This window comes from Sapajus apella, unplaced genomic scaffold (assembly GCF_009761245.1).
Source record: "Sapajus apella isolate SASKATOON/1434 unplaced genomic scaffold, GSC_monkey_1.0 scaffold1, whole genome shotgun sequence".
Classification (NCBI taxonomy): domain Eukaryota; kingdom Metazoa; phylum Chordata; class Mammalia; order Primates; family Cebidae; genus Sapajus; species Sapajus apella.
In genome coordinates this window covers 51725106-51869284 of record NW_022436941.1, presented here as the reverse complement: position 1 = coordinate 51869284, position 144179 = coordinate 51725106, and the positions used below count along the sequence as shown (strand labels likewise).

At 36.5% G+C, this 144179-nt stretch overlaps 1 long non-coding RNA gene, 1 other non-coding gene and 1 pseudogene across 2 annotated transcripts; all 3 read left to right on the top strand.

Moving 5' to 3' along the window:
* The first annotated feature begins 30593 nt into the window (after nucleotides 1-30593).
* On the top strand, nucleotides 30594-32468 carry LOC116556493 (annotated as a pseudogene).
* Nucleotides 32390-32520, top strand: LOC116554375. The gene has a single exon (XR_004270195.1). It is a non-coding gene; the product is annotated as a small nucleolar RNA SNORA70 (small nucleolar RNA).
* A 9564-nt stretch (nucleotides 32521-42084) lies between these two features.
* LOC116550408 lies at nucleotides 42085-86086 on the top strand. The gene is made up of 3 exons (XR_004268392.1): nucleotides 42085-42308; nucleotides 59655-59802; nucleotides 85687-86086. It is a non-coding gene; the product is annotated as an uncharacterized LOC116550408 (long non-coding RNA).
* Nucleotides 86087-144179: the final 58093 nt, after the last annotated feature.

Below are 144179 nucleotides of genomic sequence, written 5' to 3'. Positions count from 1 at the left end.
GTATTTGCCTGGAATCAAAAAACATACATGGAAAACTAAGCAAATAAGAAAAGATAATTATTAAGTTCTAGACAAGGCTTGGGCCTGGCATGGTGGCTCACACCTGTAATCCAAGCACTTTGGAGGCCAAGGTGGGCAGATCACCTGACGTCGGGAGTTCAAGACCAGCCTGACCAACATGGTGAATCCCCGTCCTTAAAAAAAAAAAAAAGAAGTTCTTGACAAATAGAAGTTAAATTGTAAAGGAAGAGCAATGATTTCCTTCCTGGCCCAGTTGAGAATAGTGTTTATATTAGTATAGACACACCATCTCTCTTTTGGTAACTAATTCCACAGTGTATCTTTCTTCCATCTTTTTACTTTCAACTTATTTGTGTCTTTGTGAAGTGTATCTCTTCTATACAGCTCATAGTTGGATTGTGTTTTTCAAATCCATCCTGTCAATCTCTGCCTTTTGATTAGAGTGTTTATTCCAATTACATTTAATAGAATTAATGGCTGTCATTTGAATATTTGTTTTTATGTCTTTCTCTATTCCTCTATTACTGCCTTTTTGTACATTAATAAATGTTTTCTAGTATATCATTTTAATTCACTTGTCATTTCTTTTAGTTTTTTTGAGTTGTTTTCTTAGTGTTTGCCCTTAGGATTGCATTAAAATCTAATTTAAATGATCTGGCTTGGATTAATGCCAAAATTTTTCTTCAGTATAGCTCTGTTTCCTTCCCCTCTTTTAAGCTGTTATTGTCATATAAAATACAACTTTATTCCTATGAGCCTATAAACACAGCTTTATAATTATTACTTGACACAGTTGTCTTTTAAGTCAGATAGGAGACAAAAAGAGATACAAATAAATATAAATTTATACTGGTCTTTCATATTTACTTATATAGTTAACTTTATGGGAGTTCTTTATTTCTTTGTGTGGTTTCAAGTTATTATCTAGTGTTATTTCTCTTCAGCCTGAAGTACTCTCTTTATATTTCTTGTAGTACATGTCTTCCAATCATAAATTCTTTCAGTTATTTATCTGAGAACATCTAATTTCCCTTTGATTTTGAAGGATAGTTTTGATGAACATAGAATTCTTGGATAACAATCCCTTGAAATAATGAGTCATTTTTATTTCAACAATTTTTTCTTTGGCTTTTGACAGTTTGGACTAAGTGTGCAGTAATTTCAATTATTTTACTTGGAGTTTGTTGAGTTTTTGGTATGTGTAGATTAATAATTTTCATCAAATTGGGAATGTTTTTGGTCATTACTTCTTCAAATATTCTCTCTGCGTTTTTATCTCTCTCCTCTCCTTCTGGGACTTCCATTATGTCTATGTTAGATGTTTGATAGTGTCTCACAGATATCTTAGGCTTGATTACTTTTTCTTCTTTATTTTTTTCTTTCTGTTCCTCAGAGTGAATAATTTCCATTTCGATTAATTTATCACTCACTCTTTTTTTTTTTTCTTTTTGAGAGGGATTCTCACTTTGTCACACAGGCTAGAGTGCAGTGCCACAATCTCAGCTCACTGCAACATCCACCTCTCAGGTTCAAATGATTCTCCTGCCTCAGCCTCCCAAGTAGCCAGGATTGCAGGCACACACCACCATGCCTGGCTAATTTTTGTATTTTTAGTACAGACAGAGTTTTGCCATGTTAGCCAGGCTGGTCTCAAACACCTGACCTCAGGTAATTCACCCACCTTGGCCTTCCAAAGTGCTGGGATTGCAGGATTGCACAGGTCCAGCCAATTTATCTTCAAGTTCACTGATTTTTTTTCTTCTACAAACTCATATCTGTTGTTGAACCTCTAATAAATTTCTATTCTAGTTATGATACTTCTGAACACTAAAATTTCTGTTCAAATTATTTTATAATTTCTATCTCTTCACTGATATTTTCTATTTGAAAACATTTTCAGGCCTTCTTTTAAGACTTTAGATGTGATTTTAGTTCTTTGAACATATTTATAAAAGCTAATTTAAAGTTTCTGTCTACTAGTCCAAATTTGGGCTTCCTTAAGGACAGTTTCTATGAACTATTATTTTTCCCCTCTGTGTGGACATACTCTCCTGGTTTTTTTCCATGTCTCATAATTTTAATTGAAAGGTAGACATTTTAAAAGATAGATTTTTGCAATTCTGGAAATCAGGTCTCTACTACCTCCAGAGTTTATTGTTGTTGCTGTTTGTTATTGTTGTTTTTCACTACTTATTTTGTTCAGTGACTTGTCTGGACTGATTCTATGAAGTCTTTATGCCTTATATTTAGCTGCTTATGTTTCTCCCTGGTTAGCTTTGTAGTCAGGTAATGATTGGACAAAGATTAACTTAAGTGCCTTAAAACAGTAAGTCTTCTACTCTTCACCTAAGGTCTCCATGTGTATAGTGGGGCTCCAGTAGTTTATAACCTTGCTTTAGCCTTACTTCCTGATTGCACAGGGCCTCAGCATCAGCCAGCGGTGAAACATAATGGTGTTTTCAGGATTTTTTTCTGGACATGCACATTGTCCTGCCTCCTAGATTCTCAGGAACATGTTGGATTTTTCAAATGCCTCATGGAGATTTTATTTTCTACATTTTCCCTTTAAGTCTTTTGATCTTCCTCTGCCGCTACTGGTATCACTGGCTCAGAAAATTGCAATGTGAAACAATTTCCTCTGATTGTTTTTGACAAACACCTTGGGGATAGGGCTTTTTGCACTAAGCAAGCCCTGAGACAAGTCAAATAATGACAAGCCCTGCAAATAAAGATTTTCCAGGAATTTCCAGATATGTCAAATAGTGATAATTCTCTGGGGATGAAATTTTTTTCAATAGATATTATTTTTAGAGGAGTTTTAAGTTCACACCAAATTTTAGTGGAATGTACAGAAATTTCCCATAGACTCCCTGCCCCACACATGCATAGCCTTCCCCATCATCAACATCCCCCACCAGAGTAGTACATTTCTTACAATTGATGGACCTACATTGACACATCATTATCACCCAGAGTACTCGTTTACATTAGTTTTCCTTCTTGATATTCTATATTCTATAGATTTGAAGAAATTTGTAGTGACATCTATCTATCATTATAATATCATACAGTGTTTTTTACTGCCATAAAATTATCTCTATTCTCTCTCTATTCATCCCTTTTATCTCCTCAATTCCTGTCATTTACTGATCTTTTTACTGTCGCCATAGTTTTGGTTTTCTAGAATGTCAGGGATTGGAATTATATAGTGTACAGGCCTTTTGGATTAGGTTTTTTGCATTGTAATATGCATTTAAGTTTCCTCCATGCCTTTTTTGGTTTTGTTTTGTTTTTATTTGAGACAGAGTCTTCCTCTGTTGCCCAGGCTACAGTGTAGTGGCACAAACTGGGCTCATTGCAACCTTTACTTCCCAGGGCCTTCCAGGTTCAAGTGATTCTTATGTCTCAGCCTCTGGAGGAGCTGGGACTACAGGCATGCACCACCACGCTTGGCTATTTTTTGTGTTTCTAGTAGAGATAGGGTTTTGCCATGTTGGTCAGGCTGATCTCAAACTCCTGGACTCAAGCAATCCACCTACTTTGGCCTCCCAAAGTGATGGGATTACAGGCATGTGCCACCATGCTTGGCCTTCCTCCATGCCTTTTTACGGCTTGATAGTTTATGTCTTTGTTGCTCTGAGTAATATTCCATTGCCTGTATGCACCACAGTTTATTTATTCATTCACCTGCTGAAGAACATATTGGTTGTTTCTAAGTTTTGGCAATTCTGAGTAAATCTGCTCTAAATGTCCATGTGCAGGTTTTTGTGTAGAAGTAAGTTTGTAACTCATTTGAGTAAAAACCAAGGAGTAAAATTGGTGGATCATATAATAAACATATGGTTAGTTTGGTAAGACACAGTTAAACTGTCTTCCAAAGTGGTTCTATCATTTTACATTCCTTCCATCTATGAATGAGAGTTCTTGTTGCTCCACAACCTCACTAGCATTTGGCGTTGTCATTGTTCTGGATTCTGATCATTCTTATTGATGCGTAGTGGTAACTCATTGTTTTAATTTTCACATCCTTGCTGACATATGACATGGAGCACCTTTTCATATGCTTATTTGCTATCTGTATGTCTCCTTTGGGAAAATGACTTAAGATCTTTAGTCCATTTTTTAATCAGATTGTTCTCTTATTGTTGAGTTTTAAGAGTTGTTTGTATATTTCGAATAACAATCCTTCATCAGAATGTCTTTTGCTAATATTTTATTTCAGTCTATGGCTTATCTTTTAATTGTCTTGACAGTGTCTTTTACAGAGCAGGAATGTTTAATTTTAATAAAACCCAGCTTATCAATTCTTTCTTTCATGGACCATGCCTTTGATTTTGTATTTTAAAAGTCATCACTAAACCAATATCATCTAGCTTTCCTCCTATGTTATCTTCTAGGAATTCCAGCTCTCAAATCACTTGGTATTTCTGGTGACCAGCTCCATCCTGAGGCTATCTAGGAGCCCCACCTCATAGCATAAACTCACAAGTCTTAGAAAGGGTCTTATTAATAATAAAAGACATTTCTATTACTCAGGAAATTCCAAGGGTTTTAAGGGCTCAGGCCCAGAGCCAGGGACAAAGGCCTGAGCCCTTAAAACCCTTGGAATTTGTAAGTTGGAGATATAGAAAAGTCAGTCATGGAATCCTAACCCAAACCAAAGGCCTGAGAATCAGAGGAGCCAATGCTGTACAACCCAGTTTAAGTCTGAAGGCCTGAAAACTAGGGGATAGAGGGAGGAGGATAGAGATGGTGTAAGTATAGAATCACGTCTGAAGGTCTGAGAACTAGGGCAGAAAAATGGTGTCTCAGCTCAAGCAGAAAGAGAAAATTCACCCATCCTGTGCCTTTTTGTTCAATTCAAGCCTCAATTGATTGGGTGATGTCCAACCACATCGGTGAGAGCAATTTTCTTTACTCAGCCTATGGATTTAAATACTAATCTCTTCCAGAAACATCATCATAGACACATCCAGAAATAATGTTTTATCAGCTATTTGGGCATTCCTTAATCCAGTCCAAGTGATACATAATATTAACCATCACAACCAGCAATCTGCCTAATGCTTCAGATGACTCTCCATTTAGATCACCTGACATGAATTGTGTTCTCACAGGCCACAGAGAAAAGATTTTGACCATAGTGGGAGGAAGGTTTGTTGAACTCCATGGCAAGGATTGTGTCATTATGGCATCTGCCTTCTGTGTTGTTGTATCCTCCTGGTTCCTTATGTTGCTCATAGGAGCAACCCAAAACAGTTCCTTGACCCGTGTCTTAGGAAAGGAGCCTCTCTTCTCCTTCCCCACAGCTCATCTCTGTTACCAATGAAGTACAAAAGGTGACTGGATCTATTCAGCACCCATATTCCCGCAGAAGTTACTCTTTGGCAGGACTCATATGGATGCAGTTTGCTGGTGAACAGGTAGAGATTATCGTTAGCATAGACCTGCTCACTGTCTGCATGTACTGTGGCTTAAACCTCAGGTATCACCATTGCATTCCTGCATTCCTGGACTCAGGTTTCCCCAGCACCTACCTGGACATGCTAGACAGCACAATCTGGAAACACTGAGAAGTTGATATTCAGTGGAATAGACTTTGACAAAAGGGAGACATGAACTGTTAGATAATTTTTTCTCTTTTTTAAATGACCTTGATGAAGACATATCACAAGACCAATCTGCTATACCTACTGCAAAGCTGAGACCAGCTAATTAATGCATACTCTGTTATTTGTTTCCTTCTTTTCCTTTCTTACTTTATTTTTCCCTCACTACTGTGTTCCTGAGATTACACCACAAAAATATATATATATAAAACATAAAATTCTGCCTCGAACCCAGTTTTCTAGGGACCCCAAATAAGGAGATTGTGATATTTCTGCACATACCTATAAAACTATTTTTCTTTTCAAACTGAGTATATGCATGTTGATAAAAATAAAATACAGGTTTTTTAAAAAAAAGATGGAAAGGAGGAAAAAAGATACTAAAGAATATCCTACATCTAAATAAGAAAGTATGCTGAGAAAGAAGAAATCTAATCCAAAAAACATACGATTCATCAGAAGGGTGACAACGAGAAGTTTTGGGATGATACGTAAGGCATAGTCTAGGAGGGTGGGGAGAGAGAGAGGGAGACACACACACACACATGCACACACACAGAGGGGGGGAAAGAGAGACAGAGAGAGAGAGAGAGAGCTTGCGTGAAAAAGGGCCAGAACAAAATGAAACTGATACATTTTCTGATGTCTGTTCTTTTGAAAAATAAAGTCCAGAAGGTTTAACCATGTTGCTTTTAGAATGTTAGGGAAGAATTAGCTATATGTACGTAGAGAACCAAGCAAATTTTAAAAAGAAGCAGTTATTAATTTCAGTAAAAGCAAATGGTGCTCATAAAGGAAAAGTAATCAGAACACAATGTAGCTTAAGAGTGCACAAGATTACATAATTACAGTAAATTGGACACTGAATGTGGATTAACCAAAAGTTGTAAAAATGTAACAGGCAATGAGCAGAAGGGACATGATGGAAGAGAGCTAAGTCCTCATCTTCTGTCACAGGAAGTCAGTGGATAATGTCTCCTATGAATAAATGAAAAAACTGCCACAAAAGCATATTATTGAGAAATATATAGTAAAGCCATGAGAAACAATTCAATGAATTGAAAACAGTTGTCACTAGGACAAAGGACTTATGCTGATCATGGACCTGCTGTTTTCATTTTAAGTATTATAGTTAGACTGATTTTTTTTCCTAGTCATCTAATTCATTTATACCATTTTTCTTTCCTTAAAAAGATGATTTTTAGAATAATTTAAATTTACAGAAAACTTGAGAATTCAGAGTTTCCATATAGCCTGTAACAATTTCCCTTACTATTGACAACTTACTTTAGTATGACACATTCCTTACAATTAATGAACAAACATTAGTATGTTATTATTAACCAGCGTCTGTACTTTATTCAAATTTTTAAAGGTTTTTTTTTTTTTTTCTTTTGAGATAGAGTCTCACTCCATCACCCAGGTGGTGATGTGCCACTGCAGTGGCACAATCTCAGCTCACTGCAGCCTCCACCTCCTAGGTTCAAGTGATTCTCAAGCCTCAGCCTCCCAAGTAGCTGAACTTACAGGGCATGCCTGGCTAATTCTTGTATTTTTAGTAGAGATGAGGTTTCACTGTGTTGACCTGGTTAATCTTAAACTTCTGACATCAAGTAATCTACCTGCCTTGGCATACCAAAATGCTGGAATTACAGGCATGAGCCATTGCACCCAGCTGAAATTTTAGGTTTTCACCCCATGTTCTTTTGTGTAACAGGATTCTATCCAAGACACCACATTATATTTAGTTGCCTTGTCTCTTTAGGCTCCTCATGGCTGAGACAGTTACCCAGACATTTTTGTTTTTCATAATCTTAAAATTATTGTTGTAGGAAATGCTGGGCAGGTATTTTGTAAGATGGCTCTCTGTTGGAGTTTGATGTTTTTCTCATGATTATGTTGGGGTTATAGGTTTCTGGGAGGAAGACCTCAGAGGTAGAGTGTCATTTTTATCATATTATATCAAGGTTACATATTGTCAACATGGCTTATCACTGCTAATATTGGACTTGATCATCTGCCTGTGTGGTAGTGTTTGACAGATTTCTGCACTGTAAAGTCACTGTCTCCTATAACCCACACCCACCTTCTCCTGACTGTACCTACCCTCCAATGACTTTTAGAATTATATAAATGTATTACTTTCATTAAAACTAATGAAAATATGTTGGAGTTTTCCAGATGCTTTATTTCTGAACTACGTGATATATTCCCAGACCTGTGGACAGCAGCATGCAAAAGTGTAAGACAAATAGCCAACAAAAAGCCATAGTGAGGATGGTGGAGCATGTGCCCAGGGAGAGGCAGGGCATCCTGCGGGATACCAGTGTGACCTGGATGCAAACCATCTTCAGCTACTCAAGAGTAGCTATGGATCAGAGGTGCTTGGGTAGATTAGACAATGACGGGTTGTGTCCAAGGGCCCAGACAGAGGGAAGTGAGATAGACCAAGATGCCACAAAACACCAAATTAGATTGGGTAGAGATAGTTCTTAGGCAAAGGGTTTGAGTATCAGAAAGTTGGAGATCTAACTAGATAATAGTGAGTCAAGAATTTAAGCACAGAATCTTAATAATAGGGTTAGAACACTCCTGAGGAAAACAAACAAAATAAAAGTTGCTATCCTAAAGACATTTTGACTCAGGTCAGAAACTATTTCTGAACATAGAAACCAGCTTCCTGTATTATCTACACTGAGGCTTTCAGCTGGAGTCCTTGAGGCGAGACTGGATCCTCTGACTGGAGTAGAGAGTGTGGAAGCAGCATTCCTGTTGTAGTATAAATCATATCTTGGTGATGTATGTCATAAAGGTTCAATAAAATGACACAGTTAACATTTTATGTGTTTGATAAATTGAAGCTGGTATTCCTCCATCTCCAGAAGTGTATAAACCACTATTTTGAGCCAGAAGGAATAAAAAAACCCATTTTCTTCTGGGATATTTTTCTAGAACTGATGGCCTCTACAACAATAATCAAAATTGCTTTCCTACATAGTTTGATAAGGGACAGTGAAGGGTGGCAGTGCTTGCTGCCAGACCTTTGTCTAATCAAAATTGCCCCTTCTGGGCTCAGATGTCATTCCTATGCAGAAGGAGACAAATAATCCCCATGTGATGTCCCCTCCTTCACTCCTAGTTTGTTTACCCACAGAAGTCAGAAACAGTTTTTCAGACCAGTTGTCCATCTTCACAGGAGAAAAAGCTGGCTGTTAATTTAATTTAAAAATTAAGTAGTTATACTTAATTGGACCCTCAATTGTCTCAGAACTCTATGAGGGATCAGGGATATGAGGTAAAGAGAGCTCAGAGCCTGCCCTCATAAGTTCACATTCTAATGTGCAATTTAGGCAAGAATACAACTCTGTTCCCCAGTGTAATCAGTCCTCTGATTGGGATAATCACGTGACATTATGAAATCCCTCAGAGGAGTATCTAATGCAGTAGATACTCTTAGAAGAGTTATGTAACCCAGAACTTGCTGGAGTAATGATATTGTGAAAGAAACACAAATCTGCTTAGATTAAAAGAGATTTTCTTCAAAAGAGTTATTGTAACATGGGGAAGGGGACTATTGCAATAGGGAAAGCACGTTGACTGTAAGATCTGCAAACATCCGAAAGGTCATGCAGAAAGGAATTTTCCTTTTACAGGGAGATAGAAAAGACTAGAAGGAATCAGATATGGGGGAGTGGAATGAGCAGGTGGCATGATCAGACAGTTGTTCGGGGAATGCTTTTCTTGTATCTGCTGATTATCTGGAAAGGCTGCTCAAAAGGGACTGTTCTGTGTTCCAATACTCAATGGTGGGGGAAAGTTCAGGAGTTTTGGGGAGGGAGAGAAGCCTGACTACATTTTGGTCAAGTTCAGTATTTTGTCCAGATTGGTCAATGTGGACAGCTTAGGCAAAGAATGGGAATTGGTGGGTCTGTATTAGGCCTTGTCATGAGTAAACAAGAAGGACCTCAGTGAGTTTTATCAAAGTCAAAAAGTTAGGCTGGTTCTTCACAGTAAAGCTTGTCCTGGAATACAAAAGCATGCCTGGGGGTCAGGGAGTAGTAATTATCAATTGTAGCTGTTTCCCAATAGCTCAGAGATCAGGAGAAGTTCCATACTGTTGATATCTAAAATGCTATTAAGCAAATAAGGGAAGATAAGCAGCCACAGGATAGGACAGATATCCACAAGTTTGGATAAACAGATCTAGAAACATGAGAAATTGTTGCAGTTGTCTCCAAAGTAGGAGACCGCTAGCAGGCTAATGCAGCAATTTAGAAAGAAACATTCACTTGAATCGAGTGGTAGTCAAACACCCAGCTCAATGTTGTCCTGTGAGATGGAATAAATCTGTCGTAAAGGGAAATCTAGGTAAAGTGAGTCATAAAACTACTGAAGAGGCTTACCTTAGTTGAGAAAGCAGTCAAAGTAGTGATCAGATCAAGAAGTTGAGCATTCATTTGCTATGTGACAAGATATCCGATCTTGATATCCAGAAGGCCAAGAAGCGAGACCACATGAAGGAGACAAATTTTAAGCCAATTAGACGACTGTACTGCACTGCAATGTCATATTTCACTATCATGTTTATATTGTCACTATCAACAGCTTTGAATTAGTAAACACATTCTTATGATCAGTCACATTTAAAGAATTAACAAAGTATTATCAGTACTAATCCAGAGCTTTAAGTACATAACTGGTAGAGATCAAATATTTCCCTGCCAGATTTCTTCTTTATATACAATCTGACAGTTTTCTCAATACCTGCATTCTCATCCTCAGATGCTGTCTTTAGATAATTTTTTCTAAATATTGCACCCAAGATATGAGCTTCCATCACCCCAAAAGTACCACAAAATCAAGATTATGTTTTCCAAACAAGTAAAATGGATTTTTACCAGTATCTGTTTAACATAGTTAATGTCAACAAGTATTAATATTGAACCAGTAGAGTTTTGTTTTGTTTTGTTTTGTTTTTTTACTATTTACAATAATGAAATTAACTGGGAAACTGTCATCTCTCTTACCATCTAACAGATTTTGCAAATGTTGTAGCCCCTAAGATTAAGCTTTCTTAATAGACCTTCTGTCTTCTGTCCGTCTATCCAATAGTTACTGAGTAACTGTGATGTGCCAGGAAATGTGCTGGGTTTCAGGAATACAAAAATGAGGGAGACAAGACGCTATATTCAAATGTTTCACAAAAATGTAAAAGAGAAGCATCCACATAGTTCTAATATAGTGTATATGTATTATGCACTAATTTACAAACTATGATGTGAGTCCTTTCAACATCTGAAGTCAGATTGCACCCTGGCTTGTTTTTGCACAGCTGGGGAGCAAGAAATGTTCTTTGCATTTTTAAGGGTTTTTGTTTTGTTTTGTTTTGTTTTAAACAACAACAGCAAAGAAGGTATGTGGCCTAAGAAGCGAAATATTTACCAGCCACGTCTCACAGAAAAGAATTTGCTTATTCCTGGGCTAGACCAGTAATTCTTAAGTGACTGTGTCCCTCAAAGTCATCTGTGGACTTCATTTGTTACTTTAATTATACATGCTACTTGAGATCCTGAAATTGTTTTTTCGCCAGATTTGGGGGATTCTTGTGTGAGCTGTGGTTGAGAAGTTCTGCTTTACACACTTTCCCTTAGTTCTCAGAACACTTACCTGGGTTTATAGAGACTTTTAGCAAAGATTTTCTTCATTAACACAACTTACCCTGTATATCATAGAATATTCCTCTCACCCTATTTCATGTGCCCTAGTAGGATAGTCCTCTTACCTCTTTTATAATAACATCTTAATATAGTTAGCTCTTTGAAAGGCATAAAACATTCATATCTGTTACATAATTTGATCCTAATAATAATAGGTCCTAGAATTACTACTTTACAGATAAAGAAACTAAAGTTCAGAGAAGTCAAACAGCTCAAGGTCATATGGAGCTTCTAACACCGACTCCATTGTTCTTTCTTGACGCTGTCTCCTACTTACTTTATCCGATTCTCCACTGAAATAGACTACAGTCTATTCTTCCTACCCGGTAGCAAAATTTCATTACATTCCATAAATCTGTTAGCTAAAGAATGTAATTCCTGTTTAACTTGAGAGCCTGTATGTCTTAAGGCAGACTTGTGTTACAATAATTCCTCTAATTTGCAAGCACTTTTTCACATATATTATGTACTTGAAATAAACTAGACGCTAACTCCTACTTGGGAATAAATGGAGAAAAAAGTATCTCTCTAGAGCATTATTCAACATAAAGCTCATGAAATAATTTGCAGAGGCACAAGGTTCATCCTGCCTAAGCAAATTAAACAATTTTGTTAACCCTGATGTCTTTTGTTAGAAGTGAAATTTATGATAACTGTATTGGCTCTGTATTACACAGCACCCAGAAGCCTTTGTTTGCTCTCAGCTAGAGCTATTTATACCCCAGAATATTGATATTCTGCTACTTAATCAAAAAGTACTACAACTAAAAATAAATATAAATGCCACATTCTTTTGGGTATGCAAAGAGAAAACAAAGGAAAAATAATACCCAAATAATTCTTTAAAAATATTTTGAATATATTCTCCATTTTTTCCCAAAAGTCTTTAATTTTCGACTAATCATTATATTCAGAAGATGTCAGAGGAGGTATAACTTGAACACATTCTTTATTAGATTGTATAATTTGTCCAATTTCACTTAAAAGTAAATTTGGATATTATTGATGGTGGGATTGAAGGAATAACATATTTTTACCCTATATTGTCATATCCTGGGAAGATATTTGATACTGCTATGTAGGAAGTGTCATGATATGCACGTTTCTGTCCAAAGACGGGTGGAGGAATCATCTAGGAATAAATTTGGAGATTCATGTTGTTAGTGAAGCAGGAGCTTAGAAAAGCTGAAGTAATGCCATTTTAAGTAAAACCCCATCTTAAAACTAGCAAGGCATATTCCTTGCCAGTAACAGTCCATGGTCCTAAGATGTTTATAGCTAAGGAATTAGCTTAGTAATGCATGCAAGGACAAACTCTTATAACAACAGAAAGTCCAGATGTTCCAATACCCATGACAACGTATGCTTTCAAGATAATTATAGTTATGCTTTGATGTACTTACACACTAAAATGTCAAGGATATTGTTTTTTTTAAATGAATAGAATAATAAATTTTGTCATGCTGTCAGCCCACCCACACATAGACACAGCTTAGTTTAGTTTTTACATTTTTCTTTTCTATATAAGAAAAACTTAAAACAAAGACAGTGCGTTTCTCCCCTTGGTTTCTGAGGATGCCCTCCTCTGTAACAGAGTAGCTTTCAATAAACTGTCTCTTCTCACTGCACTCTGTGATACCTTGAATTCCTTTCTGTGCGAGATCCAAGAACCCTCTCTTGGGGTCTGGATCAATACCCACTGTCTGGTAAAGATGTCAAAGGACACAGTGGAAAGACAATTCTGGAATGCCATTGTGTGCAGAACAAGAAGTTAGCTGGCCAGAGAATTGCTTTTAAAAAAAATAAACTATTTTTTAGAGCAATTTGAAGTTTACAGAAAGATTGTAAAGGAATCATACTCCTTCCCCCATGCTTTCCTCACCCCCACACTGTTTTCCTCTTATTAGCATCTTGGGTAGGTGTGGTACCTTTATTACTACTGATGGACCAACACTGATACAACATTGAGTACACTTTTTAGAGACAACAAATTCCAGAGTTACTTAAGTCAGCAAAGCTATTCAGGGATAATAAGTACTTAATAACAGCATTTTGAAGAGCATATTGGAGGAAGTAAAGTATTATAAAGACTTTTTACTAATTCAAACCAGTGCAACATGAGGTTAACTTTTCTGGGAGCTTCTAGGAAAGCAGGTTCCTCCATTTTCCGTGGTAGGTTTCAAAAGCTAGTCTTCTCTTTCTTTCTTTTCCTTTAATTTAATTTTGTAGAAACACAGTCTTACCTCATTGCCTAGGCTAGACCTCTCTTTCTACAGTCATTATGCCAGGACAAGAGAAACGAACTTCAGAATGAAGATGATGATGTACAAGACAGAGAAGAGAGACCAACAAAACAACAAAAAACGAAATAAATCAATTTTATTTTGATGTCTTTAAGTCATTGAATCAAACTTGTCCTGAAGCTTACACTGTACTACTTAACAATCTGTTGAACCAGTAAATCCTCTTTATTGTTTAAGCTAGTTTCAATTGGATTTTCAGTGCTTGCAACATAAAGCATTCTAAATGATATATAATCATATTAAAGGTAAACTGCATAGTTTTGTCATCCTCTTGAATGTTCCTATCAAACATTGTTATTGATAGACATCCAGATCAACTGCTACCATCAAAAATCTGTAAACCAGTGGAAGACTCGGCAAGCTGCAATCCATGCGCAAATTTCTTTCCTAATTGTCCATGTTTGTGTCTGGGTGCGCTGTCATATGTGTATTTACACACAATTGTTGACTGTGCTGGGAAAGATCATAACATCTGAAGGAACCATGGGAGTACAACCAAAGGCCCAAGATGTAAGGATATTTTGAACATTTCTTACACCACTTACCTTCACAAAAAGGCAGAAGAGAGCTCACTGCCTAACACAATTTGGTGTGAAAAATAGAGGGGATTACATGTAGCATGACACTCTTTTTATAAAATTATAAACAAAATTCTTCAACTACTATATATAAATTCCCAAAAACTACATAAAAAGAGAAGCATTGGAATTATGAAATAGGATGCTGAATGATGGCTCTTTCCAGTTAAGATGGAACCACAAGGTTAGTTATAGGCTTTTGCCATGGTCCTGACTTTTGTCTTGTGTGGTGCTTTTGAAGATGCTATTACATTATTATTTTAAAAAAAACAATTAAATAACATCTTTAAAGGTTGGAGGGTTAAGTTGTGTAAAACGTATTCATATATTTTGTTTCCCTTTTGGAATTAGACAATTTCAGAAATTAAACACAGTACATCAATAAAGGGTCCTAAGTAGAAGACAAGTTTCCAAAGAACTCCTCAGATATCTCATTTTCTGGTTCACAGCAGAAAATGTGATTTCTCTCTTCCTTCATTCACAGCATTAAGATTTTTCATTGATTTGCCTGTTTCCCTAAGTTGGAACATGACAGGTAATGGGTAACCACATTAGATTAGTCAGATCAAATCCCATGCATTCTTCCCTGCTCTACTGTCTCCGAGGGAGCCTAGGAACTTTTCAATGATGAATCCTTTGAAATTCTTTTATTCTTGGCAAAATTAACTGATATAGTCATCTTAGTTCTTTAATTTACAAATTATAAGTCGCTTTTTTATTTATAACGTCAGAGAACATTCTAAGAACAGTTTAGACCAAAACTTTTGACAAAACTAATTAGCTCTGTTTGTCTATATAGCAGATTAATTACAACGAAGAATACATCTGGGTCTCTGACAGTCTGGCCACCATGTAGATGATGCATGGATGTTAGTGTTGGTGGTCAAGACCTGCTCTTCTTAGTGTCTTGACAGGGTCTAAGAGGGGAGGACAGCAGCGGAAAGACAACAGACGTATAGTCCCAAACCAAACTTCATTCACCTATACTTCCACATATGTTATTGGTACTGGTTATGTAATAGTCTTTTCAGCCACATCTGCATGTGAGGATAGTAATCAATGTCAGCATAATTTTCTTTATAACAGATAACTACATATGTACATTCAAACACACACACACATACACAAGCATACATTTAATTATTTTTCAGAAATCATCTTTCTTCCATAAATCATTCTTTTTTTGGCACCAAAATACCAAAAACCCTTTCATGTGATCTCAAACAAATTATTGTTTTTCAAATCTAGGGGGTAATAAACCCAGTTTTTAGTATTGTAATAAAGTCATACATGAATATTCATAAAGTCATGTCATATATTTTAGGCAAGCAAATGGCAGACTTGGGATTTCTCTTTTGACATCCAAGTATGAAAATTACTCTTTCATTTATGAAATGGTTACTGTTCCTTCCTCTAATGGTAACTTTTAATTTACTTATCAGCGGTGAAACTATTTTTCTTTTTTAAGTTAAGAATAAAGTTGTTGAGCAAAAAGTGGATTCTTGCTGAGAAATGTGGGATGTTCAGGAAAGACCTGGAGTGTGTTATGACTTGGTTTAACTACTAAACCCTAATAGTTTAACTACTAAACACTAATACAGTTTCAACAATAACTCTCATTAGAAGATTTTATTTCTTTTGAAATACATATGAGAGGTTTGGATATTTTCTTCTTCACATATATTTGAGTCAGTTATTTTATTTTAAAAAATATTTACAATTCAGGTACATTTAAATCCTTTAAAAATTCGTGTTTCAGAATGCTAATACAAATTTAATTAAATGTAGTCTATTTTCTCACTTGTGGCTTGCATGTATGAAAGTCTTAGAATGATTATTAGAACTTAAAATTGAAAAAAGTGTTCTAGATTTGTACTGAAGAAAATGTAAAGGCCTTTTCAATATGTCTAGTTAATAGATGTGAACAATAGACTTGTACCTGCAGTGCACGAATGAAGGAAAGTAGCTTATGTGGGGTGCAAGAACAGGATGACTGAGGGTCCTGTGGGTCAGAAATGGAATTTTAAAACCACTCCACTGCTTCAGAGGAAAACCATGTAAAGAATAAAGTCAGTAGGATGTGCTCTGAGGCTGGGGAGTGAGCTAACAACCTGATGGCAACCGCCTTCAAAAGCCGTGCAGAAGTGCTCTCGGCCCACTCTCTAATGTATTCCAAGGCTGGGGCATGGCTTCTCCACCTACTGATCCTCCATTCGCACAAAAATACAACCAAAGGACTTTGCTAACCCTGAAACTGGTTTGGGGCCCCTGAAGTTAAAGTGTAAAGTTAAAGAAGCTCTAAGTCTAGACACCAATAAATAATGACCTGAGCCTCACAAATCAGCATTTTTGCAAACTGCAGCAGGATATTTTTGGTTTCTTAAAGCAGCTAAAACTTCAGACAGCCTTAGTTCATGGAAATTGTATCACCTCACCTCAGACTGACTTTTTAGAGTTGTTGAACTGGAATAGCATGATTATGTTTAAGGAAGTCAACTTTTTTGTTTAACTGTGGGGGACATCTTTTGTCCCTAATCAGTAAATTAATAATTATAAGTATTAATAAAAGGTGATTTAGGAAGGGTCTCCCTCATTAATAGGATTTGTGTCACACTGCTGTTCAAAATGCTTTGCTTATGCAACACTGTAACAGTTAGTGCTTCAGTGGGGGTCAAACAGAAGTATTTCTCAGTGATTAATAAATCAAAGCCATTAAGAATTTGTGGTTTTCGTGGATAAGTATTAAATGAAATGAATAAGATCCCTTTTAACTTGGAGGAAAGACTGAAATGATCTGATGTGGAATCACTAAGGTCAAAGTTTAGATACGTCCAAATATGCTGAAAATTAAATTAAGAGGAATAATTTAAATTTCTTAAAAACATGAAAATATTTATGTTTGCCTGATAGTGATTTTAAAGTTAACCCTCACAGCAAACATTTGAGGTAATATAGTATCTCATAAGAGTGATCAATAGCTACTGGTAAAATGAATAGCATAATCCAATTTCTGGCAAAAGATGCTCAAACATTTGATATTTTGTATTTTTGTGGGAAAAATACTCATTTCTGGATTACAATTGAGTTTGGAGAGATCTTCGAAAAAGCAAAGTGCTTTCAATCATGCCTTGGGATGTTATTTTGATTTAAAAAATAGCCCCTTAGGTAAAATTTAGATATATTTTCCAAGAAAGTCATATCAGCATATTTTCTAGCAAATTCAAACAATTTCTTAGAAGTACACTCATTGGTATTAGCAATTATTAGTAATAATGGCGACTAAATATTTATATGAACAATGAGTGCAATTATTTACCTTTAACATTTACTTGTAATCAAGCAAGCATACTCTTCACCTAATATTAAACTGTGCACTGGTGAGCGAGCATTTTTTATTTAATATCCTTATTCACATTTTTATTGATGCTTATTTGTATATTTCTATTGATGTAACAGTTTCCAAGAAAAAGAGCTCACGTCTCTGCCTGAAGGTGAAATCTTATGAATATGCAAATAATGTTTTGATGAGATAAAGTTTTTTTGGAATGGAACTGTTCTCTCTTGTTATACTGAATATTAGCCATAGCTTAGGACACAAAGCACATGAAGACTTAGTTTTTAAAGAAAAATATCTAAGAAATAGCTGCTTTCTAGTTATAAAAAATGCTATGTTGTTGAATTGGTCTTCTCAATTTGCTTAATGCTTTGTTGTAAAAAAAAAATGCAATTTAATTTTCACTGTATAGAAGAGTAGTGAACCTGTAATACGAAAAGATACATGGATTGTCTGCCCTATATATTATAGTGTAATTCTTAAAATGCAAATTCTGGAGGCACATCTTTTAACAGTTTTAATTTAACCTGGTATGATGTGTCCAGATGACTTAGAAATGGTGAACTCTTCAGAATAAACCCAGTTTTTTATAGTATCTTGTTCTGTAAAAATATTCCACTGATGTTCAATTTCAACTCCAGACAAAAATCTTGCACACAAACCCCAGTAAAGTATTAGGTTGAGAACTTAGTGAGATAGCAGCACTGGCCTCTGAAGCTATTATTGGTGTCTAGACAGGCTGATTGTGTTCTCTATTCAGTGTTAGATTGGCCCTCAGCTGGAGAGGACTGCCTCACTTTCACCTTTTCTCCAAACACCATACCAGTGGTTCTCAAACTTCGGTTGGTATCAAAAACACCTGGGGATCTTGATAAAAATACAAAGGTCCATGACCTATCCTAATTTAATGAGCCTGGGGCAGTGTTCTTTCTGGCTTCCTGAGATTCTGATATACACCAAAGTTGGGGAACCACGACACTAAACAAAAGCTTAAAGGAAAATATTATTAGGAAAATAAAAAGAAACCTATGAAGTAGGTTAAGCAATTCAAAAATATTTGAGGTATGGCTACGGTTAAATATGATTATTTTTTTTAAAAAAGAGAAAAAATACTTAGTATAGTACTTTACGAAGCAAAAATGAAGTCATGTCTTTCCTCACATTAAGAATTTGGAATCCTACTGAGCTTTAAACTAAAAAATTTAAAGTTAAAGAAAGAGATTAGGCCCTTAGAAGTAATCCAAGGTACTGAGTGTAAAAGTGAGGCAGAGATCTGGAGAATTATGAAAACACCAATCAGGATAAATTAGGACAAGAATATGACCAATTAAAAAATGTGAAACCCAGCTGACCACATTTCACCCTTAAGGAAAAACTGTGTTAAAAAGAAATGTGGCTAAAGAAGATATATAGATGGCAAATAATTATGTAAAAAGATGCTCACCATCATTTGTCATTAGAGAAAAACACATTAAAATAGAAACGAGATAACATTTTATACCTATTAAAATGGCTAAAATAAAAAACGAAAACTGGCAATACCAATTGCTGGCAAGGATACCAAACCATGGAACTCTCATTCATTGCTGATAGGATGCAAAATGGTACAGCTACTTAGGAAAACATTTAATAGTTTCTTATAAAGTTAACATCGCCTTACCATACAATCCGGCAATCATGCTTCCAGGTATTTAACTGATTTGAAAACTTCTGTACACACAAAAACTTGTATATGAAAGTTTATTTGTAATTGCAAAAATTGGAAGCAATCAAGATGCCCTTTAAAAGATAAGCGGATAAGCAAACTGTTGTACATCCATACAATGGAAAACTATTTAGTAATAAAAAGGAATAAACCATTAAGCTATGTAAAGACAAAGAAAAATCTTAAATGCATTTTGCAAAATGAAAGAGATCATTCTAAAAAGCTATGATTCCATTTGCATAACATTCTGGAAAAGGCAAAACTACAGAGACATTAAAAAAAATTAGTGGTTGCCAAGGGCTTTGGGTAGCAATGGTTGGGGGATGTTGATTAGGAGAAGCACAGGGGAATTTTTTAAAGTGGTGAGCTTCTTTTATATGATACTATAATGGTGGCTACCTGATTCTATGCATTTGTCAAAACCCATAGAATTAATTTTATACCAAAAAGAATGAAACAATGTATGTAAATTTAAAGATATTTCAGAGACTGGAGGATCTCAGAATGAAATGCAACTGTGACATAAGAATCTAATTGGACTGCAATTACATGAAATAATCCCACTAAAGGTAGTTGAAGAATCACTTGCTGACCTAAGGAATTTGAAAATGAGTGGAATCCATAAGACTAAAGGCAAAAGCAACTGTTCATAAGCACACTATTATAGTTGATCAAGTAGATTTTTCTATTAGGGTGTGAATACATATACACAGCATACATGTATACTGGAATTGAACAGTTCAGTAAATGCATGATCGCTATGGTTTGAATACGTTCCCTAAAGTTTATGTGTTGGAAATTTAACCCCAAATACTATGATGTTGAGATATGGGACCTTCAAGAGGTGATTATATCATGAGAGCTCTATCTTCATGAATGGATTAATTCTGTTATCATGCCAGTAGGTTAGTTGCCACAGGTGTGGTTTCCTTTAAAAAGTGAGTTTGGCCCTCTCTTGTCTTCTCTGGAAAATGTTTCCTGGACATGTGGTGACTTCTATCATATGACATAGCAAGAAAGCCCTCACCAGATGTGGCCCCTTGGCTCTGGACTTCCCAGCCTCCAGAACCATGAGTCAAATGAACTTCCATTGTATGTAAATTATCCAGTTGGTGGTATTCTGTTATAGTGACACAAAATGGACTAAGACAATGATGGATGGTAGTAGCCAGGTTTCTCACCTTTGGAGTGGGAGCTTACAGATCAGCAAGGGTAACAGTCCAGAATGATCCATATGGTAATTAATTACAGTTGGAGACTTCAATATGAAATCATGTTTAGCTTAACATAGACAGATGAATAAAAGAAAATAATTAGAGGTATGTGCATATACATGGGTTAGTATACACACATATATTTTCTCACTTCAGCTTTCCTTTTATCAAAGAGCCTAGAGACAAGGAAACCCCAGAAGAAACTAGCACACCTAGTACACATGTCTTTTTTTTTAAATACCATTCTCCAATGAAAGGAATCAGGGCTTCTTGGAGAGATGGCTGATTCTAGAACTGAGGCAGAAAATATACAAGATGAGTGTAGAGTATCTGGTAGTTACAGAAAGTTAGGAAGTGCTCAAGAAACAAAAACAGAAAACCTCAATGGGCATATATCAAAGAAGCCACAGGAACTAGTTAGAGAGGCTTCTGCAGGCTTAACAGAAAGCTTAGAGCTGGCATCTGCTTGGCTTCTACGGAGGCCAAAGGAAGTTTACAATTATGGAGGAAAGTGAAGCAGGACAGGCATGTCACATGTTCCTGCCATATGATTTCTGTTTCCTTTAAAACATTAAATCCATGAATTGACACTTCCAAAGTTATTTAAAGAAATTTGTCATAGGCTTTGAAATTATAAAGACAGCTCCAAAAATAGGGTAGTTGCAACAACTTTGAACTAAGTGCCTTACTTCTTAAGATGAAAGCTCTGAAGGAAAGCTCTGATGTTTGAGTTTTGGTAAACTTTATTTTAAACAAAACAAAATGAACATTATAGTGAACTTATGTAAGGTATTAATAAATGTATCTAGCATAAAAAAGTGAAACGGTTATCTAAATAATTGCTTTATTTGATCACTTCTGCTTGGGCTTATTTCTTTTGTATTTTGTAGCAGTTATATATTCACAATGTAAAATGTAAAATACATGTATAAGCCTTGTTATAGAAAAATAGAGGTTCCCGCCTTCTCTTTCCTGGTTTTATTTTTTCTTCCCCAGAAGCATTTCTATCATTTTTGGCTGATATTTTGATATTTACCCTTATGTCTCCAAATAGGATGCTTGCATAGCCTCTTGTCTTTTTTTTTCCACAGTTTTAGGTGTTATCTGTAGATCTATTGAAATAGAACTTGAAGATCTAGCTTACTTCCCTCTTTATATCCCTACAACACATACACAACTTTTCCATTTCTTTATTCTCTATGTATATTTATATCCCAACTTAGTGTTTACATTATTATGACCATAGTAAATTATACATATTATACATGTGTCACGTGTCTGCCTGTTTCATGTAGTAAATATCTGTGCCACATAATCAACAAGTATTTCTTTTCCTTTCCTGCACAACTTTTTGACCTAATTATTCGATATTATTGTTTTGGTTTTTTTTCTGACTTGTTTATACCTAATGCAAGCCCAAACTCTGTCAATTATCTAAATTTCTCTCAAGTATATTAAGATGCAGTTTACATTCTATCAATTTCTTCTCTTATTCTCAATTTCATCTTATGGAAGAAATTTTTCCGGGTGTGTTGCTTTGTCAACCCTGCACGATGATAGTTTGGAATCCTCCTTTACCGCGATCTCTGGATTCCCTTTGCCTTATTTTTATGTTAATTATCCTGTACTATTTTTTTGTTTTGTTTTCTCACCTTTTTAATAGAGCAAATCCTCAGGCATTCTTCTGGGAAAAGGCACGTGGGCAATAATTGAGATCTTACGTGTCTGAAAATGTCTTTATTTTATCCTGAAATTAGATAGGTAGTTTTTCTAAGTATAGAATTCAAGGGTAGACATAATTTTTGCTTTATAGTTTTAAAGACATTATTCTATTGCCTTTGAGATTGAAGTATTGTTATTTAGAAATTTAATGTCATTTCTATCTCTAATCTGTTTTTTGACATGCACCCTCTTATCAGAGTTTCCTGTAGCCAGCAATTTTCTCAAAGTCTGGTGTGAGTCTTATTTTCATCATTTATGCTGGCATTTCAACGAGTTATTTCAGTCTGAAAAGTTGCATGTTTCAGGTCTGAATAGTTAGTTGTCTTGAACTGTTTGTTTAATGATTCCCTCCCGTCTTCTGATACTAGAATTCTAAGATCTCCCCCATGATTTCTGCCCCATGCTATGCATGTCTTTATAGAAATTCCTCTCCTTGACTATGAGTGAAACTTTGAACTTCTAACCAATAGAACATGGCAAAGGTACCACCAGCGGAGGCTGGAAAACTGGCTAGCCATACGCAGAAAACTGAAACCAGACCCCTTTCTTACACCTTGTAAAAAAAAAAAACTAACCGAACATAGATTAAAGACTTAAATGTAAAACCTAAAGCCATAAAAACTCTAGAAGGAAACCTAGGCAATACCATTCAGGACACAGGCATGGGCAAAGACTTCATGACTAAAACACCAAAAGCAATGGCAACAAAAGCCAAAATTGACAAACGGGATCTAATTAAACTAAAGAGCTTCTGTATGGCAAAAAGAACTATCATCAGAGTCAACAGGCAACCTACAGAATGGGAGAAAATTTTTGCAATCTATCCATCTGACAAAAGGCTAATATCCAGAACCTACAAAGAACTTAAACAAATTTACAAGAAAAAAACGAACAACCCCATCAAAAAGTGGGCAAATATGAACAGACACTTCTCAAAGGAAGACATTTATGTGGCCAACAAACATATGAAAAAATGCTCATCATCACTGGTCATTAGAGAAATGTAAATCAAAACCTCAATAACATACCATCTCATGCCACTTAGAATGGCTATCATTAAAAAGTCAGGAAACAACAGATGCTGGAGAGGATGTGGAGAAATAGAAACGCTTTTACACTATTGGTGGGATTGTCAATTAGTTTAACCCTTGTGGAAGACAGTGTGGTGACTCTTCAGGGATCTAGAACCAGGGATACCATTTGACCCAGCAATCCCATTACTGGATATATACCCAAAGGATTATAAATCATTCTACAATAAAGCCACATTCACATGTACGTTTATTGCAGCACTATTCACAATAGCAAAGCCTTAGAACCAACCCAAATGCCGATCAATGATAGACTGGGTAAAGAAAATGTGGCACATATACACCATGGAATACTATGCAGCCATAAAAACGATGAGTTCATGCCCTTTGCAGGAACACGGATGAAGTTATAAACCATCATTCTCAGCAAACTAACACAGGAACAGAAAACCAAACACTGCATGTTCTCACTCATAAGTGGGTGTTGAACAATGAGAACACATGGACACAGGGAGGGGAACATCACACACTGGGGCCTTTCAGGGAGTAGGCGGATAGGGGAGGGATAGCATTAGGAGAAATACCTAACGTAGATGACGGGTTGATAGGTGCAGCAAATCACCATGGCACGTGTATGTAATAAACCTGCTCATTCTGAACATGTATTCCAGAACTTAAAAAATAATAAAACACATAAATAAATAAAAATAGAAAACAAATAAATAAAAAGAATATGATAAAGGTGATGAAATAGCACTCCCCATGATCATACGATTTTACTACGTTACATGGCAAAGGAGAGAAATTCTGCAGTTATAATAAAGGTCACTAATCAGTTACTTTTAAGTAAGCTAATTAAAAGAGATTGTCCTGAGTAGACCTGGCCTGGTCAATTGAACCATTTATTTATTTATTTGTTTGTTTGTTTGAGAGCAGGTTTTGCTCTGTCACTCAGGCTGGAGCACAGTGGTGCAATCATGACTCACTGCAACCTCCAACTCCTGGGCTCAAGTGATCCTCCCATTTGGGCTTCCCAAAGTGATGGGATTACAGGCATTTGCCACCACACCTAGCAACTGAGTCTTTTAAAGGAAGGTCTAGAAGTGAGAGTTTCTCTCTTGCTAGCCTTGACAATGCTATCATGGATTCTAAAACTGAAAAGAAATGAATTCTGCCAACAAAATGCATGAACTTAGAAGAGGACCCTTAGCCTCTAATTTGACTCCAGCCCTAGCTAACTCCTTGATTGTAGCCTTGTAAGACCTTGAGCAGAGAATCCAAGTCAATGTATCTGGACTTCTTGCCAATGGAAACTAAAAGGCAATAAATACATGTTGTCTTAAGTTCTAGTTTGTGTGGTAATTTGTTAGACAGTAATATAAGACTAACACATCTCCCCCCTTCACACACACACCTTATTTTTGTTATTGTTCTCTGATTCTGAGACTCCTATTATTTGGATTTTGGATCTCCTAGGCTAATTATCTTTGTTTTTTTAAATCGGTTTTTAATATTCTACATCTCTATTTCTCTGTTCCACTTTCTGGGAAATTTCTTTAGAAATTTTTATCTTCCAACTCTTCTACTATGGTTTGAATGTGTCCCCAAAGTTTATGTGTTAGAAACTTTATTCTCAACGCAACAGGGTTGGGAAGTGGGACCTATAAGAGGTAATTCGGTCATGAGGGCTCTGCTATCATGAATGAATTATTGTCTTATTTGAGGAATAGGTTAGTTATCTTAAAAGTGGACTCCTGATGAAAGGATGAGTTTGGCTTTCTTTCTTTCTCTCCCAAGTGCTCTTGTGCCCTTCTGCTCTTCAGCCATGCGATGAACTGTGAGAAGGCCCTTTACAGATGTGGCCCCTCAATCATGGACTTCCCAGCCTTCAGAACCACGAGTCAAAGAAATTTCTATTGTTTATAGATTACCCAGTTTCTGGTATTCTATTATAGCAGCACCAAACAGACTAGCAAAATTTCTAATCTCTCTTCATTGCTGCTCTTATACATATATTTTTAAATTCTAATGATTTTTTCCTCTGAATATTCTTATTTATTAAATAGTATCTTATTCTTATGTCGTGGTTGAAATGTTCTTTTTTTTATCTTTCTGAATATAATAATAATGAGATTTCTGATTTATTTTGTTTCTAGAGTTTTTTTTTTCCCCACATAGGTATGCGTTTGCTCCAAGTTGCATTTATCTGTTGTTTTATTTTGTCCTTTTACCCTTCAAGATAAATATTTCCTTAAAATTAAAAGGCAATGAGCCTCTCTGAGTGCATTGGCAAGGGCAGGGAGTAATTGAGGCTAGAAGTGGGGAAGCAGCTTATCCAATAACAGTTTTACTTTGGGGCATTCTACCTTGGTTATTTTGTTGGGGAACTTAGAATGTCTTGAAACTTTTTTTCTTAAGATGGTCAGATGGTGGGGAAAGATTTTCCAATCTCCAGGCTAACGGCAAAAGTCTGTCTACTACTATTCTGAGAGCCCGGTAGGTAAAGGGGAGTAGAGGCTTTAGCATTTAACGTGCATTATTTTCCCTCAGTATCCTATCCTCACCTTCAACACCCACCAGCCAAAAGACTGTTTCTTACCTTGCCCAGAGACTAGATCTCTGATCCTCTGCCAGGGTGAGATGGTAGGGAGAGAAGGAGAGGAGAGTGGTGGTTGCCTGGATGCTGGGAATTGGAGACATCACTGATGGCTCTGACTGTTATTTTGGACTTTCAACCAATCTTCCTATTTTTCCAGAGACTTTCTAGTGCTGTCATTCCCAGAATCTTGTGCAGCTTCTGGTGTAAAACTGAACTAGTCCATAGCTTTTCCCTTTGCTGACTTTGAGTTCTGTATTCTTAGATTTGTTACACTCTTTATTTTTTTTGTATTTTTTGAGAAAACAGTCTTGCTCTGTCACCCAGTCTGGGGTCCAGTGGTGTAATCTCAGCTCACTACAGCCTCAAACTTTCCAGGCTCAGGTGGTCCTCCCACCTCATCCTCCCAAGGCACTTGGACTACAGGTGCAAGTTACCAAGCCCAGCCGATTTTTGTATTTTTAGTAGAAATGCAGTTTCGCCCTGGCCTCAAACTCCTGGACTCAAATGATCCACCACCTCGGTCTCCCAAAGTGCTGGGATTATAAGCATAAGCCACTGTGCCCGGCCTGTTACGTTCTTGTTACCACTAATTCACTTGCTTCTCCATTTCTATGTTGTCTTCTTGTGTCTTTGTTTTCTTGTGCTCTTTTGTTCTCTCTGTCCTTATTGATTTGTGCTTCTCCAAAATGTGTCTCATTGCCATTTTTGGGGTTTAAGAAGAAAAAGTAGATGTACGTGTTCAGTTTGCCATGTTTACTAGTAAGTCTGTTAATATTTTACTCGAATAATTTTTTGATTTTTCAGGGGAAAAGGTACTTCAGATAACTGCTTTGGTGAAAAGCCAAAAACTTGCCCTATGTTTTCTGGGATTTATATGAGATAGTATATTCACTTTTATTTTTCACCAAAGATTTGACTCAAGTCAGTAAGTAAGTTGATTAATCAATTTTAGAGAATAGTTATTTTCTCTGGGAAGTTTTTTAGAAAATTATCAATAAATATATGGACTTTGAAAGAAGTAAATACCCTTTCATTGATAATTAATTTTTTATGCTCACATAAAATCAGCAACTTCCACCTGCAAATAGATTATTTTAGAAGACTGTTGCCTGAAGCTGACGTTTCTTTCTGTTAGCACTGGCTTCATTCCCTTGTTGACAGCCTAGTCCATCAAACTAGAAGAACCTCTGACAAAAGTGACGAAGAACCAACATTGCGTCTTATTTTGTTTTTAGTACTTGTTTACATAGAAAGTATCCAAGACAAAATTCAAGCTAATTTGTAGATGTGAACAAATGTTCATAATGTAAGGCATTATCTCCCTAAAAATGTTATCATTTGTGTTTGGCAAGTTCAATGTTGAGAACATCATCGAAAAGATGATTACACTGTTACTGAAAAATTTATGTCTCTAGGAGCATTTTAAACATCTGTTGAATTTTCCCAATATTCCTAACCTTGGTAGAGATGACTGCAATATTTGTTTATGTTTTTGTTTGAAGAACTCTTATGAAATTCACCTCCCTGAGCAGAGTCCCAATATCGTATTTGAGGGACACTCTCTAAGTTATAAATCTTCCGATGTCTCTGTGTAATGTCACTTTTTTCTGAGAGGCCTTTCCTGCGCATCCTATCCGAATAGTTCCTGGCCTGAAGCCTACAATTCTCTCTTCTACTTCCTTTAAAACACGTATCTGAAATTATGCTGCCTGTCATTTGCCTCCCTTTAACTGTCTAGATACCCTCTACCAGAGGTAAACTCCACAAAGGCAACGGCCTTGTTTTTCCTGCTTTCTTTGCACCCCAGCTCCAGTATGGTAGTCTTTGCATTTCTTCAGCCTGACTGCTTTCCCCAGTTGCTCATATTACTTGCTCCCTCACATTCTTCCTGCCTCAGTTCAAATCTCAGCTTTTCGGAGAGACCTCCTTAACCCCAGTGTCCAAAGTCTAATGACTATTTTCTTCAGGGTCTTCAGTTGCAAGAGATCAAAGGTGGCTTCAGTTGGTCAAGCAGAAAAAGAGTAATAAAAAGATGTTTTGTTGGTTTACTGAATTGTTGAGAGGGCCGGAGAGCTAGGCTTGAGCTCAGCTTCCAGAACAGCATCTAAAGCTATATTGCAGATCTGATGAAGGGGTAACTCTAGCTATCAAGGGCAAGTTGGCTGTTTTGTGCTGTATATTATCTTGTAGTCCAAGCTATCCCCAGCTACTATTACAGAAAAGAGGGAGAGAGTGAGAAGGAGAAAATGGGAAAGAGGGCTGAAGGAAGGGAAAGAAGGAGGAAGGAAGGGAGGGAGAAAGAAATTATCTGAACTATCCTTCCCTTTCCATCAGTGGCCTCTGATTTAAATTCTAGCATGGCTATATTTAATTAGTGGAGGCCAAGTCAAATACTTTTCTCTAGCTGGAAAAGAGACAGATAAATAACTCCTATGGGGGGGCTAATCATTGCCTAATACCAAAATTCATGCATTGGAGCATTCTCAAAGCATTAAAAAGTTGACAGATGAGTCCATTATATTCCCATTCACATTACCTCATTAATTTCCTTCCTACCTCTTATTAGAATATTTAAATGCCTTATTGTTTATGTTTATTTTTATTTTCACTAGAATACAAGCACAAAGAGGATGGGAATTGTATTAGTTTCCTATTGGCTGTTGTGATAAGTTACCACAAATTGAGTAGCTTAAAATAACATAAAACTTATTATCTTACAGTTCTGGAGATCAGAAATTTGACACAGGCCTAACTGGGTCAAATAAAGGTGTTGTCAATGCTGTGTTCCTTGTCTTATTGCCTCTCCCTCTACTTCAAAGCCAGCAACAGTGGGTTGAGTCCCTCACATTTTCTTTTCTTTTCCTTTTTTTTTCTTACTGTCCTTCTTTTTTTTAATTTATTTATGTAGACAGAGTCTCGATACGTCACCCAGTCTGGAGTACAGTGGCACAATCTCAGCTCACTGAAACCTCCACCTCCTGGGTTGAAGCAATCTTCTAGCCTCAGCCTCCCTCGTAGCTGGGACTATAGGCATGTGCCACAATGCCCAGATAATTTTTAGTAGAGATGGGGTTTCACTATGTTGGCCAGCTGGTCACGAACTCCTGGCCTCAAGTGATCCATCCACCTCAGCCTCCGAAAATGCTGGGATTACAAATGTGAGCCACCGCGCCCAGACTGTTTTTTATTTTTAAAGACAGGGATCTTTCTGTGTTGTCCAGGTTGATCTCAAACTCCTGAACTCAAGTGATCGTTTCACCTCAGCTGGGACTACAAGTGTGTGCACTGTAGCCAGCTGAGGACTCTTGCCATTTAAGGTAACTATTCTCAGATTCTGAGAGAATCGTGCACAGACATTTTGGGAGTCAGGATTCTGCCTACCACTGTGACCTTTTCTGTCTTCACTGTTTTAGCCTCAGTCTCAATGCCTGCCACACACTCAACAAATATTGATGGGAAGAAAGAACCTAGATAGTAGCAGAGTTGGATCAGCTTCTCTGTGCTCTCTGTGCCCTACACTCATTCGGACTTCTCTGGGGCCATGTCTGATAGTAGAGAGGGAAGTTTAGAAAGCAAAATTCTATCAACAGCCCATACAGGAATGGCTGGCAGGAATGCTTCATCCAGAATCATTTGACCTGAATGTTGGGTCCCATATTTTCTACTTGTCCTGGCCATCTGAGCCAGTATCATTGACAGTCAGATGTAGATCATAGAAAAGTCCTAGGAAACTTGGAGTCCCGGTAATGAATGGGAATCCTGAGGCAGACCAATCACACTCTTACAAACCAATTCAACGGACTCTCAGTTTAAATAAAACCTTGTTATTGTGACTGCTGAGAGAACAGAACGTGTGTATTTAGTATCTTCCTCAACAAAACCCTATAAAACATCCTCGTGCACTTGCCAAAGTGTATGAGTAGACTGAGACCACACAGTTATCATGGCATCTCTTCCCAGAGAGTCAACTTGAACCACAGTAAGTATTTTAAAGCATTACTTAAATGTAAAACAAACATGAAGTCAGGCACAGAGGCTCATGCCTGTAATCCCAGCACCTGGGAGTTCGAGATCAGTCTGGGCAACACGGCGAAAAATTGTCTTTACAATAAATACAAAAAACAAAAATTAGCCAGGTATGGTGGTGAGTGCCTGTCTCAGCTACTTGGGAGGCTGAGGTGGGAGGATAGCTTGAGGCTGGGAGGTTGAGGCTGCAGTGATTCATGATGGCACCACAGCACTCCAGCCTGGGCAACAGAGCAAGACCTTGTCTGAAAACAAAAACAAAAACAATAAAAATCATGAACCTATTATGGGGTAATATGTAATAATTGCTTAAATTTTTAAGGAAAACAACCACAAGATTTTAAATGCATTTAGACTTCCTGCCTTGACTTATCCTCAACAGTTCTCTTGTTCTCTACCACCACTGGTGTAATTCTGTTGATGGAGTTTCGCCACTCAAAACTTTCTCCTCTATTGCCAGTTAGGGGTACTTTGGTAGAAAATGTTTTAAAAAAAAAAGAAAACTGTTCTAAACCTACCTAAAATATCAGCTATCTGGCTCGTGATATGGTCTGACATAGGACAGTCTTTCTATCTGTTCTATGTCAGAACATATAAGAACATATAACAGTCTTTCTATCTTTTGGGGGCTAGAACTACCACTCATGAAAGGCTACGAAGAGGTGGTATTTTGTAGACATTATTCAAGGTTGATAAAATTTGAATTCTTGCCTTTTGGCTTTCTGAACAGCACCATGGTAGTTGGCAAGAATAAGTGCCTTATGAAAGGTAATAAAAAGGGAGCCAAGAAGAAAGAGGTCAATCCATTTTCTAAGAAAGATTGATATCATGTGAAAGCACCTGCTATATTCAATTTAAGGAATATTGAAAAGACAATAGTTACCAGGATTCACGGAACAAGAATCACACCTGATGGCATTAAGGGTCATGTGTTTGAAGTGTTTGTTGCTGATCTGCAGAATAATCAAGTTGCATTTAGAATATTCAAGCTGCTTACTGAAGATGTTCAGGGCAAAAGCTGCCTAACTTCCATGGCATGGATCTTACCCATGACAAAATGTGTTCCTTGGTCAAAAAATGGTAGACCATGACTGAAGCTCCTGTACATGTCAAGTCTACCAATGGTTATTTGCTTACTCAGTTCTGTATTGATTTTACTAAAAAATGCAACAATCAAATACAGAAGAGCTCTTTTTTAAAAAATATATATATTTTATTGCAGTTTGGGTTTGGGATACATATGAAGAACATGCAAGATTGTTGCATAGGTACATACATAGCAATGAGGTTTGCTGCCTTCCTCCCCATCACCTATATCTGGCGTTTCTCCCCTTGTTATCCCTCCCCAATTCCCCACCCCCCACTGTCCCTCCCCTAGTTCCCCACTAGAGACCCCAGTGTGTGATGCTCCCCTCCCTGTGTCCATGTGTTCTCATTGTTCATCACCCTCCTATGAGTGAGAAGATGCAGTGTTTGATTTTCTGTTCTTATGTCAGTTTACTGAGAATGATGGTTTCCAGGTTCATCCATGTCCCTACAAAGGACACAAACTCATCATTTTTTATGGCTGCATTGTATTGCATATGTGTATATGTGCCACATTTTCCCTGTCCAGTCTGTCATCGATGGGCATTTGGGTTGGTTCCAAGTCTTTGCTATTGTAAACAGTACTGCAATGAACATTCATGTGCATGTGTCCTTATAATGGAACAATTTATAGTTCTTTGGGTATATACCCAGTAATGGGATTGCTGGTTCAAATGGGATTTCTATGTCTAGATCCTTGAGGAATCGCCACACTGTCTTCCACAATGGTTGAACTAATTCACACTCCCACCAATAGTGTAAAAGTGTTCTATTTCTCCACATCCTCTCCAGGATCTGTTGTCTCCAGATTTTTTAATGATTGCCATTCTAGCTGGCGTGAGATGGTATCTCAATGTAGTTTTGATTTGCATTTCTCTAATGACCAGTGATGATGAACATTTTTTCATATGTCTTCTTTTGTAAAGTGTCTGTCCATATCCTTTGCCCACTTTTGAATGGGCTTGTTTTTTTCTTGTAAATTTGTTTTAGTTCTTTGTAGATTCTGGATATTAGCCCTTTGTCAGATGGGTAGATTGCAAAAGTTTTTTCCCATTCTGTTGGTTGCAGATTCACTCTAATGATTGTTTCTAGGTCTGTCCAACTCAGAAGAAGATGGTGGAAATCATAAAGAAGTGCAGACAAAGGACTTGAAAGAAGTGGTCAATAAATTGATTCCATACAACATTGGAAAAGACAAAGAAAATGCTTGCCAATCTATTTATCCTCTTCATGATGTATTCATTAGAAAAGTAAAAATGCTGAAGAAGCCCAAGTTTGAATTAGGAAAACTCATGAGATTCATGGTGAAGTTAGTTGTTCTGGAAAAGCTACCAGGGGCAAGACAGGTGCTAACGTTGAATGAGCTGATGGATATGAGCCATAAGTCCAAGAATCTGTTTAAAGTTCAGACTTTTAATAGTGGAAAATTAAAAAGCCTATTTGTCTGCAGCCAGTTAAGTTGTCAAAACTGTTTTCCTCATGGGAGCTTGGTGTGCAAGGGCTGCAAACAGCAGGTTCCTTAGTATGGAGCCTGTTTCTTGTATGGGTTGCCTCTAAGGGACCTTGGAGACAGCTCTTTCCAATGTATGTTAATGTCTCTGAACTTATGCTCTCTGAGTGTAGGCTATAGACAGGTATGCAAGGTGCCTTTTGAATGCTTCAGGGCACCATAGCCTGGGTTCACATGGGCCAATTCATCAAGTTCATCTGCACCAAGCAGAACAAGGATCATGTGATTGAGGCCCTTCACACGGCCAAATTCAAGTTCCTGGCTGCCAGAAGATCCACATGTCAAAGAAGTGGGGCTTCATCAAGTTCAATTTGAATGAATCTGGCAACATGGTGGCTGAGAAGTAGCTTATCCCAGATGGCTACAGAGTCAAATACATCCTCAACTGTGGCCCTCTAAGCAAATGACAAGCCCTGTACTCATGAGGGCTTCCACTGTGTAGCCATCTCCTAATGCTAACCAGTAAGTCCTACTTTCTATTGGGGGGGAAAAAAAAGAGTCCTATTTGTGCGGGAAAAAAAAATCCAAATTCTTTGATAAGGTTTCTAAGTTCACAGATTTCTGAGTCAATGAATTTGACCCCCAGATCCTTAGGCAATAAGAATGCAACATTTTCCTTTTTCACTCCTCTATCTACTTTTCTCTAGACACCCAAATCCCTAACCAAGAGTTTTTTATGATGGCAGCATCATTCCACCATGGAATTCTCAGGTCTCTAATCCAGTGCCTGATAGGAAATGCGTACTTGATATTTGTTGGCATTGCATTCTGGGACGCCCTCCCCAGACTCTCCACGTTTTTTAAAATAACTTCTCATTTTTTATTGCTCTTCCTTCGTTTTCTGCCCTGCAATCTCACCATAAACATAAAACCGAGCTATTGCTAACTAATATCCTCCCATAACAGAGAGCCAAGAAAATTGATTATTCATTTAAATTAACTCTTACTAAAATATGAATGGCTGGAAAGCATATTAGCTTATATTTTGAAAGTAGAAAGATATTCAAATTACTTCATTCAACAGGGTAGGAATTACATGTTTCATTCATTCTCAGGTCTCTAATCCAGTGCCTGATAGGAAATGAGTACTCAGTATTTGTTGGTTGACAGAGAATATTTGGAGATAGTAGCTTTGAGTAAGGAAGGTATCTTAGTAGTCAAGTTTTTCTTTCTCTGCCTGTGTCCTTACTTATTTTGGCAGACATACAAATAAGGCCAATAGTTTGGTGGTGTTGATTGTTTTTCACTACTTCTAACTAAAGATTTACCTTATCTATGTTGTTGCATAATTATAAATATATGTTAGGATTTTGTTTTTTTTGGGATTGAATGTTTTGACTTAGAAATTTATCTACCTGCAAAACATATTTTAAATTTTTTCTTCTAGACCTGTTTGAACATACCCTAATAAAAGAATAAGCTCATGAGCGGAGAATTCCAATGCAATTCTTTATAGCATTTAACACATGGCAAGTGATTAATAAACACTGACTGAAAGGAATTTTTTTTTTTTTTTGAGACAGAGTCTTAGTCTGTTGCCCAGGCTGGAGGGCAGTGGTGTGATCTTGGCTCACTGCAACATCTGCCTCCCGGGTTCAAGCGATTCTCCTGCCTCAGCCTCCTGAGTAGTTGACTTACAGGCACCTGCCACCATGCTCAGCTAATTTTTGTATTGTTAGTAGAGATGGGATTTCACCATGTTGGCCGGGCTACTCTAGAACTCCTGACCTCAGGTAATCCGCCTGCCTCAGCTTCCCAAAGTGCTGAGATTACAGGCATAAGCCACTGTGTCTGGCTGAAATGAATTTGAAAGGCAATGTGATAAGGTACAGAGCCTAGAAGAAAACTCCAGGTTTTCAGTCCAGACTGAGCCAATTGTGTGATCAAGTACAAGTCACTTAACTACTTTGATGAGTGCTTTTCTCTCCTTATTTCCACATCCTGCTTCAAGCCTACTAACCTGTGAAGCTTCAAATCTTCAATTAAAGTTGTACTAAATTGTTTTTGAAGAAGATAAAAATGTCAACAATGGTACAAATTATACAGGTTATAACTCTTCCAGAAGGAGAATTAAGATGCAATATACAAAATATCAGCTATGTGGTTGCAATGAGCAATGATAGAATTTAATTTTGTTATATTTTCAGATGAGCTCATCCATGTTCTAGGTAAAAGCTAAACACAGAAAATAACATGGCCTCATGCTTAAGGGGAAATGTGTAATAGTATCCATAGGGGAAATGGAACAATCGAGACGTGGCTCCAACAGTGACCTTGCTTGCCAGGCCTTTCCTGCCCACGTTCTCCTTCCTTTGGTCATCTTCTTCTTCTGGGGGCATACTTTCACTGGCAAGGAGCATAAAGAGCTATTACAAAAAGAAACCGGTAAAGTAATAAAATACTGACCCAGTGGGCAAGGGAATGAATTCTATAACTGTAGAAGGGTGTGTGGAAAAATATGTACAGACAGGAGATGAATAAAAAGAGGCACTGTGCATGTTACAAACTTGAACAGGAATTTTTAAAAACCTTATCATCTCACTTTTTCCCTGCCTTATTTTTCTGGATAGATTTGACAGCTCAGAATTCCTCAGTGACTCTTTTTAAAATTTTCACGTATTTTTGGTTCATCTTTTTTTCACATCCTTTTGCAGTTTTTAAGCTCTCATCCTAACCTTAAAAAAAAAGAAAGAAAGAAAGAAAGAAAAGAAAACCAAAGGAGAATCACAGGGCTGGGGCTTGCACGTAGCTCTCTATGTCAGAGGAGCTGCAACTTTTCTGCACTTGTGTCTCTTCGTCTGTGTAGCGGGCACAACAATATCTGTCCCAACTATGAAATGAGAACATGTGACTAGCAAGTGGGAGGACATGTGCAAAAATTAACATCTTCGGTGGCGTCATCACTATCTCCTCTCTCAAATCTCTCCTTAACTAGTTACAAGACTAGTTGCATTCCTTCAAGACCCACATCTTCTCATGCTTTTCCAGGGCTGCGTCCTCTTACTTGCCCACCCTGTAAATATTATATTATTTTGTCTGTGCTGCCATCCCATTTTATTTTTTCTGTTTTTCTCCTGCTTTTAGTTCAAATGAACTAATAGCTTATCAGTATCTACAGTCTCTGTATTAGTAATTTTTTAAAGCCACATATAATTCCATTCCAGTGTGAAATTAAAATGCCTATTCTAATTCTTTCTTTTGTTTTTTTCTTTTTTCCTTTTTTTTTTTTTTTTGTTTTCGAGACAGAGTCTCCCTCTGTCACCAGGCATCAGGCTGGAGTGCAGTGGCAGGATCTTGGCTCACTGCAATCTCCGCCTCCCGGGTTCAAGCAATTCTCATGCCTCAGCCTCCTGAGTAGCTGTGACTACAGGTGCGCACCACCACACCCAGCTAACTTTTGTATTTTTAGTGGAGACGGGGTTTCACCATGTTGGCCAGGATGGTCTTGATCTCTTGACCTTGTGATCTGCCCGCCTTGGCCCAAAGTGCTGGGATTACAGGCGTGAGCCACTGTACCAGGCTAATTCTTTCTTAAATTGGAACCATGTAAAATTTTCTTTAAAACCCATTAATCATATTTACACCATATTTTTAAAATTAAGTTTTCTTATTAATCATATTTACAAATAGGAAAGTTTAATTTTAATATTCTTATATATTCACTATAGTTACTAACTTCCTCTTCGTTCTAACTGCCCTCTTTTGGAATTGCCCCCGAAAGAACACTGTCAGTGTTTATGGAAACAGAGTAGAATAAGAAGAACGAATTCCCCAAACTCCTAAGCATCTCTGTAGGATACGTATTTCCTTCACACTGTCCACACTAACTCAGTACCATGAAAACATTTTTTTTTACTTTCATCTCTACAATGTGAAGAAAAAGTAAAAACTAAAAGTTTGGTTCCTACATTACTTCAAGAATATAAATTTTTTTTGTTAGATAAGGATCCTGAAATACTTCCTACAACATAGTTCCTACTTTTCCTTGTTTAGCCCAGACTATTGTTTTAAAGAAAGCAAATTAAACAAAGCAAATGGTGACACTGGACTGGAGTTCTCTGATGCAAAATTCTAGATCTCAGGGGATCTTTATATATGCTTTACCTAGTTGCTATTTATCATCAAACATACCCAAATGTTTGTAGTGTGTGAATATTTTAAAAAGAACCTAGCATAGTGTCTGAATAGAGAGTTAAGTCAATAGTTTGCAAACATTCCTTTGTTTCTTTATATGCATTTAGCTACTGCTGTACCTTTTTCAATGAATGAAGCGGACCTGAGCACACACAATAAAGGAAAGCAAAAATTACCAGGTTTGGACTTTACTTCACAGCTGGAAAGATTCTGTTGAGGCTGCCAGCAGGGGATCTTGCGTATTAATACCCTACCTAGAAGAGCTGACATGTTGAAAATGAGATTAACACCTTCCTGTTTTACATTAACTAAGGCTAAAGTGTCATTTGCCTTATCAGGAAAAAAAAATTAATACTGAAATGATAGGGTTGCGAACAAGGTATAGTTTTGAGAAAATGTTAAAATATGAAGTAGGATTTTTGTAATGGTGGTGGTGATTCTCTCGAGATAAATACCTTCTACAAATAAAAGCCAAAATTATCAGGACGACTCAAAAGCTGAACATAAACACATGTAGCACAGCAACTCCTTTTCTCCTTTTCAGGCCAATGCTAATTGACACGGTAAATAACTTGTCAGACTGCTTAAGAAATAAAAATAAATAAATACACTATGTTGAAGAGCACTGATGCTTACGTATTTGTTGCCAATTCACACTAGCCTAGAGACAGAAGAGCTAATATAAATGATTTATTCATTCAGATATAAGATAGCACTTTTTAATTCTCTCACTTCACAATTCATCTAGTTTTTTATTTACTAAAGATGAGCATTTAGATGAAAAAAATATTAAAAATTCTAATGTGAGGAAGCCTCAAAATCATTGTCATGTGGAAGTGGAAGTGAGGTGGGAGAAGAGGTCCAGGAGTGGCTTGACATCTCCTTCATGCAGACATGCTCAAAACAGGTACTGGTGGCCTTTTCTCAGGCTCAGAAGGCTGAGATACCATGCATATGTACATCATCTTCAGTTGACAGAGTCACTCTGCTGTACCAGGCTCTCTTGTAGGAGTGGCAGAGAAACCAGAAAGGACAAATAAGTTCTTTGTGCTCCAGGCCTCCTGGCCTGGTGTGCAGACAGACGTCAACAGTGGCTAGGATACAAAACCAACTCCAGTGGGTGAGAGAGGAAGGACATAAACACCCTCACTAGGAGCCCTGGGGAAGGGAGAGTAACTCTCCTGGGAGGATCGGGGAAAATTTCCTAGAGGAGATGTGGTATAAGTTGGATCCCACATATGGGTAGGGTTTTAACAGGTGGGAAAGAAAAATGGTGGAGAGGGCTTTCTAGGTAGAATGGACCAATTTATTATATTTTGACACCACAATCGCATAGAGAATTGTGGTGAAATAGACATCCAAAATATATCAAAGGAAAATATGTTGTTATGGAGATTATAGTCACTAATCTACTTTTCTGTTTTTTTGTTTTTGTTTTTGTTTTTTTAATGAAACAGTCTCGCTCTGTTACCAGGCTGGAGTGCAGTGGTGCGATCTCTGCTCACTGCAACCTCCACCTCCTGGCTTCAAGTGATTCTCCTGCCTCAGCCTGCTGAGTAGCTGGGACTATAGGCATGCGCCACCACACCCAGCTAATTTTTGTATTTTTAGTAGAGACAAATTTCATCATGTTGGCCAGGATGGTCTCCATCTCTTGACCTCATGATCTGACCACTTTGGCCTCCCAAAGTGCTGGGATTATAGGCGTGAGCCACCTCGCCCGGCCTGTAGTCCACTTTTAAAAAAACTATACATGTATACTGAATATACAAGTGATAAGAAAGAGGAATAAAACCAGCCTTTATTCTGCTTGCTAAATGTCTACTATTCAAGTTTTAAGAATAACACACACTGGTAGCTATTGTTTCTATTCATTTCAGAGCTTCTAATTGCTGCTATGGGGTCTCAATGAGAAATAAGGGCAGTAGGGAGGGGGCAATGAAAATGCATGAGATTTTCAGAAATACCAACAATGTGAAGTTGGAATCCTGCTCTAACTACTTTTGTTCATCCTTCCAAAGGTGACAGTGGTCTGTTGTGTTCAAAGAGAGCTGGAAGAGGACAAGCAGTTTTAAGGTAGGACAAAGGAAGGCAACTTAATGCCTCCCTAAGGAGAAACCACACGGGCTGTACTGGTGGAGAGGATAATAATGGCAACAATAACAATAAAGAAGAGTGTAGAGGCGGGGAAGGAGTCCTGATAACTTGGAATGAGGTGGGAGGAAGAGGTGGAGGCAACCTTTGCAGGTGTTCAAGGAGGATTTGTAAGGCATGCAAAAATAAGGACAACTGAAGCTGTGAGGCGGGATACGGGGACATATCCAGTGAGCTCCCAGGAATAATGGAGAGCACACATTGCATCATCAGGATCACTGAGACCCGAATCCTCTGGGGAAGTCATGTCTTTTTTGTACTAGATGTTTTGAAGCTTGAGCTGGGGCGGGGGTGAGGCGGGGAGAGTAAAAGAGGAGGGGAAAATCACTGGGAAAAATTAAGCAGTCTGAATGGAAGGTAAGATTATGAAGATAAATGTTTACATCTCTGCTGCATTGTATCTCTTGAAATGAAACTATTTTTGAATAGTGCTGCATCTGTACTGTAAGAACGTGGGCATTGTGAACAAATTGACTGTCTCAGATGATTTGACACATTTTGATTTCTGCTTAGGAAAATATCTGTTAATCCTATTAGATAGAGAAGGAGAGGGTCCTGAGCAGGAATGCAAAAGATCAAATCCTTCCCCATCTTGTGCACACTCTCCCAATGCCAAGGTATTAAAGTCTCAGCTATTTCCAAAAGACCCCGTGCCTCATCCCTGACCTGCTTGGCGTTACATCAAAATCCCTTCTTCTCCACCTTCCCATCTTTGCCTGGCACTAGCTAAAATCATGACAAAACTGGATGGCTGCCCTCTTTTTCTGGCAAGCTAAAGCAGAAAAGAGATCTTATTTTATGCTTTCCTCCTCATGTAATTTTGCTTCCTTTCTTCCATCCTTCCTATTCGTTTCTTCCTTCTCCCTCTCCCCACCCCCCCTTTTTTTTTGTCTTCTTTATGTGGTTTGCTGTTTGCTAATATCCAACTCCAGACCATTCTTTGTGTTTGGCAAAGGAAGCAGTTTTATTGTTTGGTAACTCCAGGGGGGATATAGTGTCTATGATGTTGTCTGGGCCAAACCTCCCCCAGGAAAGTTAACTACCTCTACCCTACTCTCAAAAGGGAAAGGATGGCAACCACACACTTGGCACCAGCCATTATCTTTCGTGAGAAAGTGGATCTGTTCCTGCCCAGAAGTGCCTTTTCTTTCCACAATGGTGTAACTCAGTATTGCAATGCAATTAATTTACTGGGACCCGGACAAGTTATCTGGAATCTGAATCTATAGAGTGCACATTAAGAATAAGGGAAACAGAAGACAATTTTTTTTCCCTAACTACTTTCTGAGAACAGGTTCTTCTTGAAGCAACACCCAAGTCTGATCAAAGGGTCTGTTCATCTGTCTCAAGAGCCAACGCTGAAGCCCAGCATGGAGCTAAAAATATGCACTCACAGTCCTAGAAAATTGTATTCATTAAACTCTACCTACAGGTCCTCACCCAGAATCTGCTTCGTGCCAAAGCAGCGTGCTGCTGTTAATCCTCCTTTATAGATTAGGCAGTAAAATAAAGAGGGTGGGGCTGAAATGCAGGGGAAGTCTGCACACGTGTTTGGAAAAGAAGAAAAGGAAAAGCACAGGGAATTCTTGTTCTCTCCTTCATGTTCTGAGTTGCCAGGGTTGTCCAGACACCACCGAGAGACACAGGGCTTTTTAGCGTTTACTGTATTTTCACTTCCACCGGGTAAGTGCTACATGTAAAATGGGAATTTAGAGACAAGATCAAATAAATGCCTTTCAAACTGTGGCACACTGCTATTTTTGGACCCCCTCCTTCTTTGTGTGTTAAGAAGGAAATAATAATAATCATAGATGACATTATTGAGCATTTACTATGTGCCAAGCACTGTGGTAAGTTGTTATTTACATGATCTCATTTTATTCTTTGAGATCTCTGAGTTAGGTGCTTGTGTTGCCACCGTTTTGCAGATGATGACATTACGGTTCAGAAAGGCAAAGGAACTATAGCAAATAAGTGGCAAAGCTGGGATTTGAACCCCAAGCTTCCAAAGGCTTGCTCTTAACATCTATGCCATAAATATCCCATCTCTAAATACTTCCCTTAAAACTATATTTTCTGGTTTTCATTTATGATTTTGGTGACTGCTCCTTAATAATAGTTCTGCTATTATCTTAATCTTTACCATTTTCTGCAATCAAGTGATGGGGTTCCTTGGAAGCCAGAAGTATGTTCTTCCTCACCTTTGTATCCCCTGCAGTTCTTAAAGCAAAGTGTCTTGCACAGAATAGGAGCTAAGTAATTATTTGTTGAAATGCACTTTACATTATCTCTGTATCTAAATAAAACCCATCTAAACAAGTCCACTTCCCAAACATTGGGATTTTCCTCCTCTTTGTAGCCATCCCTTTATTCTTGTTTTGTTTTCGAAAGGTTGATTTTGAACTGGAGGGACATTGCAGTTGTCTTGTCACTTAGCGGGATTTGAAAGTGAGAGTCTGTGTAGTGTTTTAGCCTGCCCTCAGCAATCAGGCCTCACACTCGCGAGGCTCTGATTGTAGGAGTTGCCTTATTTGCATTGATGAGGATGAGCCAGCTGCTAGAGCATACAGAACTGCACCTGACACAATCACCGAGTTCAGGATTAGCACGGGGAATCAGGAATCCACTGCGCTGGCTGCGTGGCAATCTCAGCCCTACATTAGAGTCACTCATGCAAAATGACCCAAATTTGCAATGAGCACAATTAGCAATCCAAAGATGCATGTTAATTTGGGGGCCTGATATTTTCCTACATTTCCCTAAATTAAAAATAATAAATACACTCTTTCCTAGACAAGTCTGGGCATGAAAACAATTCAGGGGATTATGAGGTTTTTTTTTAAATGTGCAAACCCCAGAAAATGTGGATTTCTTTGGGTAGCTAGCCACCACCCACACCCCCCGTCGAAGTATTAAGTTTGGCATCAAATAGGGTAAGAGCTTTGAGGCATCATGCCCCTTTTTCAATCAGTAGAAAACAGCTATTTATAAGGATAAAAATAACAATAGCTATAATAGGCAGAAAAGAAAAGTTTAGGCATTAAAGAAAGGATTTGATATTTCATATTATGTATTAATATTTCTGAGATTATGTTTGGGTCACACAAAATCACAGATATACTCAACTATTTCAGGATTTACTAAAAGTACAAGAGACTGTGTTGAATTTTTATTAAATAGAGTTTATAAATCAAATGGAACATTCTCCAACTCTGGGCTGTGTTTCCCTAGGTTTACAATCTATAGGTATTGAAATGCTCACCTATACTTTAGGAAATAAAAACCACAACATTTTGCAAAGATTGAATAAATGATCATTCGAAGCAAAAGCATGCAGTTCAAAAGCTAAACCTCCCATTGGAGAACAGAAAATTTAATGAGCTTTTAATGGAATGCAATGCTCAGAGTAGTAAATTATTTGTTAGTTGACGATGCAATCAGCATGCTGATTAAGGTTGCTTGGTTTTTTACTAAACATTAACTGAATGAAAACGGGTAGTCCTTGTTCTGCTTGGGGGGCTTTAAGGAAGCAAATGGACTTTCAGAACAGAGATTGTCAATAAAGGTGAGTGCACTCCAGGTGTCATTTGAATATGATGATAAAATACTAGTGATAAATATTTAAAAGCATTTTAAATCCACAATGTTCGCCTAGGGTATTATGGACTCTGTTTAAAGAAACAGTGGGCCTTAGCAGGCCTAACAACAATCCCTCTATCTCTCTCTAGAAAGAAATATCTAGATCTGCTTTCTTTTATTGCAAAAGAAAAAAGAGGGGTGGGTATGCTTTGAAAATATGAACCAGCATGGATGCAGAGACCAGGAACGTTTGGGAGTTTGGAATGTAAACCTAAAGAGAGACAAAAAGGACAAAAATCAAAACAAAGAAAAAATATTCTGACAGCAAATAAAAGAGACATCTGTTTCTCTGGACAGATTAAGATAAAAATTTAATTAAGCAGTTTCAGTATTCCAATGTTTAAAAATAATTGCTATTAGAGTATATATATTTAAATTTACAAATGATGGCATTCTGAGGGCAAGAAATATTGTGATATTGGAGTTATATTCTGTCTAGTTTAGAGGTTCTGAAAAGGAACAAAAGAAAACAAAACTTGGAAATACATCATGTAATGCTTACTTTTGTTAGGTTGTTGATACAGAATTTATTTTAAAAATCATTTACTATATATTAATCGATATGTATATTAGTCATAAATTGTTGCTTCTGAGAGAGATTTTATTACTGTTTAAATTGCCAGATTTATTTCTGTCCCAAAAGAGGGGTTTTTGTTTGTTTTTCTCCCTACCAATAGAAGAATCGTGGGTTTGTAGGTTAATTTTCTTTGAACAGCTACAAAGTTTTTTTTCCTATAAATCCCAATTAGTTTCATCATCGGTGATTCTCTGGCAATGATCAGGTACCCTTAAAATCCGATAAATAACTACCTCTCACTTTTAACTATTCCTGTTTATGACCCAAGAGGTTAAAAGCCTTTGACTGGCATTTGACTTCTGACCTCATATAAATGTTATCTTATCAGTTCCTGCTTGTTAACTTGTATTGAGTGCTTGTCCCTGATGGCTTTTAGATAAAGGGTTGTGGGGTTTTTTCCTTTTTTTTTTTTTTTTTTTTTTTTTAATATATTTCCTACAGGAACTAAACCATTTGCTTTGTTCTTTGCCTAATGCAGTCAAATCTGCACAGTAACCTGCTATCAATCTGCTAGAAAGAGCCAAATATACTTTTATTTATTCCTACATTATTTTTAGTTTAGCTTTATGGATGGGATTTTATGATAGAAACTATATTTATTATAATTAATAGTAATAATTACTAGTGATCTTAATCTTTTAACATGTTTGTTAGGAAGCTGGTTGGCTTACTATTTTCTCTTTTTAAAAAAATATTAAAAATTAAAAAAAAAATTAGTTTTGCATTTTGCACCAGCATGGGTTAGACAGATAATTTATGGAAATCTTGTCTCTCCAGACTTCAGAAGTCTGGCTAATGAGAGAGTCATCAGTAAGATATATCTTTTTTAAAACATCGAATCCAGACCATGAACAGTGAATTTTCTAACCTTTGGGGAGAAAGGTGGTGGCCTGGCGCCTTCCTTTGCCCTTCTGTCCTAAGAATTAAGAAGGATTTTGGCCTTTTATTCCATTAGCAGCTGTGTGTGTTGTTCACACATTCAAGTGTGTATGTGTGTGAGTCTAGTCACTATGTACAAACCTAAATACATTTGAATGTTTGCATTTTAATCTCTTTCCATACCTCGATGGCATCATGAGGGTATTCTAGGCAGATGTTGGTGCCTCAGAGGCTGCTTCATTTGCAAATGACCTACAATGTGATTTCTAAACAAAATATTACATTAATTTTCATGTGGAAAACAGGCAGTAAGGAGGGGGAAGAAGGAAGAGGCAGCCATCTTGGAGTCGTTTTGCCTTTTAGCCTCATTCTTTCGCCTCCTAAGGCTCGACAGTTAGAATATTATCTTTATTTTTAATTGGCCCTCAACATAAAGCAAGAGGCATATACAAGAGACCTTTGTATTCATGTTTGGTATAGAAGAAAAGTTGTGAGCTCTTTGGACTTTAAATAATAACTGCTACTATAGACAAACTACACCTATTATTCTCTAACCTTCTAAATAAATATACATATAAATGAAGCATATGCCACAGCTTGTAAGAGACCTGTACAAAACTTATTAAGGGAAACAAATGTCTATTTGGACCATTCATTTACTGCTATCTAAAGAATTAATATGTCAGTAAAGTTATCTGCCCTCCCTCCTCCCAATTCTTTCTTTTCTCCCCAAACAACACTCACTCACATACAAACACACGCATTCAGACACCCCCGCTATGGAGAAAAGGCAACCCTGGAAACTTTTTTTAAAACAAGAATTCCCTTTCTCTTAGATCATAGGAATTAAGAAAGAATAAAAAAAGAAAGAAAGAAAGAAAATCTTTTATTTTTTATTTTATTTTAATTTTCTGTGTGTGTGTGGAGAGCTGCAACGGCTCCATAATGTCCCAACCCTGCTTTCATTACGCTCATATTCTGGCAACACACAGGTTTAATGCAATTTGTCCTCACTTTTCATTTCAACCATTGCTTTTCTCAAAGTGGTCAGAGTTTAAAGACTGCAAAAGCAGAGGGAAAAGAAATACCACGGCAGGGGGAAAAAACAAACCAACCCCCAAACTGGTGCTGGTATTCAGTGCATTGACACATTCTCAAATGTTTTCTCTGTAGTTATAACACAAAAGCGCTTTCTTCCCTGTTTTGATGTGTTAAAGACGGAAAGAGAGAGGACACTTCGACGTGGTAAAATAAGTATTTGGAAAGCACAGGGAAAGTATTTCTCCTTTGAATGTCTAGAATGTGTCAATAACATGTAGATACTCTACCATTTAATATTAATTAAATTTTTAAAAATGGAAAAGAGATGAAAAGTTAAATTTAGGCACATTGTCTCTCAACTTTTAGCTATCAATGTTGCCTCTGTTTTGTGTAATTAGAAGTGCATCCAAAGCCAGTCACTTTCCTGTCTCTAAAATAAGGATAACAAGAACGCTCAGTACCCCTGAGAAGGGTGTGAGTGGATCAATAATACATTATTATCTAATTCTGATATTTGGCAGAAGAAACCATAAACCTTTATTCCTGTAATGTCAGAAATCTTAACTAATTTTCCTAGGCAATATTATTTGCAGATTGTTTTACTGGGTGAAACAAATAAGGATTTGAAAGACAAATGATGACCTGATTCTTAAACACTGTCTCCTATCTGAGGACCAAATTCTCTGAGTTGAATCCCAGAGTCCTTTACAATTGTACTGTGTACCCTGGCTTTTTTAAAAGAAGATTTTAAAATGTGAGCCAGATGATTTCAAAACTGAGGAAAGTTATGCTACCATTCTTATTTATATCTAACTCATGTTTTAATATATGGTCAGAAGTTTTAGTATACCTAGAGTAGAAAGAAGTGTTTACTTAAACCAGTTTCTATATCAGTAAAAACTAACTCCCTCAGAATATTTTTGATGTAATCATTTTAAATCATTGTAATTAGAAGAACAATAAGATGACGAGAAATCAAGGCCCTCGGTTTTTCTGTATGGCTGTATCATCCAGCTTCATAAAGTTAATGATGTATTTTAAAATATCATTTATATGATTGTAAACTTACCCTAATTATATACTAAGAAATGTAGTCCATTTGATTTCTTCCCATTCCTTGCCTCAAAAAAAGGAGAAAGCTGAGGCTTCTGTGCTACCGTGGACCTTTTTGTAGTTCAGCAACGAAGTTGAGGTCATAGAGTCAAAAATATCAAAATTTTCAGGACCCCAGTTATTGCTGCAAGGTTTTATCCTTTCCTTTGTGAAGGCTGATGCAGATGGATTTCTAATTTCCTTTGGTTTCTGTCCTCTTCTCTGTGTGTTTTCTTTATTTGTATAAATTGCATTGTCCTTCCTATAAGAATGTTTGAGCACACTCTCCCTGATAGATTCTCATTCTCACTCCCCTCAGCTTTTTTGAGGTTTAGAATGGGGGTGCTTTTCCTTATTTTAAAAGCTTTGTAATTTAGACTCCAAGAGCCAGAACTGTTTTTCTATCCATCTGGACCTGCTCAAAGGTCACACTCAAGATCATAACCCATGTTCACATCCTTCTTATGGGAAAATGATAAAATAATATCCACAGGCATCCTATACTAGGGGCATGGCCTGGACACACACCTTGCCCTCTTCCCCCTGGCCTTGTCTGCCCTGAAGAATAAATGCATCCATCCCCAAAGTTGATGCTTCGAAGTGACCAGTCAGATGCTAGCAGGTCAGCTGGCTATCCTCTTGGCCAAAGAGTCCATAAATTAGAGAAATGTTGGTGTGGTTGAAAGAGGAAGGTAGTCCAGCCCAAGGGAAGCCACGTAAATCTCTCTTGGAGCTTTGTTCCCAGTAGGGAGTGGGGGTGAGAGTTGGGGTTGCTCAGGGCTTCGGGCTGTTATTGATGCCCTGGCCCTCCTGCAGTGGGTGCTAACTTGTTGTGCGTGAGAGCTGCCACCATTTTTCCCAAACATCGGGCTCTTGGAAAAGTCAAGCACAGTTGAGCCCTGATTTTCATTTAATAGTCAAAACCAAGATGCATTTGGGCTATGATGATAGGACAGCTCCCTTGAAAAGATTATTTGAACTACAAAGGCATTCATTTAGGGCTAGCAATGTTGCAAAAGGGCCCGCTAGAAATTAGCAGCCTGTCCTGGTATTTGGAGAGCAAGAGTGACAACTTATTGGAAGTTCTCAAGGAATCATTTATATTTCACACTCCACTAGGCAGCTGATTTGAGATTGTCTGTTAGCATAACAAAGGCTCTGAGCCTGTGAACTTCAGAAACCTTTCGACCTCTTAGCTGCTGGCATGAATAGCCCCCAGTCCTGCCTATAGAGATCTCCCAAAGCTCCCCTGTTCGTGGCTAAATTGTTAATCAGGGTAATTTAATATAGTTTTCAATATGCCTCATCTCTTATTGGGAAAGGTATTCACAGCTTCCCTACCCCTGAAAAAAAAGTTCTTTTATTCAAGTGTGAGAGGGGCAGCTGCAGACAGACCCCCACCCCTTGCTTCTCCCCCGACTCCTTCACAGCAGCAATGTTCTGAGCAGCCACCATAGAGAAGGGCCAGAAAGAGAAACTCAGAATGAGGATCCGATCCCCTGGCATGCACTCCACCCTGAACCTGCAACTCCAGCCTATGTATTCTGGGAACCGCCAAAACAAAAACCCAAGGGTCAGCCATAACTACTGAAACCTCAAAACCTCAGAGTCTCTCTCCCTCTCTCTCTCTCTCTCTCACACACACACACACCACACACATACACACACACACACGCCACACCCCCTTCTCCACCCTCCCTTCACCACCGCTCTTCCCCTCCCCCCTCATCTCTCAACTAAGCTTCTCTTGTGGTTCTGGACCAAACGCACCAGACCCCAAGGCCTGCTAATTTTCATTTCTCTCACTCTGTCCAGGCAGCCCACACCGTCCTGCACGCTTCTTCACAGAGTCACACTCGGCCTGGCCCCTGCTTCCACTCCCGGTGTCATATACCCTTGCTCTCGCCTGCTCCCTCACACACCATCAATTCACATGCACATTAGTTAGCTGAAAAGAGCCGAAGCACAAATATATTCATTTTAATCCAGTTAAGACCTAAGAGGTCTCATAGGATATTATTCAATAGTTTGAAAAGTAAGTATAAAACTCAGATTTTGCTACACTGTTTCATCTCACAGAGGCCTACGGTATGCCTTTCTTTCACTTTACACCATGTACGTATTCTTAAAAAAAATAAAATAAAACCACATAAAAGAACAATCACAAGCAAAGTACCCAGCTTCAGGCAGACACTATGCTCAAATACTATTATGTTATCTTTTAAATGACTGTTTCTAGTACCCATGTGCACGTTCAGAATAGCAATTTTATACAAAGAAGGAAAAAGTATGAAGTCACTAATTACATTTTTTAAAATTAAAAATGGAAGGATACAATCTCTTAAACTTATTTTCTCTTTCTTTTGCATGTGAGCATTTTAAGGCATCTCTAAAGCATGTATGAGTGTTTCTGGTTTGCTTTGGCGGTGGTTTTCTGTGTAATTGGTGCTCTGTCTTTGTGCGAGTTGAGGCTCTATGTCTTGCTTCTTTCTGGAACAGCCATTTCTCACTTGTGCCCCGTTTGGGTTGGTGTGTTTGTCTCTCAGCCTCCTGAAGTTGGATAAAGGCAGGATGTAGTGCCTGAAGTATTTTCTTTGGTTTTTCTGTAATTAGAGTAGTCCCTGATGGGGGTTAGGAGATTTCTTCTCTCGCTTGGGTTCCTAGTCTAGAATCTCAAAACTACTGGGAGGTTGGAGAGACCAATTTCTATTTACAGCATCAAGGAAAGGATTATTAAACCTTCAAAATCAGAAGTACAAATATAGATTTATGCTTAATAAAATAACACAAAACAGCCCAGCTTCTTTCCCAAAATAATTTTTCTTGGAATTAAAAAAAAGATTAAAAAATAGGTTTACTGCTCAATTTTAATATCTAAACAATGCCTAAAGGTGACATGTGAAAACAGAAAATAAAGTAAATGTATCTGGTGGTTATATTATATGGTAATCCAAAAGTCAGCATTTTCCTCTAAAAAAAATAAAAGGAATCTGACAGTTTTAATTTCAACGTTGTGGAAGTTTTTAGATTATAAATGTTTTTGCCAATAATCTGTGTATTGTTCATTTTAATGATGTGGTTTATTCTATTTTGTAAGTGGTAATTTTCATTTTCTCAGTGTTTTAAACCAAAATATTTTAAAAATATTAATAGTTATTATAAATAGGTGAGTAAATATGGCTGATTTCTTTTTTAAAAGTCCAGTAATATGAAATTGTTCATATATAAATATCACAAATTTAATTTTCAGAAGGTGTTTACAGAAAAAAATTATGGCTTTAAACCCAAGAAAGAAAAAATATACAATTTGCATTTTTTCAATCCTTTTGCTCAACATTTTTTTCATTAGGCTTTTTCCTCATTAGAATTTATGATCCATGTCGATCATTACACTTTCACATCTCTGATTTCCCTTAAATTTTCTGACAGAGGTTAATAAATATAAAAGGGTAAAAAGGACTATTTGCTTTCATCTAAGGTGCTCAATATTTTCAGATTATTTATATCTGCATTGAAATATTTTCCAAGTTCTTAATTTAAATGATTAAAATTTGACTGAAGTTAATTCTATTTGGAGCTAAGATGTAACAGAGTTTTTTTTTTTTTTTTTTTAAGGAATTAAACAATGTGATTTTGCTAAATTATAACGTTTTATTTGGCTTGAGCCATCTAACACCCTCTCCAACATGGCACAGTTTGGCCTTATATTTGTGGAACAAGAAGGGTTGGGGGGAGAAGGATGTATATTTGGAATGGTGTTTGACAGGGAGAATGAACGCAGACACCAGAACAATTATATTACAATCCCGTTGGGAATGCCAGCACCAAATTTAGCCAGACTGATGGGGTACTGTCTAGACGGTCCCTTTTGTGTATCAGCTGTTTTTTCCCTGCTTTATTGCACTGCCTGAATGTGTGAGTTGAACATGCATATGGATCCCAAGCATAACCATTCCTGCAACCATACATTGCTATTAAACTTCCTTTCATTTGGCTAAGAATCAAAGGTTGTGTATTCTTACTATATTCCCTTTACATATTTTGTAATTAAAATGCAGCTTCCAGATTAGTGGCTTAACAAAGGTCATAAGACAAAGTAGAAGGTGCCTAGGCTCTTTCTTTATATGAAAAAAAAAATGTACAAATGAACTAGGTAAACATTTGTAACTTCTTAAACATGTCCACCTCTTTTCTATATAAGTAAAAATAAGCCAGAAAGAAAAGAATTAAAACAATGAGAGGAAAGAGACACAGTACATGTAAATTACCACCTTTCCTTTTGAAAAGGGCAAAGGATAGAAAGAAAGAATATTTATTTAATGTTTACAGTGTAATTAATGGCAGTGTGTGTGGTTTTCCTTTTTTTTCTTCCCCCTCTTTATTTGGTAAACCAAATGGAGTTCAGTAATCAGTTCTTGTGAAGTCTTAGAAATAGATTTTCAAACTCTTTTAAATACATGCTTACACAATTGCCTTTGTGTTGATGAGCATATAGGAAATCCTAGAGACATCAGATCTGGGCAACTGTCAGAATTTTGTTTTGTTTGTCAAGATGGTGCAGGAAGGGTAGGGCTTACTTATATATGAATGCAGTATCCACATAAAACATTCATTGTTCAAAGGAGCAGAAATGCACCCCTAAATAGGATGTGCACTCCAGCGATAGGTACTAAGGTTGGATGCCTTTGCTAACAACCAAGAATTTGAAACAAACTGAAATTCATTATTCCAATTAGAAAGTGAGAAATAGAATAATGCATTAATGCTAATGAATGTAGGTATCAGATCCGCCTCTTTCTGTAAAAGGTTATCAGCAACTTTTGTCTACAGTCACCAAAAATTGAAAGGTATGAGAAATTGGAGTCCCACAGGATGTAAGTCATTATAAATAAAATTATTGTCTTATAGTAAGATCAAAAGTGAATCCACTGTTTCAGGAAAGAGGATCCCACGTTTCATAGCACAAATAACTTTTGTTAATATGTACACACAAACTTTGTTTGGAAAAGGAATTCTACTTTTCCTTTGCTGAAATTGTTTCCCCTTAGCAAAGAGAGGAGGCAACGGTTTTACCATAAAGAAAAAAAAATCAAAGTTAGAAGTGATAAAAAAATGTTTGCAGTTATTTTCTTCTTTCATGCGTCAAATTTTGTCTGACTAAATGGTGGAATTCAGATTTTTTAAATAATAATTTTCAGTGCTTTACTGCAGAAATTTAATAACTACCGTCTACCATGGACAAGGAAGATTTTATTCATCTTTTGAGAACTGGGTATTGAAGAGAGGTCTGTAGAAAAGAGAAATTGAGTTGTATTTTCAATTTTATTGAACAGGTTAAGACAAGAAGCGATCTATTTTTTGGTTTGAAACATTATATCAGCAAATCAACAATCATAAAATATGACCAGTGACACAAGATTGGGGAAATTCCCTGTCTAAAAGAGAGGATGAGATTGAACAACTGACATTAAGCATGGAGACCTTGAGTAGGCACTTGTAGGCATTGGTGTTAGCAATGTCTGAGGCCTAACTTTGGTACGACTGGGAAAAAAAATATAACCAAAGGCAGGGGCAGAGAGCAAAAGAAACCAAGACTGAGAAATAGAGAAAGCAAGAGGAAAATGGTGGGTGGGTGGGTTGGGGGTGGGTGGCATGCAGGGGTAGTGAGGGAGAAAGAAAGAAAAGGGGAGCAGAGAATGAATATTCTAAGCATTGTTTTAATCTAAAACAGAGACGCTTCCAGGAGAATGAATTTCAATGGAGCTGAGCCAAAAATAATTATAGAGATTTTCTTGTTTTGTTTTGTGAATGAAGAGCATCTCTTTTCTCTGGAGATGCGAGAGTGAGAAAGAACCAGAGCCAAGAGATTGAAGAGATGCCCCTCTGCCCCTTTACTTCCACACACCACAGTGGCAGACCTTTCTTTCTTCCCTTTTCTAAAAGCTATTGGCACGGAATTGTGCTAGGAAGAGAGGGACGTGGCAGCAGCCCTCAAACCTTAGCTGGATTTTCTATTCTAACAATAGCTTGTTTACTTGATAAGGCTGAAGTATTGAAATTGGAAGCAAGATTGGGGTGGGGGGGCAGGGATACATATTTTAGGTTCTAGAAATAAAATTGAGCTATTTACAACTAAAAATATTCCCCTATTTGAGATACTTGAAAATTCCTTTGGGGTTTGTTTTACCAATTACATTTGTTTCCTTGTTTTTCATCATTAATAGCAAGCCACTAAAGGAAATAAAGTATTCTCTCAATTTTCCTCCATTTTCTCTGTGATGTAAAATCTTTATCTTGGAACCTTTTTTACAGGGAAAAATTGTCATTTGTTAAAACAGCTTGAGCTATGACTGAATTGTTGTGAAAGCAATATTATATACTCTTCATGAAAGCAGGAATAAAAGGCTTTATACTAATAGGAAATACACAGGATTGGAGGAGAAACCCACTAACATTAATAGACTTTTGTGACAGAGTAATCATAAACAACTCAGAATTAATACCTAAAGACTATTAATTTTCTTAAGTTAAATTGACTTACATAAAAGTCACACCAGTAAGTACTGTCAGAACCTGGATATTCTCTCCAAATCTCTTATTTTAGGTGTTATGTTGTGTTAAAAGACCTTGTTGTCATTTTTATCATTCAGAGATATTAATTCTACAAGTAGGTTTAAGGTATCATTTTTGTCTTTGTGTCGCCTGAGTTTTTTTTTAAAAAAGCAATATATTTCGGAACCTTAAGAACCAGTTCCTCTATATCATATTTTACAACTTGTAAAAATTAATATTTATTCTTATAAATATTTGACCCACTAAGTTTTAACAATTTAGTGACGCAGTAGAAGAATAGCATAGAGAGCTGTAAATTTAATGGCTTAACACCAAAACGACCTTGATATGAATTAAAAACAAGAAAAAGTATTTATGTTATATTTGTAGTCAAGATTATCGATAGGCTTAAGGATAAACCTCCCAGAAAGTAGCAAAACTAGATATATTTTCCTTTAAAAGTTTTACATCTTAAAATTGTTCCTGTTTTTCTGTCAAGAACTATTAACATACAGAATAGTTTAGCAGTAAAGATATATGATTTTATTACAGGTACTTTTTTTTTATTTTTTAAAGATGAAAAATGTCTTCATGTACGTGGGACTTTATTTAGGGATTTCCAAACATGTTTTAAATGTCACTGTGAATATATTGTGTAAATCTGTGAATATGAGCTTTATGAATCCACATTTAATTTAATTAATCATATTGATTCACTTGACATTTTTCTCCTCCTGAATCCCTCCTCCCCGCTTTTTTTTCATCTCTCTATTAAAAGCATTTCTTTCACAGTGGTAGACTAATTTTTGAAGCAGATTTCACAAAATAAAACTGACAATGGTTTCTGAAGACCTTTTAAAAGCATTCAACTTAGATTTTTTTTAGAAGTGGTTAAATGAATATTTAAGATTCAAAGTACTTAATCACACTAATCTTAACATTATATTAAAAAACCCAATCCCCCAAATGAGTAGATTGACTTTTTAAAGATAATAATTATTAATATTAAATAACCAGAATAATCACAACTATGCTGTAAGCCAAAATAAATGTATGAAGTTAGCAACAAATATCTATTTTTCCAAGTTTTAAAATAAAATATTATCTTTTTAAAAATAAAATAGCTTGCAAAATAGCAACAGATTTTACAATATCTTTTCATCAAAAACCTCAATAGATACAATTTCAGAATTTATGTTTGGTTATATTACATCATTAAAATTGCTGAGAGAAAATGTTAGTCTGCTAAAACATTTAGAATATGGTATATAATAATTTGTTATTAATAGCAATGTAATATATCACACTAACATGTATATTTATTATCAAGCTCTACAACTGATTAGAAAAGGAGGAAATAAAGATAGATTTACAATGAATAAATGTCCCAAAGATATTAATGATAAGAACTAAGCAAAAATGAATACAGAGCCTTTTGTTTGTGCACCAAGGATTCTATATTTCACAAAAGTATATAGATATATGTATACAGGTATGTGCAATATAGATAGATTAGTCATTTTCTTAAACACTGATAATCATATAATAAAATGGATTTTTAAAGGCTCTATTTTGACCAATTCTTTTCTAGCCCCAAATTACTAAACCAGTTTTAGAGTTTAGTAACTCAAAGTACTAAATGCAGAAAAGTTGCATTTCACTTGAAACAACCATGGAAATTTCCCCAAAGGTAGTCTTATTTGTTTGCTCTTTTCATTTTGTAGTTGTATGGAGTCCAGTATATGGCTGTAGGGAGCAGGAAGTAGCAAGAAGCAATTGAAAGGATTAGGATGGAAACTTCCTCGAGCTTCACGGGCTTGTTTGCTGGCCACAGATGCCATTATGGTATACAGATAAGATATGCTTAATATTAAGACTTTAAAAAGAGCCTCCACACTCCCGAAAATTCAGAGGCAGAGCTGAGCCTCTTTCTTTAGACCATATACTTCACTCCCGTTGGCCCAGGAAGCCTGGCTAAAGATAGCCTCATCCAGCTCACACGCTTGGGTTTTGTCATTTCATGTCATAACCTCCACATTCCTTAAATGTAGTTTTAAAATGTGTTAAACGGAAATGCTGATATAAGCCTAAATGTAGCTGTACTTGCTGTTTCTGCTCTAACTTCATTCATGGTAGTGGATTTAGTTAAAAGGCCCAGAACAGCCATGCTTAACAGTAAGGAAGCAAAATCCTCTTGGCTTCAATGAGGGTTAGGTGTATGTAAGAGCAGAATGAACACTGTAGATATTTGAGATAAATACCTTCTGTGGAAATGTACACATTTCATTGATGTCCTCTCTAATGTATAGAAAAATATGCTGCATTATAAATAAAGCCCTGTTTGCTTTTTCCCCTATATTAAATGCTATTTTATATATCTTGAACACTTGCAATATGCAGTAACATTTATGATAGTAATAGCTGACACCAAATAAGAACTGTTAGTGATCCTTGGTGTCTATTTAATCATAATCAAGGACTACCTGGTAAGCATTAAGTGACAATAAAGGGTATTCTTTCTAAAATATTAGATGAATTGGTAATAGAGAAAATGGTCACTTAGACAGAAAAGTCAACAGAAAATAGCAGTAATTATATGTGCCTTGTACATGAGCATACTGTATTACATTCAATGTGCCATGGTACAATGTGCTATTAAGAAAAAAAGTATGGTACCTCTCTTTAGTGATACAACTGCATTTGGAAGTTTCCCAGAGCACAACATTTAGCTTTCCCAAATGCTTTTTTGGGGGAATTTCCCCTCCCAGTTAAAAACTGGTTTTCATCACGCAACTACATAATTATTTTTCTGCAACTAACTATAATTACTTGTTTTGTGCATCTCTATTAGAGTGACTCAGTGTTTGCTGTTCTACCTCATAAAATGTATCTGCATTAGGGGCATGTGAAAAGGAGTATGGACCTATATAATATATTGCTATATTGGTAGGGGCACACAGCTCTAATTCTTTGTAAATGGCACAAAAGTCTATATTGCTTTGCGTTTTCCTTTTTGAATGCTATGTGAGTTTTCTGACTAAAGCATAAAACTGGAGGTATCTGAAGACAAGAAACCTCACAACGTAGAAATTATTCAGTACACAAAGAGACTCCCTCTCATATAGATGTATAATGGGAAACTGAATAAAAAAGGCTGTTGGAGGGATTTGTTGATAGTGGCATCACAGAAAACTCTGGAATCAGTGACTGTGAGATTTGTCAAGCCAGAAAATCAAACACAGATTTTTAAATCATTCAAGAATATCTAATCATTTTATGTCACTCACAAAGCTCTCCACAAATAAAAATGAAAATTAAGTAAAGCCCCTCCTGCCAGTCTTCTTTTATCTACAAGTTGTTCTCTTTCTGTTTTTTCCTTCCAACTCCTATTTGTCTATCGTTCTTTTTTCTTTCAAGTTCTCTTTAATCCTTGCTTTCCCATGTCCCTCCTTAGTCTTACTCCTTAGTGATGCTGATAAAAATAAAGTCTATTTAAAACAGATGAGTCAAGGCCAAAAAATAAATGACTGATGTGTGCCTTATCATTATTTTTAAAGTAAAACTACACCTGTGGCATTGTCTTCTTTAAATTTTTTATAATTTTAAAAACAAACTACAAAGGAAATGGAGAGCTGAAGTACTGTTTAATGTCTCTGAATTTATTTGTAAACATACATAATGTTAAATGCAGTGAAGTCTTTATGGGACTACTTTTGTGCTTGCTGATCCCAGAGTTCAAAAAGAATTAGCTTATCCAGAAAAACTCAAAGTCATAATTAGTCTTGTGAGTTACAATAATAGGGTCTCATCCTACGTTTCTTTCTCATATGGTACCCCCAGTAGGAGTTCTGCATGAAAAAGAACTATGGGATAGGGCATTAATAATGGTATACCTGTGAAATATGAGCATTTTCCTATAGTGCCAATCAGTAAAATTAGAAATCTGTCCCATCTTGGTCTTACACCCTTCAGATAAAAGAATAACATCAATAGATTTTTCCAATTCCAAAGAAAAAAAAATTCTTAGTTTTAAAAATACCTCTTGAAATTAGAAAATAAAAATGAGTCTTCCCCCTAACTAAATGTATCTTTTACTTTTAGCTTAGTTATAAATATGACTGTAATTAATTTTTGTATAAAAAAGTGACATCTAAGTTTTACATAGTTTCCTCAAACAAGTAGAAACAAAAGATTAAGTAAGGAAAGAATCGATGAAATTCAGTGGAAAACTATCTTCATTCTCAAGGATCTCAGATAAACTTGCAATCCTTTTTTTAAATTTGGCTATTCAGATCTCTCAAACACTATTGACTGACTAAGCTGACCAATTGTTTTAATATATAGACCCAGCCTAAATTCAAGGGGAAAAAAAAGTGCAACAGCTTGCAAACCCTAAGATGTTGACATTTTGTGAAATAGAAATAGTCCTTTGAAGAATTACATTATGATGAACTAGGCTAACTAGGCTTAGAAAAATAGGCAAAATGCAGTAATAGTTGTACACTCATCTAAAGCTCAACACTGCACAGTTCTAATAACCCTAAAAATTTAGACAACAGTCCACCATCAAGTGAACAGATAAACAAATCATGGTATAGTCCAACAATGGAATATTACCCAGCAATACAAAGGAATAAACCTCTCATACATTTTACAACATGGAAGAATCAACATAATTATCCTGAGGGAAAGATTCTAGACAAAAATGAGTACAAATCATTTATTTAACACTCTAGGAGATTCAAACTAATGTATAGGGACAAAACACATCAGCAGTTATCTTTGGGGAAGGACAGGAGGCAGGAATTACAAAGAGGCATGAGGAAATTTTGGGAGTGGTGATGGATATATTCATTATCTTGATTGTGGTAATGGCTTCACAAATGAATACATAGAGATACATTTAAATTATACAGTTAAATATGACCAGTTTATTACACATCAATTTTAGGTCAATGAAGCTGTTAAGGCCCAGCATGGTGGCTCACATCCATAATCTCAGAACTTTGGGAAGCCAAGGTGAGAGAATTGCTTAAGTGCAAGGGTTTGGGACCAGCCTTGGCAACATAGCAAGAACCCATCTCGACAAAAAAAAAAAAAAAAAAAAAAAAATAGCCAAGCATGGTGACACATGCCTGCATGCCTGTAGTCCTAGCTACTTAGGATGCTAAGATGGGAAGATCACTTGATCCCAGGAGTCAAAGGTCACAATGAGCCACGTTTGTGTCACTGCACTCCAGCCTGGGTGACAGAGAGAGACTTTGTTTCTAAAACAAATAAGTAAAGCTGTTAAATATAAATAGACCAATTAAAATAGATTTAGCAATGAATCAGAATAGATGCTAGCCAATTACCAAAAATTTCAAACCATAGGTTTCAGAGTTATCTAGGCAACCGGGACCATGCCTGGTTGAATGTAAAGAATTTGGGGATTCAGACAGCCTTCTTGAACCCCTAGTCGATGTTTATGAAACCTGTTTTAACTCAAAACCATTTTCCATGTTTCCCTGTTAAAAAAGATAGAGTCTTGAATAAGGTAAGCATCACAAGTTTCAGATTCTTTCTCTAACAGTACTACAAACTATGTGATTTAGGACAGGTGATTAAAGTAACGTCAGAATAAGACCAATTGTTTGAGGCAGAGGTAAATTGAAAGATACTTTTTTTTCTAGAGAAAATAGGATCTCTCCACCAAGCATTTTGACTTCATAATTGTGTGTTTTGTCACAACATCTCTAAAGATTTTTCTCTTCCCTTTCTTTACCACTACGTGTGACAAAAATGGAATAGCGGTGTTCACTGGAGATGTTGTTAGCCAAAGAGAAGTTCCCTTAATATATTTGCCTCTGGTGGATATCACTACATAGGCTGATAAATTTCAATTTGTTTCAGCAAAAAATTTATTAAAATCCATAATGAAGTGCAAAAACATCATATTGAGACTTTTCTGAAATAAACACTATTAATTGATTTACTTAACAAACTGTCTTATTTGGTGCAGAGCACATAACTGAGATAACTCCAGGTTGCTATTTTTATTGTTCTATTTTTTACTTGCAACTAAGTTTTTAGGTGCATAACTTGAGTTAAATCAGTCCCCATCTTAAGGGAGGAGAAAATAACTTGTAAGAACCTCAGAGACTAAGCTAAAAGTCAATAAACATATGGGAAAAAAGACTGGAAGCAAATCGAATATATGTGCAAATTGACATTTTACTAAAAGAACATGCTTAGAACTTTGGGTTTATTAAACATATGCCAATAAAATTGAAACCAAAATCTATTTAGCAAGTGGAATATATTTGTGAATGCAGAAATGCATGTGTTTTACATTACCTGAAAAGCACATTTTTCCATCTTACCATATTATGACTTAAATTTATTATTCTGATTTTAGAGATATTATATTTAAAATGTGTTGATAAAAACATTTTTATTTAGAGAATTAGGTATATTTTTGATTTTTAAAATATTTGTCTTTTTGCCAGGGTCAATTCTCATACCTCATAGTAAGATTTCTGAATGTAAGATTTGCAATAAGAAAAATGTATCATTGACCTTGGAAATAAACTTCTAACTGGTCTTATGTTGATGTGTAACTAACTCCTTCATGTTCAACCTTTATTCAATAAGTATGGTTACAGTCTTTGTTCTGGATGTTTTAGCAAAGTGGAAAAAATGAGAAAGATTCAACTTATTTTACTTTTCCTTTGTCCTTTGCTCATGTTTTCTGTTTTTCATTTTAGTATCTTCTTTCCTCTCAACTTCCTTCACTCCTGTCACTTCATTATTTAACTAATAATTTTTTTTTCTGCTTTTTATGTTGGTCAGTGACCCAGACATTGACTTAATTCTGAAGTGAAATTGATTTAGGCAAGTCCCTTCAACTATTTCTTGACTATGGTTAGGATTAAAGAGCTCTTCAGATACATGAACTATTCCTTCTTGTACAGTATCTGTGATATTCTTTTCTTTTGTTTAATCTGTTTGCTCAGAATTTTAGTTTTAACTGGACTAGTTCAGTGATGAAGGAATTCAAAAGACTTTTAAAAGATTACACCACTCCCATCCCACCTGATTTCCGATGTTCTGTATAATCTAATGAAATAAGTACCCTTTCTTTCCCTTCAGACTATGTGAGAAGGGATCCAAAATCAAGCAATTTGGAAGCTGATACACAAAGAGTTTGCCCTGTTCTTGGCTTCCTAGAACTGGGGACTTTTTTGCTGGAAAAACTCAAAAGGGCCTTTTGGTGTTGAGATGAAGATCTCTGTCCAAGGTGATTTCTTTTCTCGGTGGAATCATCTCTTGCTGTTCAGCTGTGACTTTCTGTTGCTGAGATGCTCAGCTCAGTTAATTTCTCATCCCTCCCCTGCTCCTAATCTGAGGGGAGATATGAATCAGCATTATATTTATGATATGTTATGGCCACATTCTAGAAGTCTATGTTTCTTATTAGTATACATTGACAAAAATTTGCCCTACCCATCTCATTGGATTATCTTTAGAATCCAATGTGATAATTTATGTGAAATCTTTCTGCAAACTATAATGTATGGTAAAAATATAAGATGATTTTACAGAAAACAACAGAAGACTAGGAACTAATGTGGTATGTCAGTATCAACCAGGTACATTTTAGTTGATTCAGGCGCTTCATATTTTATTAATAAATCCTGACATCACCTTGTTTCTGTAAATACACTTTTATTTTATTTTATTTTTTTACCTCATAGAGAATCAGATCATTAGGTAGTATCAGTGAGTTTCTCCTTGTGGTATTTTACCATGTTAATATGGAGGTGACGTTGGGATAATTGTCAGTGCCGAACCATTTGGATGTAGAAAATATTATAATTTTAAAAATCTTGTCTTCTCAGAAGAAACGTGAAAAAAATATCTATGGTCAAGCCATTTAGATGATATATTTAACAGGTTTTATCCTCTCTTAAATTTCCACATACCTACTCTCCCAAAAACATAAAGGCTTTCTGGCTAGGTACAGTTGCTCTTGCCTTTAATTCCAGCACTTTGGGGGGCTGAGATGGAAAGACTGCTTAAGGATAGGAGCCGGAGACCAGCCTGGGCAACAGACAGAGACCCTGTCTCTACAAAAAAAATTTAAAAATTAGCTGGGTGTAGTGGCATGCACCTGTAATCCCAGCTACTTGGGGGACAGAGGCAGGAAGATCCCTTGAGCCCAGGAGTTCAAGGCTGCAGTGAGCTATCATCATGCCACTGGGTAGCAGAAAAAAAAAAAAAAAAAAACAACTTTCCTTTTTCTCTGATTGATCCATTAACATAAAGTCACTTTCTATTTCACTATTATAAATAATTATAAATAGAATGAATTTACTAATTAATGGCTATTAAAATCATTATTAATTACTCTTAACTGTACAACATTTTATATAATCTGTTCATAATTCTTCATCTTTCAAAAGAATTCAGTTACCCCTGAGAACAATGAAACAGACAATATGAGTTATGGACAATAATCAGAACCAACATATAAAAGTATTTAGCACTTCAAAATGAAGAGCTAAACAGACCTTGCCAATCTTTATGTTTATTTTGTCTGGATCAGATTAAATTTCTTGAAATTGAAAAAAAAAGTACAATCTTCATATTCTATTGTGTACGTTTCTTGTATTTATCAACTAGCTACATAATGTGGTGACCCCACATTTTTATCTATACAAGTTTGTAACATTTGGTGAGACAAAGAACAGTTTTATCTACTTTCATTAAAATTTTCACAAAAAAATTAAGAGAAGGTAGTTTTCAGAGCCTAAGAATTGTTTGCAAGAAGTTATGATTGGAAAACAAAACATTATTTTATTTTATTATTATTTTATCTTTTATTTTTGTGGGTACATAGTAGGTATATATATTTCAAAACATGATTTTAATTTATGCCTAAAGAAACTTATTGTTTAGAATCTACCAACTTCCATGTATTTACTTTAGCTAAAATGACATCCTTTGCTATACGCATTATTTATCTGTAACTAATTATTTTTACAGACGGTTTACTATCTAAGGAACAACATATCATGTCAACATTTTGTCTAATACAATCACAAGCAGCAAGAACAAATTGTACAAAATCTTGTTTCAAAAGAAGCAAAATTATACTAAGAGGGAGACCAATGTAGCCTAAGCAGATATCAAAGCAGAAACAGATAGTTATATACGAGACAAAGGCAAAGTTCTTTGCCTTAAGATCTCCTAGAATGAAGTTGAGGTAGAGGAGCTAAAAATGACAAATAATTGGACATATATTTTGTCTTTTTCCAGAATAGTTTACTCAGTTTTTCTATTCTATTGACCAATTGTGACTCAGTGCAATCGTCTCTAACTGTGGATACAGTTGAAATATTTTACTCCACTTCTTAAGACCATGTATCTCAAGGAAGATGCTGCATGACATCTTTCAAGATGCCATTGTATAAGAACCTGCAAGTGTACATCTGGTTTATGAAAAATGACCTGGTGTCTGTCTGTAATTCTGGTTGGTTTCAGTAGTTGCTAATCCTTGGTTTTTCTCTTGCCTTAGAATTTTGCATTTTCCTTATGACTCCTGGTAGTCAAATTTAGCTGCCTTTTATCACTCACCTGAACTAAGGTCCCCTGGCTCTTTAATAGTACTCTCACTGCCTTCTTCCTGCAGTCTTGCTGTACCTAGTTCCATGTTGTGCATTGTCTGACAGCTGTGTCAGGTGTCTTATCTATTTTAGCATACATGATTGGTCAGTTCAGGAAAATAAGCACTTTATTTTTATACTTAGTTGACCACCTGGGAGGCCAATTAGGAAATAGCTGCATGAAGTAGTCAAAGATTATGAGGTTCAAAACTAAGGTGGTAGCAGTGAGGATGGAGAAATGAAGCATTTAAGAGCTGTGAAAGACAGAAAATCAACAGATTTGATGACTGATTGGGTAAAGGAGCAAAGGATAGGGAAAAATCATGGATCATTCTTTATTTCTGGCTCAAAACATTGAGGTGATATGAAGCCATTTATTGAAATGGCGAACACAGGAGGAAAGCCGATTTGCGGTGAGGAAGATGTGATGAATTCAGTCACATAATCGAATCATAGGTGTGTCTGTAAGACATCTAAGTTGTGATGCCTGGTGTTTACTTGAATATTGGGTCTGCAGATGAGGCAAGAAATTTAGGCTTGTGATAAACATTTGAGAACAGAGTATTTTTAAAAGGACCTGATGGTCAAACGTGTTAAAGGAAGTCAAGAAATCACATACAATAAGGAATAAAACCGATTGGATTAACCACAAGATGCTATTGATGAATATGGCAAATGGAGTTTTAGTGATATGGTGAGGGTCAAAGCTAGAATTCAGTGGATGGAGAAATAAATTGGAAAGTAAGGGAACCAAATGTCCTACCTTACAGTAACAAGCAGATTTTTATCTCATCTCAGAATTAAGAACCAAAATTATTTACATATTTTCTAAAAAACTTAAAATGAGATCTTCTGCCTCTTTTTCACATCTATTCTCCATTTTTCCTGGCTAGGTATGTCTGCTGGTGTTTATTTTAAAGAAATAACATATATGAAATGTTTAGCACAAAGCTTTACATAAGTGCTCAACTAATGTAACTATAGTCATTCCTAATTATCAAAATCTAATCCACTCCTGGAAACATGTGAGAAGGCAATTTTTTGCATAGCAGAAGCAAATAATTTATATTGTAAATGGGAAAAATAATAATGCATCCTTAGTACATGCAAAAACCCCAATTTCTCTAATAATCAATAAAACTCTCTTAAACATGTATTTAATAATCTACTAAGAATTTATGCATTATAAAAAGCACTTAATACTTGATTATTTAACATTTAATGAACACATTAGTGGATACATTTGTGAAAATTATAGACAGCTTCAGATATGAACTGCATTTTCTGCCTACACTGCAATTAGAACATAAGTTCTAATATAGACAAACAAGAATATAAGATGTAAAAAATACATATTAATGTAATTCACATAGCAAAGTAAAAGAGGACTTTTTAGAAAAATTGTTACTTTCCTGAGGACTAATGGTGAGAGAGACCTTTTCATTTAATAATATGTAGCTCCTTTAAAGAAGGAAAACATGAAGCACCATCCTATCCTGATGATTTTTGAGAAATAAATGCAGTGTACTCAACATTTGCTTGTACAACTCCCTGGAAATTACACGGAGAGTCCTTATAGCAAATTTAGATTCAAATGCTAAATCTGGGATACATGTTCTAAAAATTCCCTATTACTATTATGTACAACTATAATGTAACCTGCGAGTGCAATTGTTATGGGATATGGGCAAAAACATAAAAGAAGAGCAACGGTTCTAAATTGGGGATAATTTTTACCCCTGCCCTGGGAGACTTGGCAATATCTGGGGACATTTTTGGTTGTCACAAAATAGAGGTCAGGGATGCTGCTGAACATCCTACAATGCGCAGGACGGTCCCTCACAACGAAGAATAATACCGGCCAAAATGTTGATAGTGCTGAGGCTCACAAACTCTGAAAGACAGTAATGTTCAAAGGCATGTTCTGTGTAAAGAACAATGATGAAGTAAATTTGGGTACAGGACAGGGCCAAGTTAGGGCCGTTAGAATACTCAGAGCTGATGTTAGAGAAATAAAGTGTTAGATGGAGGGGCAGTTGGTTATAATTTCATGGAGAGTCTTGAATGTAACATGAAGAATTTAGATTGAAAACTTTATTTTTATTTTATGTATTATTTATTTATTTTAAGAGACAGGGTCTCACTCTGTCACCCAGGCTGGAGGGCAGCTGGAGTGGGTGGTGCAATCACAGCTCACAGCAGTCTCCAATTCCGAGGCTCAAGCAATCCTCCTGCCTTAGCCTTCTGAGTAGCTAGGACTACAGGCTTGCCTCTACACCCAGCTAATTTTTCAATTTTTTTGTAGAGACAGGATCTCATTGTGTTGCCCAGTCTGGTCTCAAGCTCCCATTCTCAAGTGATCTTCCTACTGTGGCCTCCCAAAGTGCTGGGATTACAGGCATGAGCCACTACACTCAGCCAAAATTGAAGATTTTAATGAAAAAGAGCGATGTGATGAGAATGAAGTTTGAAGATTTGTAGGCCACTTGAATATGTTTAGGAGAAGAGAGACTGGAATCACAAAAATCCATTTGAAGCTGGGAGTGGTGGCTGACACCTGCAACCCTAGCACTTTGGGAGGCTGAGGTGAGCAGATCACCTGACATCAGGAGTTTGACACCAGCCTGGCCAACATGGCGAAACCCCATCTCTACTAAATATACAAAAGTTAGCCAGGCATTGTGGTGCTCACCTGTAATCCCAGCTACATGGGAGGCTGAGGCGGGAGAATGGCTTGAACCTGGCAGACAGAGGTTGCAGTGAGCCGAGATTGCACCACTGCACTCCAGCCTGGGTGACAAAACAAGACTCTGTCTCAAAAAAAAAAAAAAAAAAATTAAAAATCCATTTGGAATGGGAAAAGAGAAGCATATGCCAGAACTGTCAATGGAAATACTGTATAGAAAAAAAGATGGAACTAAGACAATATTTCAGGGAAAACCTCAACTGGAATAAGGAACAGATTGAATATTGCAAAATCAAGAGTTGGAATAAATCAATATTATTAATGTGGGAAAATACACTACAGTGGAACTTTTCATCAACAGTATAATAAATATAAGAAAGGGAGATGGTTTAAATGGGGAAAATGAGAAAAAAATACTACATTCATTTTTTTCCATGTTACACATCAGATGTGGATGAGACATCGAAGTGCATGAGATAATGTTAATTAGTACAGGAGCTTTTGTCTAAGTTTTCTGATTAATCCTTTTTAAAAAGTATTTAGGTACTCTTCAGATTATAAGTCAACTAACCCATCTGAGCATTAACTCTGTGCAATGCGTCATACATTTTTTACATGCACCTCACCTTTGAATTTTGAGGAATTACTGGAGAATGATATTACTACTCCCGTTTTATAGATAGGAAAAATGAGGCTTAGCAAGGTTAAATGACCAAGGTCCCACAGCTACCAAATCAGTGATCAGAAATTTAACCCATTGTCTTCTAGCTCTAAATCCTGGGCTTTTTACTAAAATAATTTTCTTTCAGTTGTCATGCCTGTTTCAGTTACTTTCACATAGTTTCCTACAACCACATCTTTATTGATTTCAATACGTCACTTCCTCCAGCTATACACTCTCATACACACACATACTTTTAAAAAAACTTTTTTGTTCTTTGAAAAGTAATACTCACTAATGTAGAAATTTGGAAAATACAAAAAAGCACAAGTCAAAAGAATAAAAATCATTAATTTTACCACATAGAAACAGCTACTAATAAATATCTCTTAGGTTATGATATAAACTTTTACCATTTTTCTTTTTTCCTCTATTGATGGTTTTCATGATATACAGTGTTGTTTCCAAAGTAAATCATGAGGAATTAGAAAGAGGATATTAAGAAGAAGCATGGTGCACAAGCTATGGAATTAGCTCTCAAATCCATAAAGAAGAAACTTGTGAGAGGTGGGAGAGTGGGGAGAGAGAATGGGGCAAGGGTAATTTCCAGAATCTCCTTTTGCCCAAGGAGCACTAGGAACTTAATAAATCTTAGTTCATTTGTCATCTCTATGCTCAGCTAATGACAAGATTAAATTGAAGCTACACTTTCCTGAGTGCTTATCATTTGCCAGGCGCAGTACTAAGAGCTTTACTCACATTATCTCATTTTATCCCTGCAGCATATTTCCAACTTAGAGAAGAAGAAACTTAGGCTTAAAGAGGTTTTAAGAACATCCCTAAGTTCCACATCTAGTAAGCGGGGAAGTGAGGATTCAGAAACAAATTTGTCTGGGCACGGAGGCAGTATTCTTATTCTTTGCTATGCTGCCTCCTCTTGATGAAGAAAATCAGGTATGAAGTATGGAATTCAGGAAAGTAAATCAGAGAGGAGCTAAAGGAGATCTTGGGATCTCTGGTATATAACACATTTTCATGGTTTCTAGCCTCAGACTCTCTTTTCTGTTCTTTTGTAGGAGTGGGTGGACATTTTGGCCTCTGAGATGTGGTTCCACATGAGCCATGGGATGATTTTTGTCTACTTCCATCAGAAAGGAAACACACATGAGATGACTGTGTGTCTGACGCATAATAGGCCCTTCATATTAGTTTGCTGAATGCTCCAAGGAAGGGAACTTCACCAAACTGAAGCTCATTTCTCAGGAGTAACTTTAATAACAAGCTGAGGCACAAAATTTCACTAAAGTTTACCAGCTATCTATTTAGAATAGCTGAATTTCAACAGATGTTGACTGACTCTGTTAGGAACTTACTATTATCTACTACATTTCTTAAAGTCAGAATACCGCTCTTGGGAAAAAAAAGAAAATAATATTACAATAATATTGTGTGATTATAAGTTATCACATTTTGGTTGAAATTTAAAATAAATAAATACAGTCTTTTGTTTTCGAAAAAATATTTGGAAAACATAGTCTTTGGTTTTCAGTTTTACACTGTTGATGGAGTTGCTATGGAAAAGTAAAGACTTTAGGTAAATAAAGTTTGAATGCATTTGCTCAGCTAGTCCTCCAGCCTGAGAATGATCCACATGTCTGTGGAAACATGCTCTTCCTGTGGAACTTGATGTTAGCCATTGATTTTACATGAAGGCTTGTATTAAGCTGGGTGCAGTGGCTTGTGCCTATAATCCCAGCTACTCCAGAGGCTAAGGTGGAAACGTCACTTCAAACCAAGAGTTTGAGACCTGCCTAGGCAACATAGTGAGACATTGTCTCTACAAAACCTTTTAAGGATTAGCCAGGTGTGGTGGTATATGCCTGTGGTCCCAGAAACTTGGGGGGCTGAGACAGGAGGATTCCTTGAGCCTAGGAATTTGAGGCTGCAGTGAACTATGATCATTCCATTGCACTCTAGCCTGGGAGACAGAGAGAGATCCTGTCTCTTTAAAAAACCAAACAAAACAAAATTAACTAAATATAAAGGCATATATTGCCATAGTCACTCAAAAGCATTTTTATACATAATGTTTGCGTAAATAGCCACATTTATTTTAATGATAAATGTATAAATGCTACTGTTCCCTGAGGACTTCACATAAAGGAAGATATTTATCTATGAAATTTTAGCCATACTACAATTAAAATGCAATTAACAAAATAGTAATACAAGTGTATTTGAAGATCAACTGCTTAATGGTTAGGTCTATATTATTCTCTAACTTCCTGAAAGTCAATACATAGTAGAGTCAATGAGTTAACCAGCCAATCAAAATCACAGTATCTATCTAGTTGTTGAGACTATCATTAATTCCTTAATAAAATTCATGACTTGATTAGAGTTCTTGCTGCTTGGTCTTTTTAAAACTTTAAACCACAATGGGTTGCTACTCCGAAGTCTGAGATTATTGGACATTATGTTTTAACACTAGACAACTACTGTAACGCTACAGGAAGCAGACAGAATCATGGAATGTTAGAGCAAGAAATGACTGTCTAGATCCCTTCTCTCCTTTTCCCTTAGAGATGGGGACACTGAAGACCAGGAAATACAGGAGAGTTACTCAATGTCACACAGTTAGCGGTAGAGCCGGGCCTGGAGCCCGGGGCTCCTGATTCCCAGATCACTGTTCTCCACAACACCAAGTAACAGAATTTTAAGATCCAATCCAGGGTCTGATTTTGCAGATCCTGTGGGGAACTTGCCTTGCAGTCTGTGGACCCAGACTGTCTTCATTTATTTTTTTCTCTAGACAGGGTAAAATAGGTATTAAGCAGGTGAAGGCATAAAGAAGCAACTGAAGCTTACACAAACTGAAAATTCTCTCATCATGGCAGATGCCATGGTGATTTTTTGAAACTGCTTCTGACAAAGGTGAGCCACCCATCTCCTACTCAGAAGTGAGTGTCAGAAGTGGCTAACACCAGCTTTAATCTTAGAAATTGTCTTTAAGACCCAGGGAAATGGATAGGTTTCCTTGTGGCTCCTGCCAAGTAAAACAGAGTATTAAAAATATTGATATCTCAATTGCCATTATGCTGTTTTATGTTGGCAGTAGAAGTAAAAACAAAACAAAAAGCAGTGAATTATCCCACTAATTTTCTATTGTTACTTTCAATATGAGTCTGCTTTAGTTATTCTTTTTACTTCATGCTGAATAATGAAAAGATTCTAAACTTTGGTCATTTGGGTAACTCTAGCAGCAAAGGGGAAACAAAGGGGAAAGTAAAGTTTTTGAACGAAGTTTTACTTTGTGTCTAACTATATAAGCTTACGGCAAAAAACCACAAACATACAAACAAAACTATGAATAAGTACGGCAGAAATAGTTATTTATTTCAGCTTTTGAAAGATTCACTTTTACTCTATGAATGGCTACTTGTAGTTACAACAAGTTATTACCCAAACTGCATCAATTCTCTATTAAAATACAACTACTTGTAAAATTGATCCCAGCATTTGCCTTTCAGCTCTGACAAAAACAGTTTTGACTGATTTAATGATATTTTTCAATCTGCTTGTTAGATAAAGGTCTTTTACAACAACCAAATCAAGTTGACCAGTCGGATTCTCATTCTTGCCCTTATTCACACTTCCTTATTACCTTTTCGTGTCCGAACAAGTTACCCAGAGTCATGGAGTAGAGAGGAGTCAACTCTTTTCACAAGATGTTTGTGTTTCAGCTTTTTGAAGCACCAGAAGAGAATTGTACTTCTGTGTCTTTTGTGTGTCCGTAAACTGAAATTACTGATCTGCAATATAATAAACTGTTAAGAACAACATCCAGCTCAGTTTTTTTCTGGGATGAGGAATATGGATCACTAATGTGTACAAGATAATTTTAGGAAGCATATGGATAGTGAATAACACAATGAGAAAATTAGCCTCTTTCACGTTTTTTGAGACTTCTAATTATATCAAGAAGAAAGTCTCAGTCTGGTGCTAACAAAGAAGTCTCTAACACTTTTATCTTCCTTTTTGAGAAATGGAAGACAAGCCTCAGGCTCAGCGTCTTCAGCAGATAACTATGTTGAGCCAGAATTTAATAATACTGTATGGTTGTCATTAAAATAGAATTTTTTGGGTTACCAACTATATGGATGACACTTTCTAAAATGGCAGATACATAAAGCTTCCTTTTAAAACACGCTTAAAGTTAAAAATAAAAATAGAGTTAAAGACAAACATTAAGTGAAAATTAGTGCAGTGAATATAGCAGTGCAAGTATTACATAATGGCTGTAGTCAGTGACATGGTAAAAAGCACAAGGCTGCTGTGGGAATGACTATAGCTTGGGGAGTTGGCAGCCTACTCCCTCACTGGACAGATGGGAAATCCAAAGCCCAGAGAGGTCAGAAAATCATAAAATCAGGGCTGCAGTATGTAGGCCACTTACCAAGTGGGCGTTTTCACTTTATTTGACAGCTTGAATCATTTTTTCAAAATGGCCTTTTTTCCCATCACTGTTTGAACAATATGTATTAAGTTTGAATTGGAAAAACAATAAAATTTTATTTTTTTATCCCCACATTATGACAAGATTGACTTGACAAGGTTATTGAAGAGGAACTGTAAATATTAGAAAAACGAAGTCATTTGTGAGACTTGAGTTAGTGAGAAGGCAAATGGATAAGAATTCCTTCAATATAAAATTTAAATTCAAAACTAAAGTACGGTTATTTTCTCTTTTGAGGTTGGTTTTCAAAAGTAAAAGTGCATTTTGTTTTAAGCTTATGAATCTTAAATTCTTGGAAACATGGCAAGACTAACTTTCTAATTAATATTTTAAAAACATATACGGACTTTTACAGAAATGAAAAACTGAAATGCTCCTAGAAAGAGAAAGCTTTCAATTAAGAGGAAATTCTGTGACTAAAAATATCATAATTAAATGCACTTGAGGAAATAAATCTACAGATTTTTGTGAAATCTTTGTGCTTCTGTGAGGTTTGAAAGGGATGCAGGAGCAACTTCCTCCTACTGTGCAGGGATTCCAACCACATTGGATGCTCCAGCCGAGTAAACAAACATTCCGCAGGAAAAAGAACAGAATTTCAGAATAACAGAATGGTTACTTCTGAATTAGAATGGACTTTTAAAAGTCAATCTTTAATTGACTTAAAAAATTAAAAAGTTTCATATTTGGCTGGGCGCGGTGGTTCACGCCTATAATCCCGACACTTTGGAAGGCTGAGGTGGGAGGATTGCTTGAGGCCAGGAGTTCAAGACCAGCCTGGGCAACATATGAGACACTGTGTCCATAAAACATTTGAGGGTTTTTTTTGTTTTTTTGTGTTTTTTTTTGAAATGGAGTCTAGCTGTCACTCAGGCTGGAAGGCAACAGTGCGATCTTGGCGTACTGCAAACTCCACCTCCTGGGTTCAAGCCATTCTCCTACATCAGCCTCCTGAGTAGCTGGGATTACAGGTGCCCACCACCACACCCAGCTAATTTTTGTATTTTTAGCAGAGATGGGGTTTCACTGTGTTGGTCAGGTTGGTCGCAAACTCCTGACCTCAAGTGATCCGCCCACCTCAGCTTCCCGAAGTGCTGGGATTACAGGCGTGAGCCACCGCACCCAGCCAAAATGTTAAAAAACATTAGTTGAGCATAGCGACAGACACCTGTAGTCCCAGCTACTCCAGAGGCTGAGGCAGGAGGATCTCTTAAGCCCAAGAGGTTGAGGCTACCCTGAGCCATTGTTGTCCCACTGCACTCCAGCCTGGGCAATAAAGTGAGATCCTGCCTCATAAAATTAGATTAAATTAAATTAAATTAAACTAAAAATGTTTATCACCTTTTCTACTTATCTATTTATTGAAGCCTGTCTCTTGTCAGAGTGGAGGGAATGAAGAGGTGGGCAGCAAAGTCAAGCTGGTTCATCAGTTGATTGGTTGTTAAAATCAATGTCGTATATGGAAAGAGGTAAAACCAAGTAAGACATTTAACACATTTTAAAATCCCAGCCAGACAGGAACTAATTTTTTATCCTTGCTCTGCCTCAGTTTTCTTTATTCAAATAATGGGACCAATTATGTTACTGGATTATCTAAAGAAATAACTGACAGCAGTTAGGGAAGTACAAAACTAAGGGTTGAAATGGGAAATTAGGCTGTGTATCCTAATGTCTAAATCACTCCCAGGTTGTGAAATAGGGACAGAGTAAACGTATCACCCTTTCCAACTAACTAACATTGTCTCATCTTGAGGATTTCCATTTTCAGGCCCCACCCTCTGGCTCTGACATGTTTATTTCTGATTTTGAGAGCCCAACTGATAGTCATTGGAGAAATTTCATTCCTTGGGAAATTCCAAGAACCATCATTCCATGCACAACATGGACTCTAAAATGGAGATTCCTGGGCATCAGCTCAGCAGGAAAGGGAAGACTGTTGTACTCTGTTAGATTTTTTTTGCAGGGATTCATGAGCAGACCTGTTTCTGATGCAGAATATCTGAACAAAAACAGAAATGACGATCATTTGAAATTGGGGATCACTTGTGAACCATTTTCACAAAGGCTTGAAATTCATCTTTGCACTTCCTTGACTCACTCATGAAACTGTCATTCATCCAATAGCATCAGATCATGCAGCCCATGTTATTTGAGAGTTTAAGTGTCCAATCTTTAGAAATGTCTCTCCTTGGAGAGCATCACACACTGGGGTCTGTTGGGGGGTAGGGGAGGCTAAGGGAGGGATGGCAGTGTGGTGGGGAGGTTGGGGAGGGATAACATAGGGAGAAATGCCAAATATAGGTGAGGGGGGATGGAGGCAGAAAACCACCTTGCCATGTATGTACCTATGCAACAATCCTACATGATCTGAACATGTACCCCAGAACCTAAAGTACAATAAAAAATAAAAAAATAATAATAAAAATAAATTTAAAAAAATGTCTCTCCTGTAATCTCTCCTGAAAAGAGGATGATGGGTAGACTAGAAGCAACACTATTTGTATGTGGATTCCACAATGCCTCTTTAGCAATCCATGTCAGTGTTAGTTAATTTGGTTTATATAACACACAAATTGTTTTTAGGACTTTGCTCTTGCTTAGAAGGGTCAACTGCTTTATATATATTGCAAATCTCCCTTGTTTCATCAGGGAGGAATCCAACACAAAGAGCTATTTACTTATTTATCAACACCAAGTCACCCACAGTTGTGTCATAATTGAAATAGACTGCAATATTCAGCCTCCCATTTGGATGTTTCTTTTTATTTCTTTTAATCATCATCATTATTATTATATTTTGAGATAGGGTCTTACTCTAAAAATCTGTTCTAACATTGCACCCAGGCTGGACTGCAGTGGTGCCATCTCAGCTCACTGCAGCCTCAACCTTCCAGGACTTAAGTGATCCTCCCACCTCAGCATCCCAAGTAGCTGGGACTACAGACATGCACAACACACCGGATAATTTTTGTAATTTATGTAGAGATGGGATTTCACCACATTGCCCAGGCTGGTCTCAAACTCCTAGGTTCAAGCCATTCACCTGCCTTGGCCTCCCAAAGTTTTAGGATTACAGGCACCAGCCACTGTGTCCAGCCAGATGTTTCTTTTGCAATGCAATTCCCAGTAGCATTCTTATCTCAGCTTTTACCCTATGCGACTGAGTTAAGGAAGTACTGTTATTTTAGGTCTGCCTATCCTGGTCATTTATGAAGGATACTGCAATGGTCCCACTTTACGGAAAAGAAAGCAGTCTTCAGGAGAGGAAAGAATATACCCTAGTTGATGGAGGAAAAGCCAACTAAGTTAGCCATAAAGCTACTGATTCCTTTTTGTTAAAAGAAAAAAAAAGTCATTTATCTTTGCTTCCAGAGTTTCAGACTCAATGATCTCCCATCTTTCGTGTCATCCTCCATGACTGGTTTCTTGCCTAGTTCTCCTACTCATCAAGTATGGGTTCACATTATTGGGCTTAATTAAAATCACTTGGCAGATTTTTTTCCTATTGTTAATAGCACACATACCTTAGCTCTTTAACCAATCACAGAGGAATTTTCTTATTCTCTGTTTTCCTTTAAGGACTTAAAAAGAGCTTTAAATAATGTTCAAAGGAAGCCACTATTAATTGCAACTTGAATAATTCATTTATAAAAAAAATTAAAAATTTGTAGTGAGATATTATAAATTGAAAATTGTTACTGAATCCTTTGTTTCAGAATATTTGCTTGAGGAAATGACCAAGAGTTTAAAATCTGTTCTAACATTGACCTCTTAGAGACATAATAAACATGGAAAGAAAGAAGAGTGTGGAATTGTTTGAAACTTGGTTTTGTCGAGGTAAATACCTTTACTTTGTATATATTTTCCTCCTCCTTATTCATGGTACAAGCAGATAATTGCATCAAATGTTAAATGGCTCCAGGACAATGAGAATTAAACCGACCTTAATAATGTGTTTTGATTTTGCCCACTCTGACAATATAAGGACATGACCTCCCTGGGAATGTTTGAATGAGAAAATATTTTTATCTTTCATGCCTCCCAAAATAGTGGCTTCTTTAATAATAATAAATATGAAATTTTAAGATGGCTTCCTCTATCATGACTTCAATTTATATGCCACTTTAGGGAGAAGTTGATATGTCTGGGAGGTGGTTGCACTCATTAACTATTTACATTTAACCTATGTTTGCTGAGTACATGACATGTACCAGTCAGATGCTCTACTAAATGCTAGGGACAGGCAAATGAGTAAGACACAGGCCTTGGGCCTGGACCAAGGAGAAATGTGTGTCAGAAAAATTAATTAAAGCACATATTTTAGTAAAGAAGTTAGGAAAGATTTCATGGAAGAGACCATATTGGATATGGTCCCAGAAGACTGAGTTGCCATTTGTTGCTTGGAAGAGGTAAGAATATTTCACAAAGAGGAAAAAATTATACAAAAGTGCAGAAGTATGAAAGTTGGATATTTTAAGCTCAGGAGGTGACTATCTCAAAGTATTTCAAGATAAATGACAACTGAAATTAGAGATCTATGAGATTTGAAGCCAAAGTTCATCAGTAAATTTTCTTTTCTCCAGTGCTATAAGAAAGCTAGTTTGTTATAACGGTGATATCACTTTAATCTATTGCACTGTCTAATTGCTTCAGTGACCAGACTTAAATAGTCTTTTCACAATATTCTTCATCCTAAATCTCTGGTGGGCCAAAAAGATGCCAGGAGAGAAGTGAACTGAAATTAGAAGATCTGACTGGTGACAGAGACTGGTGACTTTGTGCCAAAACACACTCTCAAAGAGCATGTTGTAAGATGCTTGAGCACTATAATGTAGATGCTATTCTAAAACTTCATAGAATTGGGCACTGAAGCCTAAAATTAGTGAGTCTAAACCTTGGGATTGAAAGCGGCTTTCTAAATTCACATGGAATCATATGTGTTAGGCAGAGGGGAAATGATATGAAACTGGAGGCCATTGTTCTGTTGTAAATGATTATATAAGAGAGTGAGAAGAGCTGTCTGTATCAGCAGACATTTTGGCATGGTTTGACATGGTTGCACATTTTAATGTTTTTTTCACTTTCCTTAAGATAGTAATTTTACATATAGGTGATGAAGTATCACTATACAGCAAATCATTCAATTTAGGTATCTCCATGCATTCATTCAAATAGACTTCTATAGAATAAATTCTTAAGCACGGGGGATGAGAAAGAAAAGAAAGAGAGAGACAGGGAGGTAGCGAAGAAGGGAGGAAGGAAGGAAGGAAAGGAAGAAGAAAGAAATGAAAGAAAGAAAAATATCCCTGCACTTAAGGTGCTCTTATTGTGGGATTGTGAAGAGTATGTTAACGTGCTGAAAGGCAGTCTGAAGAATTTCTGAACTATGCTCATTTTCAGAAGGTACTGTAGCAATGAGTATGGTTAAGGATCAAGATTAAGAGACATCACTTCAGTGAAAATTATACCTTTTATAGTCATTTGAAACCTATCTCCTTTAGAATGTGCAAACTTTTTTCTCATCAAATGTAGGATCAGTTAATCATCACATCTTCAGTAGTCTGGAAATGTCAGAATGCCATGAAAGTAGGTGTTCAAGAACATGACTGGAAAAATACTTCAATCCTCAGCCCACTTGGATGAAGCCAAAGAACCCACTGCCTATCTTTCCTATTCCAACTGTACCTGTCAAAGTAATTCATCAGAATTAGTGCTCTTTTTGATGATGCAATAATTAACTAATGTCTAATTCTACCATATCTGATGAGTAAATTATTAGCTCATGTCAGAACAAAAAGGATGGACATTACTACTCAAAATTGACGATTTTATATAACACAGAGACCACCCATAGACTACATAGGATTTTCACAGAAGTTCAGGAATTCTTGAATCACATTTTGAGAAACACTTTTCTATTGTACTTTATTATGGTGTTTGCTTGGATAGCGTATATTTGGGATGTATAGCCAGACAGTTTATGCTTCTAGTAAGGCCTGAGATGGAAAGTTGAGCTGTGTGGATCAGAAATATTTCAGAAAAGCTTCAGGCTAATATAGTCAGACTTTGCTCATTGAAATTGCCTGGAAATAATTTTTGGTCAGTGCTATGAACTGAAGGCTTTTGTTCCCTGTGAGGCCACAGCAAGAAGGTGGCAATCTGCACACCAGGAAGAGAGCCCTCAGCAGAAACCAAATGGGCCAACACTTAAATCTTAGACTTCCCAGCCCCCATAACTGTGAAAAAATTAATTTCTGTTATTAAAGCCACCCAGCCTATAGTATTTTGTTATGGCAGCCTGAGCAGACCAATACAGTCAGAATAGGGTTTTTGAGGGAAAAGTGTAGAAAATTGCTTTTTTTCAATGTGATGTTCAGCATTCCAGCCATATGTGCATATCTTATAAGAGATGCTAAATCAGTTTTTGAATTACTTTTCAAGAAATGAGTTTAGGTTTTCTATGACTTTGGCAGATAAATATGCAATAGAGGAAAAGTTCACCTCATCTTAAATTTTTTTCCCCTTTTTACCAGTCTCTACTACCAAATATTTAACACTGCAATAGTGTCCAGTTGGACACATGCTTAAACTATGCACAGATACATATACACACACAGACACACACACACATGCACACTCCCATGCATATACTCCCTGACCATGCCATAAATTTTAGGAATTTGCCTTTCTAATTGCCCCTGATTAAAATTCTGATTTAACAATGAAATGAAGCAAATTAAGTAATCTTTAGATTTTATTTCATCCAATCACCAAGCAAGAACAGTGAGCTTAATTTGAAGAATGATGATGAAATGGCCTAGATTTCCAATCTAGCAAGGAGATTTATAGCATAAATGACACCAAAAAATGAACCAATAAGATACTACATGTGATTCTATGTTAAAAAGGGAAAATATTTTACAGATCTCATGAGCCATTATTTTAAATACTTTTGTAAATATGATTTAGTTCATCATCTTTTCTGATTGTATTTATGTTCAGCTCCAAAGTACATCTTCTGCTTCCTTTTTTGAAATGCCACCAACAGAAGTACCATTTTCATTAATACAACCGATGTTTACAGTGCCCAGAAATGGTGGCAGGAATATAGGAATCTTTTATTATTTGTAAACTAGACATTCCTCAAAGAGGTGCCCTATTTAGTTCTGGCTTAGCTTTTTGAACAAAACCATTTAAATATTATAATTCTTAAGTTCTTCATAAAATTTTCATATTTCTATAATAATCATTAACTAGATAAAAGAATATTATAATCTTTTATTTCTAAAAAATATAATTTTCTTACCTAAATGGATTAGGAATTAAATTATAGATTTATAATACAAAACAATTTTGGTTTTTTAGGTCAGTGATGGGCTCACTAAGTTCTTAGAAACATAACTATGTACTGAAGGTTTACCCTTAGAAGGCTAAAATATTTTAACTGCATGAAATATCTAAGCAAGGCATTATTGTGTAATTATTAGGAAGAATAATGTGGAGAAGACTACCATAGTTTAAACACTAACTTTACTAATTACACACTTAAAAGTCACGCTTGTTTAAACCCTAACTTTACTAACTACACACTTGGGAAAGTCACCAGGGCTTTTTCTTGCATTGTTTCCATATTTCTAAAATGTGGATAATAATAAATTTGATCTCACAAATTTGCTGCAATGATTAAATTAGTAATGATTTTGTTACAGAGAACAGTAAAATAAAAGCGTTCAGCATTGCTAATGAGGTATTGCACAACAGCAAACAAAGGTTTGAGAAGAAAAAAAAAATGCACTGTCTGGCACACCCAAATCTTAAGGAGCCCTTTCAGATCCTGAATTTTGATGCACACTGGTACATCCACTGCAGGAACCAGATATTAACTACAAATATTACTGGGTATTCCTAATTCAGCATCTTTTCTTAGTAATACATGAAGACAATATTTATAACACTTACAGATAATAAAAAGCTAACTAAGGATAATTAAGAATGACAGCATAGAGTGCCTTTTGCTTTGAACTTCACCTTTATTATCTAGGGTTCACCACTCTTCAGAGTTGATACACTTAACATTTGATCCCTTTTCCCTTACATGTTATGCTATTGATCCATTTGATCATTCTTTCTGTCATAATTTAGCCCAAACTTGGATGATTGTCTTTCCTCTTTGTGTCCTACTCTTTTCTGTTCTTTCTGCTGCTTACCATAATGCCACCTTTCCCAAACTCAAGATTTTTTTTTCAAGGAATATGTGTCATCCCACCTCACCTGGTTGCTTATATCCAGCTGTCCTGCTTCTAATAGCATAAGAGACATACCATGTGTCATTGGAGTGAATGATGGGTACTGCTCTGCTAGTTCTCAATGGTAACAACCCTAGGTGATTCCTCACCAGTACCTTCAATTAAGGTAGGTAGGTTTTATGGTAGGACATGCCAGTTTAAAGATATTGGTCTGGTCTTCCTGCTTAAAATCACGAGTAGCAGAAGAGAGAACCATATATTTTTGTATCTTAACTGGTGACCTAAACATAAGTTTCAGCACGTGTTAAATACCCCAGAGCTATTCTAGCCCTTAAAGTGATTTTTCACTGCTCATTTGAAAATAAACATTAAGGAGGAGAAAAAGGACATGCTGAACACCAAGCACAAACTAAAGACCTTCAGAAAATCTCTACTTGCCCAAGCATGCTCAATAGAAGGCTTGCCTTATTGAATTTATACTTTATCAAAATGACTTCTCAGAATACATCTGTTGAAAAAAAGTATTTGTTCAGAAGCAAGCAATTTAGATGATGTAAGAAGGGCTAATGACAGTGATTAGTCCTTTGTATTAGCCTCTTTTCACAGTGCTATAAAGAACTACCTGAAATTGGGTAAATTATAAAGGAAAGAGGTTTAATTGACTCACAGTTCTGCATGGTTGGGGAGACCTCAGGAAACTTACAATCATGGCAGAAGGCAAAAAGGAAGTGAGGCACATCTTACATGGTGGCAGGAGAGAAAGAGCAAAGAAGGAAGTGCCATACTTTTAAACTATCAGGTCTTGTGATAAACCACTGCATGGGGCAAACTGCCCCCATGATTCAATCACCTCTCACCAGGTCCCTCTCTCGACATGGGGGGATTAAAATTCAAGGTAAGATTTGGGTGGCAATACAGAGGCAAACCCTGTAATTCCACCCTCTGTCCCTCCAAAATCTCATGTCCTTTTCACATTTCAAAATCAATCATGCCTTTCCAACAGTCCTCCAAAGTCTTAACTCATGCCAGCATTAAGTCCAAGTCACATCTGAGACAAGGCAAGTCCCTTCCACCTATGAGTCTGTAAAATAAGAAAAAAAAACAAGTTACTTCCAAATACAATGGGGGTATAGGCAATGTTCCATTCCAAAAGGAAGAAATAGTTCAAAACAAAGGAGCTATAGGCCCCACGCAAATCTGAAATCCAGCAGGGCAGCCATTAAATTGTAATGCTCCAAAATAAACTCCTTTGACTCCATGTCTCACATACAGATCATGCTGATGCAAGAGGTGGGCTCACAAGGTCTTGGGAAGCTCTTCCCTGCGGCTCTGCAGGGTACAGCCCCTGCGGCTGCTTTTACAGGCTGGTATTGAGTGCCTGTGGCTTTTCTAAGCTTATGGTGCAACATGTCAGTGGATCTACCATTCTAGGGTATGGAGGATGGTGGCCCTCTTCTCACAGCCCCACTAGGCAGTGTTCCAGTGGGGAATCTGTGTGGGGGCCCCAACCCCACATTTCCCCTTCACACTGCCCTAGTAGAGGTTCTCCACAAGGGCTCTCCCCTTGCAGCAGACTTCTGCCTGGACATTCAGGCATTTCCATACATGTTCTGAAATCTAGGCAGAGGTTCCCAAAGCTCACCTCTTGTCTTCCGCATACCCACAGGCCCAACATCATGTGGAAGCCACAAAGGCTTGGGACTTGCACCCTCTGAAGCAATGGCCTGAGCTGTGCAATGGCCTCTTTTAGCCATAGCTGAAGCTGGAGAAGCTGGGTTGAAGGGTGTCATGTCTCAAGGCTGCACAGAGTAGCAGAACTCTGGTCCCTGTCCACAAAATCATTTTTCCCTCTGAAGCCTCTGGGCCTGTGATGGGAGGGGCTGCCATGAAGATCTCTGAAATGACCTGGAGACATTTTCCCCATTGTCTCAGCTATTAACATTTGGTTTCTCATTAATTTTGCAAATTTCTTCAGCCAGGCTGAATTTCTTCCCAGAAAATGGGCTTTTCTTTTCTACCACATGGTCAGGCTGCCAATTTTATAAATTTTTATGCCTTGCTCCCTTTTTAAATGTAAGTTCCAATTTAAAACTATCTCTTTATGAGTACATATGACTGTATGCTTTCAGAAAAAGCTAGGTCACATCTTCATGCTTTGCTGTTTACAAATTTATTCTCTCAGATACCCTAAATCATCTTTCTCACATTTAAAGCTCCACATATCTCCAGGGCAGGGACAAAATTCTACCAGCCTCTTTGATAAAGCATAGCAAGAGTAACCTTTGCTCCAGTTCCCAATAAGTTTCTCATTTCCATCTGAGACCACCTCAACCTGGACTTCAACGTCTATATCACTATCAGTATTTTGGTCACATCCATTCAACAAGTCTCTAGGAAGTTCCAAACTTTCACACATCTTTCTCTCTTCTTCTGAGCCCTCTAAGCTGTTCCAACCTCTGTCTGTTACCCAGTTCCAAAGTCACTTTCACATTTTCAGATCATCTTTATAATATTTCCTGTCTCCTGGTGCCACTTTTCTGTATTAGTCTGTTTTCACACTGCTATAAAGATCTACCTGAGGCTGGGTAATTTACAAACGAAAGAGATTTAATTGGCTCACAGTTCTGCATGGCTTGGGAGGCCTCAGGAAACTTACAATCATAACAGAAGGTGAGGGGGAAGCGAGGTATGTCTTACATGATGGCAGGAGAGAGAAAGACAGCAAAAAAGTAGGTGCCACACATTTAAACCATCAGATCTTGTGAGAACTCACTCACTATCATGAAAATATGATGGAAGAAACCATCCCTAAGATCCAATAGTCTCCCACCAGGTCCCTCTCTTGACACATGGAGATTAAAATTTGAGATGAGATTTGGGTGGACACACAGAACCAAACCATAACACCCTTCATCTCTTTATTTATTTATTTTATTCATTGAAATTCAAGCAAAATAACACAGAAAGTATAATATTGTGGTGTGGTGGAAAGAACTTTAGAATACATCATGAGGCCAGGGTGTGGGTTCAAGGTTTGTTATCTAGAAAAGTCATTATCTCTCTGAATTTCAACATCTATTCATATGAAGATGTAACAATATCTACCTTAGAGAAATGTTGTAAAGATTAAGTGAGAACTTTATATGTTGCTTTAAAAATATTTGTTGTTTTATTGCTTATTGTATAAACAACAATTAATTTTGATGCCATGGACCTGAATAATTAAGATCCCAAAATGTTGTTTTCCATAAGGCAAGCAGATCATGAGATCAGGAGATTGAGACCATCCTGGCTTACAAGGTGAAATCCCATCTCTACTAAAAATACAAAAATTTAGCCTTGCATGGTGGCACACATCTATAGTCCCAGCTACCCAGGAGGCTGAGGCAGGAGAATCACTTGAACCCAAGAGGCGGAGGTTGCAGTGAGCCAAGATCATGCCAAAAACTGCACTCCAGGCTGGGCGTCAGAGCAAGACTCTGCCTCAAACAACAAACAAACAAAAAACAAAACAAAAAAAACCTATATGGATGATATTTTTTACTTTTCTTCCCCAGAAATCTGTAATCTGCATGTCTTCTGCTCTGCAGTGTGTAACTGCAAAGAACTCAAACACTGGAACATAAAGACACGAATTCACACTCTGGCTAAGGCATGCTGGATTCACTTAGCAGTTAGTGTTAATCAAGTCTTGGATCCTTGGTTTTTCTTTCCATAATACAGAGCTAGCAACACCTGCTTTGCAGAGTTTTAGAAAGGATTATTGGTAATGTATGAAGATGCTTAGCATAGTGAATAGTGAATAGAAAGCAACCATTATATTATATGTTATATTGGAGTTCTTTTCTTTTTGGTGTGCCTTCTTGAAATCATAAAAAATATGGGATTGTCTATGTTCAGAACTTCTTTGTGGGTCCTCAAGCATTGTTCTTAATCAGTGGTAAATACTGACAAGATTGTATCTTGAAAAATGAGAGTCATTTGGATTGATAAAAACTATGCAGCCATAAAAAACGATGAGTTCATGTCCTTTGTAGGGACGTGGATGAACCTGGAAACCATCATTCTCAGCAAACTGACATAGGAACAGAAAATCAAACACCGCATGTTCTCACTCATAGGTGGGTGTTGAACAATGAGAACACATGGACACAGGGAGGGGAGCATCACACACTGAGGTCTGTTGGGGGGAACTAGGGGAGGCCCGGTGGGGGGGGAGTTGGGGAGGGATAACATGGGGAGAAAAACCAGATATGGGTGATGGGGAGGAAGGCAGCAAACCACATTGCCATGTAAGTACCTATACAACAATCTTGCATGTTCTTCACATGTACCCCAGAACCTAAAATGCAATAAAATATGTATTTTTAAAAGACTAGAAATTAAATAGCTCAAAATTCTTTTCTTTTCAGATAGCGTAGCTGGAAATTCTTTAGAAACTCAAGTTATGTAAGTGATATAGACATTTTAAGTCATGGTTACTGCCTTCAAGAAACTTACACCCTTGTCGGAGGCATTGTTTTCACCAGTATCTGTGTCTAAGGAAATGATGTCTTTGTATAGTGACTGAGTTGTGAGGTAAGTAAAGGAAAAATGCTTTCAGAGATTAGACAGATGTCTTTAAAGTCATTCTTCTGCCAATGGAGATGAGCAGTGGGGAATCAGGTAGAGGGGAGGAAGAGAGGGAATGAAAATCTGCTAACTTTATATTATGTGCCAAGCGCAGTACTAGACAATTCACAGCCATCGTTTTAGTTAATCCTCAAAACAATACTATGAGATGGATTGTAGAATATTGACTTTATGGCTAAAAAAATATGGTAACCTCGGAAAGGTGAAACAACCTTGTCTAAGATGACATACCCAATAAGTGTTGGAAATCAGATTTCAATCATTAATGGGAGATTAGAAAGTAAGTTTTATTCAATTTAATCAAAAATCTTCATAAAATTTGAGTATCCCACCTTCTCCTAAAATTCCTTATTTTCTCTCCTAGATTTCCTCCTTTTCTTCTCTGTTGGGCCCCTAGTGTGTTCAGTACTAGTTTGCAGAACCTTCTGATCAGGGCAAGAGCTATAGCCATTCTTTGGGCACACATGGCCCAGACAGCTTATCTTATTTTTTATCTGTGTACTTTTAGCAAGGGGAAATACTGACAGCTATTTCAGATGTGCGAGTGTTTAGTATGTATAAATTAATGTTTTACAACATTAATTTATTGTAAAAATGTGGTACAGAATATACCACAATTAAGATATACAATTCAATCATCTATCCTTTTACTTAATGAATATTTGTGATCATTACTCCCACCCCCTAATTAGTCACAAAACTTTATAATGCAGTTTTAGATAATCAGTACAGTCAGCTGCAAGTAGCAGAAAACCAAATTAACATGGCCTAGCAGAAAATAATTTTTTGATGTATCAAGAGGTCTAAAGATAGACAATTCAAAATGGGCAGAGAGAAGGGTGAAGAGAGCATGAGTCCGTCTCTTTTTAAGTGTTTTAAGGAGTCCCACTTAGCAGCTTCAGCTTGCATCTTGTTGATCAGAATCCATCACTTGGCAACTCCTCGCAGCAAAAAGAAACTGTGTTGTGGTTTTGAATATAAAAATTGTAAGGAAAAGAAAAATATTATCAGAGAGGCATAAAGAGGTCTTCCTAGAATATCAAGAATTTTAGCTCTCTGACCTCTATAAAAGCAACTCGATAGCAAGAAAACAACCTGACTAAAAAATGGGCAAAAGGCCTGAATACACCTTTTTTTTAGTAGAAGACAAACAAATGGCCAACAGGTATGGTATATGAAAAAAACATTTCACATCACTAATCACACAGGAAACACTAATGAAAAAAAATAGTACGGCTATTATCAAAAAAAAAAGATAGCAAGTGTTAGTGAGAATGTGGAGATAAGAGAACCCTTGCACACTGTTGATGGAATTTAAATTAATACAACAATTACAGAATCAATAAGGAAGTTCCTCAAAAACTTCAAAATAGAACTACCATATGATCCAGCAATCTCAATCCTGAATACACATCCAGAAAAAACGGGAAATTGATATGTTGATGAAACAGCTGCACTCCTATGTTTATTGCAGCACTATTCACAATAGCCAAGATATGGAATCAATCTAAATGCCCATCAACAGTGGAATGAATAAAGAAAATATGGTATATATACACACAATGGAGTACTATTCAGTCATAAAAGAAAGGGAAATCCTGTTATTTGTGACAACATGGTTTAACTTGAAGGATGCTATGTTAAATAAAATCAACCAGACACAGAAAGACAAGAACTGCATGATCTGTTATATGTGAAATCTAAAATAGGTGATTTCATAGAAGTAGAGTATATAAGCCCCTGTGAGGTGGCTCACACTTCTAATCCCAGCACTTTCAGAGGCCGAGGCAGGTGGATCGCCTGAGGTCAGGAGTTCAAGACCAGCCTGGTCAACATGGTGAAACCCCATCTCTACTAAAAATACAAAAAACATTAGCTGGACGTGGTGGCAGGTGCCTGTAATCCCAGCTACTCAGGAGGCTGAGGTGAGAGAATCTCTTGAACCCAGAAGGCAGAGGTTGCAGTGAGCCAAGATCATGCCATTGCACTCCAGCCTGGGCAACCAGAGTGAAACTCCACCTCAAAGAAAGAAAGAAAGAAAAGAAGTGGAGAGTATAATGATAGTTACCAGAGGCTGGGGTGATTAGGTGATTGAGGGTGGGGAGATGTTATTAGTTAAAGAATACATATTTATAGCTAGATCAGAGACATAAGTTGGGTCTATTGTACAGCATGGCAACTATAATTAATGATACATTGTATCTTGGAAAATGCTTAGAGAGTAGATGTTAAGTGTTCTTACCACAAAAGTGATAACTATGTGAGGTAATAAATTTGTTAATTAGCTAGGTTTAACCATTCTACAATGTATATATACTTCCAAACATCATGATGTACACAGTAAATACATAACATTTTATATGTCAATTTAAAAAATAAATTTGAATGAAAGAGAGAAATTCAGGGTGGAAAAATGTTGTGAGTGGCTCTGAGGGAACTATTCATTCATCACAACACTGGGCAAAGGAAGCTACTAGTCTTGCCTGGGCTGTGTTTTACGACACAAAAGTCACCCTGCTTCTATCACTTTTTCAAGGTTCTTGGCCCCTGGACCAGAGATAATTTTAGGATTTATAGGGTTCTGATGTCCATTTTATGAGCTAGTGAATGTAAAGTGCTTAGTCCAAGCCTGGCACATAGTAATCCTTAATATATATAGGCAACAATAAAAATAAAATTAATATTTGTTGTTATCATTATTAAGTAGTATAACACTCATATTTCTCTGTGACTATAGTGAACCTTTTTACATTTTCTGCATATTTTTTGTCCCAGGAATACCCAGCTCCAGTAGTGGATATGTCCTCTGAGAAGGTGCCTGTGACACCGTCCACACCAGAAGTTGATGCAGATACTGAGGGAAGGTTCCATGGCAGCTAAGTGTGGATAAACTAATCACTGAAGTTCCTTGATGCAGAGCTGATAACCTCTCTGGAGTGGGATGGAGGCCTGTGCTGCCTTGAACCTCTGAGAGGTGCCATGCCAATTCAAGGCAAGGCCTTTATCGTTGAAACTCTTGGATAATGACATCTTAATTCAGGTGAAAATACAGAATGAATTTCAACTGTATGATATTGTTTATGTTCATCAGACATGTTGTCTTTACAAAGTCTGGTTTCAATAAACTGGCTGTGTAACTGATATTAAATAAACATGGAATTTTACACATTCATAATATTTAGTTTCTTGTGATTTTGATGAACTATACTTTGAAGCATTGTCAGTTCATCCTTATTTACAAAGAAACGTTTGCTTGTAGCAGAGTGATGTAGTGACTTGCTTACCTTGATAAGTCAACTTTTCTATTCAATGTTTAATGTCAAACTGACTTAAAAATGTTCTTTTAGGCCCCATTTACATTTCTCTTTGTATAACATGCATTATCCTATTTTAACTTAATACTGTGGCTATATAAACCAAAGACATTCTAGTTCTGTTTTTAATTTATTGTTTTACAAGATAAATAATTTTTAATGCACTAATAAAGTTAAGGAGCTCATATTAAAAGATATATTATATGACCTACTGAAGTTCATCTATGAAAATTGACTATCTTAAAAGTAATTTTGTAAAATTATTTTGTATAAAATTGACTTTCTTGTATGAATTCTTGACAACAAATATAAAACAAAAGGAAGTTGAAACTCCTACATCCTTCTACACACTGAATAGAATTACTTGAAAATTTTCTAACGTCATCATTTTTGTGTTTCTTAGAAAAAGAAATCAGATGAATAGTAAACATTTTAGTTGCACATATCTGCTTCTGGCTACCAATTTAAAATGAAAATCTTTTTCAAAGTACACCTAGTTTTTCACATCTTTAAAGTGATACCATTTTATTTGTGGATTTATTCATGAAATGTTTTCATTTTGCCATCCAGGAAAGAAATGTTATTGATCTTTTTTTTTTTCTTTTTTGGAGGAGGGAAAGGCTGAAAATATGCAACCCTGAACCCATGCTCCTTCATCCTGTAGACTCTTTCCATTCCAGGCACCCTGTAAGCACTCGTCTACATCTCATAAGCTAAGCTCTGAAAGGGCAAATAAATATGCCAAGCATTAAAGTTCTTTTAACCTTAAAAGGGCTTATTGAAAACAGGCACTCCTGGCACATCATGACCAGCTAACGTCCACATGCCGGCATGTGTTGAACATGCTGCTTTTACAGGGAGGCACCAGGAAGATGTGGAGGAACGGAAAGTCAGCCAGCTAGTTCAGAGCAAGTTTCAAATAACAGGGTAATGGTGTCTTCATACCTAGCATCTGATTTTTAGTTTTGAAATTGCAGTGGTGATGATGAGGAGGACAAACAGTGAGGGAAGAGGGGAACTGATGAACTTAAAAAGCATAAGTAAAAAAAAAAACAGAGAAAGTCTGTAGGCATTTTAGTGACAAAACACTGATTCTTACAGCCACACTTCAAAGCATCCTAGGATGAGCTTGCAAGGGCCAGCAGGATTATTTAAAGGCTTAGAATTTGGAATATTAAAAAAAATATTTTAGAATATTAAAAAACCCTTTCTTTCTCTTTTATTTTTTCCCTAACCACTAGGCTGCCAGAAAAAAGAAATACTTTCTATGCCATCTTTTAGATTGGGTTACTATGGCGGATGAGTAACCTCACCCATTCCTAGGATTCTTTTCTTTTGACTAGTTTCATTTTTCAGGCAGTGACCTTTCCCTGACCTCGGCGCCAAACTCCAGGTCACCTTGCTGTAGCCCTGGTATAGCACTGAATAGAGGGTTTACCAGATTGTTGGCACTGGATAAGTGGTACTGAGCACAATCGTCCTCTTTCATAAGCAGGAGGGAAGTTTCCTTTCCTAGGATTGAGAGAACTGGCTGACTTATGCCCCCTTTTCATTATGTTGTCCAGTAATTTCCCCTCTGGCCATATCTGCAAACTGGTTTCCTTGCAGGAAGGTGACATGCATCACTGATGCAAAAAGAAAAACAAAAAGACTGTTTATTGGCATCAGCACAGCTTTCAGTGGTGCTTCAAAACAGATTCATTTGATAGTGAAATTAAGTTGGTTATTTGCCCCAAATAATTAAAAAGTTTAATTACTTAAAGCTTAATCTGTGTTATTTAAATGTTTCTATGCTTTTTTTAAAACAAAAATTATGCTCTCCTGAATAAAATAGTTATGTGAATACCTAGCTATGCCAGTCTTTAATCCATCCCTAAATTGCCCTAGGAAAATCTTCTTTTACCTCAACATGACCCTCAAACTACCCTAGGAAAGATCTCCTTTTACCTCAATATGAAAACAAGTTTTTCCCAAGTTTTTAAATAGTGGAAAAAACATCATTTGATTAGACCTCAGTAGGAGACTTTAAATACCCTCTATCATTTGGCATCCGTGTTGCCACATAACCTTGGCCCTACCAACAGGATGAGCACTTCTGATGTTCTAAGATGTTCTGCTGTTTCTTTTCCAGGAAGAAACCTGCTTAATAGGCCTTAATGCTGAGATCCCAGGGCTACAGCATTTTAGTCTATTTGAGTTGCTATCAAAAAATACCTTCAACTCGGACATTCATAAACAGTAGAAATTTATTTCTCACAGTTCTAGAGGCTGGGAAGTCCAAATCAAAGCACCAGGAGATGTCATGTCTGCTGAGGGCCTGCTTTCTGCTTCATAGATGGTGACTTCTAGGTGGGTCCTCACGTGGATGAAGGGACAAACAAACTTTTTGGGCCTCTTTCATGAGGGCATTAATCTCATTCATGGGGTCTTTGCCCTTACGACCTAATCATCTCTTAAAGGACCTACCTCTCAATATTATTGCATTGAAGGTTAGGTTTCAACATAAGAATTTTGGGCGAATTCAAACATTTAGATGACAGCATGCAGTGAATGGCAAACTCTAGCATGTCACATTGTAATGCAAGACCAGTGTATCAGCCCATCTCTTTTGAATAAATCAATGTGATTTTGATGATTTCCAAAGCCACCCTTTGGATTCTGTATTTGTTCCCATTATAAGGATGTCAGCACTAAAAAGCAAAAAAAGAAGAAGAAAAAAGAGGATCTCAACAGCTAATGGGAAGCATTAAGCTAATCCCTTATTTTGCCATCCAACTTCGTCAGTTTTTGGAAAAATAGTGCTTCAAGTTATTTTTCCAATGAATAGACTCATGTCTTATGTTTGGGCATTTAATTAGGCTCAAGGGGGAAAAAGGTGGAAGTTTTTAATACTATTTTGCTATGCAAAATACTCATGAATATTTCCACTATTCCATATCAAATATACTTGTGATTCTAAGCAGCCGGGCTTTGGTTCGGCAGAATGCGACCATCAGTCAATGTTAGCTCCATGCAGCCGCATTGTTCCCTGTGCGCTCTAAAGCAATCAAACGAGTCTGCAAATGTTCTTCAAAGAATACATCTAGAATGTTACTTCATTAAACATCTCCTTGGCATTCATTCTATTTTCCACTTTGAATTGCTGCATTTAGTTTTGTAATGACCTTCTATAGCTAGGAGGTTTTATTAACTCTTTGATCTTCTAGCTTTGGGATGAAAACAAAGAAAATATAAATGAGCACTTTGTGCACTGTCTTATAGAGGAGACCAGAAGAAAAAAGGAAATATGTTTTCATCAAAAAGATTGGTTTGTGTGGAGACTTTCAGCCCTTCCCGTTCTTTTCTCCCTTTGAGCAAAATGCTTATCAATGTTGTACATGTGTTTGTTTTAATGTCTTCTTTATAACAAAGTCTTTGTTTCTCTTCTCTGTAGCTCTGGTAGCTGAGGTTAGGGTCAGATATCTCTTTATGGATTTTCTTTTTAAGACCATTCTCCATCCTTGGTTTCCTCTAACCCTGAGTATAATTCTTGGGAAATCTGTCATTGTATTTATGAGATGCTGGAAGCCCTGCTCTGTTTCCAAGTATTCCTTTGTGTGTGTCTATGTGAGTGGTGAAAGGGAGGGCATTCTAAAGCTGGCAGTCACCTAATACCATGCTGAGAAAAAGACTGAGAGCTCTTGGTATCCAAATCTCAATTCTGTAATTCATGGTAACTGTGTCTGTATATTCCGGAGCATTTGGAGTAGAACCTTCCCATTTAGTTATCTTGCTTCCTAAGTCCTGAACTCATACCATTATTAATATACAGATGAAACACTGCCTTTCAAATTGCTGTATTTTTATCTTTGTTACCCTCCTGTTTTCCCTTTTTTTTTCTTTTTTTTTTTTTTTAACATATTTATCTGACTTTATCTTTTTTGGTCTTTATCACAACTTAGGAACAAAACTTTAGGTAAAAGATTAAAAAAAATACTAAAGTCCTACTCATTGCTTGAAAAAGAAAAATAAATAAATAAATATAAATAAGTAAATAAAATATTATAAAATGCCAGCATTTTATGATAAAAATTAAACACAAAGAGTGGAAATAGTTACTCATTAGAACAAACCTTTTCTTTTCCCCAATCTCATAATCAGCCATTTATTATAACAAACACTTTCTTTAACATCTTGAAATCTGAAACTCTTCTTTGTTGTTAAATCTAAAGCAAACTCAACTAAGAGGCCAGGGACTTTTTTGATTTGCTTAATCTAGACTCTAGAACTACGGGTGAACGAGCTGTGTGCTGATAATATCTGGTTCTATTGCAGCGCCTTAGGTTGATCGGAAACGGAAAGCCATTATTCATCTCAAAGTGGCTTCATTTCATTTTGGCTAAGCTTTCCTTTTGTTTGACTCATTTAACACTAATTGTTGTGGTAGTGATGTGCTAAAACTATGTAATTCTACCAGTCTCATCTGTTTTTCAGAGATGAAAAAATAATAAATGATAGTTTACTTAGAGACCTTGACCAAGTAAGGTAAACTTAACATTAGGACATGTGCCTTTTCATTTCCAGTCATCTTTAACTTGCTCTTCTGGGTCAGACAAAGCATGAGGGAAAATGATCAACTATTGATAGGGGAGACACTCAGCTTTTCCTCTTGATGAAACTCAAATAACATTTTCACCTGAAAGTGGAGTGGCAGCTAGCTTAGCAAACCCTTCCGATAGCCTCAATTCAGGCCTTTCCATTGCTTTCTCCTGAGAACATCCCTTCCTCATCTTAGTAATTGCTCGTATTGTTCTGTCCTTACTTGTCATGCTTTAAATTACAATTTCCCTAAGCTGAAAACTTGCTTATTTTTAAAATATGTTCTAAAAATATTTCATAATGATATTAATAACTATAAAAGACTAAAAACTGTGAGGCTGCTTCTATTTGAAACTTAAATTATAGATAAATAACTTACTTTATAAAGTGTCTCAGTCTGGCAGTTGTGATCAGAAAGCAGTTCAAATTTACAAGAACTTTCAGAATGTTTCTAAATATTCTATTGAAAAGCCTTTTTATAACAAAATAAGTGATAGAGCAGTCAGTATTTACACACATGTAACACTTTAACTTTGGGTACAAGCAAGATGACAAGCAAAGACATTAGCAGAGCAGTTACTGAATGAAAATATGATATAGATAAGAAATGCTGAAATTTGAGATCTTGAAATAGTAATTATTTTAAATGGCCCCAAAGAGATATGATAATATTGTGAAGAAAAAAAATCAAGGCACTTACAATTTTCTTTCTATTTTTACCTTTTGGTGGTCCAAATAGTTTAACACAGTATAACATATTCAGAGGCTAATAGTATTTTAAACCTATTTAATATTTTACACTTCTTTAAAAAAAACCTCAAAAATACCTTATTAAATAATAATATTGCAAAGGTTATACAAAGGTCTATTAAACAGCAGAAAAAAGTGTTTCATAGTGGGCAATGACAATCTTGTGCCACTTAACGATGAACAGTTTCTGAAAAATGTGTCGTTAGATAATTTTGTCATGCAGATCTCATGGAACGTATTTACACAGACCTAGAAGGTATAGCCCACTCCAAACCTAGGCTATGTGGTATAGCCTGTTGCTCCTAAACTACAAGCCTGTAGAGCATGTTAATGTATTGAATACTATAGGCAATTGTAACACAATGGCATTTTTGTATCTAAACATATCTAAACATAGAAGAGGTACAGTCAAAATATGGCATAAAAGATTTAAAAGATGGAGGTTTGTCCATTCGGAGCCCCCCTCCCTCTGTACAGGGGAGCTATTTTCTTCTTTCTTCTTTCTTGACTATTAAACTTTCCACTCCTTAAAATCAAAAATAAACAAAAATTAAAAAATTTTTTTTAAAAAAGATATCCCCTTATAGGGAACTTACCATGAATGGAGCTTGGTGAATGCAATGTGAAGGTCAAGGACATTACTGTATACTACCATATATTTTATAAACAGTGTATATTTGGATTACTCTAAATTTATTTTTTTAATGTCTCTCTTCAATAATTAATTAACCTTAGCTTACTGTAGCTTTACACATTTTTAATTATTTAAAACTTTTTACATTTTTGTAATAAAAGCTTAAAACACAAGCACATTGTGCAGCTATACAAAAGTATTTTCTTTATATCCTATTTTATAAATTTTCTCTTTCACATACAAATAGTGATTAAAGTATACTATAGTAAATACATAAGCCAGTAACATAGTCATTTATTATAATTATTGAATATTATGTACTGTACATAGTTGTATGTGCTGTATTTTTATATGACTGACAGTGTAGTAAGTTTGTTTACACCAGCATCACCACAAACATGCAAACATTTCATTAGGCATTAGGATGGCTACAATGTCACTAGGTGAAAGGCATTTTTCAGCTCCATTATAATATTACACATTGACCATTATATATATTATATATGCGGTCTGTTGTTGACTGAAATGTTATGCAATGTTATGGGGTGCATGAATATCTATTTAAAATTTTCACCATGTTATTTGGTCAAAGCAGTAAATTTGTTTTCTACTTTGCAAAATGTGAAAGAAAGAGAATTTAAGAATCAAGGGCTCTTAGGAAAAGTTCTGATTACCTTAATGCTTGTAAAACAAAAACAACACACAACAACAACAAAAAAAAAAAAAAAAAAGAAGAAGCCTAAGGGACTTCTGGTTAGAAATGGTGAATTAATTATGAATAATTATGTGAGCTTATCTTTTCTCTTTTCACTAACTTTACCAAAATGATAACAAGAGAATAACAAATATAATTGCCTATAAGAAAAGAAAATGAAAAAGGAAACAATAGTGAGCATGGAATATCTACAACTGTTTGGAAGACAGAAGCAGATACAGAAGACCAGGCAAAGCAGAGGGGCATAGCCAGGGAGGTGCCAGGAAGTCCTGAGAGACAGAATATGGAAGGGATGGTGAAATCCAGGGATGAAAGTTAGATGAGTGGGGAAATACAGACCAGGTAACTACCGATCAGGGTCCTTTCTAGACACACACACATACAAACACACACACACACACACACACACACACACAAGCACACATGCACACACAAGCACACATGCACACACTACTTTTCACCATCTCCTCAGCAGGAAGGAGGAGGTTGTTCTTCGAAGAAACTGAAATACATGGGCTCTGGTTTCAAGTATCTCAGACGTAACAGAGGCTGAGGCTAAAACACAGGACTAAAATAAATGAAAGTTTAATACTGAACTGGAACACCTTCACCCACTACTCTGGCTCTGCTCTCAAAATGCTGGCACATAGGAACATGCTTACATAGGTAGGAGACTTCAAGATATTTTTCTAGAGAAACTGGTTACTAAGGAAAAACCTATACAAACTGATATTTGAGGTTCCCCTAGGAAAATGCTGGCTAACCAGCCATTCCCCCTCCAGTGAAGTTTAACCATCAGTAAGCCCTATTAATACATGTATATCTTTCACTGAGCTTTATAATGTCCAACTCTTAAATATAATTTGGGCATCTAAGGATCACTAGACAGAGAGAGAAAGCCTCCAATATGAAAGACAGAGATCAAAATCTAAAAAAGAAGGAGAGTGACCCAAAGATCAGGAAAAAAAAATTGAAAATTCTTTATGGTTAATATCTTCAGATACATAAGAAAAACATTGTGTCCAAAAATCAGGAACAGAATGTTATAATAAAAAGGAACAAGAATAAAAGAAATAACTTTTTAATTTGAAAAATGTATAACCTTAATAAAAAATTCAACAGAAAAATGAAATAAAGTTAAGAAAATAATCCAGAAAGTAAGACAAAGAACTGGAAACCAAGAGAGAAAAGGCATAGTTAAGAATGATTATCTATCTCGATATAATTAATATGTAAATAAAATACATCCTTCTTGTAATCACCTTTATGAATTAATGACTGATAATCTCATATGGCTGGTGTTACGACACTCATAAATTCTGTAATGGAAGAAAATGCCACAACTTACAGAGAAGGACCTTCAAAGATCTGAAAAACTGCCATGTTCAGTGCGGTCCAGATTTGAAAAAAACACAGTTTCCCGTGGGTTCAATGATTCCAGACTGATGTAGGTCACTCCTAGCACAGGTACTGAGCATTCCAAGGAAGGCAATCAGATAATCAAAAAGGCTACTAGAGGGACTGGTTTAACTTTGAGAGTCCTGGAGCCACCTGAGACCACTAAAGAGATAATCAAAATTGTAGCCTTCATTAATTTATCCATTAACTTATTGATTCTTTAAACATGCAGTTACTATCATCATTTCCTCTTCCCCATGCCATGAGACATTAGATCTTTAACACACAAAAATAACAAATAAATGCAGTTAATTGTCCTTGCAACACTTTTCATCCTTCTATACTCTCTCCACTTCATCTTCATCTCACCCCATCCCAACACCTATGCCTGAAAAAAAGTCACCCTATAAGCATTTCTTATATAGTACCACCTATATAGTGCTATTCAACTCAGAAATATTTGGGATAAATTTGTATATATATTGTGGCATATGTGCTGCTCACCAGCTAGTCTCCTTGTGCACACAGTAGTATTGTTTCCTCTCCCTTTTTGAAATTAGCTATGACAGTGTGACTAGTTTGGTCAATGGATTTTGAGCGAAATTGAGAAAAAGCTACAAATTGTTGTAGCTTTTCCCTTCTGTGGTGGTATAACTGAAAATGCCCCAATTGTTATTCTGTTAGACTGAAGTTAGGATGATATGAAATGAGAATGATGTGGAGCAAAATACCAAGTCAACCCATGGATAAGTAATGTGAGCAATAAATAATCTTTGTTTTATAAAATCTCTACATTTTTGGGATTGTTCACATTATAGCATAACCTAACATATCCTGACTGTTGCAAATATAATACAAATATATACGGCTTCTTCTCACAGCCAGTCATCCAATACATACGATGAGTTCTATTTTAAGCTTTTAGCTAGTGAACATTCAGATATCATTCTGTGTTTTATTCAGTGGTACTTTGCTATATTGTTTGTTTGAATTTTATTAATAATTTTGCTCTGGTCAATAATTTTGAGAAATAATAACAGAACAAATGTACAACTGGCTGTCCTGGAAGTTTCACTTAAATTTCATATCAGGCTAGATGTTAAAGTGTGAGCCTTCAAGAAGATGGAGGAAATAGAGACTGAAGGCTAATAGATAATTAGGGATTGGTGGAACACATTTGACATTATGGAAGGCAAGTGTCACTGCAACCTGGGAGATATTACCAACAATCATATGAATAGTAGCTGGAAGAAACCATGGCCAAAGATGAGCCATAGTTCAGGTGTTTGAAGATAAAGGATGTTAGTTATCTCTTGCTATGTAATAACTCTCCAACCTGACAGCTTAAAACAACAAACATTTTTTATCTTAGAGATTTTATGGTTAGGAATTCAGAAGTGGCTCGGATGGGTGGTTCTGGCTCAGGGTCTTTCAAGTCTGAAACTGTTCCTTGCCACATTGATCTCACCATAGATGATGCTTGAGAGTCCTCACAATAGCTATCTCCTCCTAAAGCAAATGATACAAGAGAACAGGATAGAAGTTTCAATGTTTTTTATGACCTAGCTTCAGAAATCACACTCTGTCATTTCCACAATACCTTAGTTGTACAAGTCAGCCATATTCAATGTGAAAAGAATCAACATAGGACAAAGACAAGAGACAAAGATCATTGGAAGCCATCTCAGGGGCTGGCTACCACAGTGGAAGAGTCTTATTGAAGATTAAATGCAGGGATTGCATCTCCAAAGGGATACTGCAATGATGGCTTTTCTGTTTGCTGATTTAGTGTTCTCATTCTAGAAACAAACTATATCCCTTCCCATCTGCATCTATCCAATGAGATATAATAAATAAACATTGTTCAATGGTATAAAATATGATTAAGACTTTTCAAGAGCTACTGTATTAAAAAATTCCTACTTTTTGTAGAGTTTTATTGTTATTTGCATAAAATTGAAAATAATTTAAATGATTGAACTTTTTGGCATTTCAATTAAGTTGTTCTTTGTTGAAGATACTATTATCTATTATGTAAATATCAACATACATTAACCAAAAAATTAAATTATATTTTTACTGAAAGCTAAATCTTTTTTAAAAATTTAAGAAAAAAACAATTTATATTGTGTAGCAATTACTATTAGCTATAACTGTATACTTTTGGAATAATTATTTCCTCGGATAATTGTATTATGATTGATCAACACCACCTGGATTTCCCTCCTTTTCTCATGTCTTTAAAATTTGAAACCTTTCTTGTATTTTTAAATGCCAAACTCACTATACACTTGTAAGAATTCTCATTTGAAGAAAACTTTGTTTTTTATTATTCCACGAGAAAGACAAATACAATGAAATATTTAATTTGCAATTCATTAGTAAAGATATTACTTCTACCCATGTTTGAAATTAAATTAACATTTAAGAAAGCATTTTTGGCCAGGCGCAGTGGCTCAAACCTGTAATCTCAGCCCTTTAGGAAGCTGAGACAGGGGAATCTCTTGAGGCCAGGAATTTGACACCAGCCTTGGACAACATAGCAAGACTCCATCTCTACAAAAGATAAAAAATTATCCAGGCACGATGGTACTTGCCTTTAGTCCTAGCTACTTGGGAGGCTGAGGCAGGAGGATCACTTGAGGCCAGGAGTTTTGAGAATACAGTGAGCAATAGTTGCACTACTGCACTCCAGCCTGGCAACAGAGCAAGACTCTGTCTCTGAAAACAAATGTTTAAAGATTAAAAGAAAAATCATTTTTATTTCTTTTTTCAGAAAACATCCAGCCTGATGGTGACAAAAACATGACCATCAATGGGACACCTACATTCCTTTCTTCTCCTCAACCAAAAATACACTCTCTAGCCTCTCCAAGTTTACTGGCTGCGCCCATTTCAAAAGTTATTCTACTTCGGTTTGTTTGTAATCTGTAATATACTTCTCCACAGAAACAATGTGAAGTATAATAGCAAGGTAACCAAATCAGTCCTTGGAAAACTTCTTAACTAGAGAATTCCTCAATTTAGTATTTTCAGGCTGTAGAATATAATCCCCTTATGTGGGAAAGCCTACAGATGAGGCTTTACTGCAAGGATGTGCCTTAGCGTCTTGTGGTTTGACTGGGACAAAAAATTGAAGTCTTCAGCTTCTTCCTTTTCTTCCTAGTGACTTAGATATACCTACTCTTCTTCCCTTTACTCTTCCCTTTGGTTCTGCTTCGAATTTATCTCCTTCCTTGGTTCACATAGACACACAACTTACTTCAATAATAATAATAATAGTTTAAAGTGCTTACCATATATCAGATGCTGGTCCAAGCATTCCATGTGCATTATTTCGTTTCATTGCTAGGTGTAAAGCATTCTATGTTAGCCCTATTATACAGATGAGATAGATGAGGAATATAGAAGTTGAATAACTTGGTAAAAATGATGACATTAGTGGGTAGTAGAATAAGAATTTAAAATATTTAAATCTGTGTAGTTAGACTCTGGAGCCTAGGTTTTGTTAACCATGAGAAAATAGATAAACAGATAATTGTTGGTAGATAGATAGATTACACACACACACACACACACACACACAGACACACAAACACACACACACACAATTTTATGCCTACTAACATGAAAATAAAAATAAAACTACACCTATCTTATTTTAAAAATTTAGCCACAGAGGGAAAAGCAAAGCCTCATATATCAGCAATAATGTGTGCATTTCATCTCCATTTCATGGAAAAAAAATAGAAATATTTAGAAAAAATACTTTTTAGAATTGAGGCAGTAGCTCTGAATAGACAAGGAAAGAAAGAAATGCACTCTGACAATGGATTCTGGCCTAAGTGTGGAAAGCACAGCAATGTCTTAAAGAGATCTGAAGGGAGCAGCCCTTCTTTCTCTCTTCACCAGATGGTCTCACAGACCTTACCCTGGACAGCCTTCAACCAACACTGGAGAAGATGAAAAGGAGGCCCTGGGGTACTGAGTTGCCAGGTAGGAAAGGAGCCCAGCATAGGAATACATTTAGGCTCACGTGGGGAAGAGCAAAGAAGGTAGGAAGAGAGAAAAACACAAAGTAGCACATATTTACTTTTGCCGTTTCAAATAATAATTAAATGTATGAAGTGAAATTTGTAAATATACTGTTTTACACAAAAGTTAACACTGGAAAATCTTAAGTTGATTAATGCTAATGTCACTTCATTTCTTTAATCCATTGCTGATAGCTGGGAACAGAATCAAACATCACGGACACCTTTTGAGCTAGTCATGAGTGACTTATGAGACTAAGCTATTCTCAGTTCCAGAAATTAGAAATCCTCTTCCAATGTACATTCTTTCATCCTTGCCAGGAAAAGGGATGTATTTTCCCACTAGGAACTGAACAAGGTCACCTTGGCCCAGGTTGTCAGGAGCTAAAACAGTAACAAACACTTGTCTACAGAAAGAAGACAATATTCTTAATAAACATTTCTAACATTTCTTTAAAAAGAAAAAATACACTAACTTGTAGAAGTTTAATGAATATTTTACAACTATGAGATAATTTGGTTTATTAGTGCAGCTAAGTAATTCTGTTAATGAATGAATGAGTAAATAAATGATTAGTCCACCAAACAAGTAGTCAGTTGACTTACTCTAGATAGGCAGACAGGCAGTAATTTTAATAGCAAATTAAATCCAGGTGGCAACCTGTTGGGCACAAATGGAGACTGGGCATGTCTTTATAGAAGGAGGTGCTGATGTTGGCCACTGTAGGAGAAACTAGACATTTATAATAATAATTTTTAAAAACTGGCCAAGAATGGTGGCTCACACCTGTAATCCCAGCACTTTGGGAGGCCAAGGAAGGTGGATGACCTGAAGTCAGGAGTTCGAGACCAGTCTGACCAACATTGTGAAACCCCACCTCTACTAAAAACACAAAATTAGCTGAGCATGGTGGTACATGCCTGTAATCCCATATACTTAGGAGTCTGAGGCAGAAAAATAGCTTAAACCCAGAAGGTGAAGGTTGCAGTCAGCTAAGATAGCACCATTGTACTCCAGCTTTGGCACCAAGAGCGAAACTCCGTTTCAAAAAAATAAATAAAAATAAAAACTTTTCAGGTACTAACGAATATTGTCATGGGAGTCTGGAATTTGGAGATTAATAACTGATTCTGAAATGAACTAGTTTTGTGGCTTTGGAAAAATTATTTTAATCTTTTTAGGTTTTCGCTTCTTTTGTAAAATTAGGAAGTTGGAAAAGAAAGTAAATATTCCTCAGAGTATGCTTTGGAACACCAGCTCTTTGAGAGAAATACACACAATTTTGTGTTTGTTTTTGACACAAGATCTCACTCTGTCACCCAGGCTAGGGGGCAGGGGCATGAATATGGCTCACTGAAGACTTGGCCTCCTATGCTTAAGTGATCCTCCTGCCTCAGCTTTGTAGGTCCAAGTAGCTGAGAGTGCAGGTGTGTGGCACCACACCCAGCTAATTTTTTATTTTTATTTTTTGTAAGGACAGGGTCTCACCATGTTGCCCGAGTGAGTCTCTGACTCCTGGCCTCAAGCAATTCTCCCACCTCAGCCTCCCAAACTGTTGGGATTATAGGCATGAACTACCATGCCCAACTTTTTTTTTTAATGCAAGAGTTTCTAGTCCCATTATGTTTTAGTTAAGATTTCCTAAAGTTACAAGGGATAAAATACCTATCTCAAGCTAGCTTAACCAAAAAATGGGGTTTATCCTCTCAGATAGCTGAAAAGTCCAGGGGTAGAGGGGGCCATTGGCCTAGGTGATTCTGTGGCTTGAATCTCATTAGTACCTGTGTCACAGGAAGATTAATGCTTTCCTAAAGATGTTCATGCCCTGACATTGGAAACTGTGAAATGCTACCTTATATGGAAAAAGGGACTTTGCAGATGTGACTAAGGGTTAAGGAGATTATCCTAGGCCCAATCTAATCCACACAAGTGCTTAAAAATGACAAAGGAAGACCTAAGAGTTGGTCAGAGAAATGGACATGATAAGGCGTCCACTGTTGATGGCTTTGACAACAAAAGAAAGGAACCACAAGCCAGGAAATGTGGTGACCTTTAGACCTTGGGAACAACCCGCAATTGAATAGGCAGAAAGTAAACGGGGGTCTTGGTCCTACAGTAGCAACCCAAACGAGCAGAAATTAGACTTTCCTTCAGCACTTCCAGAAAGAAACACAGCCCTGCCCACTCTTTGCCTTTACTCTAGTGACTTATAACATACTCTGATTTCCAGAACTGTAAGATCACAAATTTGTGTTGTTCTAAGCCACTATGTGGTAATTTCTTACAGCAGCAACAGAAAACTAACACAAGCTAGTGCTTTTCATCCCTGTATTCTGCATCTTCGCCAGCTCCTTTCACAATCCAGGTGCTTCCAAAATTTTCAATCTCCTTCTTATTGTCTTAATAGCATTTTTGGAAAGAAAAGTCTTCTTCCCTGGTAAATTCTGGAAACGTTCTTGGCCTGCTTTCCATTCACTAGAAATGGATCACATGTCCACTCTGGAGCAGTGACTGCTGTTGACATAAATCACATCCCTATTTCTAGAACTGAGGTCAGCTCCTTTCCAACCACATGCAGTGATATTTGGAAGGAAGGAATTCCATCAAAAATACCTGGGATACAGATAGAACTAATGCTGGACAGCCGAAACAAATGTCCACTAACAATGACTTTGAAAAATTATCTGTGAAATAAATAGAAACATTTTTCTCCGTCAGGATTTCTTAGACCCTGTAATATACATAATGAATATCCAAGAAGGGGAATATACTATTTCATACCTCCCAAATATTTTAGTTTTTGATTACTGCTGTAACAAATTGCCATGCCTTTAGTGGCTTAAAACCATACAAATTTATTATCTTATAGTTTTGGAGCTCAGAAGCACACAGTGGGTATGTATGGCTACAATCCTTTTAGAAGCTTAGTGAGAGAATCTGTTTCTTTGATTTTTTCAGCTTATAGAAGCTGCCTGCATTCCTTGGCTAGTAGACCCTTGCTTCACCTTCAAAGCCAACAGTGGAGCATCTTCAAATCTTTGTCTCACTGACTGACTCTAGTTCTTCTGTCTCCCTCTTATAAGAGCCCTTGTAATTATATTGGGCCCATCTGGCTCATTCCCCCAAACTCAAGATCCTTAATATAATAAGATGTGTAGTGCTCCCTTTGCTATGAAAGGTAACATATTCTCTTGTCCCCAGGATTAGGACATGGACATCTTTGGGAACCATTATTCTGTCTACCACATCAAACTTATTTTATGATGTAAAGCAGCCTGCAGTAAACTATGGCCCATGAGCCTTTTGTCTATTTTTATATAGACCACGAGCTAAGAATAACTACTACATTTTAAAGGGGTTGTGTAAAAAATTACATGAACACAAGGCACAGTGGTTCATGCCTCTAATCCCAGCACTTTGGGAGGCAGAGGTGGGTGGATCACCTGAGGCTGGGAGTTCGAGACAAGCCTGACCAATATGGAGAAACCCTGTCTCTACTGAAAATACAAAAAAATTAGATGGCCGTGGTCGTGCTTGTCTGTAATCTCAGCTACTCAGGAGGCTAAGGCAGGAGAATCACTTAAACCCAGGAGGTGGAGGTTGCAGTGAGCTGAGATCACGCCATTGCACTCCAGCCCCTAGGCAACAGAGCAAGACTCCATTTCAAATATATATATATATATATATATATATATATATATATATTAGCCGGTCATGGTGGTACATGCCTGTAATCCCAGTTATTTGGGAGGCTGAGGCAGGAGAGTCACTTGAATCCAGGAGGTGGAGGTTGCAGTGAGCTGAGATCATGCCATTGCACTCCAGCCTGGGCAATAAGAGCAAAACCCCATCTCACAACAAACAAACCAACAACAACAACAAAAATACAAAGAATAACATAAAACAAAGATGATGTGTGACCTGCAATACTTAAAATATTTACTATCTGGCTCTTTAGAGAAAAAATTTGCTTATGTAAAGTATCTTACAGGATTAGTGCTTTTTGGAACAAACATAAAGAAATACAGAATAAATGATTGTTTCTAGTTGCTTTCCCCCTCTATCATTTTATTCTATGTGCTAAATGAACATTTTTTGGAAATTTACAGAGTTCATTAGAAAGAAAATCTATGGCCAGGAACAATGGCTTGCATGTGTAATCCCAATAATTGAGGGGTAGAGGCAGACAGATCGCTTGAGCTCAGGAGTTCCAGACCAGTATGGGCAACATGGCAAAACCTGGTCCTTACAAAAAAATACAAAAATTAGCCAGGTACGGTGTTGCACACCTGTAGTTCCAGCTACTTTGGAGGCTAAGGTGGGAGGATGGCCTGAGCCCAGCAGGCTGAGGTTGGAGTGAGCCAAGATCACACCACTGCACTTCAGCCTGGGTAATAGAATGAGACTCTGTCTCAAAAAATTAGATATAGATAATAGATATAGATACGGATAGCAATAAGTGCAAAAGAGTGCTTTAGGCTGCTTTAGCAGGCTGGGTTGGGCTCAGGGGAGTGCAGATGATGGTTTTTGGTGGGAACTTAGCCCATGTCCCTTTCTCTGAGAACTGTCCACTCTGAGTACAGAGTTGGACACATGCAACAATTTCTGCAAAGTGTGACCCTGCTCTGTGGTCACTGGTGAATAAGCTAGGATTGACACCCGTTTTAACCCAGACGCTTTCTCCCAGGAATTTAAATTAGCAATCACATTGGATTTTAGCTTGTTCATAAACCACTAATTCCTAGCATTATGACTGGCACATTTGGAGACCTCATTATGTGTTTGTGGAATGAATGAGTGCTGCCATATGTTCTCATTGCTCAGTTGGCAAAGCTAGCTAGCATCAAAGGACTTTTAACTGTAAAAGACATTAGAAACACCTTAGTAACTGCTTCCACCCCTATAGAGCTGGGCTAGCACTGAAAAGTAAAAGTTCTCTCTATAAAACAGTGAGGCACAGAATACATGAGATTTAGACTGACTAGGGCTCTGTTTCCCTCTTAGTCATTGAGTTTTGGATTCAGGCCTACACTAACAGGCCTAGGTCTAACCCTATACTGCCCAGATCTTCAATCCAGGACTCAATCCTCCACGCAAAGTTAATTCCTCATTTGTGCTCCCATGCCACTGTGTCCATATTTTTATTTACCACTTAAACTGAACTGCAATGATCTCCTTACTAGTCAGTTTCCCTCAATGGCTTAGGAGTTCATATTGTGCCTCTGTAGGATAAAATTTAATAATATCTGAAAAAGGAAGGAAAAAATAAACGATCTAATAAAGATCTTAAAAAATTAGCAATCACAGATGCTAGTCAGTCTCTGTAGGTGTTGGAAAGGAGTAGGAAGTTAGGGTAGCTACATTTGCCCTCGTGTACTTAAAGATACATAAAAGTCCATGGGCAAAAAATAAAAAATATGAGCAGAAAAGCAGAGAGAAGAAGAGGTCTGAGACCATGTATTCCTGAATTAACAGAGCTTTTCCCATGCTCTAGGGCCTCATGATCACTATCCATGGTGCTGGAGCAGATACCGGGGACCCCTGGTAGTCAGTTTCTGCTTGTAAAGAGAGATCCAGGGAGAGTGGCTGCAGTGGCTGGACTGGCTGTTGTAGGAACACAGGCAGTGGCTATTTAGCAACTAGTTAGCAAAAGTTTCAAGATTTTAGCCAATGCTATGGCTGTATCTGAGAATGCCTGCTTATGTCTGCATTATAAAGCCTCACTTTCACTGAAAATAATTGAAATCCATTTTTGTTACTTGCAAACAATCTTCAAGAAGGGGAGGGATTTTAAAGAAGAAAGGAATGTATTCTACCTTGCAGGTCAAGAAAACATGTATAGTGCAAGTCACACCTGAGCTGACTCAGGAAGGTTAAGAAAATGTGTGCCAATGGGAAGTTAAGGAATAGAGTTCAAACAGCAAGAATGAGGGTAGATGTATAAAATGGCTTATGCCTGCCATTGTGCTAGGGATCATGGGTGCAAAGACAAGTACAACAGATATGGTTCCTGCCTTCATGGAGCTTAAAGCCTAGTGCGTGATACAGACAAACTTATAATTACAATACAATATAATAAGCATCTTTGAGAGAAAAGTATCTATGACTGATTTCTAACAAAATATGTAAGAAGGGCACTTTATTCAGACTTTGAGGATCAAGGAATTTTCCAGGATTAGGTTACACCTAAGTCAGAAACTTTATGATTAGTAACAAAGATAGCAGGGTGGCAGGAGTTGGGGAATGAGGTAATGACTTCAGATAGAAGGAACATCATGTGCAGAGGCCCTAAATTACATTCCTTCTACTTAAGACACTTAGACTGCTATCTTTTTCATGCATCGACCCTTCATGGATGGGCCCTTTTATATGGGCTCGTTCATTAAACCAGGAACATAGCAGGAAGAATAGCTGAGGAAGGGAAAGATGATAACTTCAGTGTTGAACACATCGAGTTGAAACTGTCTGTGAGCATCTGGCTGTATTTTTTCTTTCAAGAAAGACATTTAAGATTTGAGTGTGAAACTCTGAAGAGTGGTGTGGATTGGAGAAAAGACGGGAATAACCCAAATGTAGATCATGAGTAAAAGCCCAGAGTGCATGAGATTGCCTGAGTAGCAAATGTAGAGGAGAAAAAAAGCCAAGAACATAACTCCAAAGAACAATTAATGCAGAAAAAGAACTGAGAGGGAAAAAGTTTAAATGTTAAGGAAAATTGGGAAAATAGAGAGTCACAGAGGCCAACCTACACAAACACTTCAATGAGGAGAGATGGTCAACTGTGTCAAATTCTGCCGAGTGGTGAAGTAAGACAGGGCTAAAAGTGTCTACTGGATTTAGCAGAAAGGAAGTTTTGGTCATCTTGGAAAGAAGAGTTCAGAGAATTTATGGGAACAAATGTCAGATGGCAATAGTTTCAAAGTCATTTGCAAAGAAATAGGAGCTGAAGCCATGAGCTTTGTGTATCACTCAGGGAAATAATGAAACAAAGGTAGGCACATTTGTCAACTTCTGATTAAATTCTGGAAACGGAGAACTGTTAACTGGATATAATTTTCGATTCAATATTAAAGTAAAGTAATTTGATTCAATTCCATAAGAAAAAAATGAATTTCTACCATTTAGGTTATCTGTTTCATTGAATAAAAAGTTATAAATGAAAAAAATCAGACATTTTCTTTCAGTCATCAAATTAGTAATATCTAGGTACATTTATTAACAACATAGAGGTAATTTCCTAATCTTTTAACCTTGAAATTTGCATAACACCTCAGGGTTCAAAAATATTTGTTCAGCCTTAAAACTAGATTTCCAGGAGATCATTGTTATTATTATTTTCTCTGTTTTACACGTGGGGAACCTGAGCTCCAGAGAGTTTAAAGTGACTTTTCTGAGGTCTCTCATCACCTCAAAGTGGTATGGTTAACATCATTCACTCAATTCAATGAAATACTCCCCCAATACCTTATTGTGACAAGTGTTAGGAGATGCCCCTTGTCACCACTGTCTCCACACTACAGCCATAGGACCTCCTCTACGACAGACAGTACTGGATAGAGTAGAGCACAGAGGATAGAGTGAACCAAAAAACAAGTGCAGCACTAATGCTTCACTCCCAGAGCAACCTACTGCTTCCACCAAGGGCTGGGTTTGTGTTTTTCCTCACATCCCGAGATTTCAGTCTGCTGTAGGTCTTAGCCCAATCCTTGTATAGTGTAATTCATGAGTTGCTCATTATTGGTCTATAGTGAGAAAAATGAAAGCTCAACACAGATAGACCCTAGAAGCATCTAGAAGAAGAAGAGCCTGTGAAGAAAACTAAGGGAAACTGTCAGAACTTTAGGAAGAGAATCAGGTGATGTTGGTATCAGCTTCACTAAGGAGGGGAGATTCATTCTGTGAAAGAATTCTCGGCATTGTCAAATGTCATAAAGAATTTAAATAAGATGAAGTTTAAAAGTGTCTATTGGATTTTGCCAATAAAAGGTCATTGTTGACTTTGCCAAAGCAGTATGTACTGGCCAAATATAGTTGTACAAGTTATTAATTGAACAAAGACACCAACCTACATTTCACTCATGTAGCCATCTTAGAGGAGGAGACGCACTTTCTAATTGGGTCAAAGTCCTGTTACAGAGAGTTGAAAATGAAACAGAAGGAGAGCAAGAGGGCATATCCTGGAATCTAAGCTCAGTCCTCCTGTTGGGCAACTTTAAACAGCCAGGAACAAGAATTTTCACTGTGGCAGGAAGAGAGTAATCAGAAGAGAGGGGCTAGAGGAATAAACGGAAAGGGAGAAAAGAGAAAAGAAGCTGTGATGGAAAGTGGGTTCTGGCTTTTCTTGCTAATACTTCCTAGCTGTTTATTCTCTTAATCTTATGTTTGTAGAGCACCATATAGTTTTAAAGGTTGTTTTACATTGCATTTGATTCTTTGAAAACCTTAGGAGATGAGTAATGAAGCATTCTTATCTCCCTTCCACATAAGGAAACTGATGGCAAGAAGTTCAATACAAGTGGTGGAGACAAGAATGTACGTTGTAATGGATCAAAGACGTATCTTGCTTGCAAATTCAGGTGCTCATTCTAGCACAGTCACTAGGAGCAAGTTACATCAAACCGTGGGGTCTCTGTTTACCCAGTTGTTTAATAGAACACATAATGCATATTACATAAGGATGTGAGGATAAACCAAAAACCTAAGATAGAGCCAAGCACAATCAACGTACATAATCTCGTTTCTCCCTTCTTCGCCTGGAACTCACATTCAGGTTATCTGACTCCAGGTTGATAGTTTTAAAATTCATGGCTACTATGGTCATTTACTCATTTATTTGTTTTAAAATCTATGTAGGCATTGATTTAATGAATCTGAGAGAGTTACTCATAGAAATTAAGTTTCTTACTGTTTTTGAAGCAGAATCTCGCCAATTGTGTCATTACAATTTGGAATGCCTGTAAAAATTACCTATCTTGCTTCCTGCAGATGTACTCAGAGGACTAACAGAGTTTCATGGCTTTCAGGGAATAGAGAAGGAAGAAAGCATTATTTTTGTGTTAAACTATGGTATTATTAAGATGTAAGAATTGTTGCGGATTTTATAACTCATATTTTATTGTACATCACATACGATTCAACTTATATGATTAGAGAACAAGAATACTAGGGAGAAAATCAGCATGCATATAATCTAATAAATTGTCATTATAATTTTAAAATCCTTTGCAAAATCAGTAAATATGAGTTTAACTTATATAATGATACACAAGCACATTGATATGATGCTTTAGTGTATAAACATTGGCTGCTCATGGAGATGTATTCTGGTAACAAAGAATATAGCATCTTAAAATTGATGCTAGCATTGTATATCCAAATAGAGAGTAAATGCAACCAGAATATTTTTTGTATGTTTACTATTATAGTGTTGCTGACATCATTATATATTATATTTGGCAATGTTAATCTCAAAATGCACAATATAGCTGTATGATCTGTAAAATGCAGATATGATAATGTACAGCTTCATTTTGGTATTTATTATCAGATTATCATTATGTGTATCAGTTTTAAAGAGTCTGATCTTGAGAACAATATGTACTTTTTCTTCTAATATCGTACCACAGGGTGTGCTAGATACGGCTGTAGAGAATTCTCTCTGCATTTCTGGGTCTATGTAAAAACCCTCTTGCAGGTAACCAATTAAACAAAAAAGAGACATATAAACAGCTGATTTATATAGATTTTTCAAAATGCTGGTATTCTGATCCATAATATGTGTGGAATTTGTTTTAGGTTTTGGGAAAGAAAAATGGAGTTACTACAGCTGTGAGTCAAGAAATTAATTCCAGGAAAAATAAAGAATACTTCCTTTCCTAAAAGATAGCAACAAAATATGTTTTTGGTTTAGATGTGTTTCTTGATTTTGTGTCATTGGCTAAGAAATATACCTGTCCAGAAGAGCAATAGCATCTAATATGACATTATTAACCTATTTCATAACTCTAATGGGAACACCCCTATTCACAATGTTCTAGTTTAAAAAGATGACTGACTACAGTGTTATTCTTCAAAGTAGTAAAGAAAGGATTTGCAAAAACATGTGTGTGTGTGTGTGTGTGTGTGTGTGTGTCTGTGTCTGTGTGTGTGTGTGTTTCATACAGTTTAGTGTCCACGAAAATTTTGTAGTAAAGTGAGAAGTCTTATTTATTGGGGATAGAAAAAGCACAGAACAGTTTTACATACAATAAACTCATTAGAAAGATTCTTGTTTACTAACAAATTCAGGTATTCCATGGTTAAAATCAGTTCATCAGTGATTTCACTGTCTCAGAAACTGTATTTATTTGGGTTTTGTCCTTATTCCTTAACTCCACATTTGAATAGTGCTCTACCACATCTTTCTGTTTAGCCATTGTTAACAGCTGTTATAACTGAGCAGTCTGTATTCCCTTTCTCTGTTAAAAAATTTTAATGTTTCCTAATTCAAGCTTTTTACAAAGTGTTGCAATGTCATATTTAAATTCACAATTTAATCCAAGAATGGCATAAAAACTTTTTATTAGGAGATAAAATGGGCCTATAACTTTTGCCAGTTTCAAGTTAATCAAAACCCAACCTCAATGCCTCTGGTATTTAGTAGACTACTAAAGAAGATATTGGACCCCCATGACACAAGTTTCCCTAAATAACAAACCTGCACAGGTACCCTTGAACTTAAAGCTAAGAAAAGGAAGACATTGAAACAAACTTTACAGATATCACTGAGAGTAAAAACTTTCACAAAAAGAAATGTGCTTGTTGTTCTAATATTGATTACATGCTAGAATCATAACTCGGGTTATATGTATATAATTTTATATATTTTATATATAAATATATATTTATATATATATCAGTTTTTTAGTAGATTGCAGCTAATTTAATGATTCATTCAATATTATATCATGCTATGTCAAACTGACAAAAGGCCCTTTTTAGAACCTCTATAATGCTTTATTCTAATGAGCATATTTGTTCATAAAAATAAAATAGATGCTTCTTCCTTAATTATTTTTTCTTTACTTGTTATCCTTAATTGAAAAGACAAACAGAATACCAAAAAATAAAAATTAATGTGATGACTTTATGAATAATTTTTAGAAATAAAACAGTCTGGAGCACTAATTATTGAAGACTGGTTAAGTAAGTTACAGTACATTCATATAATGGAATAGCATGTGGCCATTTAAGGAATGTTGTAGAAGAATACTTATTGAAATGGGAAATTGGTTCGCCAAGAAAAGTATAAACAGAATATATAATATGAATTTATAGTAAAGATATGCAAAGATCTTAGCAGGGATTGTATTTAGGTGGTCAGATTGGTGGTTACTAAAAAATATATATTTTTAAATCTTTTCTTTGTGCTTCTCTGTAGTTTAAAAATTATCTTCATTGGCTATTTAATAATTTTTAAATTTAATTAGGAGGCTGTTATAAAGATATCCTCATTAAAAAGGAGAGGGAAAAACTATTAAGTTCACTCTTGCCAGTGATCGTAATGTTGAGTTCATGCCAATCCACCATCCTCTGCCATTAATCTCCCTTAGTGACAAGGATCACCAAGACTCCTTGAGAGCAAGGAACACTGGTATTAGTGGCAACAGACCAACAAGAAATAGAATGCATGACTTTGTTCTCAAGCTCCTCGTTATGAGTTATACCTAAAATATTCTCAGGATTGATTATGATTGCTCAACCTAGTTGAAGAAATTCATCATCTGATTATCATTATTTAGTTTTTCCCCAAGTGTTGGGGCTTAAATATCCCCCCTTACTACTAAACACATACTGATCAAAATTGCTGTGTGATTATCAGGTGTATAATGGTGTTTTTACAGAACACATATAAAAGCCACTGTCTTCATTATAAAGTCATATTTTGTAAAGTATTTTACAAAGGCAAAAGCACTTTTAACTTATTTTGTGAATGAAGAAGAAAAGATCATTTCTGTTAACCTTTATCTTTACTCGATATTAAATCATCTGGCACATTTGTCATTTCCCCACATTTGGCATTTTCTGCACATTGTTAATGCTGATTCTATCTGGTCGTCTGCCAAACGGAAATCAGGTGTCAACAGTCACTTTTGTGTTCGAGGCCCTACAGGAAATGAAGACATATTCTTTTGGTTCCAAAAAAATCCATAAAAAGGACAAATTCTTATAGTATATTTAAAACATATTTTTTAAGGATGCTGAACTTACAAGTGTAATTTTTTAAGTGTATAAGTTCTTCCATACTTGCATGAGCCTTCAAATATTTGGGTTTTAAAAATCAAATCATCATACATACAGTGTTGGAAGACACAGCCTAAACTTCTTGCCTTTTTCCTAACAGGTACTTTTAGAAGACGACTAAGAAAGTAATTCAAATAGTACTGAAAAATTTTTAAATGATACTAAAAGTAAAAATTACTTGATAGAGAAATAATCTATTCAAATAAGTCTAACCGATTTGGTTTGAATTACCTAATGATGTAAATGGAGATGTATGTTTCTTCGTGGGCCAGAACTCTGAGTCAAGAGCCATACCAGTTCCACCCTCCATCAATAGTGTGACCTTGGGCAAAACCCAGGACCTCTCAGGGTTAAGGTACCTTAGCCACACTTTACACAGCAATTTTGATCAGTATATGTTTAATGGCAAGGGGAAGAATATTTAAGCTCCTAATAATGTATCAGGTACATTCTAGCTGAAATTTATTTGTACACACACACAAACATACACATGTACACACACACACATATGTGTGTGTGTGTATATATATATACATAAAACATTTATAAATTTTAAAACATAAAGCTATACTAGAAATGAAAGCTTATATACTGAATATATATATAAGTATATATATTATATATATACTTTTCTATTTTCTGCCAGCTACCACCCCAGTCTAATGTTTCACTTTATATAAACTCATTTATTCTTTTACTCATTTCAAATATGTGATGATATAACTATAAAATCAACATTTAGTTGCTCTGCATAACCCAAAATAGCAAATAATTTAAAAATCACTTCCACTTGACTTTAGAATCTATTATATGCATTGTTTTTCCAGAAAATTTACCTCATAATTATGTTGTGTGAGAATGAAATGAGTTTCAATTCCAAATTCACACATTGAATTCTGACTGCTGGGTGATGAGGAGAAGCGTCCCCGGGTTAACATTTGCCATGTTGCCATGGATAATTAGGACTGATTGCATGTGTTTTTAACTCTAAATTTGGCATCAACTCTTAAAAGTCCAGGTTACCATTTACTGTTTTATATCCTTTTTGAGAACTTTGTCAGGATCTCATCTTTTCCTTTTACAAACTTTTTACAATGTGTGGATTCTGCAGACTTTTCATATACTCCATATAAGCATTATCTTCTCCTTTTCTGTGAGAGTTACGTAACATAATAAAAAAGTAGGAAATTCTTTAAAGAGAGAGCTCTCACTAAGTTTGTTGTATTTATAAGATGTTATTATATAAGAATAATTATTAACTGCATCCCACCTCTCTAAATCTTCATTGTAAACTGAACTCAACTCAATTCAGGTCCACCCAGGTGAAGTCCACTCTTCCCGCCTAATGACTTTCTCACTTCCTGGGTCATCATTCACCATCAGGACTTTGGAAACTCTCACTCCACTCACTCTGTGTGTAGGTGCCCTTGTCAGCCTATTTTACCCTATCCCTGGATTTGTTTTTTAATTTTAGAATTCCTCTCAATCGACAACCTCAACAGGTTTGCTTTGTGTATGATAATACTTCGAAGACCCACTTCCCAGAGGTAGTATAATGTATTTTGACTACTGAAATACTACCACCTGGATTTATTAGTCCCTTTGTAAACTGAAACATTAATAATTGATTATGCCACAAAGGTTCAGCCTAATGTTACTTTTAGTACGCTGTTATTAATTGGTACATTTCTAAATATAATTTTTAAAATGTCTGGGGCTTCATTTATGTATTCATTCAACAAATATTAATGACTGCTTGTTATAGACCAACACTACTCCAGCTGCTATGGAAACAGTGGTTAACATAGCAGACCAAATGCCTATTCTCATGGAGAATATTTTCCAGTTGGTAGAGTTAAACAATAAAGCAAAAGGGAAAATGTCAGATTATGATATGAGCTATGAAGGAAGAAAAACAATAAGGTAATGGATAGAATGTGTGCAGATTGATTTAGATTAAGTGGTTATGAAAGACAGCTGAAGAGATGATATTTAAGCTGACTTCCAAATGACCAAAAAAAAAAAAAAAAGGCAAAACAAATGATCAAGTGTAAGATCTGTGGCATTCGAGCAGATGCAAAGTCTGTAAGGAGGTGTAAACTTGGCTTGTTAATGGTCAGACTCTCTGGTTGGAATGCAGTGAATAAGGGGAAGAGTGGGATGAAATGTGGTCAAGAAGAGAAGCAAGGTCCCAATCACATAGGTCATTGTAAGCTGTGGAAGAAGAAAGCAGGGGAAAGCCATCACATGATTTTATGGAGTGAGGCACACTCTAATTTCTATTTTTAAAAGATGATTCGCTGAGTGGAGACTAGACTGTGAAGTGGCAAAGGTGGAGAAGATAGATCAGTTTTAGGGGGTCTTTGGCATCACTCAGGTGAGAGACAGTGGTAGCTGTGGCAGTGCTGAGGAGTAGACATATCCAGGATATGTTGGGGGATGGGGGAGCTAGGGGAGGGATAGCAGAGTGTGGGGGGATTGAGGAGGGATAACGTTAGGAGAAATACCTAATGTAGATGTTGGGGGGATGGATGCAGCAAACCACTATGGCATGTGTATACCTATGTAACAATCCTACACAATCTACACATGTATCCCAGAACTTAAAGTATAATAATATAAAAGAGAAAGAAAAAGAAATAACAACCCCATCAAAAAGTAGGCAAAGGATATGAACAGACGCTTCTTGAAAAAAGACATTTATGCGACCAACAAACTTATGAAATAAGCTCATCATCACTGGTTATTAGAGAAATGCAAATCAAAACCGCAATAAGATACCATCTCACACCAGTTAGAATGGCAATTATTAAAAGTCAGGAAATAACAGATACTGGAAAGGATGTGGAGAAATAGGAACACTTTTACACTGTTGGTGAGAGTGTAAATTAGTTCAATCATTGTGGAAGACAGTGTGGCCATTCCTCAAGGATCTAGAACCAGAAATACCATTTGACCCAGCAATCCCATTATTGGGTATATACCCAAAGGATTATAAATCATTTTACTATAAAGACACTTACGCACATATGTTTATTGCAGCACCGTTCACAAAAGCAAAGACTTGGAACCAACCCAAATGCCCATCAATACTATTAGTATTGATTAAATAATAATAGTTATTATTTATAATAACTATTATTATATTAAATAATAATAGACTGGTTAAAGAAAATGTGGCGCATATACACCATGGAATACTATGGAGCTCAAAAAAGGATGAGTTCATGTCCTTTGCAGGAACACGGATGAAGCCGGAAACCATCAGTCTCAGCAAACTAATACAAGAACAGAAAACCAAACACCACATGTTCTCACTCATAAGTGAGTGTTGAACAATGAGAACACATGGACATGGGGATGGGAACATCACATACCGGGGCCTGCTGGGGAGGCTAGGAGAGGGATAGCATTAGGAGAAATACTTAATATAATGTAGATGATAGGTTGATGGGTGCAGCAAACCACCATGACACGTGTATACTTATGCAACAAACCTGCACATTCTGCACATGTATCCCAGAACTTAATGTATAATAAAAATAAATAAATAAATAATTGGAAAAATTAAAAAAAAAAAAAGAAAGCAACCCTAATACAACTTCCTTCAGGATTGATCGAGTGCAAGGAAAATACAAAATTAGGCTGATTCTGAGATTTCTTGCCTGGATAATGGTGCAGTTTGCTGCAGGGAAGATGACTGCAGGAAAGGAGCATTGTTGGAAAGCACAGGGAACCTCGTCAAGTTTTGGTTTGTTAACTTTGAGGTGCCTATTAAACTTCCAGCAAAGATCTCAAGCAGGCACTTGGACTTCTTTAAGCCTAGACATCAGGTGAGGTCAGGGCTAGGCCTACAACTATCGAAGCATACATGAGATCAAATAAAATAATATACTTAAAAATCTTCCAGTTTTAAAATAGTACTCAATATGATTCTCTTGTTTTCTCTTTCATGGGGGGAGAGAATCAGAAATGGAGGCTAATTGTTCTACTCTGAAGGTGGAGGTGTGTGGAGAAAACCATCTCTTTTTGAGGTAGTCCTTTTCCAAACTCATTTATTTTTTATTTCTATTTTTTTCTTTGTTCAGATTTTTTACTCTTTCTCTTTTCATTTCAATAGATTTGGGGTACAGGTGGCTTTTGGTCACATGAGTAAGTTATTTAGTGGTGATTTCTGAGATTTTAGCACACCTGTTACTGGTGCAGTGTGCATTGTACCCATTGTATAGTCTTTTATCCCTCACCCCCTTCCCAACATTTCCCCACACACTCTGAGTCCCCAAAGTCCATTACATCATTCTTATGACTTTGCATCTTCATAGCTTAGCTCTCACTTATAAGTAAAAACATATATTTGGTTTTCCACTTCTGAGTTAATTCACTCAGAATAATGGTCTCCAGCTCCACCCAAGTTGCTGCAAAAAGGCATTATTTCATTCCTTTTTATGTCTGAGTAGTATTCCGTAGTGTATATATGCCACATTTCTTTACCCATTCTTTGGCTGATGGGCACTTAGGTTGGTTCCATATCTTTGCAATTGCGAATTGTGCTACTGTAAACATGCATGTGCATGCATCTTTTTCACATAATGACTTCTTTTGGGTAGATAGTAATGGGACTGCTAGATTGAGGGGTAGTTCTATTTTTCGTTCGTTAAGGAATCTCCACACTGTTTTCCATAGTGGTTTTACTAATTTACACTACCACTTGTAGTGTGAAAGTGTTCCCTTTTCACTACATCCATGTCAATATCTACAGTTTTTTTACTTTTTACTTATGGCCATTCTTGCAGGAATAAGTGGTATCTCGTGGTTTTAATTTGCATTTCCCTGATGATTAGTGATGTTGACCATTTTTTATATGTTTACTGGCTATTTGTATATTTTCTTTCATTGGTTCACACCTGTAATTCCAGCACTTTGGGAGGCCAAAGCGGGTGGATCACGAGGTCAAGAGGTTGAGACCATTGGCCAACACAGTGAAACCCTGTCTCTGCGATAAATACAAAAATTATCTGGGCATGGTGGCGCACCTGTAGTCCCAGCTTCTCGGGAGGCTGACGCAGGAGAATCGCTTGAACCCAGGAAGTGGAGGTTGCAGTGAGCCGAGATCACTCCACTGCACTCCAGCCTTGAAACAGAGTGAGACCCCGACTCAAAAAAAGTCTCTTCATGTCCTTGCCCACTTTTTGAAAGGATTGTTTTATTTTTTTTCTTGCCTATTTGTTTGAAAAGCTCATTTAAGGATGAAAAATTCATCATGGCAACTTCATTTTGATGTGCTTATATGGTCAGAGAAAAGGCACCTTTTCCTTATCTCCAGATTCTTACTTAAGCATCTGTAGGAAAAGATGTTCACGCAGTAGCTGCAAATAGTAATGACATCACAGTATATCATCCAAGAACAAGAGTCAGAAATTCCACCAGCAAACATTCTTGTGTGATTTCCTGGAAGATGTTAGAAATAGAAAAGTTTACTCGGAATTCCAATAAGCAGATGAATATTTACATGGTCTTCTGTCGGAAAAATAAACACATTTTATGTCTTTTAAATTGCTTCTTTGCTTACTATCACTAGAGGAGTGACATCAGGACCTGGCTTTCAAAAGATGTATGATGACGTAATGAATCAATGGATGACCTCTGTCATTCCTTGACACTTTTTAGTTGAGTCTCTTAAGTATTGCAGGGATGTATAACGTGGTTATTCTACATAATCATACAAAAGATCACCATTCCATATTTTAAAATTTCACGAGGATATTTGGGTGTATATTATCCAGGTTTTTAAAATGCCAACAAAGTGAATATTGCCATATTAAAAATTTTATTTATTTAGCAACCAAGTGTCGCTCTTGTCACCCAAGCTAGAGTGCAATGGTGCGATCTCGGCTCACTGCAACTTCCGCCTTCCGGCTTCAAGCAATTCTCCTCCCTGAGCCTCCTGAGTAGCTGGGATTACTGGTGCACACCACCACACCCAGCTAATTTTTGTATTTTTAGTAGAAATGGGGTTTCACCATGTTGGCCAGGCTGGTTTCTAACTCCTGACCTCAGGTGATCCACCCCTCAGCTTCCCAGGGTGCTGGGATTACAGGCTTAAGCCACCATGTTCCTCGTAAAAGCTTTTTAGAATATGAAAATGAGGTTTTATCTTTCCATACATGCTTATTAATTGTAATGATTAATAGATCAGAATCACTTTAAAATTATCATTTCCTCTTCATGATAACTGTAGATGAAGATGGACAAATAAATAAATGTCCAAGTCAGTGAATATACCTAATGGTATGTATGGATAGCATTCTTTGTTGTTGCTGCTGCTATTTAAAGTTTGTTTTGTTATGCTTTGTTTTCGTGTAGTAGGAACTTTGTCCTGAATGGGTCCACCTGTGATCTCTGAGGATCTAGGAAGCTATAAAAGTGTCTAGTACAACCCAAGAAAACTGTCTTCCTTCTCTCCCCCAGCAATATGCAATCCAATCACTTTTGTAAAATGTCACATAATAAGCTTTGAAGTTATGGCATCTTCTCTCAATAGAACCACTTCTACAGATTCACTATTCTCTCCTTTCTTTTAATGCACATAAACTATTACTCCATATCAGGACCTGTTTTAGCCTAAAAAAATCATATTTCCCTAACAATCTCACTCATCAATATTTCAAATTCCGGAAAAAGCATTCTTGTTATTACTTGACACATGTGCAACATTTAATGTCTATTATTTAACTGCTGTTTATTTGCTCTTTGCATTTCAAATGAATTGTGACATTTTCTTTTCCATTGTCTTATTAATAATGTTCCAAATGCATTATGGGGAACATAGTCATCCTTAACTATAAGATAGCAGAAAAATCCCAGTTCTTATTGCACAAATGGTATGAAACTAATAGATACATTTGGTAAGTAATTAAAATTCATTCATTTATTCAATACATTTATTAAGTCCCAGTTATTGTGCTATTGATTGGGGATATAAAGACGTGTATGATACAGTCCCTCTCCGAAGAGTCTTACTGTGTGGTGGAGGGAACTGTACATACAAAAGAGTAAACACACCAACGTGTTACATGAAAGTGAGACTAGTATGGGGAGGAAGAAAGGGAAGCATTTTCAATTCTGTGTAATAGATGTCACAGAAAAGGTGTCTTTTTAAAGCTTTATGTTATTAAGGAAAAGAAACCTCATTATCTGCATAATCCTCATTTCTTTTGTTGAATAACTTCATTTTTTAAAAGTTATCTCTAACAGTATTTTTGCCTCTGTGATGCCAAAGCAATCTTTTGAAAAATAAAAATTTGAACGACTTATTCTTTGGTTTTACCAGGATGTACTCCTCAAACCATTTGGTTGATAATTATAATAAATATTTTGGACATAATTTGGACATAGCCCAGACTCTCGCCTAGAAGCTTTAAAGTTTTTGAAGTTACAACCACTTGTCCAGCTAAGTGATTCTCCGAATATAATTAAATTCAATTCAACTATTGTTTGAGTGCTCACTTGTTGCTATGAAAGTAAGTTTATGTTTTGGGACACAATGTAAATTCTACTGCATTTACTTTCTGTGTAGGCCTAATGATTTTCATTGCAGATTTTTTTCCTCTGAGTTTTCTTTTAGGGAATAAAAAGCAGAATGTCATTAAATAATAAGAGGACATCAGCAGAGTTTCCAAGATAAAGGAAAGGAGAGTGGGTACAAGAAAGGGTGAAAGTTAATTAAACCTATTTTGAAAAAAACACAAAATAAATTCTGGTTATTAATCTTGGAATTAGCTAAAAAATTGATTTTCTTATTTTCAAGTTTGATTGTCCTCTCTCTCACCTCTCATTTACCCCTCAACATAAAGATTTCTGTTCCAACCAGTTCATTTTAAATTCCACTTGGCAAGGTCACAATAACCACCTGAAGTAAGTTCATTTTCCTTTTATTTTGAGTTTCTGGCAATATTTGACATCACTGCCAATACCCACATTCTTGAACATTGTCATCCGCTGATTATATGATTCTAGATTTCCTTTCACCTATTTGGTCACTCTTTTAAATTTTTCTTTTAAGATTATTTCTTAAATACTTGCATGCTTCAGTGTTTGGTCCCATTGCCTCTTCTCTTCTTACTTGATACTAGTAGTTCTCAATTTTTTTTTTTTTTGAGCTACTGATGCTTTTGAGAATCTGATAACAGCTATGTGCTTACTCCAGAAAAATACACATAGATATGTACCAAAAACTTTTGTGCATTATTAAAGCTGGTTTACTAGACAAGACACCTCTCTCTGTTCTACCCAATTTCATGATATAATCTTGTCCACTTGCCATCAGTACTATTCATAGTTCTCAAATTTATGCTTCCAGCTAAGATCTGTTTGCCCCATGTGCCAGATTCATATATCCAACTGTCTAGTGGATTTCTCTCATATGTTCCTCAGATACCTGAAATTCAACATGTCCAAAATGTAACTCCTCATTTTCTTCCCCTAAACACGTGTGCCTCCTCCTTTGTTCCCTATCCTAGTACTTGGTACCACCATCAATCCAATTATGTACAGAAACCTCTCCTTTCATCGCTCATTGCTCTTCATCCCAACGTCTGCCATCCTCACCAAGGGCCACCATTTTCTTTCTTACCTCCTGTGATTGCCTACTATCCGGTTCTCCTATCTCCAGCTTGTTTCTCCTACAATGTATTATCTGTGTTCATGCAAATGAAACTATGATTGTGTCACTTTCCTTAAAACTTCACATCATCATTAGGAAAAAAATTCAAATTTCTAAGCATTTGTTCACCAGCAACTAGAACAGTCTCCAAAGCACAGTAGATTCTCGGTACATGAGTTTCCTAGCCCTGCTGTAACAAAGTGCCACAAACTGGGTGGCTTAAAACACCCGAAATGTATTCTCTCATAGTTCTGGAGGCTACAAGTCCAATACCCAGGTGTTAGCAGGGCCATGCTGCCCCTGAAGTCTCTAGGGGAGGATGCTTCTTTGTCTCAGCTTCTTGCCACCCCAGGCACTCTTTAACTGCAACCACTCCCTCCATCTTCACATGGTGGTCTTCTCTCTGTCTGTGCATCCAAATTTCCCTCTTCTTATTAGGGTACCAGTTACCCTGAATTAAGGCCCACCTTAATGACCTCATCTTAACTTGATTACATCTGTAAAAGTCCTATTTGCAAATGAAGAGCCATTCACAGGTACTGGGATTAGGACTTCAACGTATCTTTTGGGGAACACAATTTATCCCATAACAGTAAATAGGAGAAATATTTGATTTATTGATTTTATTCTTTCACATTGATTTCCTTTTGCAAGTCATATATTGTTCTAAGGACTTTATATGTCTTAACTCATGTAATGCTCACAATAAATCTGTGAGTGAGATACTGTTTGTCTCTATTTAACTAATGGAAAAAAAAAAAAAAAAAAACTGAGGCAGAGAAGTTAAGCAATTTGCCTAGGGTCACACAGCTAGTAAATGACACAATAGGGATTCCAATCCATGTAGTAAATATTTGTTGAATGAATAAAAGAAATAATGAAGTGCTTTCTTACAGAGTCTTGTAATAAGTATAAGTTGGATGATGAATGAGGGCTTAAAAGTCTCTTGATGCCTATTTGCTGAATGAAAGAATGGATGTTTTATCAAGCTTTTTAGAAGCTTCATACCAGGCCTTCTGTTTTAAGGACTCTGTCTTTCCTCTTCCTGGTTCCTATATCAATGCTATAGTCATTCTGATCTTTTGTTTCCTTGAACTATTCTCACTCACTTTCCATTTTTCCCCATTTTCCCCAACTCTGATGCTTAATAAAATCTGCAGCTCTAATCTTCATTATTCTTCTGGCCTTTTAATTTGGGGTTTAAAATTGATGCCTTGGTATTTGATCTTGACTCTAAAAGCATTCTGCTTTGGCTTCCTGCTAACTCTTAGCACTCTTTCTTAATTCTAACCTGGTTTCCCTGATCCCCAACCTGGCTATGTGGCCAGCACCCAGCTTCTCCATAAGGTGTTGGTAGAGTGAGGTAGGTAGATACTGAGCCAGAATGATCAGGCATTGGTTTTAGTCTGTGCTCTGAAAAGAAGCATCAAGAACTATGCAGAGGGAGGCGACAGTAATTAGAGTTCACAATGATGCCCCAACAGCCATTCTGGGGATGCAAGGCTCTGTAGAATAAACTGGAATCCTAAACTACGAGCAGAGTCAAGCACAGGCTACAAGAGATGGGTGAAATTAGAGAGGACCTCAAACACATGTTGAATACTGCAGTTCTTCTCACGCAGCTTTAACTGGGTCACCTACAAGTATAAGGTTTTTTTCTTCTGGGCATTTTAAAGGGACCGCTGGCCTCTGACATTTGTACAAAGGGTAGACAAAATTCTCCTTATAGTCTTAAAATGTTGTTAAAACTAGTAAAATGTATTTTTAAGAGTTTGTGTTCACCATAGACATATTATTTGAACTAAAATATTTGAGATTAAGAGTTCTGGTGGTAAGAGAGAGAGAAGAGTTTATAACCCTGCATGTTTATGTATATAAATAATTTTTTAGGATGATAAAGAACAAGTTGAAGATAAAATGTTTCTAATAAATCAAGAGAGATAAAAATCTGAGTTTTGAATCATCAGTAATTTTTATTCAAATGTTTTTTATTTATTCTTTCTTTGCAAATTATTTTAAATATGTTTGTTTTGTTGGTTCTCATTGCTTAGTAATGTAATTGCACCAGTCAATTACAATAAAAAGTTTACATTTTTAAATAAATTATTTGATCAAATTAATACAGCCATGTACTTTCAAAATTCAGTTATTGCCAGGAGATTTTTAATAAAACAAAGAAGTTCTCTGCCTCATCCTCTATTTATCCAGGGTTCTCTCATAGATGTATTCACTTTCAATTCTTTTAGCTATTTCAGCCAACAATTAAACATCTACATATTTCTAAATAATGTGTATACTATCTTTTGATTCATCATTTTAAGACACTATCTCTTGACTTTCTATTAATATACATGATGATTTAACATTTACATTGTCCTACTCTCTGTTTCTCCTCCCTATCTCCAGATAGTACAATATTTGGTACTTATAATGACTGTCAAATATTTTCAATTGAGTGTCAGAGAGTACAGTGCAATTATTAAATTCCCTTTCTTATTTTCATGTGTTTCTGAAGTTATTGATTGCCTTGGTTTTTTTCCACCCATTTAATTGTCTTTGCACCTATTGCTAATTTCCCTTACCTTCTAATAATTTTTTTTTTTTTTTTTTGGGGACGGAGTTTCGCTCTCGTTACCCAGGCTGGAGTGCAATGGCACGATCTCGGCTCACCGCAACCTCCGCCTCCTGGGTTCAGGCAATTCTCCTGCCTCAGCCTCCTGAGTAGCTGGGATTACAGGCACGTGCCACCATGCCCAGCTAATTTTTTGTATTTTTAGTAGAGACGGGGTTTCACCATGTTGACCAGGATGGTCTCGATCTCTTGACCTCGTGATCCACCTGCCTCGGCCTCCCAAAGTGCTGGGATTACAGGCTTGAGCCACCGCGCCCGGCCCTAATAACTTTTAATACAAGTTTCTACAAGTTCAATCATATCACAACATTTCTAAAAGTACACATTATTTCTTGAAGCCTTCATTCCTAGAACCAACATTCTACTTTCACCTGGTGGCTCTTCATGCTCATTTCTTAGTTGTCTTTCTGTGCTTTTGCTGTTATTTATAGAAATTCCTTTGCCTCCTAGATTGTTACTCATTTCCTGGATCTAATGTCTTCTCTTTCTGGATCTGCTCCTTTATTTTAATGGAATCTATTTTTTAGAACTGTTTTTCAGGTAGAAAAGAGACAAAGAGTATGAGTATGAGTTTTCAACATGCCTAACTTTAAAGTCACACTGCCAATTATGGACACGTTGCCTTCCATATCTGGTGCACAATTTTTATCTTGATCTGTCGAGGGCAATCAACATTATCTATAAGATTCTGTTCAATTCTTTCTTGTGTGGATATCCTCTTTTCTGTAACTCATGTAATTCTTTATATGAGTGTGTGTGAGGGGTTGTATAGAAAGAGATTTATCTTAAGAGATTGGCTCATTCAATTGTAGAGACTGGCAGATCTGAAATCCAGCAGGCTGGAAATTCTGGCAAGATTAAATGTTGCAAGTCTTGAGTCCAAAGTCTGGAGTGCAGAGGCAGAATTCTTTCCTCTTCTGGGATCCTCAGTCTTTATACATCTCTTTTCTTAAACGTATTTTTTAAATTGATAAGTAAAAATTACATATATTTATGGTATACAACATGATGTTTATATATACACACACACACACACACACACACACACACACACACACACACACACATACAATGTGGAATGTTTAAATCAAGCTATTTAACGTATGCATTATTTCACCTATCATTTTTTGTGTGATTTTAAGAACACTTAAAATCACCCTTTTAGGAAATAGAGTCAAGATGGCCAAATAGGAACAGCTTCGGAATGCAGTTCCCAGAGAGCACAGAACAGAGGAGCACCTGGGAAAAGACGCGGTTATGAGTTCACCTGCAGCAGACTTAAAGGTGTCTGTGCAGCAGCTCTGCACAGAACAACAGAACTCCCAGCACAGCACTTGCACTCCTATAAGAGACAGACTGTCTCCTCAAGCAACTCCCCGACCCCTGTATAGCCTAAGAGACACATCATAAAGGAGATCTCAGGACAACATCTGGTGGGGACCCTTCAGGGACTAGGCTAGCAGAGGAAGAAACTGGCGGCAACCCTTGCTGTTCTGCAGCCCCAGGTGAGCAAGGTCTGGAGTGGACCTCCAGCAGTCCTGGAGCAGTGGGGCCTGACTGTTAGAAGGAAAACGAAGAACCAGAAAGAAATAGCTTCAACATTAACAAAAAAGACATCAGAGACCCCATCCGAAAGTTACCAAAAACAAAGACCACAGGTAGATAAAACCACTAAGATGGGAAGAAACCAGTGCAAAAAGGATGAAAACACCAAAAACCAGAATGCCTCTCCTCCAAAGGATCACAACTCCTCACCAGCTAGGGATCAAAGATGGATGGAGAATGAATCAGATGAATTGACAGAAACAGGCTTCAGAAAGTGGGTAATAACAAACTTCTCAGAGCTAAAAGAACATGTGTTAACCCAATGCAAAGAAGGAAAGAACCTAGAAAAAAGGTTAGATGAGATGCTAACTAGAATGAACAGCTTAGAAAAGAATATAAATGACTTGATGGAGCTGAAAAACACAGCACAAGAACTTAGCAAAGTATACACAAGCTTCAATAGCTGAATTGACCAGGCAGAAGAAAGGATATCAGAGACTGAAGAGCAACTCAATGAAATAAAATGAGAAGGCAAGAATAGAGAAAAAAGAGTGAAAAGAAATGAACAAAGCCTCCACGAAATATGGGATTATGTGAAAAGACCTAATCTGCATTTGATAAGTGTACCTGAATGTGATGGAGAGACTGAATCCAAGCTGGAAAACACTCTTAAGGACATTATCCAGGAGAATTTCCCCAACTTAGCAAGGCAGGCCAACATTCAAGTCCAGGAAATACAGAGAACATCACAAAGATATTTCTCAAGAAGAGCAACCCCAAGGCACATAATTGTCAGATTCACCAGGGTTGAAATGAAGGAAAAAATGCTAAGAGCAGCCAGACAGAAAGGTCGGGTTACCCACAAAGGGAATCCCATCAGACTCACAGTGGATCTCTCTGCAGAAACCATACAAGACAGAAGAGAGTAGGGGCCAATATTCAACATTCTTAAAGAAAAGAACTTTCAACCTAGAATTTCATATCCAGCCAAGCTAAGCTTCATAAGCAAAGGAGAAAGAAAATCCTTTATGGACAAGCAATTGCTGAGAGATTTTGTCACCATCAGGCCTGCTTTACAAGAGCTCCTGAAAGAAGCACTAAACAAGGAAAGGAACAACCAGTATCAGCCACTCCAAAAATGTACCAAATGGTAAAGAGCATGGACACAATGAAGAAACTGTGTTAACTAATGGGCAAAACATCCAACTAGCATTAAAATGGCAGGATCAAATTCACACATAACAATATTAACCTTAAATATAAAGGGACTAAATGCCCCATTCAAAAGACACAGACTGGCAAATTAGATAAAAAGTCAAAACCCATCAGTGTGCTGTATTCAGGAAACCCATCTCATGTGCAGGGACACACATAGGCTAAAAATAAAGGGTTGGAGGAAAATTTATCAAGCAAATGGAGAGCAAAAAAAAAAAAAAAAGCACGAATTGCAATCCTAGTCTCTGATAAAATGGACTTTAAACCAACAAAGATCAAAAGAGACAAAGAAGTGAATTACATAATGGTAAAAGGATCAATGCATCAAAAAGAGCTAACAATCCTAAATATATACACACCCAATACAGGAGCACCCAAGTACATAAAGCAAGTTCTTAATGACCTACAAGGAGACTTAGACTCCCATAAAATTATAGTGGGAGACTTTAACACTCCACTTCAATATTAGACAGATCAATGAGACATTAGAAAGGATATCCAGAACTCGAACTCAGATCTGGAACAAGCGAAACTAATAGACATCTACAGAAATCTCCACCCCAAATCCACAGAATATACATTCTTCTCAGCACTGCATGGCACCTACTCTAAAATTGACCACATAATTGGAAGTAAATAACTCCTCAGCAAATGCAAAAGAATGGAAACCATAAAAAGCAGTCTCTCAGACCACAGTGCAATCAAATTAAAACTCAGAATTAAGAAACTAACTCAGAACCACACAACTTCATGGAACAACTGGCCCTTGAATGTTGACTGGATAAACAATGAAATGAAGGCAGATATAAAGAGAGCTGGCATAACCAAGACAATCCTAACCAAAAAGAACAAAGTCAGAGGCATCATGCTACCTGATTTCAAACTATACTACAAAGCTATAGTAATCAAAACAGCATGACACTGGTACCAAAACAGAGATATAGACCAATGGAACAGAACAGAGGCCTCAGAGGCAATGCCACACATATACAACTATCTGACCTTTGACAAACCCAACAAAAACAAGCAATGGGGAAAGGATTCCCTATTTAATAAATGTTGGGAAAACTGGCTAGCAGTGTGCAGAAAGCAGAAACTGGACCCCTTCCTGACACCTTACACTAAAATTGACTCCAGATGGATTAAAGACTAAAACATAAGACCTAACACCATAAAAATCCTATAAGAAAACCTACGCAAAACAATTCAGGACATAGGGAAGGACTTCATGAATAAAACACAAAAAGCATTGGCAACAAAAGCCAAAATAGGCAAATGGGACCTAATTAAACTCCAGAGCTTCTGTACAGCAAAATAAACAATCATTAGAGTGAACTGGCAACCAACAGAATGGGAAAAAATTTTTGCTATCTACCCATCAGACAAAGGACTAATTAACCAGAATCTACAAAGAGCTAAAACAGATTTACAAGAAACAAACAAACAAACCCATCCAAAAGTGGGAGAAGGATATGAATAGACACTTTTCAAAAGAAGATATATATGAGACCAACAAACATATGAAAAAGTGCTCATCATCACTGATTATTAGAGAAATGAAAATCAAAACCACACTGAGATACCACCTCATGCCAGTGAGATAAAAAATCTGTAGACAACAGATGCTGCAGAGGATGTGGAGAAATAGGAACACTTTTACAATGTTGGTGGGAATGTAAATTAGTTCAACCATTGTGGAAGACAGTGCAGCGCTTCCTCAAGGATCTAGGAATAGAAATTCCATTTGACCCAGCAATCCCATTACTGGATATATACCCAAAGGATTATTAATCATTCTATTATAAAGACACATGCACACATATGTTCATAGCGGCACTGTTTACAATAGCAAAGACCTGGAACCAACCCAAATGCCCATCGACGATAGACTGGACAAGGAAAATGTGCCACATATACACCATGGAATACTATGCAGCCATAAAAAACGATGAGTTCGTGTCCTTTGTAGGGACATGAATGAATCTGGAAGCCATCATTCTCAGCAAACTGACACAAGAACAGAAAAATGAAACACCGCATGTTCTCACTCATAGGCAGGTGTTGAACAATGAGAACATGTGGACACAGGGAGGGGAGCATCACACGCTGGGGTCTGTTGGGGGGGCAAGGGAGGGACAGCAGGGGCGTGGGGAGGCCAGGGAGGGATAACATGGGGAGAAATGCCAGATGTAGGTGATAGGGGGATGGAGGCAGCAAACCACATTGCCATGTGTGTACCTCTTCAACGATCCTGCATGATCTGCACATGTACCCCAGAACCTAAAGTACAATTTAAAAAAATCACCCTTTTAGTAATTTTCAAGTATACAATACATTACTATTTAACTATAGTCACCATGTTGTACAATAGATTCATAAAAGTTAAAAATTTTGAGGCTATGTATCTGAAAATATTTTTCTAGTCACTTCATATTTGATTGAAAGTTGAGCGGAATATAGAATATTAGATTAGAAACATTAGGCTTTTCTTTAGAATTTTGAATACATTCTTACTGCTTTCTTGCTTCTAGTGTTGTTATTGAGAAGATCAAAGCCGTGCTTAATCCTGATCATTTGAGTGGTCTGTTTTCCTCTCCTCTGAAGGTTATTAATTTTTTTTTTTTGTCCTCAATGCTTTCAAATTTCAGTGACTTGGTGTTGTCATCCAGGCTACTCACTGGAGCTTTATTAGTTTGGAAAATTATGTCCTTTAATACATGGAAATTTTCTAAAACTATTTCTTTGATGATTTTCTCTTCTCTTTTTCAGGGATTATAGTAGTATATTTTTGGAGGTTGTACCACCTGGAACAATATTCAAATTTTTCTTCTTTTTCTTTAATATTTTCCATTTCTCTATTGTTTTGAACTTCTTTCTTGGGTGTTTATTCACCTTTAGCTTTCAATCTGCACTTCTATCAAGTTTTACATCATAAACAAAGAACGGGAGACTCTAAAAAGAACAATCAGCATAAAAATATTAAAAGCACAATATCTTAAATTGAAAAACTCAATAGAAGTTTAGTTGAAAATTAAGTTTCTTACTTTTCTTACCTCTCTGAAGTTAATAATAACAGTTTCAGAAAATTTCTTCTCCCTGTAGAGGCTTTCCTTCCTTAAAATGCTTTGTTACTTCTCTTCCTTCTGTTAGATTTCGTTAGATGTCTGGTAATCCTTAGTTGTATGGCCATGATTAAGAGTTGAAGACTGAAATATTATGGCACTCTGAGCATGTAGATGGAATTTCAGATATCCCTCTAAATAGTCCATCAATATCCTTCCTAGAGTGTCAATTTTTGGCTTCTAGAGATCAGGGGTGGAGTAGAAGGAGAAAACTAGACATCTCAGCATTTAATATGCGGCTTACAGAATGTAGATATAACTTTATTCTCATGTTTTCGACATGGTACTTGTGGCGCTAAATGTATCTGACATACCTCAATCTAGAGACCACCTTCTCACCTTCTACAGAGACACCAAGTGACATGGATCTAGGTATTTAGTATTTCTAAAACAAGTTTCCATAGATCATAAGATACACCATCATTTCCTCTCTGAGAAAGAATTCTTCTAGTTCTAATCGTAAATGCCATCAGCTGAAATGTGCATACCCATATCAAAGATGTAAAAAGGGGAAAAAATGTACACCTTAGCAATGAATAAAATATTATATTGGCACCCTCCTCCCCTTCACACCCTATTCCAGAGGTACCTGGTACTGCTACCTTGTAAGCCTTAATTCTTCATTTTCTCCACTATTACCCTAGGATTCAGTTTTCTTGTATCTGCTAAGGCAGGCATACTTATCTGTTTGCTTTCCAGGCTCCAAATTTCTCTTCCTATAATCTACTGTTGTTCCTTTCCACTTTTGCAATTCACATATTTTAAAAAATCATTCATAACAGTTATAGCAAGATTTAAAAGGGAGTAAAACTTGCACTGGAACAAAATTTAAGAGGAGGATATACTCATAAATGTATATGAAAAGAGTTGGCTACTAGTGACACAAAGTAATACAAATGTGGGCAGATCACACTGAAGAAATCTTTGCTTCAGTTGTAGCTAAGGAGCATCCAACAGTGGTGTAGTTAGAAAAGAGTTGATGCTTAACTGATTCTCTCTAATCCCCAAATCATTCACTGAAAGGACACAAAGCCAAAGTTTTCTGGTCTTGCCCCGACTTCTTTAGAAAGAAGAAGTTTATATCTTGAGGGTTGTGATAACACTTGCCTTTTCTGGGATTTTAGGAGAAAATATGAGACAGTGACAATCCTAATAACTTTTTTTTTTGCATATTGCTTTACAACCTACAAGATGCTTTCATATATGTTTACTTTTAATAAATGTGAGAGTACTTTGAAACACTGAAACTACAAGAAAAATAGAACATTTTAAAATTTCCTATATAATATTTCATATATGAAAATCACCTCAGGGCCTTTTATATATCAAATTGTATATAGGAACATAATATTGTATCACCATCAAGATGATCGAACAGGAAAGAAAACTAGTGTTTCTGAAGTTTGAACCTCAGTAAGCTCTTTCCAAATGACACAGACCTATGTGCTGTTGGAGGTCTTCCTGGAGGTCCATTGCTCCCTCCCATCTGCAGATGGGCTAGGTAATTTTATCATCTGGGCTGTCTACACGAACCCTTGAAAAGTCACATTTAGTAGAATCTTTAAAAAAGAATCCATTTTGTTCAGAAGCTATTCAATCTGGAATATGATCTTTCTGTGACTTCCCGCTACTTGTGGCGGTAATTTTATGTTTCAGAAGAAATCTTGCAATAATATTATGTCCTTGGAGGAAAGGGGGAAGGGGAAAAAGTCCACATCACAGTGAGTGACTCAAAAAATATAAAAAAAATAGTAATTTAACAAAACCTTTAAAAAGGCACAGAAATGTATGTACAAAACTGCTCTTTTCCTTTTTTAAAGGGCTTTACTTGTCTTTTGTGGAAGATTTTGAAAAAACCAAGGGAAAAGTCTTTCTGCTTCTCTCTAATCTTCTTGAAGCTGGCTGTTTGGAGTAGGCTGACTTTGTAGTGGGAAAACATGGGCCTGGAATAGTTTAATCCTCCCCTTCCTCTATAAAGTCTGACCACAGCTTCCTAAGAGTTCTTGAGGGCAGTTTGTACCTATGTCCAAAAGAGAAGCAATTTATGTTACCACCAAGAAAATCCACAGGGTCTTTTCATGAGAAACAGCAGTTGCAATTGAAGTTACTGGGTGTTGTAATATGGTAAGTACAAGCTCCACTGAAGGTCTATGAAACCGCTGTGATATTTAGACAAAGATGTAACTGCTTCCATAAGGCTCCTCCAGCTAGTTGCAGAGTCGTTTTGGGGAGTGAGTAGAAGGGCCTTTTGACCCTGAGACTTACAATCACAGAGATCTCAAATTCAGACTTTGGACATTATTTCTAAATGAGGTCACACATACAGCTGCAGAACTAAACTGGCAGGATTGAAAGAAGTTCATTGTGACACTTTAAACTCATGCCTTACCGAAAAGACATCACTGCTGACAGCCCAAAGCAACCCCCCTGCATTTCCCACCTGAATTACTGCAGGAGACTCTGAAATCGTCTCCCTGCTTCCACTCTTGCACCCTACCTAGTCTCCATAAAGCAGAGAGAGTGATCTTTTTGAAGAGCAAATATAACCCTGATCACAATCTTCTGATGAATTCCCATCAAACACAGAAAAAGATAAATCCTAAGTTCTTAGTATAACCTATACCACCCTACATGATCTGAATTTTTGCCATCTCCCCTACTTTATTTCAATCAATTTCACTGCATTCCAAGCAAACTAACATTCCTATTATTTTTTTTAACATGGCAGGGATGTCTCCATCTCAGGGCCTTTGCACGTCCTATTCCCTTTACTTGAAAACTCTTCCTTTTATTTACATGACTTGCTTCCTCCTTTCATTTGGGTCTTTCTTCAAAAATAGTTTTCTTAGAAAGATTGTACAGAGAACACCTTATTTAAAAGAACACCTTTGTCACTATTCTTTCAGGATGCTTTAATTTTCTTTACAGCACACACATACACACACACACACACATTTATTGTGCCTATTCACTTCTTGTCTTCCTCACAAGAATATAGCCCCCATGAAGTCAAAGGCTGGCTTTGTTCACTGCCGTGTGCCTAGAACACTACCTGGAATACAGTAGGTGCTCAATAAGTATTTGGTGAGTGAATGAATGATCATTGAATCATTCTGCATGTGGTGTACTAAGAATCAATCTATTTCTTGCATATGTTTTGTGATAAAACCACTAACCTGGTACACGGAAACTTAGGGAAAGTTGCACCATTTCCTGTCTTATATCCAGCTTCCTATCCCATCCTCCTCCACTTCAAAACATCTCCTGCACGTGTATGGGACACTCAGCTACATGTATAAGACTTGTTCATGCTGCCTCTACTCAGCCACTCTCTGCCGCAAACTGCCATTACCTGGACACTGCTTTGGTATAGAACGTGCACACCAGCAACAAGATTTGTCCTTGGGAAGATAGACCAGGCAAAAAGACCAAACAGGCCAAGACGTGAGTACAGAGTGGGTAGGACATTCTGGAGTTCTGAGTATCTGCAGCCTGGTTGTATGGGGAACGTGGGCTATCGTGGACTGGTCGTCTGGCATGGAAAGGGACGTGGTTGAAGGACTAAACCTGTCTAGCCAGTAGTCACTCATGGCTATTTAATTAGAATTTGCATTAATAAAGTTTAGTGAAATTAGTAATTCAATTCCTCAGTTGCACTAGTTACATTTCAAATGTTCAATAGCACATGTGACTAGTAGTTACTTTATTATCCTGGATGCAGATATAGAGCCCTTTCACAGTTGCAAAAATTTCTATTGGAGGACACTACTCTAAAGCATAGTGCCCTCGACCCTCTTGCCCAGTTTTAAGTGTAATACTCTGTAAGCTTTGTTAAATCTACTTGATTTATTCAGAGAATATTTATTTAGCACCAACTATGTTCCATGTGCTATATGAATTATTGGGAAATCAGAAATCAACAAGACACAATTTCTGTCTCCAAAGAGTTCGCCACTACTGACACAAAGTAATATGAGTGGGGACAGATCACATTGATGAAATATTCGCTGTAGTTGTAGTTAAGGAGTCTCAAGCAGAACGTAGGTATTACACTTATGGAAATGAGATACCAGAGAAATGGAGATAAAGAAACACAAAAATCATCAAACAATATAGAAATCAAAGGAGCCCTTATTAGCTTGGAGACCCAGCACCTCTCACATAACAGAAACTTCTGCCTTTTGAATTATATTAGATGTTACAAGAGCACAGAAATGATGATAAGTGGCTCGTCTTACTTCAGGAAGGTTTTTAAATTTTATTTGTTTTTTTTAGAATAACTGAAGTGATTTGGTTTTTTATAATAACTGAAGATTTTTTTTTTAATCTACATCTTTAAAGTTTTATTTCTCATGGTTTAACTTTTTTTAAAAAATGACCTATTTGTAATTCAAAATTTCCTCCACTATATACTTTAAGATTTCTCAATTTTTCCATCAGTTCAGAACACACAGAAAATTAGAATTCAACCCTAATCATGCATTTTTCTGCTCAAACTGAAAAAAGCTGTTTAAAAAAATTACCTTAGAAAGTTAAGCCTGAATTAATTTTTCTGAATTGGACTCATTTTATTCTTGCAATTTTGTTCATCTCACAAATATATAGACAATATTTCATCCAAAGATATAGATGTTGTGTGACAATAAGCACAGGGTTTTTTAACAAAGTGCTTACCTAACTTTCAAAATTGTTTACAGTCTTCCTTCTTACTGTTGCCTAACCATCATATCTAAAAGCTAAAAGACCCTCCCAGGAGCTTTTCAGAAATCAAAACTAAGAAAATAATATGTTTCTCCAGGACCTCTGGGACCTTGGGACTTTGTTAAGTTTACTAGATCATTAGTTTTGTTTATGCTTCTAATTAGTGTTAAATTGTTAGCTTGATTCTTCATTTCATATAAACTTTTGATAAGTGGCAGCTGTCAGTAAGGCAAGTTTGAAACATGTTATTCTGAAAATGTAAAGACACATTTTCAAATACACTTTCTCCCTTGGGGAGGATTGCCAAGGCTGAGAGATCAATCACCATGCCAATTGTTGTAAATCTCCCCTTATTATCATAAATGCAATATTTCATCCAAAGATATTGTCTAAATAAACTAAATTGCCATTTATAATCTATTAACAATTCCACTTGTGTTTCCCAGAATGCATTTTTGCCCTTGTCTGGTCTAGATTCTAGACTCTGAAATTTCTTCATGCTTCATGGAGCATGCTTCATATTGTATATCATAGTGCTATATATCTGTATCACCTTATGTATTTGTAGTACGTCAATATGCACATTTCTATTATTGCAGAGTATTTACTCAATCTCAAAATGTTTATTTTTATAAATTTTAAGTATATTTAATATGCACAGGCAATTAAATCCTTTAATATCATTTTCTAATGGGCTGACTATAATGAGTTTATTCTGCGGGAAAACAAATGGAAACATTATATATCAGTTTAATTCTATTTATATGACCTATAAGGAAGATTTATTTGAGGTGAAGAGAAATTGCCTTTGGAGAATCGGTAAATGTATTTCACTTTCAGTAGAATATCAGAAAGATAATAGTAATAGTTCCATGGTGAGTTCTTTTTGGAAGATTCATAAACTTCTCCAATGGGATCATTCTTCATAAATCATGTAAATCCATAGACTATCATTGTTACTGTCACATTCTATTGAGTACATATTTTAATTTCCTTTCAGTATGGCATCAAAAGTTGAACTGATAGCCAAAATTGTCAGTTATCCTGAGCTCCAGTTTATATGATCCATAAAAAGTAGCTATGCACAAAGAAGACATACGTTATTGTAACATTACCTCTCATAGAATCAAAACGAAACTTTAAAATTAAAAAGTAAGCAGTTGAGAATATCCTGTTATCTTAGTCTGTCTCTAGACATACTGGCTAGATGAGTTTCAGGATTTTTTAACTGATTGCTCAAACATCAACTTCTAAGAATTTAACATACATCTACATTTATAAGAGGTTCAGTATGTTGGAGAAAGAAAGATTTATGTCTTAGCAGAAAACATTATACCAATTTTTTCAAGAAATAAATTCTACCTTTGTCTACCTGGTTGAATCGGTTGATCAAAATTTATTATATTTAAAAATCAGTTTTGTCATCTACAGTACTCTCACAGTGTGCTAATTAGTTCTAAGATTCTCGTTTTCAACCTTGACACATCCAGAATTTTTATTTTTTAAAGAACCCGTATTCAAGAAGTATAATGCCCCTACTTTCCTATTAATGTTACTCTGGGTAACAAGTCTGCTAGAATTACCATTAGAAATGAATGCAACAAGAATTGCTCTGTCATTTTTTTTTTTGTCTATGTTACACAAATGAATGTCAGGCTTCTTCTTTCAGTACTCTAGCATTCTGATGTTACTACTTTATTTTGTTTTGGAGAGGGGGATTAGAGGGAAAAATAAGTTATAATTATTATGGGAAAATACAAATGAAATAAAGGATTTTTCAGGTGTATTAATACAGTGGAACAGGGCCTGCCTGATACATAGAACATGCTTATTATATCTCAAAGAACGGAAACATAATATACAGTGTTTCCCAAACTTATTAGACTACAGAAATCATTTTCGGAGATGCTTCTATTAACATTTTTTAGAATAGGTGCTTAGCACATGGTAGATTCTCAAGAAGTGTTTGAATGAATGAACAAATGAACAAATTGAGTTTGAGAAGTGCTAACTGATAAGCATACAATTTTATGGAATTTCTCTAAGGTCAGACAGCATTTGTAATTTATGTTTTCAGATGCCTGCTGTGTCCAGTAGTTTCCTGTAACCTGTGAATACAAAATAAATATTTGCTATTGTTACTGAAAAAAGAAATTAAGAGATTTTGTTTTTTAATAACAATATTTTTTAAATGGCATATAAGGAGAGGCTCACTGCTCTTTAAGCTTGTTCACACACAAACACAAACTAGTTTTCAAGGGTATATAAACATATGTTAACAGTTACCACAGAGAAGTGAGTTTGATTAATGGTACCAAAATGAAAGTGACGACTGCATCTGGATAGTACATTATTTATGGCTAATATTTTAATTATCAAAAATATTACAGAAACACATGATCATAAATGGGCTGCCGGAAGGATCTGATATACTGAAACATTCTTATTGAGGCCCTTCTTGGTGGAGAATAGATAGAAACCCCCTCAACTTCATGTCCATATTCTCTCTTTGGTGGCAAACATGAGTACCAGCTTCAACACCCTGCATCACTGCTCTGAGAAGACCATAGAATGGACCCAAGTGGATATTTTCTGGCCACCTCTATCTTTCCAGGAAAATGCCCTAGAGTGAACATGCTTCATTACGGCCTTGGCAAAACACCAGCATGCACCAGCTGCGTATAGACTGCTCAGCCCCTGCCTGGTGGAGAGGAATAGAAGTCATCAGTCTTCCTCTGCAGATTTTCATTAACTCTCTGCTAATCTAGAGCATTAATTCTTGGACTTCTGGGAAAACAGAGTTGTCTAATCCTAAAATCTTAAAGGTAAACATCTTCCTTTTCAAATCTACTTCTGGAATTTGTGGGCTTTTGAAAGTAACATTCACAGCAGATTTGAAATATCCACTATTTGTACAGGACAAGTCAATAATGGTGTGAGCTCCATCTATTACCTGTTATCTGAATGCACCAAATTAGAAGGAAAACTAGAGGGAGCTAGGATGGGGGGCAGGGTGGGAATCTGTTACTTCAGTTAGGTTTACAGGGAGTCCTTGTAAACAGGGTGCTAAAAAGTGTGTTTTTTTTTTTAACCTTTTGTGACACATAACAGAGCTGTGAAATCAGTGAATTAAATAGTTCCAGTCCCCTGGGCACACATGAGCAATAGCATAAAAATGGACAGCACCCATTATAACATTACTGTTATGGAGCAGATGGACAGCTTCGGTTTCAGTCTTTTGTCCTTACTTTAGAATGGGAAAGAACTGGGAAACGACTGTAAATTTTCTCAAAAGAGATGAATAGGAAAGCTGTTAACTTTTTTCTTATTAAAAAAAAGAAACCTGGAAAAATTCCAAATTACACATTTTGCAGCTCTTTGACTACAGTTCTTTAGCTCTTGATGCAAAACATCTGTAGGTGGTTAAGCATTTCCCACCCTCATTCCCCAAAACGGAATATCTCATTCCTGGCAAGACATCCAATGCCTGCAAAGACATATGTTTACCAAACCAGTTCATTGCCATATGTGTGCCAGTTTCTTCAGAGCGTGCTGCCTATGAGTTGATTGGCTTAGCTTAAGAGTCTCAGAAAGGAGAAATAAGCAGGAAACAGAGGTCGAGAAAGAAGTAAACGATGGGAAGAGAGCAAGATAGAGGGAGAAAAAAGGGGGAGGGAAAGAGAATTATTTTTCATTGTACTTTGAAAACTTAATCTCTTCATTTTGCAGTAAATGTTGATAAGCCATTTTGCAGTCATATCACAGTTACTTCTCTACTCTTAGGTAATTTCCCAAAACATTGAATGCCAAGAGAGTACCAAATAGGTGAGCCATCAGATTTGAGATTTGTTGATATCTAGTCATCTCCAATTTAATTCTATGATGAGTGCCAGAATTAGCTAATGAAACAAACATTAATAACCACTTGAGTTCAAATTTTAATTTTGGATTTAGAAAAGCTTAGCATATTTTGAAATATTCCATAATAAAACTTTAAATAGAATCTTGCTAGACCCAATGAGTAGTTTTAGTGACCAATGAGGGGGAAAATGGTTATTTACATAATACCTATGTTCATTGAAATAATTATAAATTTTAAAATAATTCTGCAGAATAAGAAAAATTTACCTCTTTAGCAAACAAAAAAGGAAATTTTACATTTTAATTTTCAAAAGTGTCTGTCCTATACATTAATTAAAATACTCTAATTAAAAATATATAAATAGGAACAAACCTGTTGGTCATAAATGCTTTTAAATGCCAATTGACCAATATGTTAATAATCTCTTGGAGCATACAGCAGTTTTCTTTAAGAGAACTTTACATAAGAAAGATAACTTGAAGCTTTCAAAGAGGACCAGTGTTGGATATAAGTATTAGATATGAAACTAATATCATTAATTATTCAATTTTGACCCAGCCAAATTAGATTATTTGTATTATGAAACTATCTGAGAATTGGCAAAGTTTTATCTATTCCAATTTTTCTAACATTCATAACTATTTATAGTCAGGATGGACTTGAGTAAAGCTTTGAAATAGCAGAAATGTATCACCACAAGCAACTTTTATATGTTCCCATAAAGTTTATGTTTTATCTTTGAAAAGTTTCTGCTGTTTAATAAGATTTAGCTTCTTACTTTTAATCTCATATTGCAGTTGCAAAAAAAAAAAAAGAAGAAGAAGAAGGATCTAGTACTGCTCTGGCATGTTGCAGTGTTGTCATGGATACACGATTACAGTACATCACTTCCACCAATAAGTAAACAAGATTCTCAAAGAGCGCTTGGGAGGACATACTAACCTTGTAGTATTGCTGGCCACACAGAACTTTAAATAAGCAAATGGGTTGTGGTTTTAAAACATCGCATTTTATTGGAAGAAAAGAAAGACTAATAGGCACTTTTTGTATGTGTTTGTTCAACAATTTTAAAGGAATTTAAAATTGTGTAACTTATTTTCAACTTTCATGTTGCCTGTCAATTGTTATATTATTAATAGATAATGTCATTAAGATGACCAGTTCCTGCTTTCTATGGCTATAGTAGTACTTCACAAGTACTAATTACTTATAAAGAGAACAATAAGATGTTCTTTATGTTATCTGAGAGACTCAGTAGGTATTTGGAAGATTACTTTCAACATCATAGCTTTTAATGGCATTTTATATTCATTGCACTTTTTTGCTTTATTTTTTGTTTCTTTCTTATTGCCCTCAAATCAAATTTTACTATGCGTTGCAGTCTAAAATGTTAAATTTTCCTTACAACAATGAACACGGGTTTTCTTGATTATAGCAAATTAGTGTCTTATAATGATGAAGGAATAGTGATGAAAACCTTTAAACTTATTTTTCAAAAGAGAAGAAAAATACATAGATTATTAAGAATGGGCTATTTACTTCTATATATGAAACTTAGCAGAAATGAAAGTCTGTCCCATGATTAATTTTACCAACTCACGTGATGGAGAAAATTCAAACAATGGAGATAGCTTAAACTTTAAATACTTTTATCAGACAGAGAGAATAACGTGCAATCACGTCTCTGTACATCTTGAAAAAAACATGCACAATATTTTCATTTGGAAAGTTTTTCCTCTGTGTAGTTACAGGAAGGTCCTAATACAAGTCGGTTTACATGTATGGATTTCCACTGAGTTTGTTTCTTTGTATAAATGTATCAGCAATTGGCAAAATTATCAAAACATTTATCTAGTAAGTTGCATAAACTTTGTTTAAAATAATGCATAAAGTTTCACAGATTAGCAAAAAAACTGTATTTTTTATAGCCAAGATTGAGATGACATATTAGACCAAAATAGTTTAAATTTTGTGCAACTTTAGAAATTATCTAATTCTAAATCTCACAGCAAAGAATAATCCGGGGGAGTAGGAAAGGGAATGAGGTTAGTACCCTGATAAGGGTTAAAACCTAGCTGACACACAGATTACAAATGAAAAGACTTTGCAACAAATCTGGATCTATACAAAAAATTGAATGAGAAAATTAAGACCTGTTTCTAGTCTTTCCAAATAGATCTTTCTAAATTTAATCTGTAAAAGGCTGTTTCACTGCAGGCCTGCATGAGAACCACTGCAGTCCCTTGTGGGGACTATCTTATTTCCATTTTTCCAGACACATGTTTTCCCCTTTCTCAACTATTTTAAGAATTACAAGTAAGCAGGACTCTAAAATTCAAGTTCAGTGTGCACAGAGTTAATTTAAATATGATAACAAATGGCTCTGCTTTTGAAATGAATGTAGCCTGGCAACTTCAACTGGGAACCCTTCGGAGGGCCTCAATTATGTATGCAGCTTCTTTGAGAAATAGTTTCACACATCTGACCCAAGGACCACTATGTTGTTGCCATGAAATAAAACTGTACGTAGGCATTGTTTCATTGCTGCACCCTCCACACTGCCGGCCCCCACTCCCTTCCCCCACCCCGCACATGCATGTACACACACATACACACACTCTTACAAACTCCTTTATTGTCATTCCGCTTCTATTTTTCTAGTAGAGTGAATGTATCAATGTAATTATCATGAGCATAATGGCCCCTGATTACTTTTATTTCCTATAAAAATATTCTGATTCTAACTGCCAAACTGTTCCGGTCAAAATCAGGAGTGGGAAACCTACAAGATAAGTAAAGGGTTAAACCACCCACACCATTTCAATTTTTTTCAAAATGGCTGCTTTGTCTGTGTGCATACACCAATAGCAAATGTCCTTCTGTTATTGTACAGCCAATTTGATGTGTCAAGTATTCATATGCTAATAACGGTACAGTTTCTCACTTTTTCACAGATAAATGGTAAAGATTGTTACAGACAGTGAAACACAAGAATAAACAGCTTTTATTTCAGACGCGATAAATTACTTTCCATTCAAATAACATGCGACACACGCTGCTGACCATTTTGTTTCTATTCACTATTAGTTTGCCTTCTGGGTGTGTTTTTTTAGAATAGTTTGAAAATATTTAACAGATATGGACAGAGTTGTTACTAATGACTTGATTGCATTAATTTGCTTTGTAGTCATTTCATCACTCGAAGTTCATTTTTATGCTCAGTTATTGCAATGGGAGAAAGTTTGATGGAAAATCTGACACTGTTTCCCTAACATGGTACAATCAAGTCTTTTTAAAGCTTGGTAATGACAGTATTTGAAGAATGGATATCTTCCTTTCCAGGTTAGCAGAAATGTCATTCAGTAAATAAAATCCCTTGCTAAGAGTATCACCTAAAAAAAGACACTTGAATGAAATGTACGTTGTTCTGTCAGAACAAAGTGAAATCACTTTGGTTTTCCAAGACATAAATATGTCCTTTTAGAAAGGCTGAGTAGGTTAAATATATATATGATTAAGGCATACACTTATTGTTAGGGTAGACAAATTAATACAAAGATGAGGGTGGGGGAGGGGAGTGAAGTATCAGAGAGAATTAACCAGTCCTTAAAGAAATATTTTGAAAAGAATGTACCCCTGAACATGCATGCATTGATGACAGTTATAAATCAAAAGAAACATTTCTGATTTTTTTTTTCTCATCAATTTAACAAAATGCACTTATCTATTCTCGAGTTGCAATACTTTCAGGGACAAAAATTAGAATCCTTGGAAATAAAGCTAATGATTCTTCTAGCTACTTCTTAAATTCTCCTTGTTGTGCCTCATTCTTTTGTCTGAGCTTTACATATGACCATTTTTTAGTTTATATTTGGTCCCCTCTGATTGTTACATATACTTGAGTTGCTTGCTTGGATGGGAAAGCATACAAAATAAATACGCAAACATGAAGAAAAATAACTTGATTCCTTGCTAGACTGAAGGATCACATGGAAAAGTTTTTTTTTCCTAATTGCTCAAAAGTAAGTATGAACACACACATGCAACATGGATATACAGAGATACAGACAAAATCAAAGTAGGGAATTTTTAGAAGCACTACCCTGGATCATGCCTTGAGACATTAGGGATTCCAAATGTAACTATGACATCAGGTCAATGAGGCTGCAGCTCCCTAATAGTGTAATCAGCAGATTGTAAATTTTTACATAATTCTAAGACAAAAGCTAGCTATTTAGAAGTAGTCTTATAATCTCAGCCTTTTCTCTGAGCTCCAAAATACCAGAGAAGACTATTGTATCATATCAATGAGGAATAATAAATGCAAGTGACCAGTTTTATATTAAACATGGACAATCAAGAGATTTTTCTACTAGAAGGCTACACAAATAAGCTCATAAAACTTATTATCCTTTCTTCCTCTCCAATGCCGTTGTTAAAAATATAAATTAATAGGATCAACTTCAAATATCTGTTTTCATTCCTGCCTTTTATATATGTTACCTTTTTTTTCTACAGGAAGAGTAGTTAATGGCAGATGAAATACTAATTTTTACTTTATGGGACACCCATCAAAAAGAGACTGTAAGTTAATTTATCAAAATTGAAATAAAGTAGGACACCAGTAACTATTTCAAGAATTAATTTAAAATGTGCTATATGCCACACATGCTGCATTACTCAGAATGTGTTATTAATTTAAATGTTTCTTAACTAATTATAAAGACTAAATGGAGAACTTTTTACCCGTTGTTTCTTTTCTTCTCCCATCTAGTCTCTTTATCCGTGTAAACACAATTAGGCCTCACTCAGAGCTCTGGGTCTTTGTCTTTTCCCTTTTAATTCCTGTCCTTAGTGTAATTAGCACCTTGGGCACAAACATAGGAATACACACAGGGAGTTTATTTTCACTGACTGTTTTGATATTGCTCCTATCGCTTTACCCTCAAACACCATTTTCACTTGCTTTGGGAACTTTCTAAGTGCAGAGGTTTAAATCACTAACTCAAATTTTCTACTGTGGACAGTTAATACACGGACATACAGAACCTATTCAGAACGTGACAGCTGCATGTGATATTTGATCTTTCATCATACACACGTGCCCAGGCAAACTTATCTGGGTTAAAGCAGTGGCATCCTACCTTCACCCACAACTGTTTAATTATAACTAAGTTTTCAATTAAAAATAAATAGAATGGAGTGCCAGAATGCCGAGGTGCTGCTGATGGGCTGGAGGAAACAAGGCTTAGAAACGAGGTTTTTGTCTTCTTGCCTCAAAAGGTATGGGTTTTAGGTGTATGTTATGAAACATCCTGAAATGTACACTGACTAATTTTGAGGTAAGAATGATAGTTTTCTGTTTCAAGAAACATGAGAATTATTAGTGTTTCGAGTTTTTGAGTTACCTATATACAACTTTTCTAATTCATTTATACTCTCTGCCAAAAGTTTTAGGCCTGTTATTTTAAAGGGAAAAGTATTCCATAGACGGTGTGAACAAGAAATGAAGGGATGGTTAGGTGCCACGCAAAGTCACTGAGCTTCTCAATTCCACCAGTAAAATTACGTTCAAGAACTGTGGATGCACTTTCTGCTTTGAATTGCCTACATCTGTCTGCGGCTACCAGCTGAATGGAATAGTGTGATACGCTCACTTCTTTTTCTTATAATCAAATCAACCATGAGGTGTTTCATGATATTTTGGTGTAAATGACACTCCACAAAACTAAATTTTACATACTCATGTTGTCTTGGGTTTTCGCAGAGGTAGCAGTGTTTCTGAGTATGGTGTCAATACATAGTTTAGGCTATTATTAAGCGTACAAAGGAAAATGGAGACTCAAGGCAATGATCAAAATAAATTATGTGAAAAAACCTTACATTAGACCTAAAGTATTGCATATTTTAAGCAAGGAACTTATTTTGCCTTTATCTAGAAATCAATTTAATTTTGAATTCTATTCCTCCACAGGCTCTATATTACTAAAATATGATGAAATTGTGAATGCTTAATTATAAATTATGTCTCAAACAAATGAAATGCAGTGTGAATTTTAGTCCTTGAATATTAAGATAAGAAAACATAACCATTAAGGCTGAGTCTACATGTTACATGAAACAAAGAATTGAAGCATTATTTGAATCTTGAAAGCACCAAATATACTTTTGAAATATGCAAGGGGGCCCAAGTTATCTGGATAAAGCTCTTACATATTCACTTGATTTGTATAGATACCGTCTGACTGCCTGCATCCAAGTGGAATCAATTAAGATTTCCAGTGGTTTGAGGTTTATTAAACACGGTGAACTTAGCAAACATGCATTCCCCTCAAGCTGTCGGGATGGTATTTTCTGCAAACATCTTTGAAGAATCAAAATCCTGACCTCTCATAGGCCTAGAGGCAAGAGATCGGGTTCCTGCGCTGCTCTTCGCCATATATGAAAACTGATGGTTTTGGTGATGTGGGCCATAAAATGGAAGTCATGTTTTTTCTACTATTCAGTCAAAGGAATGATGAGTACTGTGAGTCAACAACAAGCACAGCTACAAAAGAGAGCAGAATTAATGAAAAGAGTATACAGGACTTCTCTGATTGCTCCCACATTGATGCACCACCCTGGATGGCTCATTAAGGTACTCAGAAGAACACAAAGAATCTTTTAAATAAAGCTTCCTTGTTCCAAGAGTGTATTCATCACCTCACGCCTATCCAGGATAGGAGGGCTTTCTCCTTGGAGTCTGAATGAAACAACCTGTAGTCATTTGTATGGAGATGTTGTTAAACATATTTGCAACCTCAAAGAGGTCTTCATTCACCGGAACAGGGACAACCTCAGAAGAAATGGATTTTTTCCCAAGGGTACCATTTCTATTTAGCGTGTTAGTACCTTTGTAACCTATTGGATGGAGGACACTGTGGGAATAGCCTAGAGACACTTCCCCCTTTACAAAGAGAAAAGAAATCTAAAGGAATAGAAGCCTGTGACAACAAAAAAGAAAAGAACAAAAGTGACTCATATATGTCAAATGGAGCAGGCACTTAAATAAGCAATAATTACAACTTTGCCCACAATTCTCTCAGAGGAGGCAGTCCCAGGCTGGATTTTGGCATAGGGTGTTAATGTGTGAAAGTAGAAGTTCTCTCCAATAGAAGAAAAGCCTAGGAACATAAGGCAGAGCATCCGTGACTGCATTAGAGTAAAGGCAACAGGGCCTCTTTAGTTAGATGAACTATACTCAGTTGTGTCTTGGCTGTGCTGCTTTCTTCTTTTAAGTTTGAAGTTAAAATGCTACAGGATTAGTCTTACCTGCCACAGAGAACAATGTGGCTAAAATGACGCAAGCCAGGAGAGCTTTCCCGAATGAATGATGCTGTGCTCAATTTACAATAGCTTGAAAATAACAGTAATCATTACAGATAGAGGGGAGACATTCTGTAGAATTGTGTTGCAACGTTGTAAACTTTATGCGGTTAGCAAAAATTCCTGCAAAGGTTTCCAAGTTAAAGTGAAAATAAAAGACTCAAATCATTACAGTGGTCTCACGCTCTGGATCTCGCATATTTTCACATGGGAGAAATCTCAAATGATAAAGCATGTACTTTTGCAAAAGCAGCCTGTAGATTTGTTTGGAAACTAAGTTTAGCAATGCTTTTTGGGGCTGGCTGCCCCAGCATACAGTGACAGACTAATCAATTCTTGTTTCTTCATTGTTAAAACCCAGCTAATGAATAGTGAGCCAGAGCAAACAGTGAGTGAGAATGCTTGATGAAGATACAAAATGTAGATACAGACACTTTATAAATCATCTTTAGATTGAA